General features: G+C 46.7%; 1 protein-coding gene across 1 annotated transcript; it reads right to left on the reverse strand.

Moving 5' to 3' along the window:
• Positions 1-32,733: 32,733 nt before the first annotated feature.
• Positions 32,734-88,028, reverse strand: TBX5 (T-box transcription factor 5). Its single transcript, XM_003419280.4, has 8 exons — positions 87,882-88,028; positions 86,083-86,177; positions 83,806-83,925; positions 82,849-82,996; positions 78,754-78,906; positions 64,528-64,619; positions 44,937-45,163; positions 32,734-33,378 (listed from the first exon to the last, which is right to left on the reverse strand). The coding sequence occupies exons 1-8, from the start codon at positions 88,026-88,028 to the stop codon at positions 32,804-32,806; spliced, it is 1,557 nt and encodes a 518-aa protein (XP_003419328.1). The 3' UTR covers positions 32,734-32,803.
• Between the last annotated feature and the right edge of the window lie 56,151 nt (positions 88,029-144,179).

Genomic DNA, 144,179 nt, shown 5'->3' on the forward strand with positions numbered 1-144,179 from the left:
CAACCTTTCAGTTAGCAGCTGACTGCGTTAACCATCTGCACCACTCAGGGACTCCTACAGCATACAGCAGGTGCTCCATAAATGCCTATCTTTATTATTGTTACTGGATTGCTATGTCCCCAGCAGGCCCTGGGCTGACTTTCCCCTCCTGACCTTTAATTCCATTTTTATGCTTTCCTCTCTTTCTTTGCAAACTACAGTAAGTAATTCATCTTGCTCCCTTCCCAAATCCTTCCTCACTTGAAATGGTCCCGGGGGTTTTCCCAGAGCCACGCTACCACCTGGAATTATCCCAGTGGCCCCTCTCTTAGGCAATAAGATCTTTCTTTATGAAAAAGACAGCCCTGGCTAAAAAAGCCAAAGTGTTTTAGATGTGGTCTGGCCACTGCCCTCCCATTCCACCCTGAACAATGTCCTCTCTATTGAGGCTGCATCATAAATATCGTACTTTCTTATCCTAAGCTAGGAAGGAGCCTCCAGGGCCAAGAGATTGCTTTCTTCCCATTTATTTATGGTGAAGACTTTTCAAATCCTGCTCTTTGGGTCTGTAAAGCCCATTATTGACGAGGAAGATGGGAGGGTTTGACTAAAACAAGTTACCTTATCGCTCAGTGACTTGACTTCTTCATCTGGAAATATGACGTGGCCTACCAATATTAATTATGATTACTAGTAATAAGACTATCATTAGTGATAATATTAAGAGTAATGAGAGTCTACTATGTTCCAGGCACTGTGTGTGCTAAGTGCTTTGCTTCATTCGTACCTTCAATAACTCTGAGATACAAAGCAGCGTCATACTCATTTCTCAGATGAGGAAACTGAGGTTCAGGCAGGTTACATAACCCAGTCAAGATTATACAGTAGTAAGAGGTGGAGTCAGGAAGCGAACGCAGGTCAACCAGACCCTACCAACTGGCTTTAGGAGGCCTGGTGGGGCAGTGATTAAGTGCTTGGCTGCTAACCAAAAGGTCAGCAGTTTGAATCCACCAGTCGCTCCTTAGAAGACCTATGCAGCAGTTCTACTCTGTCCTATAGGGTCGCTATGAGTCAGAATCAACTCGATGGCAACAGGTTTGGTCTAAATGGCCTTAACCATCACAACAAACTGCCCTAAGAGGCTGCTACCATACTAATCCAATAAGAAAAACCCATAGAGTATGACCAGCCTACTAGGCGGGATGGGGTTTGTCTTTTCCTTCTATTATTTTTATTATAAGACCAAAACATCCTAGTAACTACCAGCTCCCGCAGCCCAAACAGGCGGTAACCAGGACTCTGTGCGTGCTATCATGGTCAGCCTCACCCCAAAACTAATAAAGCAGCTGTGCCTTTTTAGTGTTTAGGTTCTTGGCTGAGTCCTCTCTGGAATTGCCCTTGGCTGTGCCTTTCTATGTGGTCTCTTGGCACTATGAACAAGCTTGTTCCCCTATAAAATCAGAGATGCCAAACTGGCTTTAAAGCAGCTGCCTTCATTGTCAGGGAAAAGTTTACAGTAGCTCCCTTGGGGTCCTGCCTGATTCGGCTGTCCCTCTAGGAAAGACCCCAGGGTGAATGAGTGGTGAGGTAATTCTCTTAGCTGCAGGGGAGAGTACACACAAGCTGCCCCCTGGTCTTCGTTCCAGAGCTGGCACCTCCCCATCATCCTCTGGAAAGCTCCAGGCTGGCTTCTGGAAGAATCAACTGACGGAGCCACGAATGGCCAGCTGTGAGAGCTCCACAGGACCCCAACTGCCTCAACCAGAGGAGAACTCCCCACTCTTCAGCAGCAGCTGGTCTGGACAGGCTTGGCTCCCTTTGTTCTTGGCACCTACCATGCACCAGCCCCAGTACTAGGTACTAGGGGTAGTGCCATGAACAAGAAGAACAGAAGCGCTGCCCTCATGGAGTCTCGGTGCAGGAAGCTTATTCCTTCCTTTCTGTCTTTTACTCCATCTTCCGTGGAGGCCCAAGACACTCTAGTCTTTGTCTGATATATGGGCCGTCTGCTTCCTCCATTCATCTTTCTTCTCTATCCAGCTTTCCTTCCTCTTTTGTCCTTCATCCAACTCAGGATGCATCCAACTCATGGTGCAGACATTTAAAGAATGTGCAGAGCATCATGTGTAGGGCATGTAAAACTAAAAAGAACCTGTACACCAATGTTCATGGCAGCACTATCCACAATAGCCGAAATATGGAAACAACCTAAATGTCCATCAACGGATGAATGGATAAACACAATGTGGTACACACATACAACAAACTACTATTCAGTCATAAGAAGGAACGAAGAGTGGATACATGGTACCATGTGGGAGAACCTTGAAAACATCATACTGAGCGAAATAAGTCAGTCACAAAGGGACAAATACTGTATGATCTCACTTATATGAAATAGGCAAATGTAGAGAAAACAAGGCTCGTTAGTGGTTACCGGGGTGGGAGAGAGAGGGACAGGGGGAGTCATTGCCTAGGGGGCACTGAGTTTCTGTTAATGGAGGTAGAATAATTGGGAAAAGGATAGTGATAATGGTTGCACAACAGGACTAATGTAATCAATGTCACTGAATTATACGTGTAAAAATTGTTGAATTGTCAAATGTTTTGTTATATATATATATATGTATATATATATATATATATATATTTCTTTTAACCACAATTAAAAAACCCTAAAAAGACACTACCTTGGATGAAGAGCAACTTGAGGGCTGATCCATGTTGTAATCAATGCTAGATTCCCACTTAGGACTGAAGGATTTATTCCCTCACTTGCTGGGAGTGTTGGAGCTGATGGCTATTGACTGAGTCTTGTCTGGAATTGCCCTTGGCTGAAAGAAGCCTGTCCTCCGAAGGTCACACCCCCTTCTTGGGACAGCCCACATTCAACAACTGGTCCATGATGGTGCCCTTCTCCTAACTCAGGACAAATCAGAATGGCTAACCTAGCTCTAGCGCTTCCTGTGGGGTAGGCTGAGGCCTTGTTGTAGGTTCCTCACATTTCAATGTCTCCCGCTGCCCAGTGCTGCTTCAGCCTTTTCCTTTCCACAGCTGTTGGTCCCATAGTTGTAATGTCCTACACACCAACCTTCATCTCAGAGTTAATCTCCCAGTGTACTCAACATGCAACACGATGGCATCATCAATGGATTATGCCTGAACGTGAAGAAAATGAAAATCCTCACAACTGGACCAATAAACAACATCATGATAGATGGAGAAAAAACTGAAGTTGCCAACAATTTCATTCTTCTTGGATCAACAACCTATGTCCATGGAAGCAGCAGTCAAGAAATCAAACAACAAATTGCATTGGGCAAATCTGCTGTAAAAGACCTCTTTAAAGTTCTAAAAAGCAAAGAAATCACTTTGATGACTAAGGTAAGCCTGGCCCAAGCCATGGTCTTTTCAATCGCCTCATATGCATGCAAAAGCTGGACAATGAAAAAGGAAGACAGAAGAATTGATGCATTCGAATTGTCCTGCTGGTGAGGGATATTGAATACACCGTGGGTTGCTACAAGAACAGATAAATCTGTCTTAGAAGAAATACAACCAGAATGTTCCTTAGAAGTGAAGATGGTGAGACTCTGACTCGCTTACTTTGTACACATCATCAGGAAAGACCAATTGCTAGAAAAAGACGTCATTTTTCGTAGAGTGTCATTGAAAATGAGGACAATCCTCAGTGAGATAGACTGATACGATAGCTACAAGAGTGGGCTCAAACATACCAACAATCACGAAGATGGCACAGGACTAGGCAAGGTTTTGTTCTATTATACTTTAGGTTGCCTTGAGTAAGAGCCGACTTGATGGCAACTAACCACAACAGCAAGTATCTGGAAGTCAATATTTGCTGAATAAATGAGGTATTATTTAGGATTTTTGTGGTTGCAAGCAACAGAAACTCAATTCACACTGGCTTAAGCAACTTGAAAGAAGTGTAATTCAAACATCCAAAAACCCAAGACCCGACGTCATCAGGACTTGGTCTTTCTCTTCTTTGATCGATTCTGTTCTCTTCCCTCTAAGCTTTGTTCCCAGTCTGACCTTCTTCACATGGCAGAGCCTCGAAACTCTAGGGCATCCACCTAGTTTCAACACCCACAGAAAGACAGGCCGCTCTTTCCCAACAGTACCAGCAAAAATATCAAGGCAACATCTCATTCGCCTGGTTTAAGTCACGTGATTATCCCTGAACCAATTGCAGTGGCTGAGGAAGTGGAATTTCCTGACTGGCCAGGCATGTATACTCTTGGGAACTAGACAGTAGGGTCAGCTCTGCCTGAACTGTAGTAGGAGTGGAGAATAGGTGGTTCTCCAAAGGAAAAATAGGGCAATTGTGCCAGAAAAAGAGGGAACAAATATAGGGTGGTAAAACCCACCAGACGGCCATTACAAAGTTTGTGAAAAAGCCCAGCTCCCAACTTGTTTTCTTCTACCCTCTTTCCATTACCCTTGCTTCCTGACACTTAGGTCTTTCTGGGGGACACTTCATCTTCCCTAAAGGTATTTATCGTTGTTGTTGTTAGTTGCCATCAAGTTGATTCTGACTCATTGTGACCCATGTCTGCAGAGTAGAACTGCTCTGCGGGGTTTTCAAGGCTGTGACCTTTTGGAAGCAGATCACCAGACCTGTCTTCTGAGGTACCTCTGGGTGGGTTTGAACTGCCAACTTTTGGGCTAGCAATTGAGTTTGTGCCACCCAGGTATGTAAGGTATAAATCATGCTATCAGCCAAGAAAATCTGTGGGTATTCTATCCATCGACTGCCAGAAAATTTCCATAAACAAGGAATTTTAAAAGTGCCTTCCAAGCTCCTATTAATCTTGCAAACCAAGTGCCAATGTCACAACTTCCTGGAGTTCTTTCCTGGATCATTCCAGAAAATGATTCCCTTTAGGGCTACATCTATATCGACTCTTGTCCCCTTGTACCAACACCACCAGATGAGCTTATCACACTATATTTCCTTTGATCCATTTGTTTAAACGTCCCTTCTTCTGACTATTGAAGGAATCCTGGTGGTACACTGGTTAAGCACTCAACTGCTAACAGAAGAGTTGGCAGTTGGAACCCACCGACCACTCTGTGAGGGAAAGATGCGGCACTCTGCTTCCATAAAGGTTCACAGCCTCGGAAACCCTATGGGGAGGTTCTACTCTGTCCTGTAGGGTCACTATGAGTGGGAATCGACTCCGCAGCACACAACAACAACCAGTTATTGAAGAAATACACAACTGAGCATGCCAGGGGAATATTCACAAGGCAATGAGGGCTAAATATGGATTTATTCAGGCTCAGTTCTCTAACTAGCAGACAGGAGCTTGGCCAAGATGCGTGAAGTCTGCTAAAGGAAGTCTTGCAAAGGTCCGTGGGAATTCTAGAGCTTCGCTCTTAGACAAAGCTGTGTGATCTCTAGGTGTGCAGTCAATGGTAACAATTGCTTGTGTCTGTAAACACTTCTTGTGCATGTCCTTTGTTGTTGTGTGCTCCCGAGTTGATTCCGACCCCTAGCGACCCTATAGGACGGGGTGGAATTGCCCCATAGGGTTTCCTAGGCTGTAATCTTCACAGCCGTCTGATGCAGCACTCTGCTTCTGTAGAGATTTACAGGCTTGGAAACCCCATAGTGTCGCTAAAAGTCGGAATCAACTTGACGGCAGTGGGTTTGGTTTTGGTTTGGAATCTTTACAGGAGCAGATCCTTGGGTCTTTTCTCCCGCAGAGCCACTGGTGGATTCAAACCACCAACTTTTCAGTTAGCAGTTGAGCACTTAACCATTGTGCCACCAGGGCTCCTTGTGCATGCCCTTTAGCTGCTCTTAATATTATTGTTATCAGCAGTCATTTTTTATGTCTCAATTCTTGAGCCCATGCTTGTATCAGCCACTAAGGTAAGCACCTTACCTGTATCATCCTAATTCCTTGTGATATTAAGTGGTCAGTGGTAGAACTCTTGCCTTTCATGTGGGAGACCCAGGTTCGATTCCCAGCCAATACAACTCAGGAGCCACTACCTGTCTGTCAGTGTTGCTTTGATGCTGAACAGGTTTCAGAGGAGCCTCCAGACTAAGACAGAATAGGAAGAAAAGCTTGATGAACTACTTCCAAAAATCAGCCAATGAAAACCCAATGGGTTACAACAGTCCGATTCACAAGCCATTGCGGTATGGCACAGGACAGGGCAGTATTTCGTTCTGCCGTGCATGGGGTCACCACAAGTCAGGGGCCAACTCGAAGGCAGCTAAGAACACATAGATAGGTAAGCCGAAGAATCCCTGGACAGCAGAACAGTTAAGCACTTAACTACTAACTGAAAGGTTGGAGGCTCGAGTTCATTCAACAGTGCCTTGGAAGAAAGGCCTGGCAATCTCTTTCTGGAAGGTCATGGCCTTGAAAACCCTATGAAGCATGGTTCTACTCTGCACACATAGGGTCACCATGAGTCAGAATTGACTCAATGGCGACTGGGTTTTAGAACAGCTTAGGTAAACCGAGATTCTCTCTGAGAGATTAATTGACTTGCCCAAGGTCACACAGCTAGTCGGGAGGACAGCCATGGCTGAAACACATGTCTGCTTGGCTCGGAAACCCTTGCTCTTAAGCATCAAACTAGCATTACGCATCTCAACCTTACAAAGCCCTCTGAGATAAGCAACGCAGACTTGCTTATCCCCACTTTACAGACGGGAGCCAGTGACATGGACAGTTAATAATAAATTCCCGAGCAGTCACCTATGTGTCCAAAAGGATACCTGTACAAAAAACCAAACCCATTGCCATCGAGTCGATGCTGACTCATAGCGACCCTGTAGGACAGAGTAGAGCTGCCCCAAAGGGTTTCTTTCCAAGGAGTGGCTGGTGGACTTGAACTGCCAACCTTGTGGTTAGCAGCTCTAGCTATTAACCACTCTGCCACCAGGGCTCCAAAACAGGGATTACCTAAACTCCCAGAACAGAGAGAAGAGAGCGAGGTTCAGAGAGAGGCAAGCCTGAGAAACATTCTCTCTCCCGGAGATGTCTGAGTCCAGACATGTGTGTGAATTAAGCACTTCGCACAAACGACACGCTGGATAGATGTGAGCTGAAGCTGAAGCGCTGGACGCCAGCATACCAAGGGCTCCTGACAAATGTGAGATTTCACACAGGATGGCTCATCGACATGATAGATATGAGCCCGGGGTCCCACAGAAACCAGCAGCCAAGGGAGAAGTGCTTTGAATCCCACAGCCCCCTCCTCGCCTGGACTTGGAGCCAGCTCTCCAAATCCTGTCTGCGGGCCCCTCACCCCCTCCCTCAGTTCCCCTGAGGAGGCTCTGAGCTCTGCGGAGGAACCTTATCAAGTGTTTCCTGACCCGGCAGTAAGAACCCAGCCTCGCCGGTGCTCGCCCCCACCCCCAGCCCACTCACCTTGGCTCCAATATCTCCTCATCATAAATCATGCCGCCATATTAACTGTCTCTCAATCAATCTCTTCCAGGTGTTGGCTCAGACAGTCTCTCAAGGAGAGTGTCTCTCCCCTCGCGGCTTAGGTGCTAAGAGCCTCCTCGTATGGGAACAGTTTAAAGCCAGATAGCCTCTCTTCCTTCCAGGGTCTCTTGGCTCAAACTTGAGACCCCGAGGAACCGCACAGTGCAGAGAGCTTTGGAAATCCAGGGAGAGCATCAGGCAGACTCCAAGGCTCTGGAAGAAAGAAACATTGCCAGTCCCGTGCCATCTTCATGATCATTGCAGTTATTGTTTCAATCCATCTCATCAAGGGTTTCCCTTTTTTTCACTGACCATCTACTTTTCCAAACATGATGTCCTTTTCTAGCAACTGGTCTTTCCTAATGATGTGTCCAAAATAAGTAAGCTGAAGTCTCACCATTTTTGCTTCCAAGAAGCATTCTGGTTTTATATCGTCTAAGATTGATTTCCTTCTTCTTCTGGTAGCCCACAGTATATTCAAGATTCTTTGCCAATACCGCATTTTGAACGCATTGATTCTTCTGTCACTTCTAACCCGTAGAGTACAGCAAAGGTAACAGGATGTCACTTCCGTGACTACATTACATGAGATCCTAATGTCTGTCTTGCTAGAAGATCCTTTCCTTTGTTTCCTTTGATGAAGCAAGTAGCCATGTTGGAGAATTTACATGCCAAGGAACTAAAGGTGCCCAACAAGAAATTGAGACCTTTGGTATACAGCCTACAAGGAACTTAGTTCTGCCAGCAACTACATGAGCATGGAAGCAGATCCTTCCCAGTTGAACCTTCCAGTGAGACCCCAGCCCTGGCCGACACCTTGACTGCAGCCACGTGAGAGATCTTGAAGCAGAGAGTCAGTGAATTTGTGCCTGGACTCCTGACCCATAGAAACTGAGATAGTAAATGTGTGCTATTTTAAGAGGATAAGTCTGTGATAATTTGTTACTCAGCAAGAGATAACAAATACCAAATTCTCCACGGGTGTCGGTTGACCACATTACAGTCCAACTCCTCCCTCTGCCCACTCCTCCTTCCTTCTTTTCATCATAGGTGTTGATCCCAAGAGGATTCCCTAGGCACCCTTTTGCACACCAAACTCCATTTCAGGTTCTGTGTGATGGTTAATGTTATGTGTCAACTTGGCTATGTTATGATTCTCAGCGGTTTGGCAGACACTGGAGTGGGTACTTATCTTAGTTACGTAGTGCTGCTGTAACAGAAATACCACAAGTGGGCGGCTTTAACACACAGAATTTATTCTCTCACAGTTTAGGAAGCTAGAAATATGAATTCAGGGCGCCAGCTCCAGGGAAAGTCTTTCTCTCTCTGTCGGCTCTGAAGAAAAGTCCTTGTCATCAACCTTCCCCAGGTCTAGCAGCTTCTCAGTGCAGGGACCCTGGGTTCAAAGGACACGCTCTGCTCCCAGCTCTTCTTCCTTGGTGGTATGCAGTCCCTCTCCCCTCTGCTCACGTCAATCTTTAGTATTTCAAAAGAGATTGGCTCAAGATACAGGCTAATCCTTTAGATTGTGTCCTGACTCATTAACATAACTGCCTCTAATCCTGCCTTATTAACATCATAGAGGGTAGGATTTACAACACATACGATAATGACATCAGATCACACAATACTGGGAATCATGGCCTAGCCAAGTTGGCACACATTTTGGGAGGGACACAATTCAATCCATAACTCTGCTCTTCTATAATGTAATCGTGTTCCATGATGTGATCCGATGTGATCAGCCAATCAGTTGAAAGGGGAGTTTCCTTGGGACTGTGGTCCACCTCCAGTATGTTGTTGATCCTGTTAGGTGCCACTGAGTCGGTTCCGACTCATAGTGACTCTGTGTACAACAGAACCAAACACTGCCTGGTCCTGCACCATCCTCACAATCATTGTTATGCTTGAGCCCATTGTTGCAGCCACGTGTCAATTCACCTCCAATATAAAAAAAAAAAACCAATATAGGTTCTGGCAAATCTCACTCTCTCTCTCTCAATCCTGCACTTTTCTCCTCTGGACCTCCAGTCCTTGGCACGTAAGCCTGCAGAAGCCCCCAGCTGGCTGCCTGACCTGCAGATTTTGAGTTCATCAGACCCCACAACCCACCCTGAGCCAGCCGAGGTCTCCAGTCTGCCACTGGACCCATGGATTTGGGACTTGCCAGCCCCCACAATTCCGTGAGTCATTTCCTTGAAGTAAATCTCTGTATATATACATTTATGTGTCTGTTTTTTTTTTTTTTTTTCCCCACTGGTTTACTCCTCTGGAGAACCCAGCCTAAGACAGTCTGCTTCTCAGAGAACCCAGCCTCTGACATCCAGGTCCCCTGTGCTCTAGCCCACTGACTTTTCTCGTTCCTAGAATTGGTAATGCTTGGTCCCACCTCAGGCTCTGTCATGGATTGAATTATGCCCTTCCCAAATGTGTGTATCAATTTGACTGGGCCATGATTCCCAGTGTTGTGAGATTGTCCTCCATTTTGTGATTGTAATTTTATGTTAAAGGGGATTATGATGGGATTTGTAACACCCTTGCTCCGGTTACATCCCTGATCCAATGTAAAAGGAGTTTTCCTGGGGTGTGGCCTTCGCCACCTCTTATCTTAAAAGAGATAAAAGGAAAGGGAAGCAAGCAGAGAGCTGGGGACCTCCTACCACCAAGAAAGCAGTGCCGGGAGCAGAGTGTGTCCTTTGGACGAGGGGTCCCTGTGTGGAGAAGCTCCTAGTCCAGGGGAACATTGATGAGAAGGCCGACAGAGAGAGAAAGCCTTCCCCTGGAGCTGACAGCTTGAATTTGGATGTTTAGCCTACTTTACTGTGAAGAAATAAACTTCTCTTTGTTAAAGCCATCCACTTGTGGTATTTCTGTTACAGCAGCACTAGATGACTAAGAGAGGCCCTTTGCCCACGCTGTTCCCCCTGCCTGGAGAACTGTTGCCCCCTACGTTTTGCTAGCTCACCCCTGCTTATCTTTCAAATTACAGTCTAAGGAGGGCTTCCTCAGAGCAGGCTTCACTGCTTCCCATACCTTGCCATCAAGCCCCATACTTACGGGTTGGTTAACCTGAGTCTCCCACTTCCCAACACATACACTTGCCTTTCAGCTCCAAGAGGCCAGAGGCAGTGTCCATGTTGCTTATCAAAGGCCTAATGAAGTGGTTAAGAACACAGGCTCTGGAGGCAGGCTGGCTGGGCTTAAATCTCAGTTGTTTCATGTATACTAGCTGTGTGACTTTGAGCAAGTTCCTTAACCTCTCTGTGCCTCAGGTTCCTCATCCGTATAAGAATACTAATGAAATCTACTTCGCAAGGTTGGTGTAAATATTAAACGGGTTAATGTATATTGAAAGCTTAGCACAGTGCCTGGCATGTTGTAAATGTCACATAAGCATTTGCCATAATAATAAGTATGGTTATTCTTGTTACCAGACCATTTTGCCATCAAGTCAATTCCTACTCACGGTGGCCCCATGTGTGTCAGAGTAGAAGTGTGCTCCACAGGGTCTTCAGTGGCTGATTTATTGGCAGTAGATTGCCAGGCCTTTCTTGTGAGGCACCTCTGAGTAGACTCACACTGCCAACCTTTTGGTTAGCGGCCAAGCCCTTTAATCATTTGTGCCACCCAGGGACTCCTTTATATTCCCAATATCTAGTAAATGCTGGCACATAGTGGGTGCTCATGGAAGGCAGCGATAATTCTGCCTTTTCATTCTTTATCCTTATCACTTGGCACAGGGTGTGCCAGGCACATAGTATGTGCGCAGTAAATATGGAATGGCTGAATCCATGAAGGCAGGAGGGATTCCTTAGAGGGCCCCTGCCCACGGCTTAGCTCTTGGAGCCATGCTGACTCCCAGCCTTGCTGTCTGTTTTCTGCTTCTCCCCTTCTCCCTTTTCCAATCCAGGTGGGGCTCTCAGACGCCTTGCCACGGAACAACCCCCCCCACCACCACCATCCCTCCTCTGGGCTCCCCTACCCCAGCCAGAGACACAGAGCAGCTTTGATCACTGACAGGAGCCTTCTCTAAGAAAGAGAGAGAGACAGAGAAATCTGGCAATTTAAGCTCCCTGGACGTGACACTTATTAATAAAACGAGCGGCTGTCAGCCTCTGCTCCAATCAGCTGTCCACGGCTCCGGGCGGCTGTGGGGCCTTCGGGGCAGCCGCAGAGTTGGGGGTGGCTGGGAGGGGAAACGAGGGAGAAGCCGCTGCCTCCAGATATGAAATTCATAAATAAGCCCTGGCCTGGGCTACTTCTCTGAGAAAGGCCTGGTGCCCTGGGTGCTCTCAAATCCCAATGGATTTTAACCACCTCAGATAATTCTACCCAACGTTCTCCTCTTGTAATTACAATTTAATTATACAGTTAATACACAAATATGTTCTCCTTGTTTAAAAAGAATTAAATGATCCGCACTCCCACCTGGCCCCCTCATTCCCTCCCTGAAGGAACCATGGATAGCTTTTTGGGGTGTGACTCAATAGCAGTTAACAACCAACCCAAAAAAACTAAACCTGTTGCCTTCATAATGACTCTATAGGACAGGGGAGAACTGGCCCATAGGTGTCCCAAGGAGCACCTGGTGGATTTGAACCACCGACCTTTTGGTTAGCAGCCGTAGCTCTTAACCACTACGCCACCAGGGTTTCCAATAAACAACAGCAGCAACAACAAATGGATCTTTCCAGAACTCATTTTATGCTGGACATACCCTGAACCCCATACGATAGATTGTCTTGTTTTGTGGGTATATATATACTGAAGCCCTGGTGGCACAGTAGTTAAGAGCTTCTAATCCACCGGCCGCTCCTTGGAAGCCCTACGGGGCAGTTCTACTCTGTCCTACAGGGTTGCTATGAGTCGGAATCGACTTCACGGCACACAGTGACAGACTTTTCTGGTGGGGTGAGTTGATTTGCTTTTTTTTCTCCTCGTGGTAAGTATACAGGTAACAAAACATCTGCCATTTCAGCATTCTTCACACGTACAGTTCAGTGACATTAATGATGTTTAACAGGCCATTAGACCATCACCGTTATCCGTTTCCAATTTATCCCATCACCCTTAACAGAAGCTCAGGGTTCAGTGGCGTTTGTCTTCCTGAATGGTATTACCTTGAACACATGATTCTACAACTGGCTTCTTTTATCCCACAAATGTAGCTGAAATCTTGACATGTAGGTCCATACAGGGCACCCTCCTTCTTTTTAACTGCTGCGTAACATTCTGAAAGGTAGACCCAAAACCAAACCAAACCTGTTGCCGTCGAGTCAATTCTGACTCACAGCAACCCTATAGGACAGAGTAGAACTGTCCCATAGGATTTCCAAGACTGGAGGCTTTATGGAAGCAAACTGCCACCTGTTTCTCCTGAGGAGCTGCTGGTGGGTTTGAACCGTCAATCTTTTAGTTAGCAGCTGAGCACTTTAGCCGGTATACCACCAAGGCTCCAGAAGGTAGATAAAATTTTTTTTTTTTTTTTTATAGAGCCCAGTTTATTCAACTCTGGCTGCATATGAACTTACCAAAGTGTGTGCGTGGCGTGGGGGGCGGGGTGGGGAAGCCTTTAATAAAACACGGCAAAAGATGGACTGAATCAGAATCTCTGGGGGTGGGTGGGGACTAGACAGTATAGCATAATCCCTATAGCAGGGTTTAGACTTATAAATGACAAACATATTGCACTGGGCACATCTGCTGCAAAAGACCTCTTTAAAGTTCTAAGAAGTGAGGATGTCACTTTGATGACTAAGGTGCACCTGATCCAAGTCATAGTCTTTTCAATTGTCTCATATGCATGCGAAAGCTGGACAATGACGAAGGGAGTCCAAAGCATTGATGCATTCGAACTGCAGTGTTGGCAAAGAATATTGACTACGCTGTGGACTGCCAGAAGAACAAACAAATCAGTCTTAGAAGAAACACAGAATGTTCTTCAGAAGTGAGGATGGCGAGACTTTGACTGGACATGTCATCAGGAAAGACCAGTTGCTAGAAAAGAACACCATGTTTGGCAAATCAGTGGATCGGCAAAAATGACGGAAACCCTCCATGAGATGGCTTGACACAATAGCCAGAACAATGGCCTCGAGGATTCCAACAATCATAAAGGCAGTACAGGACCAGGCAACATTTTGTTCTGTTATACGTAAGGTCACCATGAACAGGAGCTGACTTGATAGCAACTAACAACAAACCGTTTCTAAGTCTTTGCTCTTAGAAAAAAAAGTCTTACTGGATGCCTCTTTGCACAGATTCTTCCTTGAGCATCTTGCTGGTATTTCTCTAGAACGATGTTTTTCCACCTCGGCACTACTGGCATCCGGGCCTGGATAATTCTTTAATGTGACAGCTGTCCTGTGCATCGTGGTATGGCGAGCTCACCCCACCTCCCCTACATGCCTCATGATAATCAAACCTATCTTCAGACATTACCAGATGTCCCCTGGACAACAAAATCACCTTTGGTTGAGAACAACTGCCCTGGGCTAGGAACCCAGAGGGAAGATGCTGGGTTATAGAGAACGCATACTACTTCTTTGAGCAGAAATGGTATTCCAATATTCCCTATTTTTTTTTTTTTTTTTAGGAACACCCTTTGGCAAACATTCTGTCCCTCTGTCCCCTGTGAGACCGGATTTAGAATTGGGTCTAGAGCCCTGAGCACCTCGGCTTTCCCACTGCCTCCTCCAGCCCCAAAGTCCCAGAACACCACGATGCTTTGTGATACCTTCTAGAATCTAGAATCTGAGCCCAGAGGTCTGGAGTAGAAGTTACCACCACAAGGGTGAGGAAGAACAGATCCTTCTTTTTTTCTTAGGTGACTCTAGTTGAAGGGGAGGGAAGGACACTTCCCTCATCCCAGGTCCACCTCAAATTTTAGGATCTAACAGGACACATGGATCCACTTTCGGTCCCTTTAAAGCCAAAACCTGTGCCCTGGTTGCTCCTGAGTTGTACAGGTGATGGGAGGAGTGGGCAAGAGAGAGGAGGTCTAAGTAAGCTGTGCTGAGAAACAAAAAGAAGCTACCCAGGTTGTGCGTGTGTCAGTGAGTATGTGTGCGCACCAGTGTGTATGTCATTATGATATGTGTCAGGGAATGTGTTTGTGTGCATGTGTGTGAGTGGGTGAGTGTGTTTGTGTGTCCATTTGTGAATGTGTGGGTGAGTGTATGTGTATTCGTGTGAGTGTGTGTGAGTATACATGTATTTTGTGACTCTGTATGGGTGTGCATGTGTATGTATGTGTGTGAGTGTGTAAGTGTGTGTATTTGTGTGAGTGTGAGTATGTCTGGAAGAAAATTACACTCACAGGCAGGACAGGGAAGCAAGAGGTGGGGGAGTGCAGCGGGGCCTGGGCGGTCGTGTCTCTTTAAGCAAGATAAGCGGCCTGTCCCATCCATCTCCTCTGACACTATCAGCCTGTTGTCTAAAGTACTTACAGTCCCTCCTCGAGAAGAGAAGGCCTGACAGGGCGTGCTGGGGGAGGGGAGGAAGTAGGGCGTTTAGGACTGTAGGATGGGCACCCTGGCTGCCCTGCTTCCCCGCAGACTGGGAGCCCCCCACCAGTCTCACCCCACCCCCCGGCCTGGCCTGTTTTTAGCTCAGATCTGAGTGCTGGGGAGATGGTCCCGCCCCAGCCTCCTACCTGGGGACCGTTCCCAGGGGAACCACTTGAAACTGCAACTTGTCTTTCTCAAGTGGCTGGGGAGAGTGTGAAACCCGGGAAAGAGAGAGTAAGCAGGAGGGAGAGGCCCTCTGCAGCTGCTCACGCCCATCACAGCTTTCCCGCCTGGGAGCCTTCCAAAAACGACTGTGGTGCTTATTATACTCAGAACTGGGTACTATTATTATCACTGTCCTTGGGTGGCACGAACAGTAAAGCACTCAACTACTAGCCAAAAGGTCGGCGGTTTGAACCCACCCAGAGGTGCCTCACTTCTGGCAATCTGCTTCTGAAAGGTCATAGCCTTGAAAACCCTATGGAGCAGTTCTACTCTGCACACATGGGGTCACCAACAGCCAGAACCGACTCGACGGCAGCTAACAACCACCACCATCGCCATCTCAGAGATAAGGAAACCAAGGCACAGAGAAGTGAAGTAACTTGCCTGGGGTCACGCAGCTAGTAAGTGGCTTTGGGTGGGATTTGAACCTGGATTTCTCTGAATCTCAAAGCTGATTTATAACCTCTTTAAACGGGACGCTTCTTGCAGCTTCTTGATGGTCAGATATATCAGTGAAGGATTGTCTGAATGAGGTACAGTCATTTATTTTTTATTCATTCAACAAACACACCGAACATTGCCTCTGTTCCAGGTCCTGCTCTAGATGCTGTCGATAAAGGCCCTGACCTCATGGCTTATGGTTTTCTGTAAAACATCTCCTTGGGTTAAGCCAGACCAGCAGAGAGCTGGGCAACCCAACCTTGTTATTTTGGCCTCTTGGAAGACTCGATTTTCCCAAATTGTGATTTGGTGGTTTTAGTCGATTGAGGGAAGCCGGGAGAAACAGTCCTAGAATATTTGCTATTGAGTCTCTCATGGTGGAATGATCGAGAACATCCCTGAAAAACTCCAGAGCACCTCCGTGTCTTTACAAGAACCTCAGGGAGAACTCCCTTCTGGTTTTTAGCAAACATCTCGATTTGTTTGTCTTTTACAAACTTGCGGACTCTTGTAACTAACTATAATTCTCTCTTTGTTTTGGCAGCTAGGAAGCTCAGAGCCAAGTATATTTCTAGTAACTAGACAGGATGTTCCAGTTCCTATGGCTGAGAAGCAAAATAGCCTAAAACTTAGTGGCTTAAGACAATCCTTTATTATGCTCTCGGATTCTGTGGGTCAGGAATTTGGACAGGGCACAGCAAGGGCAAATTATCTCTGCACTCTGTTGCCCAAGCTGGGGGCTGGGATTATTTGAAGGCTCTTTATTCACATGTCTTTAGTCTTGGATGCTGACTGTGGGTTGGGGGCTTTAGTTCCTTGCTATGTGTGTCTCGCCTTGTGGTCTCTCCTGATAGGCTGGTTTGGGCTTCCTCACAACATGGTGTCTGGGTTTCAAGAGTGAGTGTCCCAAGAGGGGATGGGAGAGAGAGAGGAGCCAGGTAGAAATTGTATCACCTTCAATGGCTACCCTCGGAAGATTCGAAGATCAAGGATGTCACTGCCTGCTTCCTACCCCAGGCCTGGCCTGTCTTTAGCTCAGCCCTGAGTGCTGGGGAGCATCACTTCCCCCATATGCTAGACTAGGAAGAAAGATCTGGCAATCTGCTTTTGAAAATTAACCAGTGAAAACCTTATGTATCAACAGAAATCCTTATGGATCATAATATTGTCCAACACAGTGCTGGAAGATGGGCCCTCTAGGTTAGAAGGCACTGCACAAAAGTTACAACAATGAACTCAAACGTATCAATGGTCATGAAGATGGTGCAGGACCTGGCAACACTTCGTTCTGTTATACATAAGGTCACCATGAGTCGGAGCCAACTTGACAACTAACAACAACCACCACCACCCTACTCTCTGTGGATTTTATTTTATTAATTGCTCTTTGTGAATTGCATGTATTTTTGCGAGCAGCTTCAAAGTCTTTATAGAAATAGATGGGACGCAGACAGTAACTGTAATCAGCGCTGTTTTCTGAGCGCTCATTATGGGCCTAACCAGTTGCCATCGAGTCTATTCCAACTTATGGTGACCCCATGTGCTTCAGGGTAGAGCTGTACTCCATAGGGTTTTCAGTGGCTGGGATCTTTCAAAAAGAGATCGCCAAGCATTTCTTCCAAGGCACCTCTGGGTGGATTCAAACGGCCAAACTTTCGGTTAGTAGCTAAGCACATTAATCATTCACATCACCCAGCAACTCCCGTTAGGCACCTGGCACTGTGCAAAGAGTTCCTTCCATAAACCTTCATTCATTTAATTCACAAGCAACCTTACCATCATATTTTACAAGACTTCAGACCACACAAAGTTGAAGAAGTTGACCAGATGGGGCATTGCTGAGAAATGGCAGGGGTAGGACTTGATTCCAAGCAGTCTGTCTCAGCTCTGCTATGGCACCACACACGCCTTGACCCTGTCCTTTGAGCCTCACTCCATGCCAATGTTCTGATTTGATATGTAACTTGAAAGTGACACAAGATTGCTGACTACACTCTGACTACTAAGTGTTCTTAACTACTTTCTCTGGGAAACGAGAAAGTGTTCAGTGACTTCTTCACATATATCAAGATTAACATTCTCTCCAACTTAGATCAGTCAGCCTGCCTGGTTGGCGGAAGGTTTCTGAGCACCCACTTCCTGCCAGATGCTGAGCTATCTCTCAGGAATCCGGGAACAAGACGTTTAATGTCACACTGGACTGAGATCTACTTGAGGGCAGGGATCGTATTGTTTTGGGTTTTGTCGTTCAACACTTTGCAAGTGCCTAGACCAGTGAATGAAGAAAGTGGAAGTGTTTGTCTACCCCAGCAAGTGACAACCCTTCTAAGCCTCCATTTCCTCACCTGTAAAATGGGGATAAATAATCATTTCTGCACACGCCAAAGGGAAAGAGTGGGAATCTTATTACTGAGTAAACCAAAACCAAACCCGTTGCCGTCAAGTCAATTCCAGCTCACAGTGACCCTATAGAACAAAGTGGAACTGCCCCATAGGGTTTCCATGGAGCAGCTGGTAGATTCAAACTGTGGACCTTTTGGTTAGCAGCCAAGCTCTTAAACACTACACCACCAGGATTTCCTGTAATTGAGTAGGGTCTCCTTTTTTTGCTTTGACTTCTAAAAAGCTCAAAGACAAGTTTGGGGCCTTTGTAGGACAACCATCCACCATCAGCCTGTCAGTTTGTGGTACTATGGTGGCTTGTGTGTTGCTCTCATGCTGGAAGCTATGCCACCAGTATTTCAAATACCACCAGGGGTCACTGTAAAAATCTGCAGTGGCATCATCGGACCCCCTCGTCTAACCTCACGGGGGGAAGAGAGAGGATCAAGATCAACATCAGCCCAAGGCTGATTCCTACGAGGTAGAAGTCAGACATGCCTCCTCTTTCCTCCCTTTTTACCAGTTCTGACACCAGTCGTCCCTCCCAGGGCACTCTTTTTTATATATATATATAATTTTTATTGTGCTTTAAGTGAAAGTTTACAAATCAAGTCAGTCTCTCACATAAAAACCTATACACACCTTGCTACATACTCCCAATTACTCTCCCCCTAATGAGAGACAGCCCGTTCTCTCCCTCCACTCTCTCTTTTCATGTCCGTTTCGCCAGCTTCTAACCCCCTCCACCCTCTCATCTCCCCTCCAGGCAAGAGATGCCAACATAGTCTCAAGTGCCCACCTGATCCAAGAAGCTCACTCCTCACCAGCATCCCTTTCCAACCCATTGTCCAGTCCAATCCATGTCTGAAGAGTTGGCTTCGGGAATGGTTCCTGTCCTGGGCCAACAGAAGGTCTGGTGACCATGACCACTGGGGTCCTTCCAGTCTCAGTCAGACCTTTAAGTCTGGTCTTTTTATGAGAATCTGGGGTCTACATCCCACTGATCCCTGCTCCCTCAGGGGTTCTCTGTTGTGTTCCCTGTCAGGGCAGTCATCGGTTGTAGCCAGGCACCACCTAGTTCTTCTGGTCTCAGGATGATGTAGTCTATGGTTCATGTGGCCCTTTCTGTCTCTTGGACTCGTAATTACCTTGTGTCCTTGGTGCTCTTCATTCTCGTTTGATCCAGGTGGGTTGAGACCAATTGATGCATCTTAGGTGGCTGCTTGCTAGCATTTAAGACCCCAGACGCCACTCTTCAAAGTGGGATGCAGAATGTTTTCTTAATAGCTTTTATTATGCCAATTGACTTAGATGTCCCCTGAAATCATGGTCCCCAAACCCCTGCCCCTGCTACGCTGGCCTTCGAAGCATTCAGTTTATTCAGAAAACTTCTTTGTTTTTGGTTTAGTCCAGTTGTGCTGTGCTGACCTCCCCTGTATTGTGTGTTGTTTTTCCCTTCACCTAAAGTAGTTCTTATCTACCAACCAATTAGTGACCAGCCCTCTCCCACCCTCCCACCCTCCCTCCTCTCGTAACCACAAAAGAATATTTTCTTCTCAATTTAAACTATTTCTCAAGTTCTTATAATAGTGGTCTTATACAATATTTGTCCTTTTGCAACTAACTAATTTCACTCAGCATAATGCCTTCCAGGTTCCTCCATGTTATGAAATGTTTCACAGATTCCTCACTGTTCTTTATCGATGCGTAGTATTCCATTGTGTGAATATACCATAATTTATTTAACCATTCATCCGTTGATGGGCACCTTGATTGCTTCCATCTTTTTGCTATTGTAAACAGTGCTGCAATAAACATGGGTGTGCATATATCTGTTCGTGTAAAGGCTCTTATTTCTCTAGGATATATTCCAAGGAGTGGGATTCCTGGATCGTATGGTAGTTCCATTTCTAACTTTTTAAGGAAGCGCCAAATAGATTTCCAAAGTGGTTGTACCATTTGACATTCCCATCAGTAGTGTAGAAGTGTTCCAATCTCTCCACAGTCCCAGGGCACTCTTTACTTTCGATAATTCATTGCAGTGGTCACATAGAACTCACAGACATTACTCACCATTAAGGGGTTTATTAGGGAAGTAACAGGTTACAACTGGGGGTCAGGATCAACAGGCCACAACTCGGGGTCAGGATCAGGAAGCATGTAGGCAAAGCCTCCTACATGCAGGACAGCTCTCTCCGCTCCCTTTGTAGGGCTCCCCTCAGCGCCCTGAAGAGAAGATTCTCTCACTCACCTCAGGACAGGCCTCCTCTCTCAGCCTTCAGCCCTCGGCCCTTGGCCCTGCTTAGGCCTGGCCTCGGCGCTGTTTGAGCAAGCATTATGAAGCTCTTGAGCTCCACCGATTAGTGTCCAGAGGTACCCCACTTTGCCAGCAAGCCTTCTGCCTTAAGGCACTCAGCTATCCTGCTCCATGGGTTGCCATACCCACTGTAGCTGGCTCTCTCAGTGGGCTGACTCATATCTGTCTTCTGGCTCTGCCGTTTCTCGCTGCTGGATTCTGCCACGCTTGCTGCTGCTTCTCGCTGTCTCCAGTGTTACAGCTCTCTCTGTCTCCTGGGTCTAGGAGGTTCTCAGTGCAGGACCCTGGGTCCAGAGGACATGCTCCACTCCTGGTTATTCTTCTTGATGGTAGCAAGGTTCCACCTTTCCACCTCTGGGATGGCTCATTTTAAGCCTAGTGGGATGGCAAAACTGACCAATTCCCTTATTAAGGTTCCATACACTTTATTTGCATGGTCCCACCCCTTCAAGGGTGTCATGCACCTTATTTGCATTATTAGTAAGTTCTCTACCCCCCTTGGTGGGCCACAAGCACCTTATTTGCATAGCCCCACCCAATCATTTGGTGGGAATTACTAGACCATGGCGAGAAAGGCCATATAAAAGCCATCCACGGCACCCCAATCACCCATGGTGCACGGGTTTCAGCAGAGCTTCCAGACTCGGACTAGGAAGAAAGGCCTGGCTACCTACTGCCAAAAATTAACTGCTGAAAACCCTGAGTCAGAGAATATTGCCCAAGACTTCACTTGCTTGCTTAGGATGTGTCATCAGGACTAACTGATCACTGGAAAAGGACATCACGTTTGGTAAAGTGGAGGGCCAGCAAAGATGAGAGAATCCTCAGTGAGATAGATTGACACGTGGCTGCAACAGCAAACCCAAACATACCAACGATCGTGGAGATGGAACAGGACCAGGCAACATTTCATTCTGTTGTGCGTGGGGCTGCCATGAGTTGGAGCCAACTCCATTGCAACTAACCACAACAATGATAATCATATAAAGTGACTGTCACATAATCTGCCCTCACTAAGTGAGACTACGGAAGCCGTCTGGACCTTGAATCCCAAACTCAACTGAAGTTCATGGCAAAGGAGGAGCAGGGTGAATGAAGTCTTTGACCTTCTCCCTTCCCCACTTCTGAAGTGGCTGCCTTGATGCAATGGGATAGAAATTGGTTGGGAGGTTTGGCACTTCAAAAACAAATGGAGATCTCCTAAAAACTTTTTTTGGAAACCCTTGATCCCCCAAGCCAAGGTCTTTGGGCCAAACATCTGAGGTAGTGGATCTAATCGAATGCCATCAATGACCTTCAGACTTTGCAATGTCATTAGTGTGTGCCTAGTAGAGGAAGGAAAATGGAGGCCTGTTGGGAGAATATAAAAAATCAGTCCAAATGAGCAGGTGCCACTTTATCTCTCTTGGCCCAGTTAGCACTGACATCTATTTTTTATTTTTTATGTGGGGTGCGGCTGGTGAGTCGGGAAGAAAAGAGAGCTTCATTATTTGCTCTTTTCTAGCTCTTGGAAATATCAAGAATACTTGGCCCTTGAGACAAATCCCAGCTCTGGGCTGAAAAGCTAAATCCAGATATGTTATATATTTATTCAAGGCAGCAATTGGCCAGGAAACGACTATAAAACACACATTTTGAATAAAAGAGGGAGATTTATGGTGCATTTGCGAATCTGAGTCATATCTCTCTGCCTCCCTGAGGCCAGGATCCCTTAATCACTAACATACCCCCAGCTTGTACACTCGGTGGGCACAGAATTGCTTCCTTCTGGTCCCATCCCAGCAAAAGATGTGTTGGGAATTGTGCTACTTTATCTGACAGTCAGTAAATGAATTGCCAATTCATTCTGAGCTGAGATGGGGGCTGGTTTTTTCCTTGGGAAGGGAAAAAAAGTGGGGGGGGGGTCCTTTCATATGTATCTTTGATCAGTTGGGGCTTGACAAATTATTTTCCTAGGAATTTCTCTATCCTTAATGCCACGGGGAATAAATGGATTTACTCTAAAAGAATAGCTTTTATGTTTCAGAAATTAGAGCAATGTAAAAGCTTTCCGTGAGTCCTTTTATCTCCTTTCCTTCTCTCCCTTCCACCCTATTTTTCTCCAGGGAAAGGAGGCAGGTAGCAGATAGAATAGAGAAAAGCCACTGGCCTTGGTAGGGTTTCTCGTTAGTTATTTCAAGTGTTATACAAGCAGCTAAGGAGCCAGCTCTGTGGTTAAGCGCTCAGCAGTTAACCGAACGGTTGGTGGTTCGAACCCATCCAGCAGCTCCATGGGAGAAAGACCAGGTGATCTGACCGGTAAAAATTACAGTCTAGGAAACCCTATGGGGCAGTTCTACTCTGTTACGTGGGGTCGCTATGAGTTGGAATCAACTCCACGACACCTAACGACAACAACAACACACAAGTAGCAGAAAAACAGCTCAACCCCTGTATAGAACTGATATTAAAAAAGCAAAGGCGGTCTTCTGCTCCATGTTGCCCTTGTGGATACCTGGTTTTTGTCCTCTGGAATCATGTTTTAGGGGCCAACTTTAACCTAAAAAGTATCCGAATTGTGTTTCAGCAGGATTCAGCTACACTGCAACGATCTCATCCCTGGGGAGTTAGACGTTCACCTACCTGAAGACTAGGACACCTCTAAGTTATTTCCACATCAAGGTTATCAGTTATGGTACATTCCTGAAGAAATTGAATGTCTTGAAGAGATAATGGTACAGGACTGCCATGAACAGTTGGACAGGATGTGTACTGCCCAACTCCAAGGGGCACCATTCAGATAGATTATCAATGTGAATGATGTGCCCTATGGTTGTGCAGTGGGCAGCCTATATAACTGTGCATGCAAGCTCTGAAAGGGAGAGGTGACGGGAAGATTAGAGAAGCACAATTATAACAAAAGGATAACCTTGGGGGTTGTCATGAATTGAATTGTGTCCCCCAGAAATGTGTGTCAACTTGGTTAGGCCATGATTCCCAGCACTGTGTGGTTGTCCTCCATTTTGTGATTTTCCTAGGTGTTATAAATCCTAATCTCTGCCTGTGGTTAAAGAGGATTAGGGTAGGATATAACACCCTCGCTCAAGTCACATCCCTGATCCAAGGTAAAGGGAGTTTCCCTGGGGTGTGGCCTGCACCACCTTTTATCTCAAAGAGATAAAAGGAAACGGAAGCAAGCAGAGTGTGGGGACTTCGTACCACCAAGAAAGAAGCACCAGGAGCAGAGTGCGTCCTTTGGACCTGGGGTTCCTGTGAGGGGAAGCTCCTAGTCCAGAGGAAGGTTGACGAGAAGGACCTTCCTCTAGAGCCAACACAGAGAGAAAGACTTCCCCCGGAGCTGACGCCCTAAATTTGGACTTCTAGCCTATTAGACTGTGAGAAAATAAATTTCTCTTTTGTTAAAGCCATCCGCTTGTGGTATTTCTGTTATAGCAGCACTAGATAACTAAGACAGGTTTCTAAGTGGAAAGAACTACAACAGGGTTTCGTTAGCGGCTAGACAGAATGAGCACCAGTAGCTTGTCTGTTTATTTCTCTGTTCAAGATTCTCTCTCTGGAGGGAAGAGTCATTTAGCCTTTGCTGGGTCAAGGGCTCGTACCCCCTTGTCTGACGGAGGGATAACTCTTGGATTAACAGCTTCACTCTCTTAGTTTGGGTTTCCCCAAAGCAGACCCTGAGACAAGGATTTGGATACAGTGGGGTATTTGAGTGATGAAGTAGGAAGTGAGATGAGGAGGGGAAGAAAGCCAAGAAAGTGTATGCTAGTGAGTGGGTCACCTCTGTGGGCAAATGGGGCTCTATCCTGCTGAAGACCCTCTAGGAGACTATGTAGCGCACACTCAAAATTGTCCCGCCAAGCAGAGAGGAAGCTGAGGTATTTATACACCAACTTCTGTCCCTCATTGCTAAAAAGGCATTCCCCCAAAATGCACTGCTGTCAAGTCAAGTCAAGTCAATTCCGACTCATAGCCACCCCGCAGAGCAAAGCAGAACCGCCCCATAGGGTCTCCTAGTCTGTTATCTTTATGGAAGCAGGCTGCCACATCTTTCTCCCTCTGAGCAGCTGGTGGGTTTGAACCACCGACCTTTCAGTTAGCAGCCAAGTGCTTTAACGGCTGTGCAACTGGGGCTCCGAGAGACACGCCAGGGGACGTTAATTTCTTGGCATGTATAACCTACCACCCACACAGGCCAAGAACACACCTGAAGCCAGACAAAGACCTTAGGCAGAGAGACACAAATGCTTGAAACAGAAAGCATATGTGTGTATACAGGAACTATCTACTGAAGTTGCAGGAGACCTCAGGATGGGCCCAGAGGATAAAGCCAGGACTCTGCCAGCATCTGCTATACCCACCATGACCACACATGATGAAGTAGAGATAAGGCCCCAAAAGGAAGTTGGGTTTCCTTCTCCAAAAGAAGGAGGAATGGATACAGGGACACAAGACAACAAATATCCAACACGTGAGGGTTACAAAACACAAATAATTTTGTCCAGGTTTTTGTCCCAGATCTACCACTAAGTAACCCCTGGCCAAGTCACTATTCCTGCTTTGGAGACACCCAGGCCTCAGTTTCCTCTTCTTGAAAGAGTACTTACATCCGGCATTCCCAGGACCTCAGAGATAAAAACGGGGGCTCCTCTCACGTGGTCCAGGGTGACCATGTAAAGCAGAAGATTTTGTGAGCTGATCTTAGGCACAATATGCCCACTGAGTGTCTGATAAACTCTATCAGATTGGGACTCGGAGTCCAGGTACGCCTGAGCTTAGAGTTCACCTGAAAAGAGGAGTTGAAAAAGACAAAGAAGGAAGCCAAAGACTCAAGGAAGAAACTATTTGTCTATAGGACAAATAGTCTATACAAAACCACAGCCTCATCTACCCTGAGACCAGATGAACTAGATAGTGCCCGGCTACCACCACCAATCATTCTTGTTAGGGCCGCAATACATGAACCTTGATAGAATGGGAGAAAAATGTGGAACAGAACCTCAAACTCCTTTAAAAAAAAAAATCAGACCTGCTGGACTGGTTGAGACTAGAGGACTCCCCAAAACTATTGCCCTGATATACTCTTCAAACCTTGAACCGAAACTAACTCCTGAAGTCACCTCGTAGCTAAAAAACAAATTGGTTCAAAAAATGAGTAACACCCACAAGTACTGTGCTCCTTTAAAAAATCACCTATATGAGACTAAATGGCCAACAATTACCTTAAAACAATGATGAGAAGGTAAGGGGAAAGGGAAACTAGATTAATGGAAATGGAACAACCAGAATAGAAGTAATGAGAACGCTCACCCATTCTGAAGAATGTAACCAATGTCACTAAACAACTTGTGTATGTAGAAGTTGTTGAATGGGAACCTAAACTGCTATGTAAGCCTTCACCAAAAACACAATAAAATATTATTTTTAAAAGAGAGAGAGAGAGAAGGAGCTCTGATGTGAGTGTTGGTGTGGAGCCAGGAGACACAGGGTGGGTAAGGAGCGAGTTCTGGCTTCCTGATGGTCCACCCAACAGGCATTTCCCTTGCCTTATCCAATGAGCACAACCATGGAGTCATTTATTAATTCATTCATTCAAGACACAGTTGGTGAACACCTTCCAGGATGAAAATATAAGCAAACAAGACTGGAAAGTTCTCTGCCCTCACAAAACTCCCCTGGCCCCAGGAGAAGACCTCCAGGAATAAACTTCAACCAACACACCAGGCTTTTTCCCTAGAATTGCAGTTCTAGGAACAGGGACCAAGTAAGCCTAAGAACCCTAAAGCTAGCATATTTAGAAGGGTTAAAATGCATGACTGCGTTTACCAAGTGATAGAAAAATGCATTCTGAGGGCCAAAAGAGAAGGCGCTAAATCACCAGCTTTTTGGCATGATGGAAATCACTATGGCCTATCTGTTGTCACGGAGGATGCAGGGTTGATAATCACTTACAAAGTCAGCTATTTAAGTTATGTTTGAGATGATGTCTGAGAGGGTCGTGTGTGGGACAGCTGTGTTTTAACTGTTGTTGAAGGTGATGATGATGATGGTGATTTCCTAGCCCCTACTGAGCTTTTGGGTTTTTTTAACCGAGCTTAAGGAGCCCTGGTGGCACAGTGGTTAAGTGCTCAGCTGCTAACCAAAAGGCCATGAGTGTGAATCTAGAAGCCACTCCTTGGAAACCCTATGCGGCAGCTCTACTCTGTCCTATAGGGTTGCTATGAATCAGAATCAACTCTATGGCCAAGGGTTTGTCTATTTTTATTTTTTTTTACTGAGCTCAAGGCTAAGGAGGAGATTTTGCTAACAAAATAGGAGGAGGAGTGGAAAAGAAAGAGGAAGAAGAATTAATACCAATAATAGTAATTCATCTATTTAAAAGCTAACATTTATTGAGCACATCCTCCGTGCCAGGCACTGTGTTAAGTACTTTACACTCAATGTCTCACGGAATCCTCACTGGGACCCTCTGGGGCAAGTACTGCATTAATTTCACAGGTGATTAAATGGAAGGCTGAAGAGGTTAAGTGAGCCACCCAAGGTCACAGAAGCAGTAAGTGACAGATAAGTTTATAACTCAGGTTGGTTAGATGTCAAAGGTGAGGTTCTTACCAGTGCCTGATTCAATGTGTGTGTGTATTATATACATATTTAACAATTCGACCCAGGACAATGGCCTAACGCACCAAGAGAAAGCAAGCAGTAATCCCAGGAATTGCAGCTAGAAGCATCCAGGCTTCTCCTTGTTTCTGAGGCAGAGTATCCTGTGATTAGCAACCTGCTGAAGGATTGGTACCCAGCTGTCACTGACCAGGCCAATGTCACCTGTCATTGGATCTCTATCCCTTCATCCTCAAAGTAGACAGGAGTACCCCCACCTTCCTTACAAACTCGTTTTGTTTGCCAGAAAAAAACATTGCCATCGAGTTGATTCCAACTCATAGTGACCCTATAGGACAGAGCAGAACTGTCCCATAGGGTTTCCAAAGAGCGGCTGGTGAATTCAAACTGTCGACCTTTTGGTTAGCAGCCGAGCCCTCAACCACTGCGCCACCAGGGTTTCCATCCTCATTTTGTTTAGTAACCAAAATATAAACTAGATTTGATTATATATAACCTCATATGCTTGCAAAAGCTGGACAATGAAAAAAAGAGTCTGAAGAAGAACTGATACACCCGAATTACGGTGTTGGCAAAGAATACTGAGTATACCTGGGTTGCCAGAAGAATGAACAAATCTATCTTGGGGAAAGTACAGCCAGAACGTTCCTTAGAAGCCAGGAAAGAGAGACTTTTTCTCCCTTAATTAGGACACGTCATCAGGAAAGATCAACCACTAGAAAAGGACGTTATGTTCAGTAACGTAGAGGGCCAGTGAAAAAGAGGGAACCCCTCAATGAGATGTGCTGAGTCCATAGCTGCAACGATGGGTTCAAACACCCCGATGATTGTGAGGACGGCGCGAGACCCGGCAACATTTTGTTCTGGTGTACATAAGGTCACCCTGAGTCGGAGCCGACTCCATGGCGACTAACGACGTAACAACATTCCTACTTACAAACAGAATCCAGCTTCGTCACAGAAAATTTGGCAACTATCCAAAAGCATAAAGACAATTTAAGCGCCCGGAATCCTGCCGCCGTTACCATTCTTATATCCCCTAACGGTGTGTTTCTGCTCTCTAAGCATGAAGGGATGAAGGTGTCGTTAATAAAACTGAGAAGCTGAGTGTATCTTCAGCTATCTTCACAAAGGTGTTTTTGAATGGCCCCGTGGCATTTCATTGTATGTGCGTACCCTAATTTTTTAAACCAACCCCATACTTTGGGAGTATTAAGGTTGTTCCCAATAAGTATGCATGATTTTAAAAATCCACGATCTAAAAAATCATGAGGAACTTCTCAGTCAATTAATCTTTATGCATATCTCCGATTACCTCTTTAGGGCCAATTCCTCAAGGTGGAATTACCAGATAAATGATTAGCACATTTCTAAGGCTTTTGATATGCTTTGCCAAACTCTCCTCCTGAAAAGTTGAGATTATTTTCATTCCGATCATCAGTTTATGAGATTTCCTATTTTCTCGATCTCTCGTGATCAGCAGGTATTATTATCCTCAAATATACATTTGCTAAACCAACAAATAAAAAATGATATTTAACTAGGCTTTCATTGCTTACGGTCTTTCAAGCGTTTTATAGAATATCTACTGTGTTAGGGACTTTACTGGACACTCCCACTGATACTGTCTCATTTAAACCTCACAACGGTTCTTTGAAACAGGTAGAATATTTCCTTTAATTAGAGGAGGAAGCTAAGGCTTGAACAAACTTAGGTTTCTTGTTGAGCTCTGCCATACACCAGCTGTGTGATCTTGGGAGAATTCTCAACCTCTCTGAGCCCAAGAATACCCTGGGGATCTCCCTCTAAAAGTCTTGGTGATCCTTCTGCCCCATAACTTCAAGGCCTATACTCAAGTGGCCAGTATTGGATGAGGAATCTGGAAGTACTCAGTAACATCCCTCTCTCAGGTGCCAAGAAACCTACCAGTTCAACCATCAGCATCTGTTCTCTCCAGCTACAGGAACTAACTGGAAAGGAGCCCAACACGCTTCACAGGTGCTCAACAAATAAAGGGTAAGACCTTGATACGTGTTTGTTGAATAAATGAATGAATGCAGACTAGGTGATTTCAACCCACTCATGGACCTGCAACTCATTCCTTCCCCACAGTTTCTGCCTCAGGGCCTTTGCACATGCTGTTCCCTATGCCTGGAATGCTCTTCCTCCCAACTGCTCACCTGGCTTATTCCTATTCATTATTCAAGGCTCAAAAGATACCATCCCAGATCAGGTTCGGACCTTGTCTTAACTCTTCATGGCACTGTGCATGCTTAGTTCATTGTTCTTCCCACCACTGCAATCCAGTGACTATGTAGGTGATTACCTAAGGGTTGTTTCTCCCACTAGCACCTGGGTGGCACAAACAGTTTGCGTTTGCCTACTAACCAAAAGGTTGGTGGTTCGAACCCACCCAGCAGTGCCATGGAATAAAGGCCTGACAATCTGCTTCCATAAAGATTATAGCCAAGAAAACCCTATGGAACTCAGTCTACTCTATATCATGTGAGTCAGAATTGACTCAGTGGCAACGAGTTTGGTTTTGGGTTTTGGCTCCTCCCCCTAAACCACGAGCTGCAGGAACGCACAGCCCCTATCGACTTGTTCACCACTGTGTCCCCAATATTTACCACGTCCCCAGCCCAGAGCAAGCACCTACTAAATATATTACAGAAATATAGTAATTTATGTTTTACTTCTTGGCATCTACACATGACAAACCTACACAAACCTTTGGATATTACATCCTTAAACCTACCAAGTCAGGGAAACGATCCATTACAACCACTGTTTGAAACCCAGAGAGGCTAACCTGTGCCTGCCCATGGGATGAGAATGTCCCTTTTCTGATTTATTTGTGCAACTTGCTGTGAATGTTTTTGATGGTTTTCCAATGGCAGCAACTATTTCAGTTGCGGGGGGGGGGTAGGTACTAATTTGTTATTTGGATGATCTTTTTCTGAAAGAACAATGCTGATGAACTGTCTTGGATAGGTGGTAAATTAGTTCAAGAGGTAATTTCTTCAAAGGCAATTTTTTTTTTTTAAACTGAACCCATGAGAATAAATGTGTATTTAGAGTACAATCAGCCCCCATTTGGTGAAACTTGACTAATTCAGTCTCTGAGGGGACAGAAAGACCATTGACCTAGTTTCTCCCCTGTACTTGAAAGAAGTGGAATTACCATTTCTTTATAATTAATTCACACTTCTAGGGATATTCTTCACTGAGGAAAGGTCCCGGGAGGACCTGATGAAATGAATAATTTGCCATCAGTAAGCCAAGTGTCCCCATTTCAAGGGTATGTGGCATGTTTGATGGTTCCTGATTATCCGAGGGGTGTGCAAATGGAAATTATAAAAATCATTTCTCATTTGCTCACCAATTTGCTGCTCTGTTCTGCCTCATATGTGTTACTGACGACAAACTCACAAATCCTAGATGTGTGGGTTTTAAATAAATATCTGGTCCATTGGTAAACCATAAAGTTGTTTGCATTGGGACCTCAAAACACTAGATTCCAGCCATTGATTCAAAGAAGGAGACCCTTCAGAAAATCAAGAGTTAGGTGCTAGATACAATATGACCAACCTTGTCTTTTCAGTCAGTTGGGGTTCCTAGTGATATTTTTCTTTTCAAAGGCCACCACATTGTCAGCTAAAACAAATCACTTCATTCGGGGGATAAAACCCAGTGGATAAATATATTCAGCTCCATCACACCCAAGTACAATGGATTCTAAATACCCCTGAGTTCAGCAGGAGAAGGCAAACAGGGTGAAGAATTCATGTGCAAGACAACAGCCCCATGACATCTCCTCAGCCAAGCAGTACCGGCTGCTGTCAAGTTGACTCTGACTCACGAACACCCCGTGTGTGTCAAAGTAGAACTGTGCTCCAGAGGGCTTTCGATGGCTGATTTTTCAGAAATAGATTGCCAGGCCTTTCTTCCAAGGCACCTCTGGGTGGATTGGAACTGCCAGCCTTTTGGTTAACAGCCAAGAACCTTAACCTTTGTACCACCTCTATCTAATTTCCCCTCTATTCAGTCTAGAAAGAACAGGAAGAAAAAAAGGGGAGGGTATTCAAGGCCCTGGTACTTTTTTAAGCACATGGTCTTTATTAGGCATTAATTGGCACACAAATATATGGAACGAGTACTTAATTCTCACCCTCCCCCCTTAGCAACATACAAGAAGACATGGTTGCATAAAGACACTCACGTACAAACATACACTCTCTCACATACTTGGACGTACGCAGCCTCACATATTACCCTGTTCTCTTTATTAGGGTGAGTTTAAAATTAAAATGAAAAAAGAAAGAAAGAAAGCAAAGCACAATTTGAAAGAAAAAAAAACGCAAACTTGGTTTTGAGTATCAATAAAATTAAAAGCTCTTGGCCAGCTCCCTTGCTGGATTTCATCTCGTGTTATTACTTAATTAGAACTCCTTATTTATAAATAAATAGTACCAGTAAAATATTACATCTGAAGAACCCTGCAATAACGTTTCACTTACACACATTTTTTTTTTTTTAATACTGCTTACTGCTTTCAATAAACACAGCTTTGTGTCAGCATTTGGCGTCCACGTGAGTTTTTGGAGAGAAGCCGTCGGTGAGTGGGTCTCGCCTCTTCTTTTGGAGTTTGCGTTGCATCCAGGTTGGGTTTTCGGTGATGGAGAATTGGAAGCTTGGGGCTGGCTTTGTGTTTTATCAGAAAGAATATTTATTTTGGCTTTTTCACAACTCTTGTCAACACAAGGCTTGCTCCCCGCTTATCACAGTTCAGCCCCCATGTAACCCAGGGCTTTTTAAGTTTTTCAAAGCAGGCTTTCCGGTCAGGAAGCTATAGGCCACATCTTAGCAACAGACGGGTGGAAAGACACAGAGCTGAGGAGACGGGCTGAATAAGATACGGGGCCAGATGGAGTCCAGTGTTATCCTGACTCCATCGGGGAATAGAGGGCCAAACAGAGAGCCATGTTGACGGTGAAGGCAGGGCAAAAACGAAAAGAAGCTGGGGCGTAGGGGACCTTTTCAGAAACATTCCACGGCAGAGGTAGGTACTTACTTCTCTTAGTCAAGGGAAAACCAGCTGCCGTCCAGTCAACGGCAACTCAGGGCAACCCCATGTGGGTCAGAGTAGAACCGGGCTCCACGGGGTTTTCAATGGCTGAGTTTTTGGAAGTAGATCACCAGGCCTTTCTCCCAAGGTGTCTCTGAGTGGACGCGAACCTCCAACCTTTTGGTTAGTTAGCAGCTGAGTGTGTTTCATCATTTGTACCACCCAGATGCTCCAAATCAAGGGGAGGGTAGAGAATTTAGGCTATAGGGGTAGTTTATTGGGGGAGGGGGAGCCCCACAAGTACATATTTTGAAACACACTTGCCTCAGACCTCCCCCGAAATAAGGGACTGGGTCCCATTAAGATAATTGAAAGAAAAAAAATATATTATTATTTATTATATAACAATGTCAACATTAACACCAAGACAGGCAAAAGAATCCAACTATGAGCTGGGAGGAAGCACTTGATGAGGCAAGACTCTGGAGATCAAAGGATGGAGGCGGGAAGGGCGTCTCCGGTGGTAGGAACGTGGCTGGTGACGAGTGCGGTGGTCACAGGGGGTGAGAGCCATCTCCTTTTTGTTTGTTTTTTTAAGTTTTGAGACAAAACAGCAAAGTCATATTTTCTGAATTGTGGTTTCAAGCGACTGATTAGATCAGCGTCCAGGGGTCTGGAGTGCAGACGTGAACATGGGGTGACATGAAAAATCTTGTCCGTGGGGTTCTCCGTGCTACTGTCTCTGTCTCTTTCTCTGGCAAATGTCTGTGGTGGAGCAAGACTCGCTCTAGCTGCTGTCACTCCACTCTGGCACCATGCCAACTCCGTGCACAGAGTGATACTGGTGTGGGGACAGTGTCCTCGGCACGCTGTGAGAGTAGAGGAACTCGGGAGGCTGAAGGCCGCCGGGGGACTGGAGGCCAGTCTGCGGCCCACACTGCCTGACCACAGGCTGGTGGGCCACGGAGGTCTGGTGCTGGAACATACCCTCCCCGAGCTGTGGGGAGCCGTGGTTGGCCACGCCAGCCAGCCGGGGGACCAGGGGCCCCGAGGTGAAGTGAGCGGAGAAGTGCTGGTACGGCAGCCTGTCCATGGGCTGCACCGTGGTGACGGTGCAGCTGCTGTAGGAAGGCATGCCTGGCCATGTGTTGCAGCTGATGTCCTCCAGGCTGGGCACCGGCTCGCTGGGCGGTGCCGAGCTGGCGTACATGCAGGCCTGCCGCTGGGCCGACTCAGTCCTGTAGGAGGCGCCCAGGCCCTGTTGTTGGGGGTAGCTGGTGCGGTAAAAGGGGTCCTCGTCACTGGGCGACGTCTCCATGTAGGGCTTCTTATAGGGATGCTCTGTGGTGGAACATTCTTCATCTGCTAAGACAGGAAGAAAGAGACCAGTGAGGCCAGGTTCAGCCGCCAGAAAGCTCGAGGCTGGGAAGGCCATTTGGCGAAAGAACTGGAGAATAAAGTCTGGGAGAACAGCTCCAACCTCCAGTCAGATAAAAAGGGGTGGACTGTAATGGTTAAGGTCCTGGACTATGGAGTTCTAGGCAAACAATTTGACCTTTCTGAGCTCAAACTCTTCATGTGTGAAATGGAAAGGATAATAACAGTCCAGGGCCCAGGTGCATGAAAACATTCAATGAATATTAATTATTATAATTCTCTTCCCTCCTCCTCAGAATGTAAATTCCATAAAGGCAAGACCTTGTCTGTCTTCCAGTTCCAGGTGCTGCTGAGCTGACTCCGACTCATGGAGGTCCCATGCATGTCAGAGTAGAACTATGCTCCACAGGGTTTTCGAGGGCTGATTTTTCGGAAGTAGATCGCCAGGCCTTTCTTCCGAGACGCCGAACCTCCAACCTTTAGATAGTCAGCAGCCAAGCATGTTTACTGTTTGTACCACCCAGGGACTCCTTGTCTGCCTTATCCATCATTATATTCCCAGACCCTGGAACACACTATACATAGTAATAATAATAATAATAGCAATAATAACTGTAAATGCAAACACTTACATGGTGTTTACTCTGCCTGGCACTATTCTAAGCACTCTGTATAAGGTAACTCATTTAATCCTCACCACAACCCTATGAGGTAGGACCTATTATTATCCCCATTTTACAGATGAAAGAAGTGAGGCACAGAGAGCTTAAGGAACTTGCCCAAGGTCTTACATGGCTGATAAACTGTGGAGTCAGAATTAGAACCTAAATAGTCTAGGTACAAAGTCCTTGCTCCTCAGAGAAGATGTCCTTGCTACACAGATAAGAAATGCAATAAATATCTGTGGGATAGATGGATGGGGTGGGTGGGCCGGTAGAAGGATGGGTGGGTGGGTAAGTGGATGGTTGGATGGGTAGGTGGGTGGGTGGATGGATGGATGGACGGATGGATGGATGGGGGGGTGGGTAGGTGGGTGTGTGGATGGATGGATGGACAGACGGATGGGTGGGTGGGGGGATGAATGGATGAGTGGATGGATGGGTGGGAGTTTAAATGAATTCCCAAAGCCCCTCCTAATACCCAGTACACAGTTAATGTTTGTTGAATCAGTACAAATTAATGCATTGCTGCTTCCTGGCTAAGCAAGTTACTTCCCTTTTCTATGCACTAGTTAAGCCCTGTCCAAAACAGTAGTGTAGGACAGTGGAGATAGTTCTGTCCCTGAAAGAGGGTCTTCCTTAACCGTTTTGACATCACTGACTCCTTTGTTGCTGTTCTTAGGTGCCATCAAGTCAGTTCTGACTCACAGCAACCCTATGTACAACAGTGCACATCGTCCTTGTCCCAGTCCATCTTTGCAAGCCTCTGTATCAGGCTTTTTATTGGGAACCTGAGCTGTAAGCAAGGGAGGCTGACACTGCGACTAGAAGAAGCCCCTTGAGGATGTACCGTATTTTTACGCGAATAACGCCTGTATTGTATTTTTGCCATCCGCACAATCCCCTTGCCCTGGGCTGTTTTCATAGGAAAGCTATGCCACGCATTATGTATGTGGGCGCATTGTTTGCAAAAATATGGTAAAGCTAAGATGTCATTTACTCCACAGTAAATCTTATGGTTTTGGATTGGATCCCCAACCTGGATAGGGTAGCTTGGGGTGCATTCCACCAAACACCACCTTCATCTGCATCATTCTCCAAGTATGATTACCCTCACAGGTAAGTCAAAAACCTCCCCAAACCAAACAGCAGGAAGCAAATCAATTTTCAGCTAGACTCTTTCTGGGACACATCTGGGACCCACAGGATACCTACACATCTGAAAAAAAAAAAAAGAAAAATGCAGTCACTCTCCCAGGTGTCATGCCAACCATCCAGATGTTTGAAAACATCCAGATGAGCGAGTGGTCACATTTTCCACCCTTGAACTGGGCAGTTTTGGGGGGATCTTGGATACATAGCCACACTCAACTTGTTTTTTGTCCTCGCTATCACCTCCCTTGGTTCCTCTCCTCCTAGTCTTCCTCCCACCCCCTAAATTCATAAATCTGAATTTTTCCATTGTTGCCGGAATCATAACCTTTGGGTTTTCCATTTAACCAGGGCGTTCCCCTTTTCAATAATAGAAAGTACAGCTGCAGGGTACCCTTGGCAAGAGGAAAAGAAAAAAAAAAGGGGGGCAAACTAATTTGGAGTTTCAGATTCCCTTCCAGATTTGTTAACAAGTTTAAAAGGAAAAGAATAACATGAAAAAGGCCAGAGCACATTTTGGAAAATCGTAAAATTACACATTCCAGTCTTTAATACCCCAACAAACTGACGCAGGGCCCTAAGAGAAACTGGAGCCTGACTTATTGATAAAAGTGGGTTCTGAGCCATCTCAAATTCCTCTCAGGCCTCATCACCTCGTAAAGAAATTCCAGAACAAGGACCCAAATTTCAGGTCGTTCTTGATACATGCTCTGGATGTAATCTCTCTGTGTTGTTTATCTGGCTTTGCTTTAATTTCTTTCTTTTTATTAGCGGCCCAGTAATGTTCAAAAGCAGAGACTTCTCTCTTCAGCCAAGTCATATTGGACTTCTGTGGCTGGGGAATGGGTTGTAGTCAAGCACCAAGCCTTCTAACAAGATGAGCATACAACTCAGTTTCAGAAAGCTGTATGTTAACAGCGATTTGTTATATTCCAACTCTCCTGAACCCAACCGAGTCTCTTTGATGGCAGTAAAGCTCTTTCCTGATTCCAACCACTGATGACTGCATAAACCAAACACCAGTTGCTATCAAGTCAACTGTGACTCATGGCAACCCCATGTGTGTCTGAGAACTTTGCTCCATAAGGTTTCCAATGGCTGATTTTTTAAGAAGTAGATCATCAGGCCTTACTTTGAGGCACCTCTGGGTAGACTTGAACCTTCAACCTTTCAGTTGGCAGCTGAGCAGGTTAATCGTCTACACCACCCAGGGACTCCAATCATCCAATCATTGTACAGCACTGTGAAAAACCCTGGTTCCTTGCATTTTTCTAGATGCTTTTGATTCTGGATAAAGTGGCCTTGACGATGAGTTCAGAGCACAGGTTTTAGAGCAAGAGCTATGGCTCTGACGCTCACTGCCCTTGGGTAAATCACTGGACCCTCCAATCTCAGCGGTCTTGACTATTAAGTGGGAATAATATCAACATTTCTTGTGAGAATAATGAGATGATAATAAGTTCAGTCTAGTTTCTTCCATCTTCCTTGCACATAAAGTGAGTGTTCAAGTCTTATCTGTCCAAATAACCCTGGTCTACTATCCTTTGCTGCTTTTCCCTCTTGGGTGACTTGACAGATTGCTCCGAGAAAGCCATCTGGTACTTGAAGTTTTTTGGGGTGGATAACCGGAAAACTCACACAACTGCTTTCTAATCATTCATCCCATTGAGCAAATGTTTTCACACTTCCAAAATGGGTCACTTCCCTTGCTGGTTGAGTTAGAAGAAAGACTGTGGTCTTGGCTTCATGGAGACTCTGGCGCCCAGAGTGGTGAACGGTCACTCCCTAGCTGAGTGACCTTCAGCAAGTCAGAATCGGGACTGGAATTCAGGTCTCCTGACTCTCAAAACAGTGCTCTTCCTGACAGATGCCCCCAGCCTTTCAGCTTTCATGCAGCCCATTGTGTTCAGGGGACATAAAAAGGTGGTGACCTTTGACCCTTATGGATTGGCTAATTGATTGATTGCTTGATTTTGTGTGTGTGTGTGTGTGTGTGTGTGTGTGTGTGCGTGTCCCCATGCCCTTAGTTTAAATGGCAATGGGAAAGACTGGAACGGTATTGTAGGCAGATTCTCGACTGAGACTCAAAAGACAAAAGACACTGCTTCAAATCTCAGTTAGCCACTATCTGAAATCAGTAACTTTATTTATTTGCTTATTATCTGTCTCCCTCAATTAAAATACAAGTTTCATGAGAGCAGGAGCCTTTTCCATCTGGTCCTACATTGTATCCCAAGCACCCAGCACAGCGCCCAGTACAAAGTGGTTGCTGTTGAGTCAACTCTGATTCCTGGGGACCCATACGTGTCAGAATAGAACTGTGCTCCATAAGGTTTTCGATGGCTGGGTTTTGGGAAGTAGATCACCACGCCTTTCTTCCAAGGCACCTCTAGGGGGACTCGAACCTCCAAACTTTCAGTTAGCAGCCAAGCACGTGAAGCATTGGTACCACCCAGGGACTACAGCACATAGTAAATACTCAATAAATATCTCTTTGGTGGATGAATCCTAGATCTGCCACTCACCAGCCACATAACCTTGAGAATCGAACTCATTCTCTTAGTCCTCTGTTTGCTCCCAGCAAAATAGGGGTGAAGGACATCCCCGCAGCTCAAAGACTGCGGTGAGCATGTCGTAAAGGAAAAGATGTAAAACTGCTCTAAAAAGGCAAACAGCGATGAGAAAATGCACCCTGCAAAACCCTTTACGATACAAAATTCCCCTTTCCCCTCCCCATCTCTGACTTCCCTTTGAAAATCCAACTCAGTATATGGCTTTGCCCTATAATCTTTATTTGAGTTGCCTTTGGTTTCAAAAGTGGGGAGTCAGGCTGGGAGGGGTGAAAGACAGACAGACAAGCGCACTCCCAGGACCCTGGATCCGGATTTGATTGAGTGGCATTGATAAAAGCCCTTCCCGGCTTTTTTGGCTCCATCCATCGGCAGAGATAGTTTGGAGACAGCCAGCTGCAAACACAAGAGAGCCCTCTGGCCTGCCTGGCCCTTTGACATTTCAGTGGGCCTGACTCCTAGACACGCTGGACAGGAGGCAGACAATGAGGGGAAGTCAGATAGTGGAGCAGGCAGGGGCCAGGGGGAAACCACCCAAGGAGTTATCACTTAGCGGGAATCCCAAACTGGAAGGAAACCTCCGCTGATTCCTTATCACTTTACAGTGTGGAGGCTGATGATGAATTGCTTTTTGTTGTCTCTGAGGCGGGACAGACGGAGCTTGGCTGGAATGTTCCCTGTCCCCAAGAGCTCCCTTTTGCGGGTGGAGGGAGGTGAGAAGGGCAGAGGTTTGGGGATGGCTGAAAGAAATTCTGCAGGGTGCACAGCCTTAGTGTGAATTTGGGACCAGGCCCCGCAGTAGCTGGATGACTTTGGGCAAGTTACGCGATCTCTCCCAGGCTCAGTTTCTGCGTCTGTGAAAAGGGTTAGTTCTTCACCTCCTTATCTCCAACCAGGCGCTAAGGCCCAATTCCGTCCACATCCCTGTCTTCTCCCCACACGCTGGTCTGAATCATCATCACCTCACGCCTCTGACTCCCCAACAGTCACACATCAGGGTTCTGGCATCAATATTCGTCTCCTCCAATCACAGCATAAAAACAAAACCCGAATTACAGCACTCACATGTTTAAAACCCTCAGCCCTCCAATGGCTGTCTACTGGTGTTCAGATAAAATCTGAAGTCCTTCAGGTGGTCTGCAAGGGCTGGCAGGATGCTGGCTCTGCCTTCTTTTATTGTTGCTGTTAGCTGCTATTGAGTGGCCCCAAGTCACGGTGACCCTGTGAACAGCGGAACTAAATGCTGCCCAGTCTTGCGCCGTCCGCACGATTGCGTACAGATTGGACCATTGTTATTCACAGGGTTTTCAGGGTTGATTTTTGGAGGTAGATCACCAGGTCTTTCTAACTAGTCTGTCTTAGTCTAGAAGCTCTGCTGAAACCTGCTCAGCATCGTGGCAACACTCAAGCCTCCACTGACAGCGGGGTGGTGGCTGCACTTGAGGTACCTCCCTCAAGTCTTGTTTCCCACCTCTTCCCCCTTGCTCTGGGCTCAAGGCACCCCATACTTTTGTTCCTTCCCCAAAGGCAGAAAGTTCCCCCTTTGCCCGAGGGGATCCTTTCTTCTATGCCTGAAAACCTACTCACTGGTATCTGCAAGACCTTACGCAGAGTGAGATTAGTCAGTTGCAAAAGGACAAATATTGTATGAGACCACTATTATAAGAACTCTAATTAAAGTTTAAACACAGAAGAAAATATTCTTTGATGGTTACAAGGGTGGAGAGGGAGGGATACTCACTAACTAGGTAGTAGACAAAAATTTTTTTAGGTGAAGAGAAGGGCAACACATAACACAGGGATAGTCAGTCCAACTGGACTAAACCAAAAGCAAAGAAGTTTCCTGAATACAGCCATATGCTTCAAAGGCCAGAGTAGCAGGGATGGGGGTCTGGGGACCATGGTTTCAGGCGACTTCTAGGACAATTGGCATAACAAAATGTATTAAGAAAATGGTCTGCATTCCACTTTGGTGAGAGGCATCTGGGGTCTTAAACGTAAGCAAGTGGCCATCTAAGATGCGTAAGTTGTTCTCAGCCCACCTGGAGCAAAGGAGAATGAAGAACACCCAAGACACAAGGTAAATATGAGCCCAAGGGACAGAAAGGGCCACATAAACCAGAGACTACATCAGCCTGAGATCAGAAGAACTAGATGGCGCCCGGCTACCACCAATCACTGCCCTGACAGGGAACACAACAGAGAATCCCTGATGGAGCAGGAGAACAGTGGGAAGCAGATCTCAAATTCTCATAAAAAGACCAGGCTTAAATGGTCTGGCTGAGACCAGAGGGACTCTGATGGTCATGGTCCCCGGACCCTTTGGTAGCCCAAGATTGGAACCATTCCCAAAACCAACTCTACAGACAGGGATTGGCCTGGACTATAAGACAGACAATGATGCTGGTGAGGAGTGAACTTTGTGGCTCAGGTAGACACATGAGACTATGTGGGCAACTCCTAGCTGGTGGTGAGATGAGAAGGAAGAGGGGGATAGGAGCTGGTTGAATGGACACAGGGAATACAGGGTGGAGAGGAGGAATGTGCTGTCTCATTAAGGGGAGAGCAGCTGGGGGTGCACGACGGGGTGTGTATGGCTTTTTGTATGAGAGACTGATTTGATTGGTAAATTCTCACCTAAAGCACAATAAATAAATTTTAAAAAAGAAAAACATGCCAAAAAAAAAAAAAAAAAGCTACTCACCTCCCCTCTTTTCCTACTCAAATCCAGCTCTTTTTGGATTTCAGCTTAAATTCTTCCCCGACCCCAGGCCCCAATCTGACACCCTAGTTTGATATTTGTTAGCCCTTTGAACACCTCCTTTAAAGCATTCAATCACAGTTTTAATTAAATGGCTACAGTTAGTTAAGGGGCAGTGGTGGCTCAGTGGTAGAATTCTCACCTTCCATGCAGGAGACCCAGGTTCGATTCCCTCCAATGCACCAGCTACCACCCATCTGCCAGTGGAGGTTTGTGTGTTGCTATGATGCTGAACAGGTTTCAGCCGAGCTTCCAGACTAAGACAGACTAGGAAGAAAGGCCTGGCAATCTACGTCCAAAAACTCAGCCAATGAAAACCCTACAGATTACAACGGTCCAATCCACAGCTGATTGTGGGAATGGTGCAGGACCGAACAGCGTTTTGGTCCATTGTGCATGGGGTTGCCATGAGTCATGGTAACTTGATGGCAGCTAACAATAGCAACAACATAGTTCGTTGTTTGCAATGGTGGGAGCTTCATAAGGGCAGAGGAGGTGGCTACCTAACGTTCTCCGGGCACTTAGACGTGCGAGGCACTATTCAAGGTGCTTTACATGGATTATCTCATTCCCTCTCATAACAACCTTATAGGTTCGGTGCTATTGTTATCCCCATTTTGCAGAAAAGCTAGTTGAGGCCCAGAAAGGTGAAGCCATTTGCTCATGGTCACATAGCTAAAAAGTGTCAGCTATTGGAATTACTACTGCACTGAACCAGTCTGCCCTCTATCCCCGACTCCAGCATCCCCAGTGGCCACGCCATGTTGATCTCATGTTCTCCTGACACTCCTGCTAAGCGACCCATGAAAGTCAACAGCTCACAGAATCAAAAGACATTCATTAGCCTTTCGTTCAGAGCCTTCCACCGCATCCTTCAGGAATGCGTTCTCAAAAATGCCACTGTAAGTATCAAATCTAAAAAGCGCCTTGAAGCTTTTTAACATTTTCCTCTCCTTCTTTTGGTCTGGCATTAATTTCATCAACAGAGCTCCCTAATGCAAAACTTGTGAGGCTTGACATGGCCCCCAGAGCAGACTCTCGAGTGAAGGATGGTATTTTGAGATAGTAGCTGATAACCAAAAACAAACAAAAAAAACCAAACCCATTGCTGTTGAGTCGAGTCTGACTCATAGCGACCCTATAGGACACAGAATGGGATGCCCCATAGGGTTTCCAAGGAGCAGCTGCTGGATTTGAACTGCCGGCCTGTTGGTTAGCAGCTAAGCTCTTAACTAGTGCACCACCAGGGCTCCTAGTAGCTGACAAGCCAAGGTAACAGGCAGTATAGGGTGATGGTTAAGGGTACAGGCTATGGAGTCCACAGACCAGGCTTAGTTTTGAATCCCACCTTCAAGACCTACCATGAGTCATTTCACCTTCCTCAGCTTCCCTATTTGTAAAGTGGATTAATACAGTCTTACAAGAAATACAGCCAGAATGCTCCTTAGAAGCGAAGATGGCGAGACTTCGTCTTACTTACTTTGGACAGGTCATCAGGAAAGACCAATCGCTAGAAAATCCTTTTCTATCAGGATTGACATCCTGTCAATGTTTGGTAAAGCTGAGGGTCAGTGAAAACGAGAGAAACCCTCCATGAAACGACGCAAAAGCCACAACCATGGATTCAAACATACCAACAATCATGAAAATGGCGCAGGACCAGGCGATGTTTTGTTCTGCTATACGTAAGGTCACCATGAGTCCGGGCTGACCTGACAGCAAGCAGCTAACAACAGCAGGAGCAGGAGGGCTATTAACAGCGTTGTTGAGAAGGCTTTTTTAAATATAATATTAATAAATAAATATAACATAAAACAGAACCTGTGAGCAGAGACCCATGTTCCATGGGCCGTTCTTAACCCCTGCTTGAGTCTGAAGAGGCAGCCATGTTTGCTGGCATCTGGTCCCCAGCCCATCCTGCAGCAAATATGCTGGGACTCAGGCCAGGGAGCCTATTCAAGTGATATTGTTCAGGCCCTCAGGCTCCAGGGAGTTTGAATGGGCTTCAGGCAAGTCTGGAAACCTCCGCCTCTCCCAGGTCAGTGCCCCAGCCCCATGCTTGGGCTTCAAAGCACAAGCTCAGTAAATGTCAGGTTGTCAAACTGTGACTTTCCCCGTGTGACTCCAGCTGCATGCTGGGAAGGCCACGAAGCATCCATTTCTATTGGTTCTTATTAATGATGTGTGTGTGTGTGCGTGTGTGTGTGTGTGTGTATTTTTAAATAAGGTCCAGGTGCCAGGCACTGAACTCACAAATTAGTCACTTTAACTACTGAAGTGGTAAGATACAATACCAAAAACCAAAAAACCAAACCTGTTGCCGTCGAGTCGATTGTAACTCACAGCGACCCTATAAGACAGGGTGGAACTGCCCCATAGGTGGATTTGAACAGCTGACCTCTTGGTTAGCAGCTGTAACTCTTAACCACTGTGCCACCAGGGCTCCTGAGGTATAATAGGACACTCTGAAGATGAAAGTCTGGGCCTTTTAGAACAATAACAGCTATTACTTATGAGTCGTCCTTGTACTAAATACCTAAAAACCAGCTGCCGTTGGGTCCACTCTGACTCATGGTGACCCCATGTTGGTGTCAGAGTGGAACTGTGCTCCACAGCGTTTTCAATGGCTGATTTTTTTCAGAAGTAGACCGTCAGGCCTTTCTTCTGAGGTGCATCTGGGTAGACTTGAATCTCCGACTTTTCGGTTAGCAGCCGAGCATGTTAATCCTTTGCACCACCCAGGGCCTCCATGCTAGCCACACAACAAGCACAATTTCATGGCATCAGCACACCAAGACTATGAGATGAGTCCTACCACGAGCCCTAATTTACAGGTTAAAACGCACACACACCACGGAGGCTTAGAGACATTCAGTATCTTGCCCCCATCACGGAAGTTTGCAAATGGCGAAGGCAGGATTCAACCCATTTGTCTGACTCTGGAGATCATGGGTATAAGCACTAGGCTACACAGTTCCCTCTGTGTCTGTCTTCTTGAGCCCTCTCTCAGGTGAGTAGCCTTCTCCTCGTTTTCCCAGAGACTAGCTTTCTGGAACTAGACCTGTCACTTACCTGATCATAACCAGTTATCAGTTCCCACTGAGTCGACTGTGACTAATAGCCACCCGTGTATATCGGAGTAGAACTCTGCTCCATAGGGTTTTCAGTGGCTGACCTTTTGGACGTAGATTGCCAGGCCTTTCTTCTGAGGCACTTCTGAGAGGGCACTAACCTCCAACCTTCCAGTTAGCAACCGAGCAGGTTGACCATTTGCATCACGCAGGGACTCCTAACCAATCATAGCTACTACTTACAGGGTACTACCAATACCAGGTGCTCTAGGAACTCATCGCCATTTACAGAGCAGGAAATGGAGGCTTAGAGAGGCTAAGACACTTTCCTGAGGTTTCACAAGAAACTGGTAACAGAGTCAAGATTCGAACCCAGCTCTGCCTGGCCCCCATCACTCACACCCTCCCCACTGCACCAGTCTGCAGCTCACACCAGGCAATTGCTCTATGAGCTGAACTCAAGCAAACACCCATGCCAACCCCTTCAATTCTGGCTCACAAAACAGTCCCCAGAGATTTCCCTTTTTTAAGGCAGTTCCTTTGGACTCAGATGACTTAGGAAAAAGTCACTAGTTCCTTATTTGGCAACGGAAATCACGGAGTGCCCCAGACACCAGCACAGTCTATTTAAAGAGGGGATGGGAGGGAAAATTTCAGTAGTAATTTTTTTTGGAGGGGGGGCAGTTGATCTGGAAAGGAAAGAAGAGTTCAGAGTCCATCCGGGGAGAGACGCAGGCACGTATGCCAAGGAGGTGTGTACAATTACAAGGAGGTTCCTCGTGGTATGGCTTGTAACACAGCCAGGGACTGCTGGGAGCCACCTCCCTGTCCACTAGCAGGAGGTGACAAAGTAAACTCCCCTTCAGCCTTCTAGGTGATACTCACTCTTCAGCAATTAAAAAGAATGAGATAAGTCTAGGTCTGAGAAAAGCTATCTAAAACATATTCTAAGTGAAGAAAAAAAAAAAAAGCAAGTTGCAAACCATATACATTATGATGTCCTTTATATCTAAAGAAAGAACAAAATAATGTGTGCCTGTGTGTGCATGTGTGTGTGTATGTGTGCATGCGCATGGGTGTGCACACGAATAAAATGGGCCTGGACATTTCAAATACATTTCCTCTAAGGAAGGGGCTGCAATTGGCGGCAGACATATCAAGGGAGCTTTAGTTTTACCTGCAGAGTTTGCATTTCTTACCATCTCTATGTAGTCTTGGGCTGCTTCCATTTTTTAAATAAATTAGTGTAGTCCTGCATACTTATTTTCTTTAACCAAAAGAAGGAAGAGAGAAAGGAAGACGCAAGACAGGCAGGGGCTGTCACACCCACCTTTTCTCTTGGTGCAATGGTAAATTTGGCTGTGCTCCTGGGACAAAGGGTATGGGTTGGGTGGGGGCAGAAGGTCCTGGGAGGTGCCGGAGACGCCATTCTCGCACTGATACTGGCTCCCCAAGTTGGATGAGGTGGACAGAGCCCGGGACTCGCTGCTGAAAGGACTATGGTTGGAGGCCACTTTTTGCCTCACTGTGCTCCTGGGAACCACAGGGTATTCTTTACTGAAAGAGAGAAGATGCGAAAGGAAGTTTATCAATGCCCTGACACAGTTCCACCCACTAGCCAAACCTTGGCTCAAAGAATCCACCAGAAAAGTCACAGGAGAAGAAACAAAAAGGTCTTTGATAAGCAATGCACTCCAGTTATATTCATGTACACAAAATGCCATGGACATAATATTTGGGAACTAACTTTTCATGTCTTATGCATTAGGCAAGTAGGTTTATGAATAGTTCTATACGTATGCAGAAAGGTGAATGTGCACTCCCAGCTAAAAACCCCTCTTAACATTAAATAAACATATGTGGCATTTTGGGTTATTTCAATTTATTCTATAGATACTTGGACCCCCTAGTTCCCTTTCTGGCGTAAAAACTGAAGTTGTCAATGATTTCGTTCTACTTGGATCAACAATCCATGTCCATGGAAACAGCTCTCAAGAAATCAAACGATGTATTGCCATTGGGAAAATTTGTTGCAAAAAACTTTTTTAAAGTTTTAAAAAGCAAAGATGTCACTTTGAAGACTAAAGTGTGCCTGATCCAAGCCATGGTCTTTTCAATTGCCTCATATTCATGAGGAAGTTGGACAGAAGAATTCATGCGTTCGGAGAATAACTGTTACCGTGTGCAGGGCTGATGGAAGGGTGATTTGGCTCATTCTTTCTGGAAGGCAATTTGACAGCATCCGTTTTCACAATATACAACAATTTGGACCTTGCAAACTGATTACTATGAATTTGCCTAATAAGCTGTCCTAGTCAGTGTGTAAAGATATACTTGTAAGGATTTCCTCTGAAGCACTGTCTGTAACAGGGAAAAGTTAGAAATGACCTAGATGTCATCATCCATAATTCAGTAAGCTGTGATAGAGCTAAACAATGAAATATTATGCAGCCTTAAAAAAGAATGAAAAGGCTGTATATGCACGGATATAGGAAGTTGTAGAAGCTAAGTTAAGTTGAAGAGGCAGGACGCATAACTTGACCTAAACTATGAAATGATTGCCACTGGCTACTTTTGGTAAGTAGAACTATGGTAAAACTTTTAGATCACTATTTACTTTGTGTCTATCTGTATTGTGGTTGTGGATGTTGTGTGCCATCCAGCTGATTCCAACTCGTAGAGACTCCATGTGACAGAGCAGAGCTGCCCCATAGGGCTTCCTAGACTGTAATCTTAACAGGAGCAGGCTGCCAGGTCTTTTCTCCCTTGGGGCCTCTGGGTAGGTTCAAACCATTGACCTTTTAGCTAGCAACCAAATGCTTAACCATCGTGTCACCAAAAAACCAGTTGCCGCTGAGTCAATTTCAACTCATAGTCAATTTTAGCTATAAGTCAAAGTAGAATTGTCCCCATAGGGCTTCCAAGGAGCAGCTGATGGACTCAAACTGCCAACCTTTTGGTTAGCAGCCGAGCTCTTAACCACTGAACCACCAGGGCACCACTGTGTCACCAGGGCTCCTTATATCTGTATTACTTGACTTCTTTTTTTTTCCACAGTGGGAGTTTATGAAGTCGATACAAACATTTCCATGTTGAATAATAATAATAATAAAGATGGATGGGGAGGACTAGGCATTTGGTGGAATATACCCACAAGTAGAGCAAATAGTTACAGGGTCCTGGAGTGACATGTGGCTCCCTCCAGTGTCCCCATTCATCCTCCCATGCCCCTTGGGTGAAAAAGGCAATAGAAACAGAGCTGAAAACCACACAGCAGCCCTGCTTGAAAGAAAAGCAAAAAAAAAAACAAAGATGAGGATACTCAAAGCACCCCCTCTCCCCCCAGGGGGAGTTACTACTTTAAAGTGTTAAAAAACAAAGATGTTACTTTGAAGACTAAGGCACAGAAACGGGCAGAACAAGATTTGAACCTGCTCTCAGGTCGTGTGTAGACCCAGAAAAGCTGCTGCCTCTGGGGAAATAAGCATTCTTCATAAAACCTCAGAAATGAGTTCTCTACCCCCATCAGCCCATGGCACGTGCAGCTCAATATCCACTCAAATCCTGTGAGCTCAGATAAGGCTGGTTGCCTAGTTAAGCCTCAGTTTCCCCATCTGTAATATGGGAAAATACAGAAAGCATTTAGAGAAGCCACAGGGTTCTTCCCTGAGACCCCCAGAGACCGTCTCTTCTCTGAACAACCCACCAGATTCTGATTTCCACTTAAGCATCTAAGAATCAGGGTTCAGTAAAAAGAAGAAAGGCATTGGAATCAGGAAGTTACATGTTCTACACCAGATCTGCTGTCTACTAGCTGTGTGACCTTGGGCAAGGCACTTAACCTCTCTGAACTTCAATTTCCTCATCTGTAAATTGGGAAGCTCACAAGACTGTTGAAAACAATCCAATAGAAAGTTGCACCTGGCACGCAGTAAAACTATTGTTATTGCCTTAACAAAACGATATGTGGTGGTTTCAGCCCATAAAATTTCTCAGCAAGAAACAGTTCTCTAAGCCTCTCTCCTTGACTTGGAGATCTTAACTGGGGGTGGGGGGGGGGGTTTAAAGGTGTGAACTTGAATTTGAATTTGAATTTTCATTAACCTCTAATTGAAATTTAGCATCTCCTTCCATTATGCAGTTAATCAACAAGCCACAGTGATATTAACAGCCCTAGTGACTGTTGAGCCTAGTGGCACAGTGGTTAAGTGTTCAGATGTTAACTAAAAGGTCAGTGGTTCAAACCCACCAGCTGCTCCATGTGAAACAAATATGGCAGTCTGCTTCCATAAAGATTTACAGCCTTGGAAACCCTATGGGGCAGTTCTACTCTGTCTTATAGGGTGACTATGAGTCAGAATTGACTTGACGGCAATAGGTTTTTAGTGATTGTCAATAAATAGAAATCGAATAATTTCTTATCACATTGCAGTGGTTGCACACATCTACAAATACCATTTATGCTCATTGCTACTTCCAAATTACAGTAGTTTTAGGCCTGCCACTAATTCCTGTTGCATAAGGAAGTTACAAAGTACACATATCATTATATCTCCATTTAAAAAAATACTTTGATAACTATATTGAATATGGAGCCCTGGTGGCACAGCAGTTAAGGGCTTGGCTGCTAACCAAAAAGTCAGCAGTTCGAATCCACTAGTCATTCCTCGGAAACACTATGGGGCAGTTCTACTCCATCCTTTAGGGTGGCTGTGAGTCGGAATCAACTTGACGGCAATGGGTTTAGTTTCTTTTTTTTAATTCTGAGAAGGGGTCCATAGGCTTCACCAAACTGCCAGAGGAGCCCATGGTACAAAACAGGGTAAGAAGCCCTGCCTTCGAATGAATATATATATCAATAAATTCCAAACTTCAGTCGGTCACAATTTTTGCCATGACCCAGACCATCTATTCTTCAACAATACATTTTTTTAAACTGACTTTTTTACCCAAATACATTCAGCCTCACTCTAAGCAATAATATCTGTGCAATTATGGGCTTGTGGTGCTAATTACAGTTCTTCTAATGTAACAGAAATAAATACTTAGGTTTTAAAATCAAAGAGCACACCCAAAGTCATCCCAAATACATACAGCTGTACTTATCAGTCACTGTCAGTGACCCTATGAAAGAGATACTGTTGTGGTTCCCATTTTACAGATTAGGAAACTGAGGCCCAGGGTCACAGAGCTGGAAAGAGACACAACCAGAATTCTAACTTTGACAGTCTTCTAAAAAAAAAAAACAAAAAAACTTCTATACAATCTCCTAATTGGTTGTTCCGTTTTTTTTCAAAAGTAATATGCTTTTCAAAGACGAGAAGGCAGGAAGGGACAGGAAAACTGAATGAATGGAAATGGGGAACTCCAGGTCATGAAGGGGAGAGTGTTGACACATCAAGGGGTTGGCAACCAATGTCAGAAAACAATATGCGCATTGTTTAATGAGAAACTAATTTGCTCCGTAAATTTTCACCTAAAAAAAAACAACCAAAGCCAAACCCGTTGCTGTTGAGTCGATTCCAACTCATAGCAACCCTATAGGACAGAGTAGAACTGCCCCACAGAGTTTCCAAGGAGTGCCTGGTGGATTTGAACTGCCGACCTTTTGGTTGGCAGCCGAACTCTTAACCACTATGCCACCAGGGTTTCACCTAAAGCACAATTAAAATACATATATATGTATGTATATATATATGCTTTTAGCCCACAAGCAGCCATCCAAGATACAACTATTGGTCTCTATTTGTATGGAACAAAAGAGAAAGAAGGAAACCCAAGAGTCAGAGGAGGAACAGAACTACACAGCTGATTGTCTCCATGAACCACACCTCCTCTACCTTGAAACCAGAAACACCAGACGATGCCTAGCTACCACTACCAAATGTTTTGATCAAGAATGCACTAGATGGATCCCAATAGAAAAGCAGGAAAATGTGGAACAGATCTTCAAATTCTTGAAGAATCCAGACTTCCTGGGCCTATGGAGGCTGGAGGAGTCCCCGAGACCACTACCCTGCGTTACTCTTCAAACCTTGAAGCAAAATTATCCCCTGAAGTCACCTTTAAACTAAGCTACAGCTCAGCCCCCAAAATAAAGATTGTCACCCTTGAGTATTACGTTCTTTTTTAAAAAATTATCTGTATAAGGCCAAATGGACAACAGCTATTTTAAAGCATAGACGAGAAGGTCCAAGGGCTGGGAGTTTAAGTCAATGGAAGTGAAGCAACTAGGACAGAAACAACGCGAATATTGGCACAATGTGAAGAATGTAACCAATGTCACTAGTCATTATGTTCAGAAACTGAGGAATGGGAGCGGGTTTTGCTGAGTATATTTTCACCAAAAAGAAAATAAAATATCGATTAAAAATAACAATAATAATATTCTCTTAGGGGACAAGGATTTGGGGCCCAAGGCTCCCTCCCCACTTCCTCTCCCGCTCAGGGGTGTGATGACCTCCACCCTGCATCCCTGCCTTTGCCTGTCATGTGGAATCACGTCATAGTGGTCAGGCAGGGGACGCAGAGTGTCTGCCAAGTTTCCGTGAGGCCACAGACACCCTCACGACACCCTGGAGTCTCCTCGTGGAGTTTTGCCCTGGCATGTGATATCTCAGAACTCAAGCTGGAGCCACCCTAAGCAGCCACACCAGTCAGGCTATCCCCCTGGGGCGGGGAGGCTGAATGCAATGAATTAGCTTTATAGCTCTTGCTCTGTGGTTCAGGATATGTAATGGAAAAAAAAAGAAAGAAAGAAAAATAATAATAAAACGTAAATGTTGTCAAATCTCTGGCCATTCTATTAAGGTCCGCTGACTTCTGGTCTGTCAGAGTTCCCAGAGGAAGGGAGAAATCTCTTTTATTTTTATATTTTTAATTGGGAATGTTTTGTTTTGTTTTAATTAAAGAAAATAACACCAGGAAAAAAAAAAACTGTTGGCAGAGGGAATTTACAAGAGAATGTATCAATGGACTCCGTGGAATTAGCTCCAGCACTGCCAAATTGCAAAATTACTTCTGAGCAAGGCCAAATTATGCTTTTGATTACTAACACTCACAGAAGTGACAAGACAGTAATAGTCTAATAATCACTTGCCCTTTACAGCTTGTCCCTCTCTAAAGAGCTCAAAACATCATCACCAGTCAGTCATCAACGTCTTTCTTACCAAAAACCAAACCCATTGCCATCAAGTCAATTCCAACTCATAGTGATCCTATAGGACAGAATCGAACTGCCCCATAGAGTTTCCTAGGTTGTAATCTTCATGGGAGCAAATCTCCACATCACTCTCCCAAGGAGCCGATGGTGGGTTTGACCCGCCGACCTTTTGGTTAGCAGCCGAGTGCATAACCATTGCGCCAACAGGGCTCCTCTTAAAGCCTCTCTTAGGAACTGAATGTCCACCAGCCCATTTCAGAGGTGTAGAAATAGGGGTGTGGGAGTGTGACATGACTTCTCCAATGGTATGGGGTTATAGAGGCAATGGGAAGAAATGTTAGAGCCGAACAACGGTGGGGTAATTTCCACTGGGGTCATTGACGGAAGTGAGACATATGAGGTCAATATGGCAGAGATCTCTAAAGTCTTTGGGATGAGAAGATCCAGTATGTTCCTCTACATCTTTAAGAGCATCGGTGAAGAAGGTAGGGCACAAGTGAATTAAAGTCAAAGTTGAGAAGCACCTTGTGTGTCTGGGAAGAGGGGCAGCAACAGAGGACTGCTGCTGCTTCTTCCTCTTCATCATCATCATCATCCATAATTTTCTTGAAGTGCCTCTTCATGTTCCAGACAAGCAGCCCTAGTAGCACAACAGTTAAGCACTCAGCTGCTAACCCCAAGGTTTACAGTTTGAACTCACCCGGGGGCTCCACGGGAGAAAGACCTGGCTGTCTGCTCCTGTAAAGATTACAGCCTGAAAGAACGAAGAAAACTAAAGATACAAGGGAAAGACTAGTCCAAAGGACTAATGGGCCACATCTACCACGGTCTCCACCAGACTAAGTCCAGTACAACCAGATGGCGCCCGGCTACCACCACTGACTGCTCTGACAGGGATCACAATAGTCAGTCCTGGACAGAGCTGGAGAAAAATGTAGAACAAATTCTAACTCAGGAAGAAAGACCAGACTTGCAGGCCTGACAGAGCCCGGAGAAACCCTAAAAATATGGCCTTGGGACACCTTTTAGCTCAGTAATGAAGTCACTCCTGAGGTTCACCCTTCAGCCAAAGACTGGACATAGGCATAAAACAAAATGAGACTAAAGGGGCACACCAGTCCTGGGGCAGGGGCTGGAAGGCAGGAGGCGACAGGAAAGCTGGTAATAAGGAACCCAAGGTTGAGAAGGGAAAGCGCTGACATGTCATGGGGTTGTTAACCAGTGTCATAAACAATGTGTGTACTGTTTAACGAGAAGCTAGTTTGTTCTGCAAACCTTCATCTAAAGTACAATTAAAAAAAAAAAAAAAAGATTATAGCCCAGAAAACCCTATGGGGCAGTTCTACTCTGTCACATGGGGTCACTATGAGTTAAAATCAACTCAGTGGCACCTAACAATAACAATATTCCAGGCACAGTACTAAATGCCTTATATAGCATTCCCTTATTTGATCCTGGCAAGAGCCCCACTTCACTGGAATGATTAAACTTAGAGATGCAGAAATTGAGGCTCAGAGAGGTTAATCAACTTGCCCAGATCACACAGCCAAGAAGAGGTACAGCTGAGCTTTAAACCCAGGTCAATCCTATCCTAAAGTTCTTGCCAGCTAACTTATATTTGACAGTAAGGGACTGTTGCCACCATCTGTTCAGGCAACACAACCATCCTGTTGCATATAAAGCATCCTGTTGACAACAGACTTGGACCTTTCCCAGGCAATGTCAAGATCAGCCCATCAATCGACTGTATGTAGAATCCCGCTGCTCCCTGCAGAAACAACCAGCTCCCCGCACGCTGTGGACACAGTTGGGAGGCCAGGCTCTCCAGACACACACAAGCAGGGATCCTGATTACCCCGGCTCGCTCTGGGTGTTGGAGCCCTCGGACCAGCTTCTCCCCGGCTTGCCCCCCCCACCCACATTCTGATCCACATGAGCCAGTGCAATGAATGACGCCATTGTCGCCGGGTCTGGGTTGTAAAATGTTACAAGGGAATATTGAAATCCATGGCCAAACTGCATCCTCAGCCGGCCGCCAGCTAACGAACGCCCCCGAGAACGTTTTCAACCACAGCAGACTGAATTGGCCTTTTCACGGGAGCAGGTGGCAGGGGCGCTGGTGGGTTGGGGGGGGTTGTTTTGTTTTGTTTTCCCTTAGCGATGCTTACCCAATTTCTGGCAGCCTTTTTCAAACAACTAAGGCAAGGCTAACGACTATAAAACCCCTGTTCTCATGGAGCAAATGTCTCCTCTCGCTCGCTCTTTAATCTGTGATTAAAATTTAAAAAGGGGCCCTGTGCTCCCTCAAGGGCTTTCTCGATTTATTAACCTCCTAATACACTTGGGGAAGTTATTCTAATCTAACGTGCAGGGACCCAGCAGGGCTGAAGAGGGCACAGGCCGGCAGTATTTGGCCCAGTGCAAATAATAAATAATGGCTCACTCCTTCATGTCTGTGAAGAGCTTTCCAACGTTACGCAGCTCACACCCCACCAGCAAGCTGGGGAGGAACACAGTGAATGCTGTCTGTTCCACCTCTGGTGAGAATATAAGGGCACAAAGAGGTTACATAAATTTCCCACCATTGATTCAAGCAGGTCTGTATGATTTGAGGGACACCAAGAAACCCAAAGACATCTCCCTCCTCTGGCCTTGAGCACACATTCTTTGTGATAACCTTGGTTTGTGGCCTTGGGTCCCGTTGTTAAAGTGGTTGTTGTTATCAGTTACTTTTAAGTCGGCCCCCGACTCACGGTGACCCCGTGCACAATGGTTTAAAACACCACCTGGTCCTGTGTCATCCCCATGAATGGTTGTGGATTGGACCATTGAGATCTATTACAGTTTTCATTGGCTGATTTTTGGAAGTAGATCAGCAGGCCTTTCTTCCTAGGCTCTCTTAGTCTGGAAGCCCTGCTGAAACCTGTTCAGTATCATGGTAACACACAAGTCTCCAAGGACGGATGGGTGGTGGCTGCACCTGAAGTGCATTGGCTGGGGATTGAACCCAAGTCTCCACATGGAAGGTGAGAATTCTACCACTGAATAACCAATGAGTGGGTCTCAAATTGGCTGCACCTGGGAAACTTTAAAAGCTCCTGATACCTGTGCCCACCCCCCAGAAAGCCTGATATCATTGTTCTGGGTGCAGCCTGGACATTGTTTTTGTTAGGTGCCGTTGAGTCAGTTCTGACTCATGGCGACCCTAGAACATAGCGACAACAGAACAAACATTGCTGTGTTTGAGCCGTTGTTGCAGCCACTGTACCAACCCATCTCATCGAATATCTTCCTCTTCTTCGCTGAGCCTGGACATTAGAAGTTTCAAAACCTTCCCAGAAGGACGAAGCCTTACCCAAAAGAGTACACACTGCTTAATTCCATTTTTATAAAAGTCTATAACAGACAAAACTACTCTATGGTGGAAAATATCAGAACCTTGATCACATCTGATGGGGAGGCGGAGGCAGGGATTAACCGGAAAGGTATGAGGGGATTTTCTGGGGTGATGGAAATGTATATTTAGATAGGGGTTCAGGTTTCATGGGTATATGGATTTGTCAAAAAGAGAGTGGTGTACTTAATATTTGAACACTTCACTGTATGTAATTTTTATGTAAAATAAAGAATCATAAAGAAAAATTGAATTTTAGTTAATGATGTGCTTGCTAGAGTGTTTAGGAGGTGAAATGTAATGTCTGCAACTTATTTTGAAATGCATTAAAAAATAGGATGGATGGATGGATGGATGGATGGATGGATGGATGGATGGATGGATGGATGGATGGATGGATGGATGGATGGATGGATGGATGTACAAAGGCATGGATAGATATGCAATAGAGCAAATATATAGCAAAATATTAATTGTAGAATCTAAGCAGTGGTATATGAGCTTCCCTCTAGTATTCTTCCAAATTTTCTATGTGTCTTAAATTTTATAATAAAATATTGCGGGTATTTCTCTGGATAATTGTAATGTTCAGCCAAAGTTGGGCATTATGTAAACAGTTGTCTTTCTATGCAAACCACTCAGAAGAGGGGCTCTAGGTGCAGAAAATAAGGTCATGTGCTCACATACATGTCCTTGCTCATTTTCTGGGGCCATGGGATTATCCAAGTGTGACCAGGAGATACCTCCACCAGAATCACCTCAGGGGACTTATAAATGCATAGTTCCTGGCCCCCACTAAAGCCACTGTCTTAGAATCTCTAAGAGTGAGACCACCAAATCTTCCCTTTTAACAAGCTCCCCCCAGGTAACAGTGACAGCTACCGAAAGACAGAATTCTGATTAAACTTGGATGAATAAGTGGTTTGCTCATAGGCATGTCCCTGAACAACACATGCCAAGGGAGTGAGTGGGGGGAGTAAGGGATAGGGACAGTATTGCAGGTGAGTAGGGAAGGAGGCGCCGTTCTGAGTATCCATGTCCTTGCTGACAACCATGATCAAAGATGGAAGGGAGGAACCTTCAGACAAGCCTCTGCTTCACAGCTTCACCTATGTGGGTTCAGCCTCCCAAACTCAACCCCTCTCTTGTATGACATACACACAGACTGCCATGGAGGAGACCATGTGGCTAGCCAGAACGACAGCAATAAGTGGGAAGTCCATGCCATCTCCAGAACATTGTCTTAGAAATCAGCTCTCAGTAACTGGATGTTAGTGAGACTGCCTTTAACCACCATCATGAGACTACAGAGCCTTCAGTTTGAAAAAAATGATCACTTGCAGTTATGAGCTAAAAATTCTTTTAAAATCAGGAAGTAAGGGATAGAGACAGAGAAGGCTCAAACCAAAGGATTTTAACCTTTCAGGGGAACAAGAAAAGCCCTGGTGGCATACTGGTTAAGTGCTCAACTGGTAGGCGAAAGGCTGATGGTTCGAACCCACAAGTGGCTCCATGGGAGAAAAGACCAGGCGATCTGCTCCCATAAAGATTACAGCTTAGGAAACCCTATGGGGCAGTTCTACTCTGCCCTATAGGGTTGCTATGAGTCAAAATCGACTCAATGGCACCTAACAACAACAACAGGGATCCAAGATGCCATGAATCCCTTGAAATTGTTGGAATTTTTTAAATCTATTTATTGTGTGCTGTTCAGAAGTGAGCATCCCTTGCTTTACTTGGATTTTCAAAAGGAAGTCTTAGACCAGATCAAGAAGCCCCTCCTTAGAAGGGCTCTAGTTGAGTGGCTCAAAATCAAGGCCAGCCAAACCAAGGTATCAGGGTAGCACTTTCTCCCAGTACATCAGCGGCCCACTAAGGGAAAGAGGAAATGCAGGCAGCCCCAGTATTTCCATAAAGATCTCTGAACCCATCACAGTTCCCTGAAAGAGATACAGCCACCATAAGGTAGCCTCCAGTAAAACCAAACTCACTGCCATCGAGTCAATTCTGACTCATAGCAACCCTACAGGACAGGGTAGAACTGCCCCATAGGGTTTCCAAGGAGCAGCGGGTGGATCCGAACAGCCAACGTTTTGGTTAGCAGCTGTAGCTCTTAAACACTGTGCTACCAGGGCTCCGGTAAAAACCAAAAACCAAACCCATTGCCGCTGAGTCAATTCCAACTCATAGTGGCCCTAGAAAACAAAGTAGAATTGCCCCCACAGGGTCTCTAAGGAGCAGCTGGTGGATTCGAACTGCCGACTGTTTGGTTAGCAGCCAACTCTTAACCATTGCGCCACCAGGGGTCCCCTAACGCTCCATAAATACTGCTCATAGCCAGAGGATCAGGCATTGTTCATTGCCACTCAGTGCAGAGGGAAGAAATAACTGCCAAGAAGACCTTTGCTGCTCCTTGTTGGAATTCTGGGATTTGTCTGCTGTTACAAGAAGACAAGTGGCAGCCTAGTAGGGGGAAGGGATCTTCTCCATCCTAAAGAAACCAACTTGCAGCCACACCTCTGTCCCTTAACTATCTGTGTGGCCCTGGACAAGCCAGCCTGGCCTCTGGTTTCATGAGGGCAGGGGCTTGGTCTCAACACCTAACAGCAGTCGAGCATCACTCGGGGCCAGACATTGTGCTGAGGCCTTCCCTATGTGCAGTTTTAAAACATGTCTGCACGCTTTTTGGCACTCCTTCTATTTTTTTTTTTTTTTTTTTTCTATTGAGAAGAAGCGTCCTTGTCCCTTCTCACTGAACCTGGGCCGACCTTAGTGAGTCACTTTTAGCCGATAGAACATGGCAGAGGTGATTCGGCATGATACTTGGATCCACGATCAATGCCCATGGAAGCAGCAGTCAAGAAATTGAGTGACGTATTGCACTGGGAAAATCTGCTGCAAAAGACCTCTCTAAAGTGTTAAAAAGCAAAGATGTCATTTTGAGGACTAAGGTGCACCTGGCCCAAGCCATGGTATTTTCAATCACCTCATCTGCGTGTGAAAGCTGGACAAAGAATAAAGAAGACCAAAGAAGAATTGATGCCTTTGAATTATAGTGTTGGTGAAGAATATTGAATATACCATGGACAGCCAGAAAATGGACAAATCTGTCCTGGAAGAAGTACTGCCAGAACTTAGAGGCAAGGATGGTGAGACTTTGTCTCACGTACTTTGGACACGTTATCAGGAGAGACAAGTCCCTGGAGAAGGATATCATGCTTGGTAAATTAGAGGGTCAGCGAAAAAGAGGAAGACCTTCAATGAGATGCACTGACACACTGGCTGCAACGATGGGCTCAAGTATAACAATGATTGTGAAGATGGTGCAGGACCGGGCAGTGTTTCATTCTGTTGTACACAGGGTCACTGTGAATCGCAACCGACTTGGCGGCACCTAACAACAGCAAGGCGGGCCAGAAAGAAAGGCCTGGTGATCTACTTCCGAAAACCAGCCAGTAAAAACCTTAGAGATCACAATAATCTGATCCACAACCCATCTTGGGGATGGCACAAGATGGGGCAGCATTTTGTTCCGTGGTGCACGGGGCTGCCACGAGTCTGCGGGCGACTTAACGGCAGCTTCAACAACAACAACAGACTATTTTCAGCAGCAGTGAAGCTCCTCAACACTTGTGACTAGAATGCACTTTCCTGTGTCATTTCTCAAACTTCTGTCAAGTACACATTACCTTGATGATCACCAAATCTTCATACCAGCTTACTTCTGTTCAGTTAATATCTCCTCTTTAATTAACTCTCTTCCCTCTTGCCTGCCTTCTTTCCTCCCTTCTGTCCTTCCTTCGAATTTAGTCTCCTTCTAAGCAATTACATCTATGAAATCACACACCTCGTGTGTTCATGTGTCCAGGTACCAGGTAAAATCATCTCATTTGTCGCCAGTGTAGTAGTACTGAAACTTGGGAAACATTGGCTTGGGAGTAAGATTGTTTTAATCTACATATTACCCTTTCTAAATAACCCTGGCACATACTTTGATCAGTCTGCTAAAAACCAAAGAAACCAAACCCATTGCCTTTGGGTCGATTCCCATTCATGGCAACCCCATCTGTTATAAAGTAGAATTGCTCCATAGGGTTTTATTAGCTGTAATCTTAAAAAAGCAGATCATTGGGCCTTTCTTCTGTGGACCCACTGGGTAGGGTCAAACCATCAACCTTTAGATTAGTAGCCAAGTGCAGACAGTTTGCGCCACCGGAGATGGAATTTTTAAATTATTTTGTTTTGTTTTCTTCTCTGTGCTTTTCTGTACCTCTCTCGGTTTTACGATAAACACTTACTTGCTTTTGTAACTAGAAACCATAAATGAATGTTGGAAAATAACTAAAACATCATCTACATTTTCTAAACATGGAGAGTGGGGTGAAGAGAGATTGTGGGGAGCATGCCCAGACATTCCCCAAGCTAATCCATGAGTGGGAACCATGGTGGCGTAGTGGTTAAGAGCTATGGCTGCTAACCAAAAAGTCGGCAGTTTGAATCCCCCAGGCTCTCCTTGGAAACTCTATGGGGCAGTTCTCTGTCCTATAGGGTCACGAGTTATGTCCGTGGATAACTGTGAGTTAATGCTTAGCTACTCTGTAACCCCACCCTCCCCTCCTTCTTCCATTTGTTGGAGACGAAGGAAACTTCATCCCCACCCCTCCATCCCCACTTTTCTCCCCAAGCCAGCTGTCACGGGGTGTGTGTAGGACAGGAAACAGGATTACAAGATTGACAGTGAGTCTGCCGTTTCAGCCTGGCTGTTATCACAGCAGACCCCTGAGAGCCATGGTCCTCACTTGTCACTACTGACTACAACCTGGTGGCTGAGGACATGGTCCAGAATATTCTGAACTAGGGCCACAGTGGAAATAACAGGCAGTTTTCCCCCAAATCAGGTAAATTTTATTGTGCATGTACTAGGAACCAAGCCCTCTTCAGGCATTTGCTCATGTAATTTTTACCACAACCCTAGAAAGTAGAGGCTAGTTTTATGCCCATTCTACAAATGGGGATACTGAGTATCCATAAGGGTAAGTCACTTGCCCAAGGTCACATGCCAAAAGATGGCCAAGCTAGGATGGAAACCCACGTTTGTCTGACTCCAGAGCCTTCTATCTGAGCCACTCAGGTTCACTTCTACTACTGCCCAAAGGTCATTTCTAGACAAGGGGGCAGATGACCCCGTCCACTCCCCTCACCTGGCCAGTGGCTAAGTTCAGGCTTCTGGTTCCTTAATGCAACCTTAACATGGCTACGAAGATACAAGTGGTTCTAAAGCTGGAAGTTTTGATCCAACATGTCACTTGCTGAGTGCCTACTGATTACCAGGAGTCCCCGAGGGTAGCACAGATGGTTAAGCACTCAACTACTACTCGAAAAGTTGGTGGCTCGAACCAACCCAGAGGCACCTCAGAAGACAGTCCTAGCGATCTGCTTCCAAAAGGTCACAGCCTTGAAAACCCTCTGGAACACCGTTCTACTCTGACACACAGGTTAGGAAGTAGAATCAATAGGACGTGGCAACTGATTAAGTTGGAGGTAGAGGGAAGTGATCCGTGATACCTTAAATGCATTATCCCATCTGCTCTTGACCTTGTGGGGAGAAAACCAAAAACCAAACCCAGTGCCGTCGAGTCAATTCCGACTCATAGTGACCCTATAGGACAGAGTAGAAATGCCCCATAGAGTTTCCAAGGAGCGCCTGGCGGATTTGAACTGACGACCCTTTGGTTAGCAGACGTAGCACTTAACCACTACGCCACCAGGGTTTATGTGGGTAGAAGCAGGCATGAATAAATAAACTCATGGACACCAGGCTTGAAAAGCGTGATTTGCCTCCTGCTCCTTTACCTGGAGAAGGATGTGACCTTTACCTGCAGAAACTGAACAGACTGGAGCTTTAACAATGACTAAGCTGACGAGGTTATAAACAACCATCGAAATCAGAATGGGATGGAATTTTGAACACTGCAGGAATAAAACTTGGTGCTCTGAGCCTAGGGCCACAGATAATTTGACCCTTCTCAGCTAAGATGTGATGTTTGCTTCTGCTGACGATACGGCTAAATCAAACTCCAACTTAATAAGCCGAAAGCCAACATTTTTTTTAAATAATAATTTAAGAACTTGGTTATTTTAGCCACAAGAGCGTCTTAGGTATGAACTGAATTGTGCTTGCCCAAAATATGTGCTGGAATCCCAATCCCTATTTTAATTAAATGCAATGTAGTCACCTTCCATAAAGCAAACTAATGTAATGTAATCAATCAGTTGAGGTCACACCAGCGTAAGGTAGATCCTAAACCTAATCACTTCTGAATTATAAAAAGAACAGCATAGACACAGAGATGCACACTGAGATGGGGAAGACAGAGACCCTCTGAGGACTACAGAGCCAGATGAATCTAAAAGCCCAGGAAAGCCAAGGACTGCTGGCTACCGGAAGCTGAAATAGACAAAGAAGGACCTCTCCCTAGAGCCACATTCTGAATACGGACTTCTAGACTCCTAAACTGTGAGAAAATAAGTTTCTGTTCTTTACAGCCATCACTTGTGGTATTTCTCTCATAGCACCCTAGGAACAGACCATCAATTGCTCATACGCAAGTTCAAGGTTCAAGTTGAAGCTGAAGAAAATCAGAGCAAGTCCAAAAAAAGAAAACCAAACCCATCATTCCTGAGTCAATTCCATCTCATAGCAACCCTACAGAACAGGGTAGAGCTGCCCCATAGGGTTTCCAAGGAGCAGCTGGTGAATTCGAACTGCCAACCGTATGGTTAGCAGCTGAACGCCTAATCACAGCACCACCAGGGCTCCGGAGCAAGTCCACAAGACCCAAAATATGACCTTGAGTATATCCCACCTGAAGTTAGAGACATCTCAAGACTAGATCTGACACACTGAACACTAATGACTGAAAACCAGACGAATTGTGGAATGACATCAAGGACATGATGTATGAAGAAAGCAAAAAGTCATTAAAAAGACAGGAAAGAAAGAAAAGACCAAAATGGATGTCAGAAGAGACTCTGAAACTAACTTGCTGTTGAACATTGAGTAGCTAAAGCGAAAAGAAGAAATGATGAAATAAAAGAACTGAACAGAAGATTTCAAAGGGCGGCTTGATAAGACAAAGTAAAGTATCATAATGAAATATGCAAAGACCTGGAATTAGAAAACCGAAACGGAAGAACATGCTTGGCATTTCTGAAGTTGAAAGATCTGAAGGGGAAATTCAACCTTCAAGTTGCAATACTGAAGAATCCTATGGGCAAAAACATTAAATGATGCAGGAAGCGTCAAAAGAAGATGGAAGGAATACACAATCACTGTACCCAAAAGAATTGGTCGACATTCAGCCATTTCAGGAGGGAGCATATGATCAAGAACCAATGATACTGAAGGAAGAAGTCCAAGATGCACTGAAGGCACTGGCAGAAAACAAGGCTCCGGGAATAGAAGGAATTCCAGTTGAAATGTTTCAACAAACGGATGCAGCGCTTGAGGCACTCGCTCATCTATGCCAAAGAAAGGTGATCCAACAGGATGTGGAAATTATCGAACAATGTCATTAATATCATACATAAGTAAAATTTTGCTGAAGATCATTCAAAAGCTGTTGCAGCAGTACATTGACAGGAAACTGCCAGATATTCCAGCCTGATTCAGGAGAGGATGTGGACAAGGGCTATCATTGCTGACGTCAGATGGATCTTGCCTCAGAGCAGAGAATACCTGTGTTTTATTGACTATGCAAAGGCATTCGACTGTGTGGATCACAACAAATTATGGATACCATTGTGAAGAATGGGAATTTCAGAACACTTAATTGTGCTTATGAGGAAACAGTACACAGACCAAGAGGCAGTCGTTTGAGCAGAACAAGGGGATACAGGATGGTTTAAGGTCAGGAAAGGTGTGCATCAGGGTTGTATCCTTTTACCACAGTTATTCAATCTGTCTGCTGAGCAAATAATCCAAGAAGATGGACTATGTGAAGAAGAATGCAGCATCAGGATTGGAGGAAAGACTCATTAACAACCTATGATATGCAGATGGCACAACCTTGCTTGCTGAAAGTGAAGAGGACTTGAAGCACTTACTGATAAAGATCAAAGTTACAGACCTCAATATAAAGAAAACAAAAATCCTCACAACTGGACCAATAAACAACATGATAAACACACCTGAAGAGTGCCGGTACATGCACACACCTGAAGAGAACGTCACAGTTATTTTTAACAAGCATGCCAAATTAGATCTGGTAACCCTGCTGTCTAAAAACAATTTCCACCGCAAGTATTTCTAAAAATTTCTAAAGCCACTGTTAAAACCACAAAACTGCTGCCTTTCTCTCTTCTTCTTCTTTCTTCCATCTCTTGTCTTTTTTGGAATGATTATGTCCATCTGCTTGAGTCTCCCTTTTCATGCCTTCCAGAAAGGCCAAAGGAAAACATCCTAAATAACCTGTCTTTATTTGGAAACACTAAACTCACCAAAAGGATCCCTGGTGGGGCAGTGGTTAAGTGCTCAGCTGCTAATCAAAAGGTCAGCAGTTTAAACCCACCAGCCGCTCCGCTCCACGGGAGAAAGATGTGGCAGGCAGTCTGCCTCTGTAAAGATTACTGCCTCGGAAACCCTATAGGGCAGTTTTACTCTGCCCTATAGGGTTGCTATGAGTCGGAATCCACTTGAAGGCAATGGTTTTTTTGTTTTGTTTTGTTTTTGGATTAAACCCACCAAAAGGGGGAAAAAAATGAAAAGGGATCAAGATGTATTTCTAATTCTCTTGCCATCTGGTAAATTATTTTGGAAGCCTGTGAAGAGACAGAGAGGATGCCTGACAAAATTGGCAATGCTTGTACAATCCTGTCCAATCGGACCAAATTCCCATTTGCTAGAGTCCCTTCTATTCATCATATCAGCGACTGCGACCACAGGATATGTAAAAATACCAAGGAGTTTTTAGCACCCACTTCCAATCTCCCAGTGCCCTGGAAAACACATGGTGTTACGTCTGTCTGTATTTTACCCCCACGAAATCAAGTCATTAACTTCCTTTTCATTTACCAAGAGCAGTTGCCAAAAAAAAAACCTTTCATCACTTGTGGCTCTTGGGAAGAAAGAGAGGGGGACTTCAAGAGGAAGAGAGAAGGGGCTTGACAAAGACAAAGGAAGAGAGAGGAGGCTTCACTGAAGGCAAAGGAATAGAAAGTTGGTTTCATGAAGATAAAGGAAGAAAGAAGGGGCTTGACAAAGGGAAAGGAAGAGAAGAAGCAAAGAAAAAAGAGAGAGTGGTAAATTTTGTGGTCTGGGCAGGCGGAGGAAACCCTGGTGTCGTAGTGGTTAAGTGCTACGGCTGCTAACCAAACGGTCGGCAGTTCAAATCCACCAGGCACTCCTTGGAAACTCTATGGGGCAGTTCTACTCTGTCCTATAGGGTCGCTATGAGTCTGAATTGACTCAACAGCACTGGGTTCGATTTGATTTGGACAGGTGGAGATCACCAAACTCCCTTGCACCTTCTCATCCCTAGAAGATATACTCTCCAGGTTGTCTGATAGGGCAAACCCCAGGTGACGATTATCAGAAAGTTGGCTTGGAATGAGATCTTCATCCTCAACTGCCTCTTTCTTGGTGGGTAACAGGGCCCCTTGCTCTGATGCCTGGCGTTCTACAGCCAAGAAGGCTGATGGATGGAGGCACTAGATTGTTACTGGTTCACCTGCCCTGTATGAACAGGAGTGGGGGATGGGAAGGACCCCTGGTGCTGCAACAGTTAAGCACTTGGCTCCTAACCAAATCCTGGCTGTTTAAACCCACCCAATGGTTCTCTGGGGGAAAGACTTGGTGATCTGCTTCCATAAAGCCTAGAAAACCCTATGGGGCAGTCCTACTCTGTCACTATGAGTTGAAAATTGACTTGATGGCAACTAACAACAATAAAGATGTTCCAGGTTCTACACTAGGTGTCTTATATGCGTTCCCTCATTTGATCCTGGCAAGAACCCCATTTCACTGGAACAGTTAAACTTACTCGTTGCCATTGAGTCCATCCCAACTCATATCCACCTTATAGGACAGAACAGAACTGCCCCATAGGATCTCCAAGGAGTGGCTGGTGGATTTTGAACTGTCAATCTTTTGGTTAGCAGCCAAGTTCTTAACCACTGCTTAAACTTAGAGATGAGCACATTGAGGCTCAGAGAGGTTAATCAACTTGCCCCAGATCACATAGCCAAGAAGAAGTAAAGCTGAGCTTTAAACCCAGGTCGACCCTATCGTAAAGCTCTCGCCAACTAACTTATACTTGACAATAGGGAGTGATACGGAGCGGGGAGTCTAGGAACCCATTTTCTTACCTCTGCATTCGTGACATTCTGTGTAACTCCATGTCATCGCTGCCCCGGAATCCTTTGGCAAAGGGATTATTCTCGATCTTTAATTGGGTGATCTGAAGGAAGAAGAGAACAATGATGTTCACTTGATTGCTACAAGATGACCCCGGGACATGAGTACGTAATAGCGGTCACAGAAACCCAACTTCTGGCAACCCAAAGAAGCAAATTAAGCCAGTCACGTCAACAGGATTCACCACTTCACTGGAGTGAAGGCTTTGAAAAATGTCCTTCATCAGACTGCTTTTAAAAGGGGAGGGGGGGAAAGCTGGATTTGGTTTGCTCGTTAATTGGATGCGTGCACTTGAATCACTCCAGCCATGTTAGGTATTTTGGTTTTTTCTTTAATCCTGGCATTTTGTGTTTCAAACACAACGAGGCCTCCACACTTGGTCCCTCCTCCCCTTTGGAAAGTTGCGTATGTTGGCGTGGTGGTTTCATGTCTGAAGTGTGGTAATGTCCATTGGAAAGGGTCAGTCTAGCCACCTATTTCTGGAGAAAACACGTTCTGGTTATTGTTTCCAAATACCCCGGCTTGTCTCATAGCTCACTTCATAGTTTCATAGATAGTCTGCCAGCTCAGGTGGGAAATGGAGCCTAATAAACACCAGGAAATGCATATATATATGTCCTTGTCAGGTGCCGTTGAGTCGGTTCCAACTCACAGCTACCCCATGTACAACAGGACAAAACACTACCCGGTCCTGCCCATCCTTACAATTGTTGCTACGTTTGAGCCCATTGTTGCAGCCACCGTGTCAGTCCATCTGGTTGAGGGTCTTCCTCTTTTTCACTGACTCTACTTAACCAAGCATGGTTAATACTCGCATGAGTACTTAATTTAGAAATATTCGTGTAGTATTTCTAAACCCATTTTTAAAACCAGGGCTCCATATAAAGCCAAAATCCAAAAAATAATAATAATAATTTAAGAACTTAGTTATTTTAGCCACAAAAGTAACTTACTAACCCACTGCTATGGATTGAATTGTGTACCCCCAAAATATGGTGGCACAATGGTTAAGCGCTTGACTGCCAACCGAAAATCAACTTGATGGCATCTAACGACGACAACTATATGTATGCATACACACATACATACATATATACACATAGCTATAGATTGAAAAAACAAACCCACTGCCATCGAGTTGATTCCAATTCATAGCGACCCTATAGGACAGAGAAAAACTGCCCCATACCGTTTCCAAGGAGCAGCTGGTGGATTCGAACTGCTGACCCTCACTCACACACTCTCTCTCTATATATATACAATTATAACATATATAATAGCTATCACCCAACTCCCAAACTCTACAATTTCCTAAACAAGGAAGATCAAACCCTCTCCTTGGGACATCTGCATTGCAATGAACAAAGCTTAGGAACAGAACAGGGGTTTCTGAATCTTTTGGTTTAAGACTCAGACCTTTAACAGAAACCACCAGCACACATGGTATTAGCAGGAGCAGACCCAGGTGACAGAATGCATCCACATGGAGTTCGTACACCATGTATGTACTGTGAACTTCATGTGCTACAAGTGTTCCCTAAAAGTCAAGTGTAAATGGAATTTTCGTATATTGAATCGCTTTAGAGGCCCAGGACAGCATTAATCATGTTTTAGTCATTCAAGACTCATCTTTTCAATCACTGTTATATCTATCTAGCACCTGTGCACTGATTTGCTTAGCACTACTGTTGAAATCAAACTACTTTTTACTTAAACTCTTTCACACAGAAATATTGTATCATCTCTATATTGGACAACCTAGAATCACTTGCTATTCAATAAAAAGAAAATGATACCAAATTTTCAAATATGGAAATCTTGGACATTTTAAGTATATTAAATTTTCTCTACTGGTCTCTGGAGGAAGCTCTATACCCAAAACTTGCTTTTTCTTTGTGGCAAAGGGAGATGAGAAGCTTTTAGGAAGGTATTTAACACAATGGAGCACAAACAGTTAACGTGTTTACTGCTAATCAAAAGGTTGGAGGTTCAAGTCCACCCAGAGGTGCCTTGGAAGAAAGGCCTGGCAATCTGCTTCTGAAAGATCAGCCACTGAAAACCCTACGGAGCACAGTTCTACTCTGACACACATGGGGTTTCCAAGAGTAAGAGTCAATTCGATGGCAACTGCATGTAGTACTGAGTTAAGACCCCTGAGAGAAGAATAAAAAGATAATTGAAAAGAGAATCACTTTCTCTCTGCGATTCCACCATATTCGAGTACCCCCAAAGTCATCTCATTGACCACCAGCAGTACAGTTCTAGACTTTGAGAACCTGTGTAGAATGGGAGTTAATGCATGTACCCCATAAACTTGTCCATTTGTGAGGGAGGCGTTCCAGCATATTCTGTGTTTTGGAAGAGATGGCTGAGAAGGTTTCCTTCTAACTCCAAGATTCCATGATAAACATAAAATTACTATACGTACGCATATGTGTGTATATTCACAATAGAAATACATGTATAATTAACTTTTTAAAAAATACGTCTGTGGGTATGCGTGTATACATACACCCTCTCTCTGTTCATTTAGTTTTACAGACTCATTCCTGCAGGTTTGAGTCTGTCTGGGCTCTTCAGAATGAATAGAAAAGTCTTTAAAATTCTTCTGAAAGACAGTCTTAATAATGTATATTCCTGAGTCCAGTTCTATTTTAAGAGTCTAAAAGTCTATCACCTAATGGAATCTGCCTTTCCCACTAGGGTTTCTGGGGAAATAAAATACAACTCAATTAACCATAAGTCTTTTTTAATAAAATTCTCAAAATTTAGGTAAAAATTCTCAAATTTTAAGTAAAAATTAGATCACGTAAAAAGGGGTGGATGTTACTTCGCCACAAAGAGAAATGAAGTCCTGCTACATGACACAACATGGACGAACCTTGAAAACGTTACGCTGAGTGAAATGAGTTGGTCACGGGGGCAAATATTGTATGATCCCATTTATGTGAAATAGGCAACTGTATAAACAGCAAAGCCTATTAGTGGTTAATGGGAGGCAGGAAGGGGTAGAAGTGGACTCATTGATTAGGGGGCACTAAATTCTGTGGAAACCCGCACGGTGGTTAAGACCTACGGCTGCTAACCAAAAGGTCAGCTGTTCAAATCCACCAGGAGCTTCTTGGAAACTCTATGGGGCAGTTCTACTCTGTTCTATAGGGCCACGATGAGTCGGAATTGGCTCAATGGCAATGGATTTTTTTTTTTTTTAAGTTTCTGTTGGAGCCCTGGTGGTGCAGTGTTAGAGCTATGGCCACTAACCAAAAGGTTGGCAGTTTGAATCCACCAGCCGCTCCTCAGAAGTGCTATGGGTTTCTGTTAACACTGATAACATGATAAATATAATCCATGTCATGGAATTATACACATAAAAATTGTTGAACTGGCAAATGTTTTGTTATATATTTTTACTACAATAAAAAAAAGAGCAGAAACCCGGCCCTTCCCCCCACCCCGCCACAGTCACTGAAGCAGGTCCCCAGAAACATTAAAGAGAATGAAGGTGAGGCATCAGGCTGAATTATCACCTTGTTTTTTCATGATGTCACTGCCCCACCAGGAGTTCATGACAAAAAACTGCCCCAAGGAAAAAACAAAAAGAATGTAGGCTTTGACAGATGTTTTTTATCAGCTAAAACCATTTGCTCAAACCCATTGCTTATACCTCAGACAAGTTTTCTACTACCTACCTAGTTCTCGCGCTTATCACCATAGCTTTCAAAAATTGGATTGGATATGATAAGCACAGTTTGCTATATACTCTATTTTTACACAAATAATATGCACCTTCTACATTTGTTTACCAGCCACACCCTCCTCCCCACGAGATATTTTCATCATCACCGCTATGCCAATTTTTTTAACATGTTGCTGTGAAAAAAAAAAAAAAAAAGCATAGCGAGTTTACAAAAACACCTCAAGGGGGGAAGCTGTGGTTAGCAAACAAACGTAGAAAGCGTGCATTATTTGTGTAAACACAGGAAAACACTTAGCTGAGCTGATCTTCCATATATCTTACTGTGAAGACTGAGCATATATGTTTACAACCAAAAAGCTACGTGTTGTCAAGTCAACCTCAGCCTATGGACACGGAGTAGAACTGTGCTCCATAGGGTTTTCAAATGGCTGATTTTTTTGGAAGTAGATGACCATGGCTTTTTTCCAAGGTGCCTCTGTGTAGGCTTGAGCCTCCAAACTTTAATTATATGCACCACCCAGGGACTCCACATATGTCTACAGGACATAAGAATCACCCTTGAGAAATGTTAACATACAAGCTTATCTGCAGGTAAAAAAGTCAGTCTGACTTTGTTTACACCCAGTCACATACGAAAACCCTGTCTATGGAATTCCCTCTTAACATGCTGTGTGTTAGCTCATAAGTACCCAAACTGATACACCTGGGTGTCGAAGTTCTTCCAAAGGGCCCCACTGAAGCCACCTCTATGTGCCATACAAATATACTCCCCTCAAATCACCACAAAACTGGATATCCGGAAGTGGGGGAAGGGAGAGCTAGGGGTGGGAGAAAGCAAATATAAATACCAGTTCCAACCGGTGAGACAGAGGTTGTAAAAATTAATGAGAATAATTGTTGTGAATTCTTGCTTTTGGGGGGGGAAAAAACCTCTCATGAGGGCCAAAAATCTTAATTATTTCTCTCTATTAGGGGTTCATTTCCTGGTCCCAACCAGAAAGCTCATACCTCATAAATATAGGCTCCCTCCACAATGATTTAAGCAGGAGGAAAATGCCATTTAATGGCAATGTCAGCTAATACCGGGGGACAGACATGTTCGCATACACAGCCATTGTTGCAAGAGCAGAGAAATGCAATGCCCACGTGACCTTTTTTATAACACCTAAATATTTCTAGGGATTTCTATGGGAGCTGCTGACAACCGCAGCGTCAACCTCACAAAAACGTGTTTCACAGAGTGAGCATCGCTGGGGAAGATTTGGAGTTTTCAAATATCTTTTTCAAGCTGTCAACCATCTGGGGAAATAACTCCCAAATCCAGCTCAGGATCACAGCTGGGCTGAGGAAATATGTCGCGTCATCAGGAGTCCTGTGGTATACGGGCTTATGACTACAGGGTATGGGTAAGAAATGAACACAGCCACATACCTGCCTCCACCTGGTACCTGCATCCATCCAAGTGAAGAAAGATAACCCTGAAGGCATGGAGCCTTTCTGACCAAAAATTCTTCGCTTGTATTTTCCCAAACTGCCCTGGCCAATGTATCCCATCAACTGCTTTCCTTTCCCACTTCATTTGTCCACAGCGTGATGCTAGACAAATAGAGTCCTTCCTGAACTGAAGACCTGAACAGGGAATGAGCTAGCTAAACCACGAAGACTGGCATCTGTAGTTGTGTTTCAAACACAGTAATAAGAATTTATTTAAAGCCCATCCCTTCAGATACTGAAATAGTCAAGGAGTTCCATTTGGTAGGTAAAGAGATTTCCATCTTCTGCACCTTTGATGGAGTTGGCCTGTTAGTAAATGGATCAGTTAAGTAATCAATCAATGGAATGATTACTCATAGGCTTGGTACTTACTCTGGGCCAGGCATAGCACAACACACTTTCTATGATCTTTCCCATTTAATCCTTACAATGCCCCTCTGAGATGGGTTCTATTATTATCCCCATTTTACAGATGGGGAAACTGAGCTAAGTAATTTGTCCAAAGTCAAATGGATTTGAACCAGGCAGTTTGCCTCCAGAGTCCATACGCCTAACCCCACAAAGTGGTGCATAAGAGCTTGGCTGGGTTCTGCACATGAAGTCATGAGTCTAAACACCAGACCAGGTGGGACAATAAAGTAAGGAGACTGATTCCACAAATCACATACAATCCTGGCCGCTTATTTCAATCACACATCATATATCCATGAGGGGAATGTTTGCAGGGGCCTTGGACTTGACTGCTTCAGACTTGCCCTTGACAAAGAAAAAAAGGTGCCTTTTGGTACTCTACAAATAAGAAATGGGGTAAATTCCATATGGGGTGTGTGACAGACAGGTGTCTCCCATGTCTCCCCTCTTCTGGGTTTCAAGAAAGCTGTCAAGCTAGCTGAAAAGACCTTTATGAACAGTCCAGCTGGGCGCCCTGACACAACTGAGAAAAAAAAAAAAACACACACACACACAATTTCTGTGTGTGAACCCTTTATGTGGTCCTCAAACCCACACACACCCAAACGAGTATTTGGTGACATGCATTTTCAGACCCATGTGCATTTGGGCACAATCCGCTAAATGTTCCCATGCTCACGTACAGACTGTATGAAGCAGGCAATCATTCATGCACAATTATCATTAAATATACTGACCGGGGAGATATTGTTTTTTAATAGAGATTTTCGGGGGTGTTGGGTATGATCATGAGTGACTGATGACAGTTTTACAGGTAAATACATATGTCAGATTTATCAAATTGTATACTTCAAGTACATGCTGCTGCCGTTGTTGTGTGCCGTTAAATCAATTCCAACTCATAGCGACCCCATATGAAGGAGCAGAACTGCCCCAGAGCGTTTCCTAGGCTGGAATCTTTATAGAAGCAGATCACCAGGTCTTTTCTTCTGCAGAACAGCTGGTGGGTTCAAACTACTGACCTTTTTGTTTGCAGCTGAGTGCTTAACTGTTGCACCACCAAGGCTCCTTCAAATATGTGCAGTTTATTTTATATCAATTATGTCTCAGTAAAGCTGTGGAGTGGGGGAAGGAAGAAAGAAGAGAGAGGAAAGGAAGGAGGAGAGAGACAAAGGGAGGGAGAAAGAGGGGGGAGAGAGACAGAAGAAAAGAGGGAGGGAGAGAGAAAGGAAAAGAAGAAAGAGAATACCTAAGAGTGTGCTCCTGGGACCTAGCCACCCCTAATGGCCGCTGTCTAAGACCACAGCTACACAGAACCCAGGAATTTCCCCTCGCAAAAGGCCTGAGCACCCACAAGTTTCTTGGCAGCTCACATTCACATTTCCATCCCTTCCTGACTTTCCTATATGAACCTGGGCTTCCCTGGGGAAAAAAAGAAAAGGATCTGATATATTTTTGGCCCCTCTGTCAGGTCTGGGAGCCTCTAAGCATATATATATGGGGAACTGAACTTCCTTATTGCTATTTTTTTCCTGTGACCGTCACCACAAAGTTAAACATAGGTTTACAGCAGACACAGGGAAACAGGTTTCCAGCAGCCAGACTCAAATCAGCCGGGAATATTTTTGCAACTTGCAGGGCGTTTGACCTTAGCTTTTTTCTCAACAAGTCAGGGGATGGGGGGTTGTGGGGAGAGCCTCAGAAAAATCCTCCTTCCCGTTCAAAGAGGAATTGGGAAAAATATCAACGAGGAAACAAAGAACCTGAATGACACTATAAACCAACTAGACTCAACAGACATATATAACACTCTTCCCCCAAGCAGTACAATATACATTCTATTCCAGTGCACATTGATCATTCTCCAGGCTAGACCACATTTTAGGTCGCAAATCAAATCTTGATAAATTTAAAAAGATTGAAATCATACAAAGTATTTTCTCTGGCCACAACAGAGTGAAGCTAAAAATCAATAACAGAAAAAAACCTGGAAAATACACAAACGTATGGAAATTAAACAACACACTATTAAACTATCAATGGGTCATGGAAGAAATCGAAAGAGAAATCACAAATTTCTTAGAGCCAAGTGAAAATGAAAAGTACGACATACCAAAACTTATGGGATGCAGCAAAGGCAGTACTCAGAGGGAAACTTATAGCAATAAATGCCTACATAAAAAAAGAAGATCTCAAGCTAACAGCCTAACTCAACAACTCCAAGAACTAGAAACAGAAGAGCAAACTAAGCCCAAACCTACCAGAGGAAAGGAAATAACAAAGATCAGAGCAGAAATGAATAAAATCAAAACCAGAAAAACAATAGAACCAATAAAACCAGAAATTGATTCTTTTGAAAAGATCAATAAAATTGACAAACCTTTAGCAAGACTGACAATGAAAGATACAAACAACCAAAATATAAAAAAGGAAGAGGAGACGTTACAACTGACCTGACAGAAATAAAGAGAATTATGGCAGAATATTATGAGTGACAGTATAGCAACAAACTGGATAAGCTAGATGAAATGGACAAATTCTTAGAAATACACAACCTACCCAAACTGACTCAGGGAAATAGAAAGTCTCAACAGACCCATAACAAGTGAAGAGATCAAATTAGTGATCAAAAACCTTACAACAAAAAAAAAAGTCCTGAACCAGATGGGCAATTCAACCAGACATGTAAAGAAAAATGGACACCAATACTGCTTAAACTCTTCCAAAAGATAGGGAAGGAATACTCCAATTCATTCTATGAAGCAAACATAACCTTGATACCCAAACCAGACAAAGACACCACAAGAAAAGAAAACTACAGACCAATATCTCTTATAAATACAGATTTTAAAATCCTCAACAAAATACTAGTGAACAGAATCCAACAGCATATTAAAAAAGTCACATACCATGACCAAGTGGGATTTATTTCAGAAATGCAGGGATGGATCAACTTAGAAAATCAATCAACATAATACGCCACATCAACAGGACGAAAGAAAAGAACCACATGATCATCTTTATGTATGCAGAAAAAAGCATTTGATAAAATCCAACACCCTTTCTTGGTGAAAACTCTAAAGAAGACTGGAATAGGGTAGAAAACCAGAACAAAAAGAAACAAGGAACTGAGAGCAGAATGGGGAGAGTGCTGACACATTGTGGGGAATGAAGCCAAGGCCGTGAAACACCATGTACAAACTATAAAACGAGAATGTAATTTGCCCTGTAAACTTTCACTTAATGCACAATTTAAAAAGAAGAAGAAGATTGGAATAGAAGGGAAATTCCTCAATATGATTCAGGGCATATGTGAAAAGTCAACAACCAACATTATACTTAATGGAGAAAGACTGAGAGCTTTCCCGGTGAAATCGGGAAGAAGACAAGGGTGCCCACTCTCGCCACTTCTATTCAATATTGTATTAGAAGTCCTAGCCAGAGCAGTAAGACAAGAAAAAGAAATAAAATGTATCCAGATTGGAAAAGAAATAAAATGATCTCTATTTGTGGATGATATGCTCATATATATAGAAAATCCCAAAGAGTCCACAAGAAAACTTCCAGAGTTAATAGAGGTATTTAGCAAAGTTGCAGGGTACAAGGTCAACAAACAAAAATCAGTTGGGTTTCTACACACCAGAAATGAGAAATCTGAAAGGGAAATTAGGGAAACAATTCCATTTACAACAGCGTCTAAGAGAATAAAACACCTAGGAATAAATCTAAGCAGGGACGTGAAGGACTTATACAGTGAAAACTAGAAAACACTGCTGAGAGAGATTAAGGAAGATTTAAATAAATGGAAAGATGTTCCCTATTCATGGATTAGAAGACTTACTATTGTTAAGATGTCAATACTACGCAAAGCGATCTATAGATTCGAGGAAATTCTAATCAAAATTACAACAGCCTTCTTTACAGAAATAGAAAAACCAATCCTCAATCCTCAGCTTTACATGGAATGGCAAGAGGCCCTGAATATCTAAAACAACGTTGAAAGAGAAGAACAAAGGAGGAAGACTCACACTTCCTGATTTTAAAACAGTGCTATACAGCTACAGTAATCAAAATAGCCTGGTTCTGGTATAACAATAGACACGTAGACCAATGGGATAGAATTGAGAGTCTAGAAATAAATCTACACATCTATGATTTTTGACAAGGGTGCTAAGTCAATTCTATGAGGAAAGACAAGTCTGTACAACAAATGATGCTGGGAAAATTGGATTTCCACGTGCAGAAAAATGAAACAGGATCCATGCATCACACCATACACAGAAACAAATTCAACGCCCAAGAGTATGGGCCCTGGACACCATTCTAACTCAGAACTGAAGCCGCTCCTGAAGTTCACCTTTCAGCCAAATATTAGACAGGCCTATCAAACAAACAATAACACATATGAGGAATGTGCTTCTTAGTTCAATCAAGTATACGAGACCAAACGGCAACACATGCCAAAAGCAAAGACAAGTAGACAGGGAGGGATAAGAAAACTGGATGAATGGACACGGGGAACCCAGGGTGGAAAGGGGGAGACTGCTGACACATTGCGCAGATTGCAACCGATGTCACAAAATAATTTGTGCATAGATTTTTTATGCACAAATTAATTTTCTCTGTATACTTTCACCTAAAGCACAAAAAAAATTTAAAAGAGTTGATGTAAAAAAAAATTCAAAATTGATTAAGGACCATATGTGCAAACTAAAACCATAAAATTCTTAGAAGAATAAGCAAGGGCAATGCTGTCAGGCCTAGCTTTCAACAATGGATTATCTAATATAATAACAAAAGCACAAATAGCAAAAGACAGAATAAATAAATAGGACCTCATAAAAATTAAAAACTTTTGTTCGTCAAAAGACTTTACAAAAAAAGTAAAGACAAACTACCTACTGAGAGAATATCTTCGGAAACCATATATCCAACAGGAATCTAATAACCAATATATATATAAAACTTTGACAACTTAACAACAAAAAGACAATCGTCATAAAATAGGCAAAAGACTTGAATAGATGTTTCACCAAAAAGTACATTAAAATGGCCACCAAACACATGACTAGATGCTCAATGTCATTAGTCATTAGAGAGAAGCAAATCAAAACCACAATGAGATACCATTTCACTCCCACCAGGATGGGTAAGACTAAAAAAACAGAAAATATAAAATGCTGGCAAGAATGTGGGGAAGCTAGAATCCTTATTCATTGCTTGTTGGAATACAAAACATTACGGCCATTGTGGAAAACAGTGTGGCAGTTCCTCAAAAAACTCTCAGTAGAGCTACCATCTGACCCAGCAATTCCACTCCTGGGTATATACCCGAAAGACTTGAAAGCAGAGACTCAAAAAGAGACTTGTACACCAATGCTCACTGCAGCACTATTCGCGATAGCCAAAAGGTGGAAATAACCTAAGGATGCCCATCAACAGATGAATGAATAGACAAAACGTAGTACATACACACAATGGAATATTGCTCCACCAGTAGAAGTGATACATGCTACAATACAGATGGAGCTTGAAGACATTACGCTGAGTGAAATAAGCCAATCACAAAAGGACAAATATTGTATGACTTCACTTATATTAAAGGACAAAAAAAGGCAAATGTATAGAGACCAAAGTTTATTAGTAGTTACCGGGGTGGGTGGGACATGGAAAAGGGAGGGTTAACGGTGATGGAAAAATCATTTTGATTAAACGTAGGGTTACACAATTATTGTACTTGCTGTCAATAAGCTGCACGCCTGTAAAAAGGTATGAATTGAATTGGCAAAAATTGTGTGATAGATATGTTTACAACAATAACCAAAAAAAAAAAAAACCAGACTAGCTGCTGAAGCTGCTTATGTACAAGCAAACACCTCATGGGATTTGGTTCCTTGATTTGGAGGTTTAGGGTCATGGTTTCATGGGACATCTCAGTTAATCAGCCTAATAACGTGTTTAGTGCTTCAGTTCTAGCTCCTGGCTCATTGCGCAGTGCCTGGAGTCTTGAAAGCTTGCAAGCGGCCATCCAAGGCACAACAATTGCTCTTTATTCACCTGAGCAACACAGGAAGCAGGAGGGTCAGGGACAGAAGGAGGATATGGAATGTGTGGCTAATTGCCTCCATGAACAGCAGCATCTTTTGCCATGAGACCGGAAGAATTGGATGGTGCCCGGCTACCATTACCGAACATTTTGAGCCAAGATTCCATAAAAGAACCCTGGACAAAAGGGAGAAATGTAGAACACAACTTCAAATACTCAGGGACTCTACACTTTCTGGAGCCATGGAGGGTGGATGAATCCCTGAAACTACTGTCCTGAGATAATAGTTAAACCTTAAACCAATAATAACCCCTGAAATCATCTTAAAACTCAACAACAGTTTAGCTTAACTAGTAACGTCTGCCTTGAGCATTGTGCTATTTTAAGAACTATCTCTATGGGATCAAATTGACAACATCGGCTAAAAGATTAAATAGGAAACTTAGGGGGCAGTGAGTTTATGTTAACGGGGGAGGAACAATTCCGAAAAGGAGGGTGAAAATGGAGGCATAACTCGAAGAATGCAATCAATATCACCAACTGTACTGCTGAATTGGTGTATGTTTTGCTGTGTATATCCTCAGTAACAACAACAAAATAAAATTTAAGAAAAAGGAAAAAGGGATTGTGTTTGGGGTAGTGGGTTTTCTTCTGGAAGGAAGTGTTTTCAAGACCCAGGTTCCCTACCAGGCTGAGAGTGACTTAGGAAACATCATCCATCATGGCTTGGCCTGGTCACTGACAACCTGAATTTGGAGATTACCCACAGCATTTGGTAACAGTCCAACTTCATGCGGGCCTTGTCTGCCACCCACCCTGCATTGCAATGACCTCCATGGAGGGACTGGTAGTTTTGGGGTGCTAAGCTTGCCTCTCCCCCTTCCTCAGTCTCTCCTGCCTGGCTCCCTAGCTCCTGCAGCTCCCCTGCCCTTACCTTGCAGATGGGAATATGAACTGTGGAGGGAGAAGGGCGCTCCCATCCCCCACATCCATCTCTGTAAGTTGTCCACATGACCTGCACTCACTGACCCTATAGGGACCCCTTCCTTTCGTCTCCCATTGCCATCTAGCCCAAAATCACTGCCTATTACTCCTATATAGTCTACTACCCCACAGAGCCAGCAGCTCCTCCCCAGCCCCTATTTCCAGTTCACTTTATAACAAGACTTAAGAATTGTTTGATGACTCCTCCTCTTCCAATAAAACAAATCCACACGCACGCAAGTTTCTTGAAGGACAGAACAGAACCCTGACAAGTCAAGGCAAGCCATTTCTCCTGCCAGAAAAAAGAAAAGATAAGCCCCTAACCTGCAGTTTGTCTTTTAATCGTCTAAACCAGGGCCTGAATTTTGAACAGCCTGGGTCTGCCATTTACACAATCCATCTGGCACCATGCACCTCTGCACCATGCTCTCCCAAATAACGCACGTGTGCCCCGTCACAGGACTCCTGTGGCGTTTGTGCCTCCGTGCTCCATGCTGTGGTTTGCAGGGTTTTGTTTAAGCACCGGTGGCATAATGGCTAAGAGCTCATCTGTTAAACAAAAGATCAGCAGTTCGAATGCACCAGCCGTTCCTTGGAAACCCTAGAGGGCGGTTCTACTCTGTACTATAGAGTTGCTATGAGTCGGAATTTATTTGATGGCAGCAGGTTTGGCTTTGGTTGGGTTGGGTTTAAGTCCTGGGGGCAGCGTTCTAGGCTGCTCGCTTTTTTAGGCTTTGTTTTACAATGCAAACCTCGTTTTAGTATGTGGTTTGGGGTCAGTAATAACTGAACTGAGCCCTGGTGGTGCAATGGTTAAGAGCTCAGCTGCTAACCAAAAGGTTGGTGTTTCGAACCCACCCAGCAGCTCCACAGGAGAAAGACCTGGACATCTGTTTCTGTAAAGATAACAAAAAAAAAACAACCCAGTGCCTAGAAAATCTTCCGGGGCAGTTTTGCTCGGTAATATGAAGTCACTATAAATTAGAATCGACTCAACAGCACCCAACAACAACAACTGAACCAACTGGTGAAGCATCGGGACAGCCCAACACAAGGTTTCTTGTCCCTTTGCCACCTGCCAGGTGTGAGTCGAGGTGCACCCAGGTGGAAGGGAGTAGAGGGGAGGAAGAGACTGAGCCCCAACAGAAAAGGGTAGACCCACAAGGGGTGGCACTGGGGCCACTCTTTCCCCTGACGAGGACACGGAGTCAGGCAATAAGGTGATTTTTTCCTTACTGACCATGTCATGAATGCAATGAAATTCAGTCTTATTGCACTTGGATGTGCGGGCATCTGTAGTTGGACCAGTTCACTTTCTAACTGTGGAGTGTGTGTGTATGTGTGTGTGTGCAAAACAGTTGTGCCAAGCCCATGAATGTAATACAAACGGCTGCAGTTCTGTCCCTACCCAAGTGCCCTCGGTGCCTGCTGCTTAGCAAGAATGAAGCCACCATTAAGACATAAAGTTTCAGGCAGACACCCCTGCAGACACAAGCAAATGAGCAGGCCAGCCCCAGGTACAGGGTTCCCGGGCGTCCAGCTTACCTTGTGGTTCTGGTATGACGTTACAGCTATAAACGCAGTCTCAGGAAAGACGTGGGTGCAGAACGCTGTGTTTTTTGAGCCAAATCCATTATTTTCATCCGCTTTCACGATGTGTAGTCTGGGCTGGTATTTGTGCATGGAATTCAGAATAATCTAAAAATAATCACATAAAAAGAAAATGAGATTGTCAGAAACTCAAAACCCCAACCCCCAAATTAGCCTCGTTACAGGCTTTCAAAAATAGCCAGATTTTTTTTTTCTCTCCTGTTTGGAAAAGGGGCCCGTGATTTCATTAAAAAGAAACATTTCAAAAATGACAATTTCCAACCAAAAAAGCCAGGGTAATATTCCAGGAATCTACCCAAGGCACACAGGGCAGTAAATCAGGAGTCTTAATAAAGTTTGCTTAATAAATTAACTCCCTGCATACGGCACTTCCCGCCCCGACGGGAGGGAAACAAGTCTTTAAAGGAACCAGAGACCCCAGGAAACCTGGCTGGCAATTTTGGAATGGAAAGAAACAAACACATAAATAAACATACAAATAAAGCCTACAAATAAACCCCCAAAACTCTAACTAAAGGCTTCAAGGAAAGGGACCCAGCATTTGCAGAACTGGGCTAAAAAAAAAAAAAACCACGGGCTCTCTGCACAGCCTTTTCCGGGGACTCCAAATGTCCAAGTAGACTCAGATTCTTGGCCCTTTGTTCAGGGAACAGGCAAAGAGAAGTCAATGGAAAAAGAAGATACAGGTGCGGGGTGGGATGCAGGACTCAACAAACTTGCCCTGGTCCCTAAAGATGGGGAGCAGTGGGAAGGAGGCACCCACCCCCCACCTCCACCATCAAAGGAGAAGGGGTTGGCTACCCTCAATTGAGACTTCCTTCCTCCAAGTTTATCAACATTTCAGGACCTTCCACTAGAACTGTATCAGGGCTGGCCCCAGCCAGAATTGCTCCAAACGGTTTGGGGGGAATTTTCCGTTTCTCCTTTCTTTAGGGGTGCTTCCAGGCAAAGTGGCATCTTAGCTGCTGTGTTTGAGCTGTTGTTACTACAACCACTATTTTTATTATTTTGGAGTCCCTGGGTGGTGTAAACGTGTAAGCGCTAGACTACTAGCCTTGACTACTAAGTAGCCTTGGTGACTAGCTGAAAGGTTGGCCGTTCGAATCCACCCAGAGTCGCCTTGAAAGACAGGCCTGGAGATCTGATTCTGAAAGGTCAGTCTTGAAAACTCTATGGGGCCGTTCTATTCTGCACACATATGGTCACTGTGAATCCAAATCAACTGGAAGGCGGGCAGCTAACAACTATTATTATTATGTTATCAGGAACTCCAAGCCCCACATCTTTGCTGAAATCAGAGCTATTTACAGGCGATGCGACTCTTTCCTAATAAAACCAGGCCTGTTGGTCTAATGACGTCTCCGTTTTGATAGCCCCAGCAGGCTGTTAACCCTAATATTTATCCAAACGCTCCGACGCAAACCCACCGAATGGGCAAATAGCCCCGTTTAACGGCCTGGAAATCTGGCCTGCTTTTTCCCCAGGACCCTAAAATGAAGCGGTGGAGGTCATCTCCTTGTCTTTGATTATTTGCATTGATGACCCGGGGCCAAGACTCTTGGGTCGACCCTTGAGACGGACGGGGGAGGGGGAGGGGAGCCGCGGCCCGGCCGGGGGAGGGGCGACAAACTCGCCGCCCCCGGCTCCTGGACCCCGGGCTGCGCGCTCTAATCTCCGGCCGCCGGGGCCGGCCGCCTCCCTGGCCGATAGCGACGCCGGCCGGGGCGGCGTGGCGACAGAGAGACGCAGCGGGGCCCCGCGGGCCGCCGCAGCCCCCGGCCGGGGCAGCCATCGCCCGAGCTTAGCCAAATTGCTTTGACGGCCAGGGACGGTGTGGAGGCATTAGCGCGAGGGCGATCTAATGGCTCCTAATTCCATGAGGGCGGCTTCGAGTGAAAAGTCCGAGGTTTGGGGCGGGAATGCGTGGCGGTTGGGAAGTCAGGTCAGCTCAGAGCACCTCGCCCCCTTCCCTGGGCTTGGAAGGGTCTGAAACTGGCAGGGATGGGAGCTCCCCAAACAGAACTGGGTTAGGGGGATGAGCACCTTCTCCAGGTGTCTTCCCTAGGAGTCCCAGCCCAGCCCGACCCCAAAGGCACACCCAGAGCAGCGGCAGAGAGACAGCTAGGAGCTGAAATGGAGCTGGAGGACGTCTCTCCCGGCCACTTACACCTAGGGTGCAGGTTCAATACTGACAGGTACCCAGCATGCCACCAGTCAGCCAACCCCACACAAGCTGAGGTAGTTTCTGCTCCTGGATGCACTGGCTAGAAGGAGCTGCCGGCAACCTGGTATGGGGAAGGAAGCCCTGCGTTTTCCCAAGTGTGCCCTTTCTGCCCTTTGGGCACCCTCGCGGTCCACAGAAACAGAATGGGCTGTCTCCTCTCTTCCCCAGCTAAGCAGCAAGCAGCAGTTCAGCCTCCGAGAAAGCCAGGTGTAAGACTGACATCAGACACACGGTGGAGAGCCACACAGTCCTCCTCCCACCCCAGGCACCTTGAACCCAGGGCATTAGCCCTGAGGCCCTGCTTTTGCAGATTTCTTATTTGTACCTTCACAAACCATCCTGCCCAGGGGTCAAATCCCTTGCCACCCAGCCTTCGCCTTTCCCCAGTTTGGGGACTGTTGCTTCTCTCTGAAAAGACGGCCTCCTGAGACAGGGAGCAAATTTGGAACCAGATTTAGTCTCAAATTCCTGTTCCCACCTACATGCTGTATGACCCTGGGCAAGTCCCCTTCCATGCTCCCATTTACAAGAGCCGCGTGCTTCTGTCCTCCCCTCCAGGCTGCTGCAAGGAGCCAACAAAAAGGTGAATGGGCCGACAGACATGGTGGGATCTGCAAGCTAAGTAGGCTCTAGACGGTGAATTCCAGGAGACAGTGCTCTGTCCTGAGAATCAACTGTCTTCAAGAAAGTGATTTAGGAACATTTTCCAAAAATCAAACCAGCTAATTGCTGTTGAGGAGCTAGCCCAACTTTTTGTTAAAATTTTTGGGAGGGTGTGAGGGGAGGCAGGCAAGATGGGACCCTAAAAGCTACACATTCTCTCCCCTTGGGCCGGGGCTGCACACTTATCCTCACCGCTACACCAATGTGGATGCAGCTCCTGGGGGTGTCTCTCCTGAGGCCAGTCTAGACTCCAGGTTTAGGGTCCTGGTCCAGGTGTGCCTACTCTGGGCATGGTGCTGGAATGGGGAAGTCTGGAAGTTGGAGAAAACGGTATCAAACTAAAAGGGGGCACTGGGAGCAGAGCTCTCTTCGCATGGGCTGATGTAAAAGAGGGGACAGGTGACCTGGGGTCTCCCTCACAGCTGGTGTACCCCAATAATAAGGCAGTTTGGAAGAAGGTAGGGGAAATTTGTGACTCCCTCCTGGCCCATCCTCTGTGTGGAGTCTGTGCTGACCACCTGCTGGGCTAGAGGGTCCATGTTTTCTGTAAGACTGAAAAGAGCCCTCCGCCCCTAATCCCAGATAGAGCTGGAGTGCAGACCTGGGTTCACAGGTCCCAGCGTCTGACTGGAGTGGGCAGCCCAAGTCACCCCACGAGCCTCCTCCCTCAGCAGAGGGTTAGGGTGCTGGCACGAGGGACATAGGGTGAGCCAGGAGAACCAGGTATCCTATCTCCAGCCACCAGAGCAAGAGAGAATGAAAGCATCGTGGGACAGCGAGTCACAGGAAGGGCTGCCAAGGGACGGTGACTGAGTGGGAGAGAGGTGGAGACAGGGAGGAGAAGTAGTAAGAAGAGAAAGTGAAGGGAAAGCTGAATTCCAAGGTGAGAGAAATAAGAGAAAAAGGGAAGACAGAATTGATGAGAAAGGAGAGGGAAAAGGGGAGAGAGGGAAGGCTAGATCAAGACGGTAGAGAAACAGACCAAGGAGGGAAAATGGAGTTAGGAAAAGGAGAAAGGCGGGCTCAAGGAACAAAGAGAAAAAAAAAAAAAAAACCAGGAGAAAAAAGGAAAGGAAGAGGAGAGGGGCTAGAGGGAGAAGGCGTGGACCCCGGACCGCGGGTCCGCAATGTGCGGTACTTACGTGCCCAAACGGGTCCAGGTGGTTGTTGGTGAGCTTGAGTTTCTGGAAGGAGACAAGCTGCCGCATCCAATGCGCCCCGGTGGCGGGCGAGTCCGGGTGTACATAGAGGCGGCCGGGCATGGCAGGCTCCGCTTTGCCGGTCACAGACCTAGACCAAGGAGAGGTGTGACCCGCCAGTCAGAGCGACCCAGAGTTAGTGCACAGCGGTGTGGCTGGTGAGGGCTGCCGAGTAGCCGCCGAGAATGATCTGGAAATGGCCTGACCATCGGGTCTTGCCTGGGCATGTGTCTCCGGCAATCCCAGGGGCCACAGGGCGCCTGGCGCCGGTGTTCAGGCAGCCCGTACCTCGCACTTTTTTCTTCCACCTAATTCTTCCCCCAGAAGCAGGGGCGCTGCGGGGCCTTGCAGTTTCTCACTGCATAGGAACAACCAGCGGGTTCTGGAAGCCCGGACTTGCCAAAAGTCTCAAAAAACTCCTTCAGGGCTTTCAAAGGGGACGTCTGCACTCCTGGCAGCCACAAGAGCAGTCTAACCGAGGAATGGGCCTCTCCTCTCTTGCCTGTTTAATTCGAATTCCACGGGCGATTTTGCAATTTCATAAAAAGGCGTCTTCAAAGCAGGTAACTCATAAAAAATAACTATAAATGGCTTTATGCCCCCAGAAATACCTCCAGCACTTGGTAACAATCCCCCTTTTTAAAAACCCACAACCCATAGATACAGCAACTTGTGTAAGCACCTCACTTCCTCTGAGCCTCAGTTTTCTCATCTGTAAAATGGAAGCTAATGGGTGTGTTGTTCCTTCTTCTTGCAGTTGTCAGGAGGATGCTATAGATAGGCACACAAAAGCCTCTAGCACACAGTAGGAGCTCCCAACATGTTCATCGGTTGCATAGAAGGGGATAGTTTGGTTTCCACTTTGCTCCCTGCCCTTCCCACCTGCCACTGCGGGCCTACCATTTATTATCCGCGAACTTGTATCTGTGGTCATCGGCGGGAACGATGTCCATGAGGAGAATGTACTTCGTTTTGGGGTTCAGGCCAGTCACCTTCACTTTATAGCTGGGAAACATCCGCCTAGGGAAGAGGAGGAGGGAAAGGGACAGAAAGATGGAGAGAGGGAAATTGATTGCATTAATACCAAAATTCTGACAAGTGCGTCCACAAATTTTAATGAGAGGGGCGATTCCTTGCGGAACATGGAAGAGAAACTGGTCCCCGCTCCGCTATCGTCAAGATCCATCCCAGGTTTCCCTTGGAGTTAGGGGAGGAAGAAGGCAAAGGTATGAGAAACAAGAAGGCAGGCAAACGGGTGTATCTGGGAGGAAAATAAAAACCAGGAGGCAAGCGCTTTGAAAGAACTGGTTTTGAAGAAGGCCTCACTCTTGCTCTTTTCAGAGCCAGGCACTTATTTTGGGGGGCGGGGGGGGGGGACGCAGGGGCTATTAGGTACAGAGCTGCCTCCTCCTCGGCTCCGCCAGGTGTTTTTGCCCGTCCAGCGCTGCGGTGTCACGTGGACACCAAGTTGTGCGCTCCCTGGACATGCACGCGTGGCTTCACGTCCGTGGGTGCGCACCTGCCTCCTGCCCTGGCTTTGGTCCCCCGGAAGTGGGGGACTTTTGCTTCCCGGAACAGCTCAGTGGCTGACCTCTACCAGGAGTCTCAGGCATTAGTTTCTTTCTAAATGTCTCAACCACTCCATGGAGCCTGGCACTCTTCCTCGGAGAATTTAAACTTCTTCGCCCTCCGCAAAGGATTTGGTTTCAGACAGGATTCGGTGGTTAGAAAGACCGCGCGCGCCACGGAATTACGCTGAATCCGCGACCTGTCCGCGCGCACCGGCGCACTCCGAAATTCCCATCCCGCTCCGAGGGATCCCAGAAAGCAAGGCTGGCCTGGGGCGGAAGAACAGGTCACCGGGTCGTGACTCACTCCGGGATGGCGGGAAGAGGTGCGTGGAGGCCTCTCCCCTCAAGCCCCGGAACCCAAGCCTTGCGGTGTTTGCCCGGCACGCCTGGAGGCGGAGGCGCAGGCGGCTTCGCAGGCCTTTTATAGTTAAATTCTCTCCGCTCAGGCTGGTAGGGGGGGAGGGTGTAGGAAGCACCGACCGTGTCTTTCCTTCCTCGGCGAAAGGGGAAGAAGCCCTCATTCGCTGGTGTAAACAGACGCGCCTCCTGGTTCATCAGGCCTTGGGGCGGGGGAAGGGGGTGGGGGGAGCAGACATTGTTTAATTTCAAATAATAATAAATGTCACTGTTGCCAGTTTACTGCTGGAGGCTTCAGCTGGAGACCTGGGGGCGTCTGGTGAGGCGGCTCCACCCTCCCCTTTCACACACCCGGTGGCTTGGGCCTACCGGCCTCTTTCCGGAGCTTCATAAGCCTGCTCAGAGCGAACACAGGGTTCTCAGACTTTCGGGACGCAGAGGACCAGATAGGACAAATAGAGATGTGGCAGGGATGTCCTCAGACCTGAGTGCACACGCACGCGCACACTCGCACACACATTTACAGAGCAGCAGGACTTGGCCACCCCGCCCCCATCAGTCTAGCATTTTCAGCTAAGACTCCTCGAGCTTTTAAGAGGAACTCCGGGGTGAGTGTCCTGGCGAAGCTGCCGTGTTTATCGGTGTCTGTATATAGAGCCCGGCCGAGCCCCAGTTCAGTTTCAAAGGCTTCGCCTGCTTTCTATAAACAATGAAAGAGGTAGCGAATACATTCAACGATTCGGTATTTGGCCATCGGGTGGGACCTTGGAACCACTCCAAGGTCACGAAGGGTGGGAAGCGGGAGCAAAGAATCAAGTCCGAGACCGGGTGAAACCCAAAGCCAGTGGCATCTACAGGTCTCCTCTGTGCCTCTGTATTTTTCCTTTCTCTCCCCACTTATCCTTCTCTCTTTCTCTCATTACTAATCCGTCCAGATAGCATGGCCTCCCAAGCTCTTTATTCTTCCTAAATATAAGGTGGAAGAGATGCCCAGTTTCCAGAGTTGAGGGTTTAAGCCATTTCCCCCACCTGCTTGAGATCAGTGGAGAAGTCTCCTACGCCTTTCTTAACAGAATTGGGTCAAAGAAAATGTTATCCCGTCCACCACCACCCCCTTCTACCCCCTTCTCTTCTTTCTCTCTGTTCCCTCTCCTTTCCCCCTTCTGCTTTGCTCGCCTCTACCATCCACCTTCATCTTTGTCTCTCCCACAGTGTCCCAGTGTCGCCTCCACGAGAGTGACCACCTCACCTTCCAGCCTTGGTTATGATCATTTCCGTTCCCACTTCGTGGAATTTCAGCCACAGCTCTCGTTCGTGGAGAAATACCTTGATTCCTTCCATGCCCTGTCGGAAGGAGAGACAAGTCAGGCCTGGACAAAGAGGGGCAGCTGAGGGCCTTCCCTTGCCGATGCGGGAGCCCCGATTGCCCTGGAAACACAGAGCCCTGCTCCTTCTTTCCTCTGGAGTGGTGTCAGCTGGAAGGCTGCAAAAGGGCCCAGCCCTGCAAGGCAAGGGGGCTCTGGAGCCAGCAGCAGACTTCCTCAGAGTCCCTGTGTCCGCTTAGCCTGGGAGGAGGTCTGCAACCACTACTTGATGTCCTCAGGGTACTCTCCTTCTAAGCCACCCACAGAATGCTAGAGAGTAATTCCCTCCATCATCCAGGGTTCTCTGGAATGGCCGTGGGGAGGATGGGGCTGAGAAAAACTCCAGGCCAGTTTCCATTCGCTTTAGCTGAGAAGCAAGGGGTAAAAAAAAAATCTCCACCTAGAAAAAAAAAAAAACCCACTCAGGATATCTTATGTAGACACCCAGGTACCTATACAAACATTGTATATATGCGTGTTTATTCACCACGGTGGGTGGAAATATGAGCATCTGTGAAATCTTTTTTAAAAACTAAGAACATTTATATACTATGATAGAGTCTCTAAGGCCAGGACAAAATTATTCTCAGTGTCTATACTAAAAAGCTTTCCAGTCCTCCTCTATACAGCTCTGTTCACTCGGAGCTGTTTTGCTTATGCAGCACTAGCCGAAACCATTTAACTATTCCACTTTCAACTAAAAGTTATTTTACAAAACCAACGCAAAAAACATTACATACAACGTCTCCGTTTTGAAATGGTGTCTAACCGCCTAATAAGTGGATTTGCTTTTCCTTAAAAAAAAAATCTGTTCGTTTCCCAAATATGTGCCCACACTCTCGCTGCTTCTATACAAAAATATACACACATTTCCCCAAGGTGTGAAGGGCAAAGAGAGAGAACAGGAAACAACCAAGAAGGACATGGAATTCCCACCAATGAAAGGTTTTCGCTATACCCAAGTACCTCTTCTGGTCAATTCATTCCACTTAGCGCCATCTGACACCCTATCTAAAAATCATCAGCGTCTACAAGGCCACCCCCGAGCACCAAGTGTGCAGGAGTTGAGGGGGCAGAGCATGCGGGAGGCTCCACGCTCCGCTTGGGCCCAGCGCCCAGCCAGGCGAGCCCGCGGCTGCGCGGTCCTCCCCACGCAGCCTCACGCGCTCCCAGCCGCCGGGAAGGACGTGCCAGCCGGCCAGGCCCCAACCTCAAGACAAATGGTGGGCCGCGCAGGGCTGGGCCAAGGCGCGGGGGAGGCGGGTGCAGGCGAAGGCTACCAAAGATCTGAAGAGGGGTCAAACCATCGCTCACGCCGCCCTGAAGCGGCCGCTGACCCGGCCCTTAATGAGCTGCTTAGGGCCGAGTCTACACGGAGTGCCCCGGGAAGGAAATTATCCGGGCGATTGTTAGCTAGCCCCAAATAGCTGAATAATTAAGGTTTCTCAAAAATAATTAAATATATCTCCCGAATCCCCTTGCCATCAGAATAATTGCCACAATAAGGTAGATTTGGTATTGGTTTTGGGAAGGCAGGGCCGGGAACAGTGGAAATAAAAACAAAAGGAGATAATAAGAGGCCACGGGCTTCCTCCCCGCCCTCCCCCACATCCCCAGAAGGGGCTGTGCTCCTCCACAGGCTTCGGTCTCTGTAAAAGGACTCCGAGGCTCAAGGTCTTCTTACCTGCTGGGTGAAGGCGGCCTGCGGGGACGAGGGGGACTTGCTGGCGGCCCCTAGAGTGCTCTCGGGTTTCGAGTCACAGGGCAAGTCCTTCGACTCTGGCTCCAGAGGTGTGTGTGCCAGGCCAAACCCCTCGTCTGCGTCGGCCATAGTGCGCCCGGGGCCCTGTGCCCGCGCCGGGTTCTGCTCTGAGGGCAGGGAGGAGAGAGAAGCAGAGAAAGGGTTGGAGAGCGTCGTTCTAGCGGCAGGAGGGACAGTTTGGTCCCCGGTTACCAGCGACCAGTACCTCCGTACTCTGCTAAAGGAGACTGCGGAAAGGCCTGTTGCTATTATCATTACTACTATTTTATGACCACGCACAATCTCTTGCAAAAAGCCCCGCGTCAGACCCGGAGGAGGCAAGGCCCGCACCTCTGCTGCGCAGGCTCCCCGCGATAAGAGAGCTGTCCGTCAAATTTGTCTGGACTTCTGGAAGAGCCAATAAAGATAAGGCGTCGGTATTTTTGGAAGCCATTGGGTACGAACCAAACACAAAACAAAACAAAAACCCAATGTCCTTTGGAGATTTTTTTTTCTCTTCTTCGAATTACAGGAGGCCGTCGGAGCTCTCTTTGTTAAACCCGGCTAGAGGAATATTTTTCTGAAGAAAGCAAAACGCCTGAAATAACCCGCCTCTTGCAAAACCGAAAACATACGCTGGGAAAGATGTGCCCTGTCCGGAGCCCCTGTGCAAAAGAGAATGGGCGTTCATTGTTTCTCAGTTACAGGCCTTAAATTTAAGTCCTTTAAAATTAAAAGCCCTCCCTTTCCCCCAACCTTAAGCAAGAAAGGTTAAAAAATTAAAATCAGCCAAACAGAAAGCCGGGCGAGGAAAGGAAAACATCTTCACAGAAGATGGCAAAGAGACGCGCGTCTGGCCCGCGCTCTGCAGCCAGCCGAAGCTGTGCGTTCTCTCTGCTTCCTAGGCTCTCTAAGCCCGGGGCGGGCATTTTGTCGAGCGGCCAGGCCTGGAAGAGCTTCTCCGAGTTTCGGCCAGGCCTGGTTCACTGGGGCTGTAGAGACCTGGTTACAGGTTGGCAGGACAAAATCAGGTCTCAGACATGTTATCTGGATCCGATGCAACGCGTAGAACCACCGGGGTTTGCGGGCACCCGGAGTTGGAATAAGCGAAATAACAGTTACAGAAATGTTTAAGCCCAGATGAGCTTGCCTCCTCTCTGATCTCCTTCCAATCTCCTCCACACTCCCAAGTAGGGATTTTCCTTCCGAAAAACCCAGGAATGCCGTGAAGAGGGTGCAAAGGATGGTCCCCCAAATCTTAGATGTCGCCTAAGAGAAAGCCTGGACCCCGCCCCCCGATTCTGAAGACCCAGAAATGGGGCCAAGGAGAAAGCCAGCTTCTGCGGCCCAAGCCTCAGGCAGCTTGCCTCACCTCGACTTGGGGATTGGGGAGGTGGTGACCAGAGCCCAGCAGTCTGCTGGCAAAAAGAAAGAAAGCGGGGGGGCTAGCGCCCCCACATGAGCTCCCATTCACTGCTGGCCCCAGGGAGACTTCCACCCCCGGCCGTCTCCAGGATCCCGGGGAGCTCGAGGCTGGCGGGGGAGCTAACAAGATGCGTTGACAGAACCAGGCCGCGCGTCCTGCAAACCTCCACGCTGCTAGCCCAGCCGCGGCGGCCTCTCGGCTCCATGCGCTAGGGAGCTCCCGGCCGCCTGAAAGCTCTGCCAGCCAGGCACCCCTATAATCCAGGACCAGGCTGGAGTCCCCCCATTTCGCGCCTCCCGGAGCCGATCCAGCAGGCGGGCTCCATCCTGAGCCTCCCGTGCCAGCCGCGGGGCGGGTTACCTCACTCGGTGAAGCCGGCTCATTCACCGCATCCACGCTTGCTCCTAGCAGGGAAGCCGGCGGCGAGGCGGGGGCGCGGGCATGGTGGCTGCTGGGTTATGCTGGGGACTGCTGGCCCAGGCTAGCGGCTACTGCTGCCTACAAAGAACACCCACCGCTGGAGCCTCCGCGGCGACTGCCCACCTCCAACACACCTCTTCTGCGCTCGCGCTCCCTAAATACTTCCAAGAGGTCAGGCGCCAGAAAGGTTCCAAAGGACGCGAAACAGCAGCCTCCAGGACACCCGCAAGGGCAGAATCTCAGGGCCCCCCTCCTCCCTTGCACGCCCAGGGAGGGAAAGTTGGGAGACGGGAGGAAGCCGCGGGAATGGTAGAAGTCGTTTCTGAACGCCGCTTTCAGGGTTAAAAGTTCTGGAATCCGAGATCGCGGTAAGAGGCTCTCTCTCTCTTTCTCTCTCTCTCTCTCTACACACACACACTCTCTCTCTGTCACTCTCTCTCTCTCTCTCTGAGAAATACAAGCAGACTCAGCTGAGCGCAGAGACGCTAGGCTGCCTGATATTTGCAAAGCACTGAAATCGCCTGTACAACTAGCTGGGAGCTCGGACTGCCCGCCGCCTCTCTCTCTCTCTTTTCTCTCTTCCTCTCTCCCTCCCTCCCCCACCACCTTTCCCACCAGATTTCCCTAACTCTCAAACCACAATGCGACTCACAAACCCAGACCTCACGATCACCCCCTCCTCCCCACCTCTTTCCCCACCTCCATCCATCTCCGCTTCCCCGAGTGCGCTGTAGCTGCAAAAATCCTGCACAAATCATCGCAAACCCGATCGGCTTCTGCCCGGGAAGTGATCTCGGTGTCGCGAGCTGTGCAGAAAGCCCAGTCTGAACACAGTACGTGTACAAGCACATACCACACTCACACACACACACAGTGCGCCTCAGCTGCCTCGCCCGCGTTCTCTCGGCGGCGCTGACCTCCCGGCAGAGAGCAGCATGACCCTGCCTGGCTGGTCCACGCTACACCGGCCGGAGCTGGCCGCCCTGACGTCTCCCTCCGCCCCACTCATCACCCCGACTCTCAGAGACACTGGGGTGAAGGCGGGGTGAAGGTGCGTTTGGAAGGGAGCCTGAGATCTCGCCATGCACCCTCCCCAACCCTCCCCCGCATCCGGCCACCAGACCTCCTGGGTTTGAGCTGTACACAAGGCAGTATACGAAAATAACCAAACAGTCATTGGGGGCTGCCTGGGGTTTTCGTCTTCACTTGGCTCCTCTCCCTGCCCTCCCCCTCCCTGAAACGTATTTTGAGGGTCGAGTTGAAGAGGTCAATAGAAGCGTAAACACACGATTTGTAGCGTCTCCGCCTGCGAGGAGCCAGACTGGAGCACCACATATTGGGGGTCGGGCTTGGAATAAATGTCAGGGGTCTCATTCCATGACCCACCCTCGTCTCCCGTACCCCATGTCCCTGTTCCTTTCCGGGGTCCTTTAGGGACTCAGGCCTGCGGATCAACATCTAGGGAGAAGGATGGAGGGAGAGAAATGCCCCCGAGGTCAGCAGCCGCCTCCTACAACCCTGTGGCGAGTGGACTGTCCAACACTGAGCGGTGGCACATCATGGGAGAAAACCGGCCAGCTGTGTGGCTACAGTTTTCCCCCGCTCCACCTTCCAGGTTTGTTTTCCAACAGACTTTTGCCAAGGCAGTTTATTTATTTGGAAAGACACCCTCACTCTTTCACAATATCAGCTGGGCCGCTTTGGGGCCTGCTAGCGATGCAGAGTCCGGCCTGCGACAGAAAACAAACGTGGCTTCAGGAGCCTGGATCCCCGCGTGTCTGGTTCAGGGAAGGGAAATCTAGAAAAATCTCTCCAATCCCTTTAAATTCTCAGAGATTTGTGGATAAAATAAAGTCCCATAAATAATCTTCAGGCACCTCCTGGGACGGAAAAGCTGGATTCCTCTAAGTAATTGTCCAGCCAGATTCGCATAGTTGTTGAAGGGCCGCACAACGCGGACTGGTGCCGGTCACCGAGCGCCATCAGGATTTAAACCTTGCGGGTTTAAAACCATTCTTGCCAGTTGACACGCAGAGGCAAAACGCAAGAGAATACATACATTATTTCGACCCTGAAAAGCCGCAATGAGGGCGGAGGAAATTCTAGAGGGACGAGTTGGGGCGGGAAGCAAGGGCCACAGCAGGCCAAGTGCCGAGAGAAGCCTACTACCGCCCCGCTCAGCTCGCCAGGGCGACACTCACCTCCAAAAATCCCACCTCTTCTTTCCAGAGCAGAAGCCAGGAGTGGCACCTCGCTGGGGAAGAGGGCGTTCAGGTGAAGAGCTTGAAAAAGAACCCCCAAAAGAGATCCCTTTTGGGCCAGGCCTCTTTCCAGGATCTGTCAAGACAAGCCGGTACCTCCCAGCTCGAAGTTGGTTTGTGGTCTCCGACAAATTAAATATTACTGTTTATTACCAGGCATACCCCAATAAAATAAAGAGTCAACCAGGCGATGTGGACTATCTCACCAGCCGCTGCACCTATAGGACTTGGAGACGTCACGAGTCACGCAACTGGCCCGCGCGCTGTCATGCTCGACTGGGGGGCAGCGGCAGGAGGTTCTCTTCTCTGCGTGTTCCCTATCAGTCCTGGGTCTGTACAGGACAAGTCCCGGACGCCTAGGCCCGGGAATAAATAAAGAAATAAACAAACCCGGCGCTCTCCGGGGAAATGGGGGTGGCAAACATCAGACACAAATAGAGCCAAGATCAATTTTCTTAGGGAGGGAAAAGGGAGGGGGGCTTTGGGAGAAAGGGAGGTAGAGGCCCACCTCAGCCCCCGATTGGGAAGAAATCAAGCTTCTCTGGAGAAATGAGGACTCTTGCAGAAGGCAAGAAATTATTCCTATTATTTAATCGTTATTTCTTCCGAGAAAGCGCTCTAGATAAGTGAGCGTTTTGGCGCCCTCCTAGCTGGTTCTACTTGGGGCGTGATAGCTTAGTTCCCTGGCTTGCAGACCTGTGTAGAAGTAATTACTGGGTTATCGCTAGGAGGGAGAAAGGCAGTTGCCCGAAAAGTTTCTTGCTAAGAGAAAGGCCATCCTTCGAATATTCCATCAGCTGGGTCCCGGGCTGCGCTTGGTCCAGCGTGGCCCCGCGGGGGTGCGGTGCGAGTGGGTGGTTGAGGGGGTGCTGGAGAGGGGTAATTTCTACAGAGAAAAATTACAGCGCTAGGACACGCAGCAGAACAAGGTCCTCTATTTTGTTTTGTAATGAGTCTGATTATTACTTGTGGTCTGATCAATGGACATAATTTCTAAGCAGCCGATGGCGGATGAGCCCAAGCTTTTGCGCGCTGCTGCCAACGGGATTGGTTCAGTTGCGAAACGTACCGCGTAGACGCCTCTGGCTGCGCGGAGAGAGGAGCTAGGCTTGCCCAGGTCGAAGAGAGAGGGCCGGGCCCTCCAGAAGCGTAAGTTCCCCGCCAAGGGGCCCAGGCAGAGCCGGACGTCTGAGTCTGGACTTGCCCCCAGCCTTAGGGTTCAATCCCGGGTGTTGCCCGCGCCCAGCCCCCAGAGTTTTCGGAAGCATGGCTTGGCTCCAGGCCCGTCCGCCCGGGGCTGGAGCTGCAGCGAACTCGGCAGGAACGCGGTCGGCCAAGCAGCCTCCGGAGCCAAGGTCAGGCCCGCGGGGAGAGTGGGCGGTGGCTTCCAGCTCCGGTAACGGACGCCCGGGCCATCACGGCTGCAGCCCCGGCCGCTTCCAGCGAGCGGAATCCGCGTCCCTCCTCTCGGCCTGGCCGCGGCGGCTTCCCCGAGCTTAGCTTTCGTTTCCCAAGTTACTAATAATGATCTATTCCCCAATCCGAGGGTCGTTCAAAGCAGTGTTTGCTCCCAGTTGCCAAGAATGCAACTCGAAATCCTTCTCCCCAAGTCTCTAGATGAGCTCCGATTTGACCTCTGGGCCAAGGGGGCCGGGAAGCGGAGGCTGCAGCCCAGCCAGGGCTGGAAGGGGAAGGCGAGACTCGAGCTGGGAGAGCTCCTCTCCGCTGACTCCTCTCGCATCCTCTGCTTGGCCCCACAACGACCGGGCCCAGCTGGCAAAGGCGTCTGCAAGCCCAGAATCCCAGGCCCGCTTTCTCATGCCCTCTGGAGCCCGCACTGGGGATGAAGTAAACTGAAGACCTCCAACTAGATTTGAGTATCCCCGTTCTTTCCCTCAATCATTTGGCAATAAACCCGACAGCCATCTGCAATACACAACCCCCCTTCCTTTTGGGGGGTGCACTGGCTCTCCCCCACAACTGCTCCCCAGTTCGATTTTCTCCTGACAAGTATTTTTCTTTCTTTGGAAAATCCCGGCCCGAATTTTGACACTGCAATGGACCAGGAAGCAGGAAAGTAAGAGTATTTAAAAAGTCAAAACAAAAGAGAGGAACACTTGCTGTTATCTTTTCTCATTCATTTTTTTCCCTTGTTTTTAACAATGTTGCACCCAAAACTACCATTATTTCATTCCTCTTAGAAGAGAACTCGCTCATTCCCTCTATTTCTCTCCCTATGTGTGTCAGCCTGACCCGGGTCTCCACTGGGGGCAGAAAGTAGAAAGAAGTTCGAATGGGCCTGGGAAAATTAATAAGAATTACAATAGTAAAAAGTATGAAAAAAATGAACTTCGACCAACTCATTTTGCAAAAGAGTCAGTCCGAGGGTGAGAAGTTCCCTCGTTTCTCAGGGGGTCAATTTTCCTCTTGCCTGGTTAAATCTGACTCCATTATTTTTTTCCAAGGCCACACATCTCCATTCCCAGTGTCTTATTCAGCTCCTAGCTTTTTTCCGTTCGACTAGAAGTATCTGCAAAGATTGCTGGCTGTTATTGTTATTTCCGTATCCACTATTCTCTAATATGCCCTCCAAGAATTATTGCTGCTATCCTTATTCATGTTGGTGGTGTTCCGTGTGTTTTGGACATATTCCTCTGCCCTCCCGAAGTTTGGCGGGTGAGATTTTTTCCTTGGTGGGGCTAATGAGACCAGAAATGAAAGAGGAAGCCTCACTTCAGAGGCCCGGCTGATAACAATGCTGGGAGCCTGCAAACTCCACAAAGCAGAGAAGGCAACAGCAAGGGATGTCTGGAACAACGCAAAGGGGGCCATTGTTTGTGGCCCCCTCCAATTCCTGTGGGAGAACAGGGTGAGGGATTTAGGATGAGAGAACCTGCAGCTGCCTCTTATCCCACTAGCCTGCAAACATCAACCAAATCTGCCGCCCAGAACCCTCCGAAAGGCCTGGGGCCATATTCACGGTGTCTACACCGTCAGCCTTTGTCCAGCAGCCACAATAGGTGTGGGGTAAAAATATACGGAAGTCCAGGACTCTGCCCCTGTATGATAGAGACTTAAGCTAATACCTCCAGTCTGGGGTGCAGGTGGGGGCCTGTCTGGACATCCCTCCCTCACCTCAAGGGTGCGATGGAAACTTGGGAGCCTGCCGCTCTCCGGGGCTCTGGAAAGACAAATTTTCTTTGGCAAAAGGAACGGTGTCGCGCTGTCGACACGGCTGACTATTTTTCTTGTTCCCTCACACACAGAGGGTTGGGGCGGGGGGGAGAAAAGAAAGCAAGGGAAATTAAATCCACACGTGCTAAGCCCGCTCAAAGGGCCAGATTCAAAACCAGAGACGAAACTGTGACTCCAGTTCGGGCTGCACCGGGACCCCTTTCCAGCCTGCGCGTCCACTCAGAGGAAGGCGTCCCCACCAGAGAGAATTCGATCTGATGTTTCATAAAGGCTTTATTTAAGGCGGGGGGAGGGACGATATTTTCTCTGGGAATCTACGCCAAAGAGATTCCAAGGACATAGCAGCTAAGAGAACAAAGGAGATGGCAGTTGGGAGAACAGTGATGCCCTTAAATAAACTCAGGTTGGTATCTCCTAAATCAACTCAAAGATGCAGGCAACTTTCACCCTAGGGCCAAGTGAGCCAGGCCTGTGATTCTGGAAGTTCCTGAGGTCTGGCCAGGCTTCCGGACTTGGGCCGCCTACCTGGGTCAAGAGAACCCAAAAAAAGCTGTTTTACTGACGCTGGAATGACCAGCCAAATCTGCCTGGCAAACCCAGCGTCCTTCCCTCCTTTCTTTCACAGCTTCTAGAGAAACTTTCCGAGAGAAGCCCCCAGCTGCAGAGGAGGTCTGCACAACGTAGGGGAGGGGGCCACCCTGCCTGGAGCTGCGAGTGAAAACTCTAGTAATGACCTTGAGGAGGTGAAGGGAGGCGGCTGGGGATGCGGGCGACGAGCGCCGCCAAACCCCAAACTGGAAGGATCCGTCACCAAAACGATTGCTTGGTCGAGACCCATCATTTTTCTTCCCCTTCAGCCGCGAGCACCCAGCCGGGCTCCTGTGGCCTCCTGGCGCTGGCTTTCCGGCCTTTCGGGGGGCAGCCGCGACCGAAGGAACCTGAGGCGGGGACCCCGAACTCCTGGCTCCCCCGCCACAATCACACCCGGAAGACACGGGCGAAACTGACAGGGGCTTGCGGTGGAAAAGTTCCTGGCGATGGCTTCCGCCGGGGTCCTGTATTTCCTAGTCACCATGGCAACTCCAGAGTCACGTCGGACGCTCTCAACAATGGGGCGCCCGGAAGACAATCGCGCAAGTTTGCGTGTATTCGGAGGCGCGAAACGCGCTTCCTCTGGTCGCGCTTGGCTTTCCGGAGCCTCCCCTGTGGGTTCAGCCCAGCAGGGACTTCATACGCCCCCTCCCTTTAAAGGAGTCCTGGTGGCGCAGTGGATAAGAGCTGGGCTGCTAACCAAAAGGTTGGCAGTTCGAATCCACCAGCCGCTTCCCGGAAATCCTCAGGGGTGGTTCTACTCTGTCCTATATGGGTCGCTATGGATCAGAATCGACTTGACAGCAATGGGTTTGGTTTGTTTTCCCCCTTTAAACAGAGGAGAAAACTGAAGCTTGGCCGGGTAGACTCCAGTCTTGAGCAAAAGCCCGCTTCTGAGTTCAGAGCGGTGACCCCTGAGCCCTTTGGGCTCAGCCCGCGTCCGGAACATCTCAGCCAGAGACCTGGGATTTCAGAGTCGCTGGGTCTCTTCACACCTACTCGTCATCCTCATCTGAGCCTCCGGCGTCCCTCCAGCAACGCTTTCTGTTGCCTAGAGTCACTGCTCCTATACAGCAGGAGGGAAGCCTGGGACAAGAAACTGTAGCATTGCTGTCTGCAAAGTCTCACTGAGGGAGCGAATAAATCATAGTCCTTTTTCTTTAAAAGAAATATTTTTTTCAATGCTGGATGTAATATAAATAACCTTAAAATAATGTTAGTATTTCTTGGTTACATTGCTTTCTTCCTCAGCTTGCATGGGAAAATGGTGCCCTTCTTTTTAGGGGAATGGGAATCCGACATGCTGGTGACTTTCCTATTTGCAGTTCACAGGCAGCAATGTCGGACCCCAGCTACTGTCAAGGAAAGAACCCTGTTCACCAAGTGCTACTCTGCTGGGTCTGCCCAGCTCTGCAGAGACTGAGGGAGCTAGAGAGAGGGCCAGCAGAGACAAGGGAACCAGGCCCAGGAGTTCGTGTTGAGCAGTGAGCTTTGGCCAGGATGGCAGTAACTCTTCTGGGGTCCTCCAAGATCTGAGACCACCAACTCCACCCCTCTCCCAGCTGGTCAAGAAAGACCACACTTCACTTCCCTTCCCCTTCTTCAAAGGCCCATCCAATGTCCCCCAAACTCCTGGCTAGCAGTGCACTGCCCCAGCCACACCTGTCCTGTCCAGAGGCAGCCCAGACAGACTCCTTTCCCATTCCCAAGCCCCGCACCCGGTCTTATTCCCTCTCCAGCATTTTGCATTAGTATTTTCAAGAGAGCCCTACTTGTGTCTACACAGCCGCAAAGAGACAAATGTGGATGCTTTAGCTTCAACATCTCTATTAGTTTTTGAGGTGCCATTGTAGCGAACATTTATCATGGGCCAGGAGCTGTCGTATCATTGTTTCACTGGTTCGCTGAGTCCTCAATAGCTCCAGGAGAAGGGGGCTCAATCACCCCCACTTCACAGAAGAGACTTCTAGGCTCAAGGAGTCAAGGTCATGGCCTAGTGGGGCCAGGATTGGAACCCAGGCAGCCTGACTCCAGAACTCAGGAGCAGACAGGGCTTTACAACCAAGCCAGGGAAGCGAAGGGCATGGGGAAAGAGGTCTGTTGCACTGGGTGAGTGCAGACAGCACATTTTAAACACCTCAAAGCCCCTTCAATCTGAAACTGGAGGCAACGGCTCCTTGAGCTGTAGATCTCTCTCTCTTCTGGTGTCTCTATCGCTTCTTCCCACTCCCACCTTGGAAACTGAGGACCCAGAAGAAGGCCTGTAGGCAGATAATAATTAGGATTGGAGGAAGGACTGCAAGACACTGGTGCCCTCCTTTCCAAACCCTCAGTGCTCTATTCCTAACCCATTCTGTTCCCAAACCCTGGCCCATCTTAATCATGGCCTCGAGCTATACATGCTGTCCCCAGGAAGGAGGAGGGAAGGAAAGCGGGGGTGGAGAGAGGAGTAGGATGGAGGGGAGGGAGTAAGAGAGATGTGCCTGCTCCATTTTTTGAAACAAGTAATTAGGTTCAGAGAGGGTGAGGACTTGCCTGGGGGGTCACACAGCCCCTGCTGGAAAGGCACCAGCCTCTTATAGTTCCTTCCACTCTGGCGCCTTCAGGTAGAGCCTGAGTGGGAACTTCTTAAGTCTTCCTAAGTCCATGCAGAGGTTGTGCTCAGTATACTCTCAGGGTGGAGAAAGGTGTGAGGCCCTGCCCTTCTCCCACCTTTGTTCTCACCACTACAGGTGGAGTGCGCTTTCTGTGGCTGTGAAGCTCCCCCAACTCAAGATCCCAGTAAGCATCTCAGCAAGGTTGCAGACCTCTTAGGGGCTGCAGGCTTGGGACACAGAGAGACCTGCCACTGGTGCTGGCCCTGGTCCTATAGCCTGGCCCACTCGAGCCCCTCAGTTTTCCCTCTTCTAGGCCCTTCTCCCTGCCACCTCCTGAGCCAGCACCGGTGCAGCACTGGCTGCAACATGTCCAAGTTAGGAAGGGAAAGTCATCCTTAGAGGGAGGGGGATCCCAGGAAGGGCGTCCCAAAGAGAAGTACAAGGGTTCCCATTCTCCAAGGTCCTTCCTTTCCATTTCCACCACCTGAATTCTGCCAGCCCTAGGGGCTTCAAGGAAGTGATACCTCTCACTCCGCTTAGAAATGCCTTCTCCCTCATGGCTGCCCCATCTCCAGGATCCTTCACTTCCACCCCCAGCATGCTGGTGGACAGATACATGCTCAGTGTTTTGGGGTTGCTCCACTCCTTGCTAACAACAGCTCCCCAAGGGCTCCTAGTCCTCACCAGAGAGTCTCAGTGCAGGCTCCATACCCAGGAGGGAATGCCTGGCCCCTAACAACTAAGTTCGCGACAGGCAAGGGCCAATCCTCCCGATTTCCAAGTCCCAGGCTCCACGTTTCTCTTTTTTTATTCTTGTAAAACTACAGCTCACACAACATTTGCCAATTGAACATTTTTCATTTGTACAATTTGGTGACACCAGTTACGTCAATCATGTTGTCAAACCTTCACCAATATCCACTGCCAAATTTTCCGTCACCATAAATAGAAACTCAGTGCTTCATCCACAATGATTTCTCCCTTTCTTCCTCCCTCCTGGCCCTGGGAACCACTATTAAACTCTGATCTCTATACATTTATCTGTTCTGGGTATTCCGTATTTACATAGCTGTCCTTTTGTGATTGACTTACTTCACTCAGCACAATGTGTTCAAGGTTGATCATGTTGTAGCATGTATCAGGACTTGACTTTCTCTCTATGGGTGAGTAATAGTCCATTGTATGGATACACCACGTTTAGCTGATCCACTCCTCTGCTGACGGACACTTGGGTAGTCTCCATCTTTTGGTTCTTGTGAAAAGTGCTGCACTAGACATTGGTGTACATGTGTCTGTTTGTGTCTCTGCTTTGAAGTCTTTTAACAGAGAGCCTGGATCCACAGTGCCCGCCTGCAAAGGGGCTGGGCTGTGTCTGCTTTCTGTGTGGATGAATCTGAAATTACTCTGTAGCCGCTCCTTGTGACAGTGTGTCATTTGAGGAGTGACTTTGTATGTCTTCTGTGTGCTACAGTATGTGTGTGCTATTTTATGTACTTCCTTGAGAGGGCGTATTTTTATTTTATTTTTGATTCTGCATTATGTAAAAGTTTACAGAGCAAATTAGATTCCCACTTGATAGTTTGTACTTTAAGTGTTTCATGGCCTTGACTTCATTCACCATGATATGTCTCCCCATTTCCATCCTGGGTTCCCCACTTCGTTTGGTCCTGATTTCCTACCCCTCCCTGCTTTCTCGAGAGGGTTTTTTTTTTTTTTTTTTTAATGTATAGACGTTTTTTCTGTGTACTTCCTTATGTGAAAACGCCTGTGAGCCTGGGGTGTACAGGGCCTGAGTGTGTGTGGTAGGTGCTTATGTGGGTATGTGTGTCACTGCAGAAGGCCTTGCCCTAGGTATAGAGGGAATTTGCCTTCAAGGCAGCTGCCACCCAAACGCAGGTCTAATGGTGTCCTGGGCTCATAACCCAGTGCTCAGCTCCCTTCCTTTTTTATTGGCCACTTTTATGATTATTATTTTTACCACCAGCTCCCGCAGAAGCCAGCCGGCCTGGGCCCCCTGGAAGGCAGTGGCAGCTCTGCCATTCTGCCCAAGAGGCCAGAGGGGCTGTCTGCAGGCAGCCTGGACCTTCAGAGTCTATATTTGGAAACGAATTCCACAGCCACTTCCTGGGAACTGGGTGAAAGGTGCCTGGGCATGGAAGGATGGTGTTGTAAATGCAGCCCCCCACCCGTGCTCAGGGAAAGCCCCTGCATGCTGGATGTGTCAGGTACAAGAAATGTGCTGAGCGCAAACACAGGCTGGAATAGGAATACACACCTCAGCAGTAGCAGAGACACCCTGACTTCCCCTCCAGGCAGAGTTAATGATGCTGGTAGTGAATACACAGGCTTATGAACCCCACCCACTGGCCCACAGCACCCCTTCTGCTGTGCACACACTTCCAGCACACACCCAGAAGGGCAGGGGTGCTGACCCTAAACTCACTCATGTTTACTTCTTACAAGATTTGACACCTAAGGGATCTGACAGCTGGGCACCCAGCCTGGCTGCCCCCAAGCACCTCACCCCCAGGGAGCCCATGTCCCCCAAGTCTCCAGGTCTGATGGGCTCTGTGGTGGGCCTGTGGTGCCAGGCGTCTGGGCCTGGGGCTGCACCACAGCACATGGAGACCTCCCACCTTGGAGCGACCGTTCCATCGCCCACTCCTGCGACCCTGCAGACGCCTGCCCATGTGGTAGCTCCGGGGGCGGGCAGGGAGCAGAGCACCACAGCACTTACCTGGGAGGCCAAGCGGGTCCCTCCACCAGCCCTGCACTTGGAGCTGCACTGTGTTTGGGTCTGGACAAGGCCACATCTTCCCCATGGTGCTAGAAGGAAGATGACTTGCCTGCACCCGGTGGACCAGCCCTTGCTGACACTGGCCCCCTGTCCTCAAGGGTTCAAGCAGCAAGATGCCCCAGGCCCAGCCACTTGGGAGTCACTTGTAGTATACACAGCCATGGACCGTCACCCATTTCATATCCAGGTGCAGCATTCTGCCTCTCTCTCACACACACACACAATCACAATCAGGCACTGTCACCCACTGCATATGTGGGTTAACAATTCTGCCACACACACAGCACTTGCCACATTCATCTCACATTCATGCACTCACATAGGCACACTCACATAGCTACACGCACACTCCCACACTCAGTGTGAACACAGCCACACATCCACATCCACGCAACACACTGCCATTCTCATGGCCACGTGCAGGCAACACACCACATGAACACACTGATGCAGTCACACACACACAGCATGCATGCGCCACACACACCCCCTCAGAGTCACTCACAGCCACATACAGGTGCATAACACATCAGTACTCCGACTCAGTGAGACACACACAAATACCCGTGCACATTCCCACGCTCATGGCCTCACACGAGCTCACCCCAGCACATGCCCAGAAATCTACTTCTATGGGATCACGTACACACACTTTCATACTCATCATCCCACAAAGGGTGCACTACATGTCCACACCAACTCGGACACGTACAAACCCCATCATAGTTAAATACAACCACTCACAGGCTCACACCCACACATGTGTGAGCACTAATTCAGATCCACATATATTCACCATCGATCACACTTGCCCACAGCTGTGGCACACCCCCAGTGCAGTCCCTCCACTCAGAGTGAGATGCCCACAACACAACCAAGGCCATGTGCACACCCACGTTCAGTGGCTACACACGCACAGCCACTCACGCTCACTCACGTGCTCCACTGTGCACACGTACCTTCATATATAATCCCAAGTCAGCCACACAAACAATTACGGTCATTCACCCATGCACTTTTGCACACTCACGTGCACACGATTATAGTCATCCACACTGAATCACACACACTAGCACTTGCACACTCATACACTTCCACCTGGCTAAGCTCACATCCATTCACTCACAATTCATTCAGTCACTCGTGTCCCCCACAGCTCCCCACACTTGCCCTGGGACCCATGGGTCTCACGTACCCACACACACAGGGCTGGGCTGCCCCTGCCTAGCCTGGCAGAAGCAACTGGGTGGGCATGATCAGGAATCACTCACTGATGTCTGGGGTCTTAAACACTAGCAAGAGGCCATCTAAGATGCGTCATTAGTCTCAAGCCACCTGGAGCAAAGGAGCATGAAGAACACCAAAGACATAAGGTAAAGATGAGCCCAAGAGACAGAAAGGGCCACGTAAACCAGAGACTCCATCAGCCTGAGACCTGAAGAACTAGATGGTGTCTAGCTATAACCGATGACTGCCCTGAGAGGTAACACAACAGAGTATCCCTGATGGGGCAGGAGAACGGTGGGATGCAGACCTCAAATTCTTGTAAAAAGACCAGACTTAATGGTCTGATGGAGACTAGAGGAACCCCGGAGGTCATGGTCCCTGGACCCTTTGTTAGCCCAAGACTGGATCCACTCCTGAAGCCAACTCTACAGACAGGGATTGGCCTGGACTATAAGACAGAAAGTGATACCGATGAGGAGTGAGCTTCTTGGCTCAGGCAGACACGTGAGACTGTGTGGGCAGCTCCTGTCTGGAGGGGAGATGAGAAGCCAGAGGAGGACAGGAGCTGGTTGAATGGATACGGAGAATACAGGGTGGAGAGGAGAAATGTGCTGTCTCATTAGGGGGAGAGCAGCTAGGAGTACATAGCGAGGCGTGTGTAACTTTTTGTATGAGAGACTGACTTGTAAACTTTCACTTCAAGCACAATAAATAAAAATTTAAAAAAGAATATATTTTACCTCATAAAAATACCTCTGTAACTCCACAATTTCGGAGCATTTGTTTCACTTTGCGAGATCAAACATGTCCCTGGTTTGAACTGTCTTAAACCTTCAATAAATCTCTTTCCTTTGGCGGGGGCGGGAATCACTCACCAAGCAAGGTGAGGTTCGTGTGTAGAGAATCCCTTGGCTCCACAGACCCCACCCAGGCTGGGGATCGCCAATTCAGGAGGAGGAAGGACATGGGGTTTTGCAGTCAGGGGTGAGCAAGAGGCGAGGGAAGAGCCTGTCTCTAGGTATGTACACCCTCCACCTGCAGCCAGGTCCTTCCCAGGCCACCTGTCAACCTTCCCACTGAGGTCCCTGCACTTGGACACAGACCCAATCCACAGGGTGGGACCTTGGCAATAATCAGACCAACTCTTTCATTTTACATATGAGAAATCTGAGGTCTAGAGGCAGGGGTAAGGAAGTTCCTCAGGACTTCAGAGCAGAGCTAGGGCGGGCACCCGGGTCTTCTATCTCCAGTGGCTACCACACTGCATTGACCTCTTCAAGGTCATTGGACCTCGCCCCCGACCCTTTCAGCCCATTTGCCAGACCTAAGGATGCGTGAGGTCTTTGTCAGTGAGCAAAACTGATGTCCCATCCCTGCCCACAACCCTCCAAATGGCTTCTCAAAATTCTTAGAATAAAGTCCCAACTCTTTACCATGTCTTGAAGGTCTTGCATGGGTGGGGCCCTGCCTGTCCCTCCCACTTCTGTCCCCCTTTCTGCCTCCACACTCCACCTACCCTCTCTTCTGTTCCTGAGTTGTACCAAACCTTGTTCCCACCTCAGGGCCTTTGCACATGCCATTCCCTCTGCCAGGAATGCTCTGTTCCCAGCTGTCCTCATGACAGCCTCCTCTGTGGCCAGCTCCTCAATGAGGCTGCCCTTGACCATTGCCCATCCAAGTTCTTGGTCTCCTTCCATCCCAATGACCATCCCTCCCATCACCCTACTTTATTTCCTCCATAGCACTTACCTCCACCTGAAATTATTTTGCTCATTCATTTGCTTGTTTCTTCGTCTATAAAGTAGGGGTGACAATGGCACCCAGAGCAGAGGGATTTTGTAGGGGTTAAATGAGTTACCAGACATGAAGCTCTTAGAAACACACCTGGAGTGTAATGAGCATAAGGCACCAGCTCTCGCGTTTGTTATCTGCCTATTGATTGTGTTTCTGCACCTGACTCCAAGCTGTTGAGGACATAATGCCTCGGCTTCAACATGGCGCCACAAGCATTCAGGACAGTGCCTTCCACAGAGACGGTGCTAGGTAAGTATCTGGGGAATAAAGTCTATGAAGGTATTATAACTGATGGACTGAGACCTAAGGATGTGGAGGCGTATACTATACATGTCAATATACATGTCAATATATACTATATATATGTATATACATATATATATATTCAATATATAATGTTGTTATTGTGTCGCTGAGTCCACTTTAGACTCATAGCAACCCTGTGTGACACAGCAGAACTACCCCATAGGGTTTTCTAGGCTGTAATCTTTATTGGCGCAGATCACCAGGTATCTGCTCCCATGGAGCTGCTGGGTGGGTTAGAACCACCAACCTTTTTGGTTAGCAGCCGAGTACTTAATTATTGTACCACCAAGGTGCCTTATTCAATATATACTTTATACATATTCAATATATACTTAATATATATACACATATACATAATATATATGTTCAATATAAAGCATATATATTTATACATATATATATATATATATATATACACACACACATATTCTTCATGAGCCCTGGTGGCATAATGGTTAAGAGCTTGGCTGCAAACCAAGAGATCAGCAGTTCAAACCCACTAGCTACTCCTTGGAAACCCTATGGGGCAGTTCTACTCTGTCCTATAGGGTCATTATGAGTTGGCACTGACTCGATGGCACCTAACAACAACAAATACATATATATTTTTCAATACATTATATATATATATATATATTCAATATGGAGCCCTAGTGGTGCAGTGGTTAAGAGCTCCGTTGCTAACCAAAAGGTTGGCAGTTCGAATCCACCAACCGCTCCTTGGAAACCCTACGGGGCAGTTCTACTCTGACCTACAGTGTCGCTATGAATCAGAATCAACTCAACAGCAACAGGTTTGATATACATATATATTTGGTATGTTCAATATATACTTTATATATAATACATATTCAAAATATACTTTATATATGTATAATATACATACATTCAATAAAGCACGTAGAACTATAAAATTCTATAGTCTGACTGGTAATAAGTTTGGAGGGAATGAAACCCTCCCTGCAGCGTATTTTTGGCTTTCTGAGCCTTGATGCCCTGAGCAGCCCCAAGTTCCCGCCACTCTGACCATCCTTCCCTTGTTGTCCAGGCCTTTCTTTTGTCCACTGCCCTTCCCATCTCTTCCCAGGAGCCTGGAGAAGGAGCCAGCACATAAGTGAAAGTGGTATTTTTATAGGCTGATAATGAGTATGCTTATCTAGAAGGCTCTGTCCCATCTCCCTGGGTGCCCCTAACTGGCCTTACGCCCAATGCCGCTCCACCAGGGCTGCGGGCACCCTGGAAAAGGTGGCTGGAGCCACTCTCCCCAGTCTTCCTGTCTCTGTTGATTTCCCTTTCCCACCTTTCCCCTCTATGAGTGCTGCCCTAAAGGAAATCTTTGCCAGAAGGATCTGAGGGGTCAGGAGGGAGGTGAGAGGCATTCAGGGGAGGGATGATGGTGAGGGAGGGGTCTGGACTTCCCCAAGTGGGTTTGCTATGCCACAGTTTAATGATGTCAACTATATTAAATTCTATACTCTGGCAGCCTCTTAAATCCGTTTATGGCCCGTGGTAGGCCCTGAGCTGTAATAATAATAAACATAAAATAAAGGATTTATGCACCCAGGGTGTGGACCCGTCGCTGGCAGAAGAGAAGGAGCTGTTTCTAGCTGAGCCTGCTGGCTTGCCGCCCACCCCCGGACCTTCTGTTTTCCCTGGGTGGAGGCTCCCAGGGGGCAGGGAGGAGGAGAAGTGGGCTGCTCGTGGGAGGGAAGATTTAGGAAACTCGGAGAAAAGTCAACTCAACAGACACGTTTGCGGGCTTTTCTCACATCATTTTATCCAAGCCAAAGTCTTCCTACTTCTGTCTTTGGAATCACGGAGAAGGACGTTCTCGGGTTATAGTCAACCTAGATCCAAAGCCGAATTGTGACAGGGAAATGAAGATAGAGCAAATAATGGGTGGGAGATGCCCAGAAAAAAGCTGGACGTGGTGGCTAAGCTCCTGGGTGTTGATTGAATCCAGCCCCTCCACTTCCTAGTTGTGGGAACCGAGCAGGTCTCTTCACTTCTCTCAGACCCAGTTTCTCAATCTGTACAATGGGTCTTTTAAGTATATTAGCCTCAGGTGTTGTTATAAGGAAAAATTAAATAAGATAATATACGTCCGGCATCTGGTGTTAGCCTAGAGGTGGGCTGGACGGATGGTACCGTTCTGAAGAGTGTCAGTTCTCTCAGGGTAAGTAGAGAGAATGTTCACTGAAGGCCCAGCCTGTGGTGGGAGGAGGTGGCGGGGGAGGGAGGAGGGCAGGGACTGAACTCAGCAGCCAGTGTGTAACTGGGGCCCTGGAAAGTGTCGGGACTAAGTTATCAGTATCTAGAAGAAGAAGCTGGGCACCCTCTAACCTAGGATTCTGGAGGATGGCAGAAGGGGGCAAGTTGTGTTCATGGTCTTCCCTGAAGGGTTCAGGCGCCCTGATCCCAGTTCCTAGGGGGCCAAAGGACTGTTCTTTTATAACTTCATTATGGTAGGGCAGAGGCACTCATAGCAAAGTGGTTAAGCACTCAGCTGCCAACTGAAAGTTCAGCGGTTCGAACCCAGCATCTGGTCTATGGAAGAAAAGACCTGGTAATCTGCTTCAGTAAAGATTACAGCCTGCAAAACCCTATGGGACAGTTCTACTCAGTCCTATAGGGTCACTGTGAGTTGGAATCGGCACATGACACCAACAGCATGGTAAGGCATGGGCTCTCTCTGTGATGCTTGCAGCCATTCATCCACATCTCTGCTTAGCACTTGTTGTTAGATGCCTTTGAGTCGATTCCGATTCATGGTGACCTGACGCACAACAGAATGAAATGTTGCCCGGTTCTGTGTCATCCTCACGATCACCGGCATGTTCCAGCCCACCCTTGCAGCTATTGTGCCAATCCATCTCACTGAGGGTATCCCTTGCCCTCGCTGGCCCTCTACTTCACCTAACACCATGTCCTCCCCCAGTGATTGATCCCTCCTGATGACATGTCCAAAGCAATAGAGTTGGGCAATGTTCTATTCTGATGTATAAAGTTTTCATCGACTAATTTTTGGAAGCAGGTCACCAGTGGGAGGGGAGATCTAGGAAACTGAGAGAAAAGTCAGTTCATAAGGGGACAGCAACTGGTTTTTGTTTTTTAAGTTTCTGTTAGGCACCCATTGCTGTCGAGTCAATGCCGACTCATAGTGACCCTATAGGACAGAGTAGAACTGCTCCACAGGGTTTCCAAGGAGCAGCTAATGGATTCAAACTGCCGATCTTTTGGTTAGCAGCTGATCTCTTAACCACAGCACCATGAGGGCTCCAGAAACCTTTGGAAATGGATAGCGGTGAGGGTTGTACAACGTAATGAATGTAATTAACGTCACTGAATTGTATGTGTAAAAAATGATGAAATGGCAAATGTTTTGTTATATATTTTTACCACAATTAAAAAAATAATAGTATGTGTCAGGTACAATGCTTGGCACATAGTGAGTGCTCAATAAATATTGCTGATTTGCTCCCATTTTTCCATAATCCTTGCTTTAATCTCCATTTCGAAGGATAGATAAATACTTGACACACTATGGTATATGGCTTCGGGGCCGAGACTCATTGAGCCAGGTAAAGCACCCCAGAACTTCTGCTGCAGGTAAGACAAGTCTCTGGGGAAAATGTTGGACATGTTTCTTTGGAAAGAAGAAATTTTCAGAAAAGACACCAGCTTCTTCCGTATTCCCAAGGACGCGTCTGTCATGTGGCAGTGAATAAAGCTGGTATGGATTGACTTGTGTGCCCCAAAAATGTGTGTCAACTTGGCTAGGCTGTGATTCCCAGTATTATGTGGTTGTCCGCCATTTTGTGATCTGAGGTGATTTTCCTATGTGTTGTAAATCCTACCTCTATGATGTTAACGAGGCAGGATTAGAGGCAGTTATGTTAATGAGGCAGGATTCAATCTACAGGATTAGGTTGTATTTTGAGTCAATTTCTTTTGAGATAAATAGAGAAGCAAGCAGAGAGGACAGGGACATCATTACCACCAAGCAAGAAGAACTAAGAGGGGAACCTTGTCCTTTGAATCCGTGGTTCCTGTGCTGAGAAGCTCCTAGGCCAGGAGATTGATTACAAGGACCTTCCCCCAGAACCGACAAGAGAGAAAGCATTCCCTGGGAGCTGGCACCCTGAATTTGGATTTCTTCTAGCCTCCTAAACTTTAGTGAAAGAATAAATGTCTGCTGGTTAAAGCCACCCACTTGTGGTATTTCAGCCCGTGCCTGATGCTGTGGAGTCAATTCCGACTCATAGCACTATGTAACTGAAACAGAAGCTGAACATGGTAAAAATGTCTTCAGCAGCTCAAAGACCAGAACAAGGGCATTGGTTCAAAGCCCTGAAGGTATGTCGGGCACTGTTTTACAAAAATGCACCTCTAGGGCTGTCCCAGCCCAGCTTTCCTCGCCCACCCCTACAGCTTGTAAAGTAGCCATGCCTGGATTTATACGAAGAGAGACATTGGCTCATCTCCCTGGGAGATCCCATAATTTACCTGGAACAACTTCAAGAAGATGCTGGCACAGCCCATTACAGATCATGGGAACAACATCCTCTTCTCCCAGGAGTGTCAGTCTCCACTTACTTATACCCATTGCCTTTGAGTCGATTCTGGCTCATAGCGACTCCCTAGACTGCCGCGTCTTTCTCCTTTGGTGCAGCTGGTGGGTTCGAACAGCCAACCTTTCTTTTTTTTTTTTAATAATTTTTATTGTGCTTTAAGTGAAAGTTTACAAATCAAGTCAGTCTCTCACATAAAAACATTATATACCCCTTGCTCCAACTACATACTCCCAATTACTCTCCCCCTAATGAGACAGCCCGCTCTCTCCCTCCACTCTCTCCTTTTGTGTCCATTTCGCCAGCTTCTAATCCCCTCCACCCTCTCATCTACCCTCCAGACAGGAGATGCCAACATAGTCTCAAGTGCCCACCTGATCCAAGAAGCTCACTCCTCACCAGCATCCCTCTCCAACCCATTGTCCAGTCCAATCCATGTCTGAAGAGTTGGCTTCGGGAATGGTTCCTGTCCTGGGCCAACAGAAGGTCTTGGGGCCATGACCACCGGGGTCCTTCCAGTCTCAGTCAGACCATTAAGTCTGGTCTTTTTATGAGAATTTGGGGTCTGCATCCCACTGCTCCCTGCTCCCTCAGGGGTTCTCTGCTGTGTTCCCTGTCAGGGCAGTCATCGGTTGTAGCCGGGCACCACCTAGTTCTTCTGGTCTCAGGATGATGTAGTCGCTGTTTCATGTGGCTCTTTCTGTCTCTTGGGCTCGTAATTACCTTGTTTCCTTGGTGTTCTTCATTCTCATTTGATCCAGGTGGGTTGAGATCAATTGATGCATCTTAAACAGCCGTTTGCTAGCATTTAAGACCCCAGACGCCACTCTTTAAAGTAGAATGCAGAATGTTTTCTTAATAGATTTTGTTATGCCAATTGACTTAGATGTCCCCTGAAATCATGGTCCCCAGACCCCTGCCCCTGGTACGCTGGCCTTCAAAGCATTCAGTTTATTCAGGAAACTTCTTTGCTTTTGGTTTAGTCCAATTGTGCTGACCTCCCCTGTATTGTGTGTTGTCTTTCCCATCACCTAAAGTAGTCCTTATCTACCATCTAATTAGTGAATACCCCTTTCCTACACTCCCTCCCTCCCTCCTCTCGTAACCACAGAAGAATGTTTTCCGCTCAGTTTAAACTATTTCTCGAGATCTTATAATAGTGGTCTTATACAATATTTGTCCTTTTGCAACTGACTAATTTCACTCAGCATAATGCCTTCCAGGTTCCTCCATGTTATGAAATGTTTCACAGATTCCTCACTGTTCTTTATCGATGCTAGTATTCCGTTGTGTGAATATACCATAATTTATTTATCTATTCATCCTTTGATGGGTGAACCACCAACCTTTTGGTTAGCACCCAAGTGCTTAGCCACTATGCCACCAGGGCTTCTCGTTTACTTATATCAAAGCCTTATTTCCCCTCCACACCTCTGAGAAGGAAATCAAACTGTAGGGGGGTGCAGTATATCAGGAGACCCTGGGTGGGTTATTAAGCAGTAATGAGGAACGCATTGCCCAGAGCCGACTTGAAGTTCCCCTCCTGCTGGATTATGAAGGGAGTTCAAAGGATGGCCCTAACGCCAAGGTGGCTTGCTCAAAGGTTGGGAAATCTGAAATGGAGCCTTTCATCTCTGTGTCCACATTCCAGCTGAAAGTCATTACCATCTGCTGGGAGCTGGGAGGCTGCAGGGTTGAGGTGGTGGTCACTCATAGCCACCACGGCTCTATTTCCACATCTCAGTAGCCCTGGGCAGAGTTGCCTGGAAGGAAGCATTCACAGGGCCACTCACGCATTCGGCGAGCATTTACTTAGAATCCAATATAGTCACACCTCCTGGTCCATGTTGGAAACCCTGGTGGCCCAGTGGTTAAGTGCTGCGGCTACTAACCAAAAGGTCGGCAGTTTGAATCTACCAGGCGCTCCTTGGAAACTCTATGGGGCAGCTCTACTCTGTCCTACAGGGTCGCTATGAATCGCAATCGACCCAACGGCAATGGGTTTGGTTTTTTGGTTTTGGTCCTGGCTTGGGTACTATCTAACATCTCATTTCATTGGCATGGAGGAAAAAGAACAGTTAGGCTTTTAGCAGGCTCTGGTGATGAAGTGGCTAAAGCAAATGGCTGTTAACCAGAAGGTTGGTGGTTCGAAACCACTAGCAGCTCTATGGAAGAAAAGTGTGGTTGTCTTCTTCCGTAGAGATTTACAGCCTTGGAAAGCCTATGGGGTCACTATGAGTCAGAAACAACTCAACGACTATGGGTATTTGTTTTAGTGTGATGTGGGTGAGGCATTGGCAGTTTGGTGGTAGAATTCACACCTTCCATGCGAGAGACCCGGGTTTAATTCCCCACCGAGGCACCTCATGTCTAGCCACTGCCTGTCTGTTAGTAGGCCCTGGGTGTTGCTATGATGCTGAACAGGTTTCAGCAGAGCTTCCAGACCTACATGGACTAGGAAGAAAGGGCTGGTAATCTACTTCCAAAATCAACAAATGAAAACCCTATGGATCACAACGGTCTGATCCGCAACTGACCATAGGGATGGTGCAGCACCAGGCAGTGTTTTGTGTTGTGCATGGGGTCTCCATGAGTCAGGGACCTCGTGGAGGGCATTATTGTATAATGGCTCAGAGCATAAACATGCAGACTTTGGTGACCATGGGTAAGTTACTAAACCTCTCTGAGCCTCAGTTTCCTCATCTGTAAAATGGACACAACAGCTCCTACCTTCTAGCATAGCTGAGAGGGTTGAATAAGATGCTGCCTGTATGACACTTAGCACACCACTGGTCACCAGATACGGTTGTGTTACTGTTCTTTTTCTATCTGGTCCGTGGGCAGAACTGCTTCCCTTGACCCAAGGAAAGACGTTTAGGACTTTTAAGGGGGGAAAACACCAATCCTAGAGACGTTGTTTCCTAGCTTCGGCGACTTTCTCTGAAAAGGTGAGACTGTGAACACCCACCATGCAGGGCCATTGCAAAGGTCAGCAGTGAGGCTTGGGGAATGACTGGTAGAGGGGAAAAGCACAATACCTGGAAATCGAGTACAAATGCACTCATAAGTGGCAGATCTGATTGAGGAGCCCATGGGACTGAATTTACCAAGCCTTAGTTCACTACTATTCCCTTCAACGCCCTGCTTTTAGCTCAAATATGGGCACTTAGTGAACGCCCCTCTGGTCTACGTCTGAGAGCTTCTTTTCCACTCCCTTTCTCTTGACCGACTGAACATTTAACAGAGCCAGATCTGAGACATACCTGGAATTAACATGCTTTGTTGCTGTTGTTGTTAACTGCCATCGAGTTGGCCCCCGGCTCATGGCGACCCCATGCACAACGGAACAAAACGCTGCCTGGTCCTGCACCATACCCATAATCAGCTATAGGGTGACCGTTGTGATCCACAGGGTTTTCACTGGCTGACTTTCAGAAGTAGATCACCAGGCCCTTCTTCTTAGTCCACAGTAGTCTGAAAGCTCTGCTGAAACTTGTTCAGGATCATAGCAACACACAGGCCTCTACTGACGGATGGGTGGTGGTTTAGTATGAGGTACCTGGGCAGGGAATTGAACCCAGGTCTCTCATATAGGAGGTGAGAATTCTGCCACTGAACTGTCAGCGCCCCCATCTTATTCCAAAATCAATCCCCAGGGCTACCAAAGCAGGTGCTTGCAACTTAAATACATACTGGCTGAGTGCCTACTAGGGTTCTGGAACTATTCTTGGTGCTGAAGTTATATTAGTGACCAAAACAAACAGAAATCCCTGCCCTCATGAAGCTCATATTCTAATGGAGAGGTGATCAACCATGAATGAAGAAATAGAGGCTTGCACAACTCAATGTCAACTGCATCATTCCCAGCTTTTTGTGCAGATCTTTATATGCAAAGTCAAGTGTGGAATCTACTCATGTAGAGAGACAGATAGAAATAAATAGCTGGAGGTACAGAAAATGATTTGAGAGCTGGCAATGTACCAGCAACAACACCCTGTGAAAAAGATACTGTTATTATCCCTGTTTACAGATGAGAACACTTGAGGCTCAGAGAATACAAATGGCTTGATGTAATAAAGAATCACTTCAGGAATAGGGGGAGGAAACGGAATGTGTGGCTCATCGCCTCCATGAGCAGCCACCTCCTTTGCCAGGAGACCAGAACTAGATGGTGCCTCGCTACCATTACTGGACATTTTGATCAAAGATTCTATAGACGAATCCTGATCAAAAGTGGGAAAATGCAGAACAGAATTTCAAATTCTCCTGGACTCCACATTTTCTGGTGTCATGAAGGCTGGATGAATCCCTGAAACTACTGCCCTGAGATAATTTTTAAACCTTAAACCAAAAATATTCTCTGAAGTCTTCTTAAAGCCAAACAATACCTTAACTGTGAAGAATGTCTGCCTCGAGCATTGTGCTCTTTTAAGAACAGTCTATAAGGGATCAAAGTGACAACAGCAACTTGAAAGATTAGATAGAAAACTTAGGCTCAGTGAGTTTATGTTAATGAGGGAGGAACAACTCAGAAAACGGAGGTGAGAATGGCTGCACGATTCAAAGAATGTAATCAATGTCACTGAATTGCACATGTAGATACGGTTGAGTTGGTATATATTCATCTATGTATATTCTCAACAACAAAATAAATCTTTTTTTTTTTTTTTAATTCAGAATCACTTCAAAACTCCAGCACAATTGGTGGGAGTAAATGCAGCCTGGGAGTAAAACCTCAAATAGTGGAATGGATTAGAGGGTATGGAATAAAACCAGACACGATGGAGTATGGAGCCATGAAAATGGTTTGAAGTGCAAATGATTAAATGAAAGAAACCCGGGGTCTTTACGGTTTTACAGGAAGGCTGCCTTCCTGAACAAATCTTAAAAGAGCGACCCACATCTGTAGGCAGATTTATGGAAGTACATCTAGCTGAAGATAATCTAAAATAGCCTGTGGGTTTGAGGTAACTTGGAGCAGTTACATGGCATCTGAAATCCCACCAGCCCCAAAGACTTGACCACGGAGCCTCAACCAAGTGAGAGCCAGTCGACACAGGACACTGAATGAGCTTTCTCCAAAGCCCCTTCCATGAGTTCATGGGAGCCAAAGTCTCAGAGTAATGCCATGTTAGCTGTCTACTAGGAAAACTTTTACCCGCCAAGGATTAAACACTGTGATGGTAAAAATGTGCACAGTAACATCAGACAAACTCAATAAAGAGACGTTTCCAAAAGAGCTATCTGTATTCCTCAAAAGTGTCAAGGTCAAGACAGACCAAAAAAACCCAAACAAGCCTGAGCTACTTCCAGATTAAAGGAGATGAGCCATGTGACTAGTACACGCAGTGCATGATCCTGGATTGGGTTCTGAACTGGTGGGGTGGAAGGGGTGGGAGGGCTATGAAGGAGATTATGGGGCAACTGATGGAAATGAAACGTGGACTGTGAATTTGATAATAGTATTGAATCAACATTAAATCTTTTGATTTTAATTACTGTGCTGTGGTCATATAAGAATACTCTTGTTCTTAGAAAATATGTGCTGTACTATTTAGAATCAAGAGGAACAATGTCTCCAACTTACTCTTGAATGGTTCATTAAAAATTTATATATATATATCATATTTAGTATATATGTATGCACCTATATGGAGACCTGGTGGAGCAGTGGTTAAGAGCTACAGCTGCTAACCGAAAGGTCAGCAGTTTGAATCTCGATGGCAATGGGTTTTTTTTGTATGTACATATATAGTATATATAGAGTATATTCTCTGAGCCTCAAGTGTTCTCATTAATAAACAGAGGATAATAATAGTGCTTATTTCATACATTTTGTGTGTGCATATCTATATATATATAGAGAGAGAGAGAATGATACAGCAAATGCGGCAAAACAGAAATAATTGGAGAATCAAGGTTAAAAAAAGGTTAAAGGTATATGAAATTCTTTGTACTATTTTTGTGATTTTTCTGTAAGCTCAAATTGATTACAATATAATAGCTACAAAAATAATCGGGTCAGCTTTCTCATCCCACCCATCCTCTTCGTCAGGCTTAAAAAAATAAAAAGAATACACTAAAAGCATCGCTGGGAAGATAACAGACAAGTTATTATTGAAAAGTGGCCTGGCAGGGTACACGAGCAAAGTGTTATTAACACAGTTAAGAACGTGCATTCATCAACCCAAACGGGCTGAGAGTACCATACGAAGAACGGGAGGAGCGATGGATTTCTTCTACTCTGCAACACGTGGGGTCACCGTGAGTCCAAATCGACTCCGTGGCAACTGGCTTGGCTTAGCTTGGCTGCTCGTCTTTTATTCTTTAAGGGCTGTGCGTGAAAGAAGCCACAGACAATTCATATTTCAGATGCCTCCCAGTTTCCTCCCCCGTAAAATGGAGACAACAGCGCTTCTCTTGTAGCTGTTGTGAGAGTTAGAGGCAGAAACCATGCAATATTCAATACGCCCGGGACAGTGTAGGTGCCTGACAATTTCAGCTATGCATATCATCATCATCATCCTCATTCTTGACTTAAAAGAGGAATGAATGCTGGGCAGGAGTGGTTCTTAGATGACTGGTAAATGTGTTTTTGAATGAACGTACTGAATAGAGTCAGAGATGGTGTGTTACTGTGCCTGCCTACCACATAACCTGGAGTCTGCAGTGACAATTTCTGAGATGAAGATGGTATCTTAGACATGGACTGAGGCCCGAAATACCCACTGAAACAAGGCCCCCAACAACAGAAGGGTGGCTGCATTCTCCATCGCGTACCTCTGAAGAATCTAAAGAAGAGAAAGAATGACTTACCATCTTAAAGAAGCCATCATTTGTCCTACCAACTTCTCTGAATAAGTGGGAGGATCAAATAAACTGACCACAATGGTTACCACAACGGTTAAGTGTTCGGCTGCTAAACAAAAGGTCTGTGGTTTGAACCCATCAGCGGTTCCACGGAAGAAAGATGTGGCAGTCTGCAGTCTGCTTCCGTAGAGATTTGCAGCCTTGGAAACCCTGTGGGTGGCTGTGAGTCAGAATCGACTCCATGGCAGTGGGTTTGGTTTGGTTTAGGTATGCTATCTCTAGGTTTGTGACAGTGTAAGGTCTTGGTTTCCTCCATAAACTGATTTAGGTAGTAGAAAGATGGGGGGGGGGGCGGGGGAATTACACAGGGACAACTCCATCAAACCATTGTTTTACAAACAGTTGCTTGGTGGAAATCAATCAGTTGTTTTCAAAATAACTTGCCCGACCACATTTAGTGTCTTTCCCTTGTCGATCCACCACCACTGCCAAGCTATTCAAACCCCAAGTTGTGTTTAAAATTTCATCCATCCGTTATCAGCTAAATTCAGCTTCTTTTTATGTCAAAAATAGCTCCCTGGTAGCTTGAGTGAAGCCAACTGGCTTCTCTTCAAACTGGTTTGTCTGAGGCTGGGGCTGCAGGAAGTGCCCCGGTCCTGCTCGGAGCAGACTCCATTGATGTCAGCTGGAGTTGGGCCATTTTCATTTGTTAATAAAGTTCCAGAATCCTTGATGAAGAACTGATGAAAGGTGCTGGCTGCTGCTGGCTGCAGGCAAACAGTGCAACAGAGCCTCGGGGGAAGGGAGAAAATCGGAATTCAACTTAACCAGATCTTCAAACCTACTTTTTCAGCCAAGTCCTAACGGTATAATGGCTGGTTTCATTTCTCAAGGCTGATGATGTGGGACTAATGGGGGAGAGAGAGAGCCAGAGAGAAAGATAGATCGACCCAGAGAGTGCAAGACTGAAAAAGCAAGGTGAGCTATGAAAATAGGTGCTTAGAGTTAAGCATGCTATTTTTAGACTCATTCTGTACATTGTATATTTGCATAAATCAGCTAGAAGAATGGACATTACCCAAAGATGGAAAGGAGAGTTTTATCCCCATGTGGGCAAAAGGTGAGTGTGTTTTCAGTTGTATGTAGGGTAGTCGTATCATGTTAGACAGAAATATGGCTTTGTTGTTGTCTTTATTTGGAGAGTAAATGGGATTTAAGGAAATGTGTCTGGGTGCTAGGAGTCCCTGGGTGGGCAGACGGCTGATGCACTTGGCTGCTAACCGAAAGGTTGGAGATTTGAGTCTACCCAGAGGCACCCTGGAAAAAATGCCTGGCAATCTACTTCCAAAAAAAAAAAAATCAGCCACTGAAAACCCTATGGAGTACAGTTGTACTGTGACACACATGGGGTCGCCCTGAATCAGGTTCGACTCTCCAGCAACTGGTTTGGTATGGGTGCTAAGTTGGCAAGGGATGGACTCTGGTGGCTTTTTAATGTATTTGTAAGAATTTGTGCATTACGGAAGTCATTGTTCCCAAATTCAGTCATTGTTGAACTCACTTCATGATTTTGGCATCATCTCTATTTTCCTTTTTATTCACTTTTCTAAACCTAGATACCCATTTTGGCCTCATTCTAAGCAACTATGAGTTTGGTGGGTTAACTATATATATATATGTATATTTATAATATACATTAAAATAAACATATAAATATTAACATTTTTCTTTTAAAGTTCAGCTGGGTGTGCCTGAACTTATCTCGAGAATGACTAGAGTATAGGACATTTTAGGGTAATGACTGAGAGCCTAGGGTTTGGTGTCAGCCAGACCTGATTTAAATCTCAGCTCTGACATTTAGTAGCTGTGTAACTTTGTGCAGATTACTTAACCCCTTAGTGCCTCAGTTTATCCATCAGTAAAATGGGGACAATGATAGTGCCACTTATACACGGTTGTTGTGAGAATTAAATCACGTAAAGTGTTTAGCATCGTGCCTGCAACGTGGTAAGTACTCATTCAGTAATTAAAAGCATAAAGCTCTAGTTTCTTCTTCTGGTGGTTGGCCAGACACACACACGGGCTCAGGCTGTATTTAGATCTAAGGCTTAATGATGACACAAACCACAAAAAAATAATAGTGGAGACTAGATGGAAGCAATTCCTCCTCATGGCCTTCTTGGCAAATTGACTGAAATGTTGTCATCCAGGAATATAGTTATCACACAGAAAGGGTGACTCATCCTTGATGATTCTAATCCATCATGATTTTTAGCTAAGGATTCTAGGATTCTGCAAAATGCAGTCATTGAGTTTCAACTAATAGAGACACAACTCGTACTGGCTTAAGCTAAAAATAAATAAAAGACATGGGTTGCTGGTTCATGAAACTGGCAGATTTAAGAGTAGACTGGCTTCAGGCATATTTGGATCAAGGGACCTCAACAATGCTTCTTCATCTTTTGGCTCTGATTTCCTTTTTTTAATGAGGCTGAAATGCACTAAAGAGTTTCTGACATATGGTCATGTCCAGACGCATGGTTCAAGATCAGTTAAATTTGCCCCTTTCCTCATTGTCAGATGATTCCAGATTGGCTACTGGGCCTGAGAAATTAGTGTTCATCTAAGAATCTGTTTTCAACTACTCTCTCTTGGCAAATAAGCCACTAGCCCCCCACCACCACCACCTCACTACCACAGGTCCACCCACCCCTTTCTTCTAATCACCAACTAGATAGTTTATAAGGTTAATGAACTCCAAAAACATCCCTTAATTGGAGCATTGAGTTTCTGTTTTTGGCGATGGAGCATCTGGCAATAGATACAGGTGATGTTTGCACAACATGGTTAATGTAATTGAAGTCAGTAAACTGTACATGTGAAAAACATTCGATTGGCAAATGTGTTTTACTGCAATAAAAAACATTCCTGATTACACACTAATAATTAGTCTCCATAGGCTTCACTCCCAACAAGCTATAAATGCAGTTGGCACGGTAGGGTAAAAAAAAAAAAAAAATGTATGCAGTGTTATTTACTGTTGCTCACATAAGATGGTGTGGGATGGTGTCTTAGTCACCTAGTGCTGCTATAACAGACATACCACAAGTGGATGGCTTTAACAAACAGAAATTTATTCTCTCATAGTTTAGTAGGCTAAAAGTCCAAATTCAGAGTGCTAGCTCCAGAGGAAGGCTTTTTCTCCCTGTCAGCTCTGGGGGAAGGTCCTTGTCATCAATCTTCCCCTGGTCTAGGAGCTTCTCTGCGCAGGGACGCCGGGCCCAAAGGATGCACTGTGCTCCGGCACTGGTTTCTTGGTGGTATGAGATCCCTGTCTCTCTGCTCGCTTCTCTCTTTTATATCTCAAAAGAGGTTGATTTAAGACACCACCTAATCTTGTAGATTGAGCCCTGCCTCATTAACATAACTTTCTCTAATCCTGCCTCATTAACATCATAGAGGTAGGATTTACAACACACAGGAAAATCACATCAGATGACAAAATGGTGGACAATCACACAATACTGGGAATAATGGCCTAACCAAGTTGACACACATTTTGGGGGGACACAATTCAATCTGTAACAGGTGGTTTGACGACTATGGAGGCAGTGGTCAATGAAGGCTCATAAAGATGGGTGAGGTTGGGCTGGCCCTTGAAAGCTGAGAATAGGTGGAGAAAAGAGGAAAGGCTATTTCAAGCAAGGAGGAAAGGCTGGGAAAAATCAAATGACATTGTATTATAGTAATGTGTAATGATGTGTTTTTATGTCCATCTCCTTATTAGATCCTAGGGATACCATTAAGAATAGGGGCTGGGCCTTATTCATCTTTGTACACCTATTGCCTAGCATAGTGCCTGGCACACCGTGGTCCTATAGTACTAACATAGCAATAGTAGGATGAAGGTCCAACTAATAGAAACACAATTCTACTGGCTTGAGCAAAAATAAAATAAAATAAAAGGTGGGAATTGTTGGTTCATGAATCTAGGAAGTCTACAGGTAGGTCAGCTTCAGGCATATTTGGGTCAAGGGAGCTCAACACTGCCTCTTCATCTTTTGGCTTTGCTTTCCTCTTTGTTGACTTCTTCATCAGATAGGATCTTTCCCACATGGTAGACACTGGCTGCTTCAGGCTTATGTCCTACCAGCTCAGCCACCCAAGCAGGAAAGGGAGATTTTATTCTCTATTATTACCAGCAAAAGTTTTGTGATGGAAACTCGATGGACTTATTTGAATCACATGACCATCCTAGAACTAACCATAGTGGTCATGGCACTGGAACATGCTGCTTGATCAGGTGTTGGCACCTGTGCCCATCTCTGAGCAGGAGTTTGGGGTCAACTTTACCCGAACCGCTGAGAGTGGGGGAGGGGTCAGTTCCCCAAAGGGAAATTGAAGCATAAGAGGAGTCCCTGGGTGGTGCAAATGATTGAAGTGCTCAACTGCCAACCAAAAGTTTGGAGGTTCAAGTCCACCAGAAGTACCTTGGAAGGAAAGGCCTGGCAATCTACTTCTGAAAACTCAGCTGTTGAAAACCCTGTGGAGCACAGATCTCTGACACAAGTGGGGTTACCAAGAGTCAGAATCAACTCAGTGACAACTGATGCCACCTAGTAGCATAAAAGGAATGAATGCTGGGCAGAAGTGATTCTTGGATGATTGGTAAATATGTTTTTGAATGAATATACTGAACAGAGTCAGAGATGTTGTGTTTCTGGGTCATCGAGGGACCCAGAGAGATAAGAAATGGAAGAACATGAGGGTTTGTGATGGGAGAGCATTTTGATAGGACCTAGAGCGTTGCCATGTGCCTTCCAGTCGATTCCAACTCATAGCGACCCTATAGGACAGAGTGTAATTGCCACATAGGGTTTCCCAGGCTGCGATCTTGACGGAAGCGGATCACCAGCTCTTTTCTCCCTTGGAGCCACTAGTGGGTTCAAACCACAGACCTTTTGTTTGGCAGCTGAGCACTTAACCGTTGTGGTAACCATTGTGGTCAGTTTATTTGATCCTCCCACTTATTCAGAGAAGTTGGTAGGACAAATGATGGCTTCTTTAAGATGGTAAGTCATTCTTTCTCTTCTTTAGATTCTTCAGAGGTATGCGATGGAGAATGCAGCCACCCTTAACCTACCAATATGACGTATATTAATAATATAACAGGTGTTAAAAAGAAATCCCTTCTGTGGACATACTACATTTTGTTCATTCATCTGTTATGGACATTTAGGTTGTTTTCTCCTTTTGGCTACTATGAACAGGGCTGTGACGAACACTGGTGTACACACGTCTGTGTGTGTTCCGACTTTCAAGTCTTTGGGGTGCATACCTAGACGTGGAATTGCTGGATTGCGTGGTAATTCTATGCTTAACTTTTTGAGGAACCGCCAGGCTCTTTTCCAAGTCCTGATCCATGCTACAACTCGGATGAGCCTTGAAAACATCATTCTGAGTGAAATAAGTCAGTCATAAGAGGACAAGTATCGTGAGTCCACTTATAGGAAATATCTAGAATAGGGAAGCATATACAGCTCTAAGTTCATCAGTGGTTACCAGGGGGTGGGCAGGAAGGAGGGGAAAGGGGGACTCATTGCTTAGGGGACACTGAGCTTCTGTTTAGGGTGATCCACTTTAAAAGTGGATCACGGTGATGGCTGCACAACATAATGACCACAATTAATGTCACTGAATTGTACACGTGTAGAAGGTTGAAATGGCAAATGTTTTATGACATATGTATTTACCATAATGGAAACTCCGGTGGCGCAGTGGTTAAGAGCTACCGCTGCCAACCAAAAGGTTGGCAGTTTGAATCCACCAGGCACTTCTTGGAAACCCTATAGGACAGTTCTACTCTGTACTATAGGGTCGCTATGAGTTGGAATCAACTGGACGGCAATAGGTTTGGGGTTTTATTTACAGCAATAATAATAATAAAACCTTTAACATACTTCATCTCCTAAGAAGACATAATTTTAATTAAATTTTCCTGAAATGTTTTGTGTAGGTATCCAACAGAAAAATGTCTTTTAGATGCTCAGCCAAAAGTAAGGTACAAAAAATAATATATTTAAATATAAAAACCAAACCCGTTGCCATCAAGTTGATTCCGACTCATGGTGATCCTATAGGACAGAATAGAACTGGCCCCATAGGGTTTTCAAGGAGCAGTTGGTGGATTTGAACTGCTAACCTTTTGGTTAGTAGCTGAGCCCCTTAACCACTGCTCCACCGGAGCTCCATATTGAAATATACTTCGGCATTTTTATTTTCAATAATTGAAAAAGTATTCATCTAAGAACCATCTACATGAGACTGCAATGACCACAATAACTCTAAAGCACAGATGAGAACTTGGAGGGGCAGAAAGTAGCCACTAACAGTGGTGAAACAATAGGGGCAGAGAGTGTGAGAACGGTGACACAACGTGAAGAATGTAATTATTGTCAGTGAACTCTGCGTGTAAAAACTGTTCAAAAGATGTATGTTTTGTTGTGTGTAAGTTCACCAAAAATTAAAAAAGAAGACACTTTTTGAGAAATCCTATCCTTCCAGGAAACCCTAGTGGTGTAGTTGTTAAGAGCTATGGCTGCTAACCAAAAGGTCGGCAGTTCAAACCCACCAGGTGCTCCTTGGAAACTTTATGGGGCAGTTCTACTCTGTCCTATAGGGTCACTATGAGTTGGAATCAACTCGATGGCAGTGGGGTTCTGGTTACCTTAATGTTCACCAAATCTAAAATCAATAAAGAGTTGAATACCTTGCATATCACATTTTCAAGTCTAAACAAAGATCGATATGAAATACTAATTTGATGGGAGAAAAAGTATTCATCTAGTCATCTCCTCTGCCTACCCCCTGCAGTCTATGTTGCTTCATAGTAGCCTCATCTTTCAAGAGAAGAAAGGGAAGACAGCTGGAGACCTAGACGCCCCGAATGATCTGCCTAGGGCCACATAGAAGTCAACGGTTGGCCCAGAATGGTCCAGCTCTGTGTTTTAAGTTTCTGCCTCATTTTGCCCCCTCGGGGTTGTTTGGTGTGGTTCCATATTTAAAAATATATTTTTAAAAATGAACCATCGAGCTACAAAAAGACGTGGAAGAAACTTAAAGGCATACTGCTAAGTGAAAGAAGTTGGTCTGAAAAAGCTACATATTGTCTGGTTCCAACTATAGGATGTTCTGGAAAAGGCAAACCTGTAGAGAGTAAAGATCAGTTGTTGCCAGAGGGCAGGGATGACCAGGTGGAGCACAGGGCATCTTTAGGGCAGTGAAACTATTCTGCATGATATTGTCATGGCAGACACATGACATTACGCGTTTGTCAAAACCCATAGGGCTGTACAACGCAAAGTGTGAACCCTAATGGAAAGTATGGACTTCAGTTAATAACAACATCTCAATATTGGCTCATCGATTATAAGAAATGTTCCGCATCAATGCGAGGTGTTAATAAGGGGACAAACTATGTGTGTGGGGAGGGGAGAGGGGATGTATATGAGAACTCTGTACTTTCTTCACAATTTTCCCATAAACCCAAAACTGCGCTGAAAAAATAAAGTGTATTCAAGTGTAGGAAAAAAAAGTGTTAATTAAAAAAAAAAAAACTAACATTCTTCTTGCTAATTTTCAAGCCTATAAAATGAGACAACTAAGAATTGTTCAGTTCAATCTTAAAGATCATTTTTTATTTGGGGAATGTTTATCATTGATTAGGGTCTGGCCAACATCACCACAGTAATAATGCAGTAATAACTTTCCTATCACTAAATATAACAGCTAGCCGTTATTCAGTGCCTACCAAGGGCAGCCCTTTAATCTCCTCCTTAACCTTTATGAGCTAGCGCTTATTTCCCCATTTTACAAATGGAAAAACTGAGGCTCAGCAAGGTGAAGGCTGCTCAAGATCACATGTGCAAACTTGACTTTGAAAAGATTTCATAAAGTCAGCTGGGTGCATACCCTCAGTCCCGGCAATTCTACCTTTGGGTCCACTCGAGAGGAACTCTTGCACAGAGAATAAAGGCTGGCACATGGGAAGAAGCAGGTGCAAGGATGTTGAAGGTATCACTGTTTGTACGGACAAAATCAGTGTCCATCCACAGAGAAAGTAACCTTGGGCTAATTACTTAACGCTGTGTGCTTCAGTGTTCTTATCTGGATAATGAGGGTAACAAAAGCAGCTGTCTCATAGGTCTGAGGATTACAGAAAACGTTTTGAGCAGTATTTGGCACATTGAAAGTGCTATGAATGTATTAGCTGCTATTTTTATTATATAACCACTCTGATGTAGCAATCAAAACTATTTAAATAATATATTTTCAAGTATATATTATACCTATTTACCAATACAAATTAAACTCAGACTGTTGAGTGAGACAAACCAATTATAGAACTGCACATGTAGCATGAGATTTGTGCAAATTAAAAAATACAAACCCCAAATTTTCTATTTAAAAATTAGAAAAGTATAAGAGTGTGAACTGCAGCTATTTACCAAAATTAAGATGTGGAGTGAAGAGAAAAATATAGGGGGATGAGGCCAGAAAAGGGAAAAAGCATTTCAATTTTATAATATTTTACTTCTGTTATACAAAAAAAGAGATTTGAGGCAAAAATGACCCCATATTAATATATGAGTTGGAATCAACTCGATGGCAACAGGTTTGTTTGGTTCGGGTTTATTCTGGGTGAAGGCACACAGGTATCTGACATATGAATCTATGTGTTTTTCTTTATTTGAAAACTTTTTTTACATGTCTAAAGAAAAATCCCACGAAGTTTATGTTTCTGCTGCTGTGAGGAGCTCGCACTCAGGATATTTGTGATCTTACTATCCTCCTATATTTTGGCTTCTTTCCTGGCAGGGCGGAAGGGTAGATTTTATTTGCTAACGACCAAAAAGGAAAAGCTTCGTTTCCCATCCGACTGTGATGGTAAACAGTGAGCTCTGCAAAGCACCATGAAGTCATTTTCAAAACACATCTCTAGGGAAGAGCCCAGAATTCATTGTTGTCACTGTAAGGTACAGAGACCTTCACGCACACCCTAGGGTGCAGATCCCAAGTGGCCAAAAGCACTCCATTCCCAACCAGACCATACACCCTTTCCAAAGAACGCAGGGGAAAAGCAGTCTTCCAATGGTCACACCATACTTTATGCAAAGTTAGCATCCAGTTGAAGTAAACACTGCTCAAACACACTTATAAAGGGGGATGCGTGCTTATCAGAAGAATTCATTTTAAAAAATCAATAGATAGATTATAGCTTGCACAGCAGCCTTAAATTTGTAAATGCCAGCATGCTTTTTTTCTTATGTGACTACAACCATTTTCAAGCTTAAGGCAAATTTTCTTCCTTATTGAGGTCTACCCACACAGTGGCCAGGCTCTAGGTTCAGACGTTTTCCTCAGCTGCTCATGTATCTCACACACACACACACATACACGTGGACACACACATGTGTATACACACACACGGTCATAACAGAAACATCAGTTCTATTTTATGCACCACTGCTCCCATCTCTCTTTTTGGAAGATGCCAGGGTTAAAGAATTTTAGCATCTTTTCCCTTTTCGGAAAGTTGTGAGCTCTAAGACACTCCCTCTGATGGTGAAAAGCTAATGCCTCAGCTATTTTTCTAGCAAGAATCTGAGCCACTAACCTACACTGTATCAGAAAGGAACCTGGTGAAGGAGAATGGGGCAGCAACACACAGGAAATATAGTGGCATAGTGGTTAAGAGTCTGGCTGCTAACCAAAAGGTCAGCAGTTCAAATCCACCAGCCGCTCCTTGGAAACCCTATGGGGCATTCTACTCTGTCATATAGAGTTGCTATGAGTCAGAACTGACTCGACGGCACCTAACAACATCATCAACAACAACAACCACCACCAACATTTTTTTACAGTAATCATGGTTAAAGAGCCCCTGGGTTGTACAAACAGTTAAGCTCTCAACTACTAGCCAAAGGGCTGGCGATGCGAACCCACCCAGAGGCACCTTAGAAGACAGGCCTGGTAATCTGTTTCCAAAAGGTCACAGCCTTGAAAACCCTATGGAGCAGTTCTACTCTGCACACATGGGGTTGCTATGAGTCGGAACTGGCTCGACAACAACAATCATGGCTAATATTCATTGAGTGTTTTCTTTATGCCAGGCACAATCCAAGATGCCTTGCATGTTTTATCACATTTAATGCTCATAGGAAACTTTTGAGGCAGGTCCTAGTATCAACCCCATTGTACAGATGAGAAAACCAGGAACAAGTAGTTGAGGAACTTGCCCGAAGTTACACGGCTAAAATGCCATGGGCCAGTATGTGGGTTCTGGCACCTGGGTTCTTACACATTAGGCCAGGGCTACATATTGAATCTAAAAGGTTACAACTCAAAAAAGAAGGAATTAATCATGGATAGATTATATTCAGAAAATGTACAAGAAGAGGGCCACCACTGGAGTTGCCTCAGAAGAAGGAAGCCGAAGGACCAGAGAATGGGGTGTCCTGGGTTCAACTGTGTCCCCCAAAAATATAAGTTCAAGTTCTAACCCCATAATCTCAGAATGTAACCTTACTCAGAATAAGGGTCTTTGCAGATGTAATTAAGGTAAGAATCTCAAGATGAAATCACCCCAGATTAGGGTAGGCCCTAAAGCCGATGACTAGTGTCCTCAGCCAGAAGAGAAGAAAGACGCAGAGAAGACAGGCATGTGAAAACAAAGGCAGAGATTGGAGTGATGCTGCCGCCAGCCAGGAAATGTCTGGGGCTACCAGAGGCTGGAAAAAGCAAGGAAGAATCTTCGCCTAGAACCTTCAGAGGGAGTGTGGCCCTGCCAACACCTTCGTTTCAGACTTCCGGCCTTCAGAAGTCTGAGAGAATAAATTTCTATTGTTTGAAGTCTTCAAGTTAGTGGTAATTCCTTACAGCAGCCCTGGGGAACGAATACAAGGGGTGACAAAGACTTATTTTCACTGTGTAACTTTTTAATAGAGTTTCAATTTAATGTTTTTACAATATAGAAAAATATATGAAACTACCCATACTGGGCATTGTGGATGTTCAGTGTCTTGGATGTCCTGGATGCTTAAAAGCTATTTGCTGACTTGGCCATGGGTTAGTTTCATCTATCCGCGCCTCCACCCGCAAAAAAAAAATATGATTCCTGGCATCTTCCTGGGTGTTGTTTGGGTAGCAAAGGAATGCATTTGAAGTTTGAAGGAGTCACAGGCAGAAGCCCAGTCCTCAGATAAGAGGAAATTTAGTAAGGTCCTCAGCTCCTGTGTTTAAGGGCTCCCTGCAGGAATCTTGGCCCCACCATCCAGATCCTAACCAGAATTTTTCCAAAGCCAAATTCTCACACCCCAATACCTTTCGGGGCTTAACACTGACTCCAGGAATGAGGGAATGAAGGGAGACCTGCTAGGATTTATGGGAAGTGCTGTAGGACCTGCAAAGAGGGAGCAGGACTGAGGACCAAATTGCTCTCGAAGCGCTTAGTTCACAGGTGGGTTTCCTATGAGATCTGGGACATCTGCGTCACCTAATTTCTGTCTCAATCTTCAAGTCCATTCTTCAATGCCATCTGCTACCATGCATCTGGCAAGTGGTCTTTGGGTTTATGTTAGAACCAGTTGACCAGTCTTGTGTTGAACTTAGCTGGTCTCTTCCAAGCATTTTGTATTCCATTGGGAGTGGTGCCGTGAAAATTAAGGGATGGGAGAGGAGCTGGAGAAGTTGGGAAAAGGAAGGAGGAGAAGGGGAGGAGGAAGGGGAAGTAGGGGGCAGTTAGATTGTGACGATTTGACTTAGGAATCAGAGCATCTGGGTTTTGAAAGCTATTTTACTAGATATGTGAGCTTGGGCAGGAGATTTTGCCTCTCAGAGCCTTGGTTTGCAGATCTGCGAAATGGGGCTAAAAGTGCCTGTCTTACAGGGCTGATGTGAGGGTGAAATGAGGTGTTTTTAAAGTGGTTGGCCAACCTCTGTATAGGGTACGACTTCATCAGATGGTGACTATTATTTCAAAAGGGAGAGGAGACGGCAAGAAGGCAAGAAGAGGGCAGGAAGGGGAACAGGACCATGAGGACAGACATTGTTGTCCATTATTTCTTCAATGTCTTTTAAAATTATTTTTGGCATAGATAAGACATGTGACAGGAAAAACCTGAAAAAGGACAAAACGGTATATGGTGAAAAGAAATTTTCCTCCCCTCAGCCATTTGGTTAGCCTTTCAGGAGATGACCACAGTAACAGTATCTTGTATACCCTTCTGGAGAGTCTATACAGTAAAACCTGTGAAAGGCAGGAACCTGTCAGAGAAGGAAAATGCAAATTTTTCCACTCATCAAGAGTGACAGAAAAGTGTAAGACCGCATCCTGTCAAAGGCAGAAAACTTGTGAGACCGGGAAAAACAAGGCAGTCCCGTTGAGTTCCAGCTCTCAAAGGTTTCACTGCACATGAATATAAACATACACACATACCTATATACACGCACATATGCACACACACTTATTTCCTCTGGCAAAGAGTAGCACGCTATACACAGCATTTTGCCCCCTTGCTTTTAATTTTATTGTTTTTTACTTATATCCTTTCCTGTCTGTACATACAGGAAGCCCTCAATCTGTTCCATGGCTGCTTTTACCACAGTTTAACCAGATCCCCCAAAGATCCATCAGGTTGTTTTTAAACTGATGGATTGTTTTTGCTACTACAGCAAGGCTGCTTTGGATGTCCTTAGACGTATGTCACTTTGCATTCACATGATTATGTCTGTGGGAGCAAGATCTAGGAGGAAAATTGCTGGGTCAAAGGGTTGTGTTTTTATAATTTTGATGGCTATTACCAAATTGCCCCTCATCGTGGTGTTAACCATCTATCTTCCCACCAAATGGTTAATGTTTGGTTGCTAACTGAAAGGTCGGAGTTTTCAGTCCACCCAGAGGTGCCCCCAAAGAAAGGCCTGGTCATCTACTTCTAAAAAAAATCAGCCACTGAAAACCCTACAGAGCACAGTTCTACTCTGGCACAGATGGGGTCTCCATGAGTCTGAATCAACTGGATGGCAGCTGGTGTTCCCACATGCTAACCACCTCGGATGTTAATTAAATACTTTCATCCTTTTTTTTTTTTTTTTTTTCCTCCTTACCAATCTTCTTGCTGGCTTCTCAGCTTCTAGCAGGCTGGGCAATCGAAGGCTAGAAGACAGAACTCTGCAGCTAGCTGCCTGGGTCACTGCGGAAAGCCAGACTTAACGAGCATGTGCTCAGGCAAATGAGCTGTGAGTCAGCTACCAAGATTTCTCCCCTGAAGTCACCCCCTTGATCTGCGCACAGGAGAGCCTGTTTCTCTCCATCTCTAGAGGCACACCCCCCCCCTCCCCCTCAGGGAGCCTCTCCCCTGCACGAGCCTACGATCGCCTGGTGTTACCGCAGGCTCTGGGATGTCAACATTTTCTCCTCTCTGGTCTGAACTGCAGACGGAGCTGAAGGTCTGGGAGGAAATGACCTCTGATGAATAAGGGGCTTTAGGAAGGTGGGTGGGGGTGGAGGCTGCCCGTGGGGGCAGGGTGGTCAGATGTTAATATTCTCATCACTTAGGAAAAGGGGCAAGAGTGTAGAATTCCATCACTCTTTATCGAACCAAAGAAGCCAAACGGTTGGAAGATGAATGTTGGTGGCTCTGACCAGCATATTATGGAACATGCGGCTTTTCATTTGGGTGTATTTATGGGGTTTATATTTACCTATTAAATATAACAATGGATGAACAGCTGTTGAGGAGGGGGAGACCAGGGCTCACACGGGGGAAAAAAAATACAAATCTGTTGTACAGGAAGGGAGGTAGGTGGTGTCAGAAGGATTGGAATCTTGGGTGGTTTGTTTGTCTTCTTGAAATTCTTGCTAACGCTTGGCAAGATTTTCTCCTGGGCTCCCAGAATAGACAAAGATGGAAATCAAATGCACAGATGGTGGTATGCACACGCAAATGGTAAAGTCCGGGGGCACCCTTGATAACTGGATATTTCACCCCTTCCAATTGGGCAGTCCGGCTGGCCATGAAATGTGGACTACTTATTACTCTCCCAGCCCCCTTCCCGCTCCAGGACGCCCAGACGCATAGAGGCTAGTGCTAAGCAAATGCAGGGCTTCTTGACATGGCCATCAAAGTGTTCTCCTCCTTTCTGATTCTCCCCAGGCCAGTGTGACCCCCTTGTAGTTGGATTTGCCATAATTGAGAAAGCTTAAGTTCAACCACAGCCCGTTTGGGGCCTAAAAAGTGGAGAACTAATAGTAGAAAAGGGGGGGGGGGAAGAAAGAAAGAAAACCTTGCCATCAGGTAGATTCCAGCTCATAAAAAAGGAGAGCAAAAGTAAAGGAAGAGGAGGGAGAGAGGAAAAAGGAAAACAAATGCAAAAATAGTGTCATGAAAGAAAACAATACCAGAAAGCAGGAAATTTGAAATATTGCAAACTGGGAAGAAAAAAAGAGGGAAAGAAAGAAAAATGTGCACAGGATGGGGAAAAAAGGAGGCAGGAGGGAAGGACAGAAAGAAAGAAAGGATGGAAGGAGGGATGGAGGCTGGCAGGGAGGAGAGGAAAGAGGGGTGAAAGAAAGAAAAAAATGAAAGAGAAACATATGGAAGAAAGAAGACAGCAAGAGAGACCCCCCAAAAAGCTAAACGATGAGAAAGGGTAACAAGCAAGAGAAGTTTCTGAACTGCAGTGTTTCTAAAATTCTTTCCAACCAACGTTCTGTATTCCGACTTTGCAGGAGCGCATATATCTAACCTCTCAAACAAGCTTTTGCTCTTAGCTAGACATACGAAGGAATCTTCCATTAAATCCAGTTAGCGATCCGGAGTTTAAAAGGCCGCCTAAACTGGGGCTGGAGAAAGGAAGGCAGCTACCCTGGCTCCCGCGGTCCTGGCTACCAGATCGTGGGGCCTTGAAGCGCCCGAGGCCAGAGCCTAGGCCGGCTTTTTTTCTCTTAAGCCGGTGAGGCCGACTGGTTTGGGCCAGAGCCCTCGGCCCGAGTGGTGGCCCTCCTTTCCAGCTCCTCGGAGCCCTGGCTGGCCTGACCTAGGGAGAGAGAGGGCAAAAATGCAGGGGCGCCTCGGCCGCGCGCGGCACCCGGCTTCTAGCTCAGATTGGAAACCCACAACCAGCCTTGCCCGACATAGGCCTCTTTACAACACAAACCTATAATTTACACATTTTGATTCCGCCTGTAATTTCGCCCTCCAAGCTCGGATGCCATAAAACCCGTGGGGCCTGGCAAAGAGACCCCCCACCCCACCCCCAAGGCCCCAGTTCTCCCTAAAGTTCCCGGCACTGCTACAAATAATCGCGTGGAAGGCGGCCAAGAATAACTAGAAAATAAACCACAGCTCCCCCAGCCCTCTGAGCTCAGGACGGCGGTCCCTCCAGGCCCCACCTGGCTCCCCGGCCCTGGGGAGGCCAGGCCGAGTGCTGAGCTGAGAGCGCTGCCCGAACCCTGGAACCGTTCCTAGAGTTCTATTCAAAACACGATGACTGACTGGCCAATGTCTCCCCGCTTTCCCTACCGGGAAAACTGTCAGGTTTCCGGACCTGTATCAGAAACAAAAGAAAACAAAACGCAGCCTCCTTGTGGGTTTTTAAATCTCACCTAAGCGCAGGGATTTCGTACACAGGAATATGTACAAGGACATAGGAGACTTTACGCTCCTCCTAACATCCTTAGGGCTGTCCGCGTGGGTGTGCCAGGAGCTTTAGCAGGAGAGCATGTAGCGGCGGTGTGCACTTAATTCACGTGTGTATATAACGAAGTGTATGCGCGCTAATGTCTGTGCAAAGATGATTTCTATGCGTCAATTATCATGGCTCGGAATGTGACAACAGCACATGCAAACAATTGTCGATGTGCGAATAATTCCCCTGTCATATGCCGATGATTTGGGGGATGCAAGTACCTCTCGGTGCATATAATTTTGTGGGCAAATCGTTCCGTGTGTGCAAGTGATTCGACGTGCGCTCTAATGATTCCACTGCTGCCATTGCGTGGGTGTGTTGATGCCTTTAGAGGACCCAAGAAAGGGCTCAAAGAAATCTTTCCCGTTTATTTGTCGGCGCGCGCATCTGCAGTACTGGCCAAAATTCCGGGACGCAGCCGTAAAAGCAAAACATCCCTTGCTTCCTACTGTGCCATCTCCCCGCAGACTCTGCTGCTCCAGAGGGTGGGAGGAGGGCGTAGATGTTTTCCGTACCCTTTTCGCCTCCCCAAGCTTCCAGCTCCGCACCGCGTCCGGCGCGTTCCCGGCAGCCGCATCTGCTAGCCGACTTCACTGCGTGGCGCTCAGCCGCGGATTCCCTCCGACGCTGATGGTTTCGTCAGCGCCCTCCTGGCTCCTAGCTGGCGCTGATGAGCAGGTCGTACCTTCCCAGAGTCTCCCAGCGCCCCCAGGAGCCTCCGTGAACCTTTCCCCGCCGGCCGGGCACCGCCGACCCTGCGCAGCGCCACCGGGAGAAAGCGAAAGTCCTTGCGTTTTGCCAAGCGCTCCCGCTCGCTGAGAAATTCCAATCAGCAACCGCTGAGAGAAAGCTGGGATACAAGCCCATGTGTCCCCACCACGGGCACTCCAATGGAGAAGCATGTCCTGGCTAAGGCAGTCCTTCCCAGAGCGCACACGTGTGCCCAGAATTATAATACAATATAACACATCGTAATATCGGATATTATACTGCGTTCACCTTCCGTTAGTATGTGTATATTGTGTTAGGCTGTGCTTATGTGTTTGTTACGACGTGCTGCGATATCGTATCTCTCAATTCCGCTACCATGTGCCACGCACCTCCTTGCTCATTTAATTCCCACAAAGAGCCTGTGAGGCAGGACTCTCCTCCTTTCTCCCACTGCGCACGTGAGGCCCAGAGAGGGGCAGGGCTTGGATTCGAACCTACAGCCTGAGAACTGGCATCTGGGTAAGAAGTAGACAACCACTCACACAGCTCAGGCAGGAAGACAGCCTACAGCACACACTGCTGTTTTTGCAATAGCCCAACAATGTAAAAGTATTTTATTACGTCCGCACTGCCGCCAGTCGGCAACCCTCAGGCTGTGAACTATGCGCGGGCAGCGCTCCAGACCTAAGGGGGAGACGGAACTGGGGCCCCCGCGTCTTGTTCTGGCCACCCGCTTTTCCCGCCCCCTTCACTAGCTTCTTCTAACAGCTCTATGCGGGAAGTACTGTTATCATCACGTTCACAGGTGAGATGGAGGTTCAGAGAGGTTAAACTGCTTAGCCAACGTCACTCAGCACGTAAGAAGGGAGGATCAGCCCAGGTATCTGGGCTCAGATTCTCGATTTCCATAACTCATTTCCCATCACTCTCCGAAGTGCCCTCGGTTTAAATGGAGTCGGAAGGTCAGTCCTGGGCCCCCAGTGGGAAACAGGTTCTAGTGACCGTATTCTGAAACTTTTGGGGGTTAGTAACGTCCCAGGGGATCCGAGGGAAGTTCTGAATCACCCGTCCACGGGGGAGGAGGCCCATAAACCCAGAACAGAGTTCCTGCAATCAGGGCCTAGCTGGAACCTGGTTGGAGACCCAAAGCCTTCCTCCCCGATAGAGACAGAGCCGAGGATGAATCCTGGATATACTGGAATTTTCCCCTGTCTTTCAGACCTGGTGCTGGTGGGGGGCGGGGCCGGGACGTGGACGGACACTCGGGACACAACCACCGGCCAAGTGTTTAATCCCCCGCTGCCCCAGTTCTCAAAGTCAGGGGTCACAGTGCCCTCGAAAACATTCCCAGCCACTCAAGGACGATACCAAACCCCAATCCTCAAGGAAGACCCACCACCGCCTCCTCTGCCGGACTCTTTAGCTTTCTTGCCTCCAAGTGGAGCTCTACACTGGCGAAACTAAGAACAAGAGAAAGGAATCAAGACCCAGATTATTCGGACTCTCCTCCCTGCCTCCCACCCCCAGCCCAGGCTTTCCTAATTGCATGGACGAATTACTCGGTTTTCTAGTGTGGAGCCAGCCAGGACACCGGAGAAACCCTCACCGCTGCAGGGCCCTTGAGGGAAGGAAAGGAGTAGAAATTGGGACCTCGGCGGCACACACACACACACACACACACACACACACACAAAAAACGGTATCCTCTCCGGTAAGGTTCTGAAGGGCGCTTCCGAGGCTGGAAGAGTCGACAGAATCGCCTCTAACCCTGGCCCGACTCCCCTGTCGCCCGGTTAGGCAGCAGCGCGGTTTGAGGGACGCTCGGTGGCTAAGTGCTGGGACGGAGTTGTTTTAAACAAACAAACAAATACTCCTCCCCCCTTCAAGAATAAAACGTGTCTATCTACATCTTCCACCAAAGAATGGAGATTAAAAACACAGAAACTTTTGGCCTACCTTTCCCTTTCCTATATACACTTAATTATCTGCATATTTTAGAAAGTTAAGAGTTCTAGTGTCTGGATGACCAGAAAGATTGCTTTTATTCTCTCCCTCTCTTTCTCTGTGTGTATGTGTGTGTATGCTGGAGACACCTGACTCAGTTTTTGAAGCTCATTCCCAGGCTGTGAAAACACCTTCGAAACTCGGTCGCTTCAAGCTCTGAGAAGAGAGGCCTCACCACCCTCATTGCCACACCCGAATCTCTCTTAATCCCTCCATCCCAACCTCCAGGCATTGGGAACTTTGGCAGAGGGAAGAAAAAAAAAAAAAATCGAGAAGTATCCGGAAATTTCAAGAGAGAGTGTACCCTTTGGAGTCATAACTGGAGAATGGAAGGTTTATTCGTGTTAATGCAATCTAGACAACCGCCCCCGCCAAGAGCTGATTTCGACCGGCGGGCAAATCCTGCAAATTTTGGATAATTTAGTGTAACATCTGCTTAATTGGCAATTTCGCACGGATGATTCAAGACACACATAGTGGGGGGAGGAGGGTTGTAGCTAGGCGGCAGTTTCAAGCCACGGTAAAGAAGTTTCGTTTAGTTTAGCTCAGTTTTTCGTTTTGTTTCAAGTCCAAAGGCACGGTTTGGGCTGGAATTCCAGCCTCTGCCACACTCACGGGGCACGGCTAGACAGGGTCTGAAGGCTGCCTTTTCTTCGTCCTGTGGCCACTTTTCTCATCCAAGCCCCGGGAGGGTTCCGCGGGGCCGAAGTGGGGGCCACTTGGAGAGAGGCGAGGCTCGTTGGGCGCGCGCGCCGGCTGAATGTGCCCGCGCGCACCCAGAAAAGATGACGTAAGTGGCGCTGAAAAGCTCTGCTGGGCCGAAACGCGCCTAAATAAAGGGTCCGCCCGCAGCTAGGGCCGGGGGGGATTGCCTCACACTCCGGAATCGGGCCCAGACACGTTTAGAAATGTTTTGCTGGACGCCTGCCCCGCGAGGGCGACAGCGGCCGCCGGCGGTCTGGGCGAAGCCGAGTAGCTGGGCACAGGCTGGCGCTGAGCAGCAGCCACAAGCGTCCTCAGTGGGGGAGAATGTCTCCTTCCTTTGCCTGGTTTTTGTGCCCTCCACGTTTGCGTGCCCGCTGGAGCCAGGGCTCTGCGGCGCCCCAGCTGTGATCAGAGAAGCTTTAAGAAGCGTACAGGCAAGAGCTTGGCACGGAAGGAGCCACTGTTGGTTTCAACGTAGGTCTCTCCCGCTGTCGGTGGGCTCCACCCTCCAGAAGACCGCCTTGGTCACAGCTGGGTCCCCAGGTTCCAGAACATAGCCTAAAACTAATGGCATATGTGTAGAATCACTGATTGAATCCAGAAGTCTGGCTTCAATGCGAACTTCATCATTACTCCCTGTGTCCCTCCGCCTGTGTCCCCTCCGTAGGATAGCAGGACAGTCTTGTGGTCTCTGCCAGGCTGACAAACTCAGTCATCTCAAGTGATAACCACAAAAACATCTGACAGTCATTGAGCACCTACACTGTTCTACGAGCTTAGCATTCATTTCTCCCAACCACGAGGGGTGAAAAAAAGAGAAAAAAAATTTTTTCTTTTTTGATACCATTATATTCCCATTTCACTGATGGACAAACTGGAGCAAATAGGCTAACGCAGACAGCATAGCTCATGCCGGGTTTTCATCATCGTGTAAGTCCTGTATTTCGGGTTCTTGCGTCCCTCCAGGGCGGGGGTGGGTGCTGGCGCCATTTCGCCAGTCTCTATGACAATGAACATACAAATCTTCCCAGCAGCAGGGAGGGTTCAGCCTTTGCCTTCTCTTCTACCCTAGCCGTAAACCTGGGACCAAGCCCAGGCACTTGCGGAAAGCTGGAACTTAGACGTACAAGTTTGGGACCCAGAACTGCCTGGGCGTCTGTGCTTCCGCGCCCGTACTCTTCAGGCGAGAAGAAAAGGGTTTGTCTGCGACCCTGCCCAAGGCGGAGCACAAAAGACTTAGAATTTTCCTCGCACCTAAGAGCCTATAGTGTCCGTAGTTAATGGATGGAGCCCATACATTAGGGTCCCAAGAAAGGTCACTCCAGAGGCGGATGTGTCCGACCTGAGACCATCTGCTCTGTGCCGCGCGCAAGACTCGCGTCTTTACGCACAGGCGCAATTGGGCTGGGCGCTTTAGCGCAAACCCCGATCCTGCCCGCAGGGTCTCCAGTTCCGCCCGGCTTTGGCCACAGTACACTAGTCAACTTAATGAATGGAGAGAGAAAAGTAGGGGCGGGGAGGAAGGGGGCATCGTGAAGGGGGTGAAATACCTTGGAAATAATACCCCAAGAGAAGGAAATATGGACTACAGTTTATCAGCACCCCCGCCCCCACTGCCCGCATGTTTAAAACCCCTAAGTAATTTTAGATTGTGTCTTCAGTTAATATATCTCTCTCCCTTTCCCGCGGGCTGACAGAGAAGCGCCATTGCTGCAAAATGTCTGCAAAATAGGGCCTTTAAGAGTTTCCACATTGTTTAGCTACACAAATGTGTTTGTGGTTCCTGAGGCCCTCCCCCACCCCCACCCGCCTCCGAATCTCATTTCACTTTATGACTCCAATTGTTTGAGGATGCCCGCGCCACATAAATCCTGCTTCGAGATTAATCTCTGCTCGCTCGCGCGGGGCGCAATGATTTTTTTTAGTTCTTTAAAAGAGGGCGCCGGGAGGAGATTTATTAACAAGGAAAAATAGTTTATTTTTATAGTCGACCTCGGAAAGGTGGGGGCGGGAGCGGGCCAGGGAAGGGGAGTAATTCAGATGGATAAACAATGAGGCTGAGAGGGCTGGGGGCGTTAAAGACCACTTTAGCTGTGCGTCGGCTGGCGACTTGAACTTTACTCTGTGGCTACCCTCAGCACGTCTGTGGGTGTGTAGAAGTGGGTCTGTGAGGACCAAGGCAATCGGGAGGGGTGGCAGAGTGGGTCTGCGGAGGGATTGTGCGCGTGTGCACGTGTGCATGCCACAGGACCACATACTCCGGGGACAAGACTCCTCTGAGATACAGTGCCGATACCAGTCTCCTCCCAGGGGCTGTGATCTTCGGGTCAAAGTAGAGGTTCCTGAAGGTCTGCAGACAGTCGAACTGATCAGCAAAATCGTATCCCTTGGTTGTTTTTCAGGAGAAAGTCCATAGCTTCCATCAGCTTCTCCGTGGATGCCTTGCCATCCAAAAGATTAAACGCGCACTAATAAGAGCTAGGTCCCTGGGTGGCGCAAACTATTTGCAGTGGACTCATAATCTAAAGGAGCCCTGGTGGCACAGTGGTTAAGCGTTTGGCTGCTAACCAAAAGGTTAGCAGTTCAAATCCACCAGCTGCTCCTTGGAAACCCTATGGGGGCAGCTCTACTCTGTCTTTACGGTCTCTATGAGTCGGAATCAGCTCCACCGCAACGGGTTGGTTGGTTTGTTTTACTAACCTGAAGGTTGGCAGTTTGAACCCACCAAGCAGCGCCCCAGCAGAAAGGCCTCTGGATGTGTGGTTTGGTAAAGGTTACAGCCAAGAAAACCCTCCTCTGTAACACATGGAGTTACCATGAATTAGAATCGACTCCAAGGGTTTGGTTTTCGGTTAATTAAGAGCTACCCAGTCTCTTCACCTACCCAGGCTGCTGGAAGCTACACACACCCCTGGTCCGTTTTTGTTCTCCAAACCAGTGTGGCATTTGCCGTTAAACGGCCACAATAACCCAGGAGCCACCACCTTAATCTAGTGCATTCTGGAAGCCAAATTCGGCCACATTTTGGGCTCCTGATACTCTCTTAGGATTCTTAGGAACATTAGATCAAGAATCAAGGGGCAGGAAGTGTGTTCAGCTTCCAGCTGGCCGACTGACCTTGGGCAAGCCACAACTCCTCTCTGGGCCTCAGTTTCTCTTTAAACTATTGGAAGGGACATTTTTGAGATGGCAGGGGGACGCCCGCGCTCAAAGCTCTTTTACAGCCTGGGGGGTACATGTAGGGGGTACACAGCACACCAAATCTGTATTGTTCCACCTTCCACCAAGGGTAAAGGCTCTGAGCCCCTGCGGGTGGGGTGGTTCTTAACCCCTGGGGGGAATCATGGACCCCACTGAGAAGATGACACAAAGATGAAAATTCTCCACACCAAAAAAAAAAAAAAAAAAGGCATAAACACGTAGTTTTGCATACAGTTTTCCGGAGTTCTGGGACAAACGAAAGTCCTTGCCGAACGGAAGAGATGACACGTAAAGTCCAACCAGTGCGTTAGGAAAGGGTCCCAGCAAGGCCAGAGTCCCCCTCAGCGTTCCCAAGCGCGCAGAGCTGGGTAAGAGGAGAGCGCTCCTCCTCTGATTCGCAGACGCGGGCGCAGCGGGAGACCGCTCGGCACCGGGGCGTCTGTCTGTCTGCGCTTCTGCTCGCGGGTCCCCGGCTGCCGGGAGTGGACTCCATCGCGCATCGCTGGACCAGCGCGAGGGCGAGCAGTGAGCCCTGGCGACGCTCTAGAGAGCACGCGCTGGGGGCCCGGCTCTGGCCGCCATCTCCCAGTGGCCCAGCTGGATTGGGGTGCTGGGGTGAAGGCCTCAGAGACGCACTTGACTGCTGCCTGCAACCCTTTTCCGCGGATTTATGCCCCTCGCCGCCATTCCTTCCCAGACGCCTTTGCCCCGGGCACCTGCTCCCAGCCAAAGCGGACCAAAGTTCACCGTGTTTGACCCCGCCCGGACCGCCTTCCGGGGAACACAGGCCCAACCACCCAGTGGAAATGTCCAAAAACAATAAAGACGGCCAAAAAGAGAGCGTTTTATATTTTAGAACGCTTTTTCCAACTCACCATTTTACTAACCTTCCAACCACCCGACTTAGTAGCTATTATAATTTCTCCTTCCAAGAGGAGCAGGCTGGGCTCAGAGAGGGTAAGCAACCAGCCCAGCAGGGACCAGTAAAAAAATGGAGACTCTGTACTCCCAATTCAGGGCTTCAGACTGTCCTCTGTCATTTTCTATTGCACCAAAATCGGCTTCTTACAACAGGCCCCATCTCAGCACACAGCACCCCAATATGCTCGCTACTGGATGTGGATCAGAGTGCGTGAACCACGTTATCGCTCAGGCCCAGAGGTCTCAGGCAGAGCTGTGGGGAAAAGTGACAACGGGCCTCAGGCGTAGCCTGTGCTCCACGCGACAACTTGGGGTGCACACACTGTGTCCCCAGAGCTTTCCTCCGCTCTCCCGGCCCCTGATGCATCCCCACCCTCCAGCCCTGAAGCGGCGCACGGGTTGCACTGACCCCTACCTGCTATTGCGCCCACCTCCTCCCTCCCGCCACAGAGAATGGGTCCCTGAGGGTGAAGGCCTGTCCTGCGCTCGCACCCAACCCTGCCTGCCGCCTTACCTGGGCGCGGGGAGGTGAGGCCTGCACTCGGCGACCAAGCGCGGGCGCGCGGGCACCGGGACGCGGGCCGCTCCGTCCAGCATCCGCTGGCCCCGAGCCGCGTTTCCGGTTGTCGCGCTGGGCGCCCCCCGAGTGCGCCCGATAAGCTATCGGCCGGGCTGGGGAGGGGCGGTCAGCGGCGAGCCAGGGCACCTCGGGCGGCTCCGGGCTCCCGGCCCGGCTGCCTGCCAGCAGCCGCTCAGGACAGCGGCGAGATGCCTGCCGAGGTGTTTCTGGTTACAATCACCTCACACACAGGCCTGCATTCCGCGCCCCCCCCCCCCCAATCCTTACCACCAAGTTTGAAGTCACACCTTCTCCCGGGCTGGGGAGCTTTGCCGGGGTAGGGGGCATGAGGCTGTTAGTCTAGAGCTCCGCAGGCCCGTAGAAAGGGATATTTTTGGTAGTCAGAAAATCCGTATTGCGTAGATAGATGTCCCTCACCCCCTCTCCATCTGCCAGGAGTTAATTTTCTACCAGTTTAGCCAAGACTGCTGCTGTGTGTTCCTAATTATTTTCTGGAGAGGCTGGAGCACACAGTTGAACAGATCGAATTTTTGTTTGTTTGTTTCCTCTTTGGAAGATGGAGGTCTTACAGGGTAGGAAAGGTTTCTCCAGAGAATGCTAATCTAGGCTCCTAAACGGCCTGAAAAATGTCAGCAACAATAATTATATGGTTTAAAAAACAAACAAAAAACAGTTGCCATCCAGGCCACTCCACCTCATGGTGACCCCTCGTTCCGGTCGTCAGAGTAGAACTGTGCTCCGCAGGGTTTTCAAAGGCTGGTTTTTCTGAAGTAGATCACCACGTCTTTCTTTCCAGGCACCTCTGGATGGACTCAAACTTCCAGCCTTTTGGTTAGTAGCCAATCAAGTTAACCATTTGCACCATCCAAAAGTCCAGATCATGTAGTAAACCAAAACCAAACCCATTGCCATCCAGTTGATTCTGACTCATGCAATTCCACGGCACAGAGTGGAACTGCCCCACAGGGTTTCCAAGGCCACAGCACAGAGTGGAACTGCCCCATAGGGTTTCCAAGGCCACAGCACAGAGTGGAACTGCCCCATAGGGTTTCCAAGGCCACGGCACAGAGGAGTGGAACTGCCCCATGGGGTTTCCAAGGCCACGGCACAGAGTGGAACTGCCCCATGGGGTTTCCAAGGCCACGGCACAGAGTGGAACTGCCCCATGGGGTTTCCAAGGCCACGGCACAGAGTGGAACTGCCCCATGGGGTTTCCAAGGCCACGGCACAGAGTGGAACTGCCCCATGGGGTTTCCAAGGAGTGGCTGGTGGATTGAAACTGCAGACCTTTTGGTTAGCAGCTGAACTCTTAACCACTTCATCACGGGGGATTCAGATCATATAATAAAAAAAAATGTATATAATAAATATAATAGTCACCATTTATTGAGTGCTTGTGTGTTTTAATCCTTCAAAAAAAAATCTGTGAGGTAGGAGCTATTATTTCTCCCGTTTTACAGATGAGTACCCAGAGGCTTGAAAATGTGAAATGACATCCCAGTGTCACACAGCTGTAGGAAGACCAGCCCCAAACGACCCTCCGTTTGCCTCACTCACTGCCCCCCAGATGCAGAGTAAACCAGTTGTCATAGAGTCGACTCCAGCTCATGGCGGCCTCAGGTGAGTCACAACTGAGCACTGCTCCATAAGGTTTTCACTGGCTGATATTTTGGAAGACGATCACCAGGCCTTTCTTCTGAGGTGCCCCTGATTGGACTCGAACTGCCAACCTTTTCAGTTAGCAGCTGAGCACATTAATCGTTTGCACCACCCACGGACTCTGATAGACTTGTGGCAAGTCTGTGCCTTACCGTAGTGGGAAAGATGTCCTCACTAGCTTGCTTTGGGCAGCAGTCTGGCACCCAAGGGACAAGCAGTCAGACCCCAAAAGGCCCCATGCCAGTTCTTTCCTGCCTTGTGAAATGATTCATACTGGAGAAGAATTCCAAACAGAAATGGCCCTTAACTTGCCCTGGAGTGGGACTTGGAGGAATCCAGCTAAACTCATGTTCCCAAGCTTTGGTAGGAATTGCAACCAAACATTTGGACTTCCCTGCTAGCCCAGTGTCCCAGGGGCGAAAGCGGAGGCTCCAGCCAGGCTCTCTGGGCTGGGAGTGTTTTTCTGTCTTAAGGCCCGGGAGCCAGAGCCTTAGCCTACCTCTGGGGTCACCACAGGTTTGGAGGAACCTCCCCCCATCTGGAGAACAGGGCCGCCCAGGATCCACAGAGCAATTAACCTCACCCACCCTTTCCCTACCAGTTTCCTTAAAATAAATGTGACAAACGTTAGCCTAATGATCTGCGGGGGAAGGTCTATATGCTCAGGACTGTAACACATGGCTCCCTGCCTCCCCTGACCCAGCAGCCAGTCTCACTTCAAAGAGCAGCCTGGCTGGTGATCTTCCAGGGGTTTCCGGGATTGCAGGAAACAAACAAACAATCAACCAGCTTCCTCGGGGCAAGATAACAGCCACAGACAGTAACACTAACGATGATAATGATGGTGATGATGATGGCAGCCAATATATACTGACCACACGTGTCAGGCTCCGTGCTCAGAGCTTTGCACCCAGTAATCTGCTCTTTGCAACGGCACTCCGAGGCAGACAATACAGTCACCCCATTTTACAGCCAAGGACCCCAAGTGCTGAAGTGCGGTGATCACAGCCCCACAGCCTGGATTTAGAACAGTAACAACAACAGTAATAGGGTTTTTAAAAATACTAAATGCACCTGATTAAAAAAAAAAAAGTCAAAGAGAAAAAGAGTATGCGGTAATCCTTAACTTCTACTCCCCTGGAAACCCTGGCGGTGTAGTGGTTAAGAGCTACGGCTGCTAACCAAAGTGTCAGCAGTTCAAATCTACCAGGTGCTCCTTGGAAACACTATGGGGCAGTTCTACTCTGTCCTATAGGGTCACTATGAGTCTCGGTGGCAATGGGTTTGGCTTTTTTTTATCCCCCTTGCCCCCACCCCCACCCCACACCATCGATCTCAAAGTTCCCTCTCTGTGTATCTTTTTAGCTATAGTCTGCGTGTATATGTATATATATATATATATATGTATTTATACAAAAGCCTCCTTTAAAAAATTGCAGACTGAGCTCACACTAGAAATGAGCCCTGCACCTTGCATTTCTATCATCTTGTTAATTTCCTGATGCATCTCCAAAAGCCTGGGCTGTTTTCATCTCTGAGCACTGTACAGAAAAGGAGATTTTTTGCCAAACAAAGAAATTGGGCGTTGGTAGGGCTAGTTTCCTGGGGGATGGTGCAGTGTCAAGTTTTGCTCCGGGTTATTTTAGCTGCTTAGGGACAGAAATGGGGGTGGGGGAGAAGGAGAGGGAGAGAGAGGATGTTGGGAAGCTCGCCGGCCCTTACATTCCAATCAGAGATAGCAGATGTCCCAGGAACAGAACATGCTCATCCGCTCTTGGCACGGGGGCGTCACTAGACTTGCATCTCAGGGCAGGAGATTTTCAAAGCCTTAAATGGTCTCAGAGATGGGGCAGGAACATATTCACTCTCCCTTTTGTCCAGAGGGGCAGGCAGGCTTTTTGGGTGCAGGGTTGAGCAACAGAGGACCCTCTGGACAGCAGCAACTGGGTGATGAGCCTTGCCTATTTAGATCTTGGCTTTGCATGTGGTCTTCCCGCCAGGGTGGAGGAAAGTTCATTCTGTTCCTCTTCTACCCCTGTCCCCAACATGGTCACTACTTAGTATCTTCTCCTTTTCTCTCCTCCCTTCCTTCCTTCCTCCATTTCTTCCTTCTTTTTCTTTCCTTCCTTCCTTCCTTCCTTCCTTCCTTCCTTCCTTCCTTCCTTCCTTCCTTCCTTCCTTCCTTCCTTCCCTCCCTCCCTCCCTCCCTCCCTCCCTCCCTCCCTCCTTTCCTTCGTTCCCTTCTTCTTTCCCCGCTTCCTTCTTTCCTTCCCCTTCTTCCTTCCTCCCTTCCTTCCCCTTCTTCCTTCCTCCCTTCCTTCCCTCCTTCCTTCCTTTCTTTCTGTCTCCACCTGTTTGCCACTGTGTCTTCTCCTTACAGCCACCTCTCCCGTTTCTCAATCTCTCTTTTTCTCCTACTTGGGGATGGGGGGAGTATAATGAGAAATACAAGCCAAGACTCTGAGGCCTTCCAATTCAGGGGCTTTGGGGACTGATCTTTACTGAAACAGAAAGCCTCACTTTTATAATACTGGAGGGAGTGCAAACTCGAACAAACCAACCAGGGTGCCTTGGTAGTTTGCAATTTCTTTTAAAGGTGCATACACGACTGCTTCCCTCCTAAAAAGATTTTCTAAAGAAATTATGGGAAATGCAGGCACCCGTTTGTGTATAAGAATGTCCATAGCAGTGAAATATATAACCACAGTTAAAAAAAAA

This window comes from Loxodonta africana, chromosome 19, assembly GCF_030014295.1.
Source record: "Loxodonta africana isolate mLoxAfr1 chromosome 19, mLoxAfr1.hap2, whole genome shotgun sequence".
Taxonomy (NCBI): domain Eukaryota; kingdom Metazoa; phylum Chordata; class Mammalia; order Proboscidea; family Elephantidae; genus Loxodonta; species Loxodonta africana.

Excerpts from the sequence above, each read along its gene's own strand:
- TBX5 (XM_003419280.4), bottom strand. The coding sequence starts at position 88,028 with ATGGCCGACGCAGACGAGGGGTTTGGCCTGGCACACACACCTCTGGAG. Across the intron at positions 83,926-86,082 it reads ATCATAACCAAGGCTGGAAG|GCGGATGTTTCCCAGCTATA; the intron begins GTGAGGTGGTCA and ends CCTCTTCCCTAG. Across the intron at positions 64,620-78,753 it reads CGTCATACCAGAACCACAAG|ATCACCCAATTAAAGATCGA; the intron begins GTAAGCTGGACG and ends TTCTTCCTTCAG.